At 38.4% G+C, this 140364-nt stretch overlaps 13 protein-coding genes across 23 annotated transcripts; 6 read left to right on the top strand and 7 right to left on the bottom strand.

Annotated features, from left to right (window-relative positions):
- Window positions 1-1269: 1269 nt before the first annotated feature.
- Window positions 1270-7647, bottom strand: ddias (DNA damage-induced apoptosis suppressor). The gene is made up of 5 exons (XM_082532326.1): window positions 7253-7647; window positions 6873-7034; window positions 6245-6353; window positions 5474-5787; window positions 1270-5218 (listed from the first exon to the last, which is right to left on the bottom strand). Exons 1-5 carry the CDS (start codon window positions 7372-7374, stop codon window positions 3556-3558), a joined length of 2370 nt encoding a protein of 789 aa, XP_082388452.1. The 5' UTR covers window positions 7375-7647; the 3' UTR covers window positions 1270-3555.
- Window positions 7648-8399: 752 nt separating this feature from the next.
- LOC309708701 (uncharacterized protein) lies at window positions 8400-12863 on the bottom strand. 2 transcript variants are annotated; one of them, XM_082536955.1, is made up of 9 exons: window positions 12762-12863; window positions 11295-11362; window positions 10894-10941; window positions 10693-10757; window positions 10566-10603; window positions 9929-10008; window positions 9719-9781; window positions 9375-9425; window positions 8400-8841 (listed from the first exon to the last, which is right to left on the bottom strand). In XM_082536955.1, the coding sequence occupies exons 1-9, from the start codon at window positions 12835-12837 to the stop codon at window positions 8788-8790; spliced, it is 543 nt and encodes a 180-aa protein (XP_082393081.1). In that variant the 5' UTR covers window positions 12838-12863; the 3' UTR covers window positions 8400-8787. The 2 variants fall into 2 exon arrangements, with proteins under 2 accessions (XP_082393081.1, XP_082393082.1); XM_082536956.1 differs by lacking the exon at window positions 10894-10941.
- Window positions 12864-17319: 4456 nt separating this feature from the next.
- Window positions 17320-23462, top strand: LOC309704607 (uncharacterized protein). 3 transcript variants are annotated; one of them, XM_082529877.1, is made up of 10 exons: window positions 17320-17467; window positions 17555-17622; window positions 17738-17858; window positions 18796-18944; window positions 19050-19192; window positions 19277-19439; window positions 20183-20276; window positions 20380-20467; window positions 21105-21178; window positions 21272-23462. In XM_082529877.1, the coding sequence occupies exons 1-10, from the start codon at window positions 17424-17426 to the stop codon at window positions 22083-22085; spliced, it is 1758 nt and encodes a 585-aa protein (XP_082386003.1). In that variant the 5' UTR covers window positions 17320-17423; the 3' UTR covers window positions 22086-23462. The 3 variants fall into 3 exon arrangements, with proteins under 3 accessions (XP_082386003.1, XP_082386004.1, XP_082386002.1); XM_082529878.1 differs by having other exon boundaries at window positions 17738-17867; window positions 20380-20458; XM_082529876.1 differs by having other exon boundaries at window positions 17738-17867.
- A 2258-nt stretch (window positions 23463-25720) lies between these two features.
- On the top strand, window positions 25721-32819 carry LOC309708716 (uncharacterized protein). 3 transcript variants are annotated; one of them, XR_014277320.1, is made up of 5 exons: window positions 25721-25878; window positions 26238-28429; window positions 28525-28595; window positions 28687-28807; window positions 29005-29165. XR_014277320.1 is itself a non-coding variant. In XM_082536975.1 (5 exons), the coding sequence occupies exons 1-5, from the start codon at window positions 28416-28418 to the stop codon at window positions 30090-30092; spliced, it is 489 nt and encodes a 162-aa protein (XP_082393101.1). In that variant the 5' UTR covers window positions 27107-28415; the 3' UTR covers window positions 30093-30675. The 3 variants fall into 3 exon arrangements, 2 of the variants coding, with proteins under 2 accessions (XP_082393101.1, XP_082393102.1); XM_082536975.1 differs by lacking the exon at window positions 25721-25878 and adding an exon at window positions 29959-30675 and having other exon boundaries at window positions 27107-28429; window positions 29005-29153; XM_082536976.1 differs by lacking the exon at window positions 25721-25878 and adding an exon at window positions 31581-32819 and having other exon boundaries at window positions 27112-28429; window positions 29005-29153.
- A 5509-nt stretch (window positions 32820-38328) lies between these two features.
- On the top strand, window positions 38329-47059 carry LOC309703272 (uncharacterized protein). 2 transcript variants are annotated; one of them, XM_082528022.1, is made up of 11 exons: window positions 38329-38408; window positions 38675-38789; window positions 38879-38943; window positions 39023-39143; window positions 39989-40137; window positions 40943-41085; window positions 41170-41332; window positions 43613-43706; window positions 43815-43893; window positions 44662-44735; window positions 44827-47059. In XM_082528022.1, exons 2-11 carry the CDS (start codon window positions 38776-38778, stop codon window positions 45827-45829), a joined length of 1905 nt encoding a protein of 634 aa, XP_082384148.1. In that variant the 5' UTR covers window positions 38329-38408; window positions 38675-38775; the 3' UTR covers window positions 45830-47059. The 2 variants fall into 2 exon arrangements, with proteins under 2 accessions (XP_082384148.1, XP_082384149.1); XM_082528023.1 differs by lacking the exon at window positions 39023-39143.
- Window positions 47060-47165: 106 nt separating this feature from the next.
- irf1a (interferon regulatory factor 1a) lies at window positions 47166-54757 on the top strand. 2 transcript variants are annotated; one of them, XM_082528034.1, is made up of 8 exons: window positions 47166-47749; window positions 47867-47964; window positions 48148-48247; window positions 52270-52449; window positions 52534-52707; window positions 52799-52851; window positions 53088-53178; window positions 53794-54757. In XM_082528034.1, exons 2-8 carry the CDS (start codon window positions 47875-47877, stop codon window positions 53910-53912), a joined length of 807 nt encoding a protein of 268 aa, XP_082384160.1. In that variant the 5' UTR covers window positions 47166-47749; window positions 47867-47874; the 3' UTR covers window positions 53913-54757. The 2 variants fall into 2 exon arrangements, with proteins under 2 accessions (XP_082384160.1, XP_082384159.1); XM_082528033.1 differs by having other exon boundaries at window positions 47862-47964.
- Window positions 54758-58492: 3735 nt separating this feature from the next.
- cdc42se2 (CDC42 small effector 2) lies at window positions 58493-64755 on the bottom strand. Of its 2 annotated transcripts, none has more exons than XM_082536628.1 (5): window positions 64658-64755; window positions 62294-62538; window positions 60367-60468; window positions 60202-60280; window positions 58493-59196 (listed from the first exon to the last, which is right to left on the bottom strand). In XM_082536628.1, exons 2-4 carry the CDS (start codon window positions 62345-62347, stop codon window positions 60206-60208), a joined length of 231 nt encoding a protein of 76 aa, XP_082392754.1. In that variant the 5' UTR covers window positions 62348-62538; window positions 64658-64755; the 3' UTR covers window positions 58493-59196; window positions 60202-60205. The 2 variants fall into 2 exon arrangements, with proteins under 2 accessions (XP_082392754.1, XP_082392755.1); XM_082536629.1 differs by having other exon boundaries at window positions 62294-62535; window positions 64658-64740.
- nip7 (NIP7 nucleolar pre-rRNA processing protein) lies at window positions 64751-66974 on the top strand. Its single transcript, XM_082536618.1, has 5 exons — window positions 64751-64914; window positions 65038-65124; window positions 65205-65343; window positions 66130-66270; window positions 66535-66974. Exons 1-5 carry the CDS (start codon window positions 64859-64861, stop codon window positions 66652-66654), a joined length of 543 nt encoding a protein of 180 aa, XP_082392744.1. The 5' UTR covers window positions 64751-64858; the 3' UTR covers window positions 66655-66974.
- LOC309708490 (uncharacterized protein) lies at window positions 66672-78408 on the bottom strand. 2 transcript variants are annotated; one of them, XM_082536587.1, is made up of 14 exons: window positions 77724-78408; window positions 76788-76883; window positions 76539-76666; window positions 75848-75934; window positions 75393-75533; window positions 75041-75165; window positions 73402-73938; window positions 73136-73252; window positions 72221-72394; window positions 69049-69177; window positions 68815-68961; window positions 67943-68022; window positions 67800-67843; window positions 66672-67496 (listed from the first exon to the last, which is right to left on the bottom strand). In XM_082536587.1, the coding sequence occupies exons 2-14, from the start codon at window positions 76846-76848 to the stop codon at window positions 67338-67340; spliced, it is 1929 nt and encodes a 642-aa protein (XP_082392713.1). In that variant the 5' UTR covers window positions 76849-76883; window positions 77724-78408; the 3' UTR covers window positions 66672-67337. The 2 variants fall into 2 exon arrangements, with proteins under 2 accessions (XP_082392713.1, XP_082392712.1); XM_082536586.1 differs by lacking the exon at window positions 77724-78408 and adding an exon at window positions 77198-77712.
- Window positions 78409-78866: 458 nt separating this feature from the next.
- Window positions 78867-90158, bottom strand: LOC309708499 (telomeric repeat-binding factor 2-like). Its single transcript, XM_082536608.1, has 11 exons — window positions 89894-90158; window positions 88963-89058; window positions 87076-87206; window positions 85400-85486; window positions 84511-84651; window positions 83353-83477; window positions 82472-83005; window positions 80829-80975; window positions 80591-80661; window positions 80422-80465; window positions 78867-80074 (listed from the first exon to the last, which is right to left on the bottom strand). Exons 1-11 carry the CDS (start codon window positions 90042-90044, stop codon window positions 79916-79918), a joined length of 1686 nt encoding a protein of 561 aa, XP_082392734.1. The 5' UTR covers window positions 90045-90158; the 3' UTR covers window positions 78867-79915.
- A 2405-nt stretch (window positions 90159-92563) lies between these two features.
- Window positions 92564-108790, bottom strand: zdhhc7 (zDHHC palmitoyltransferase 7). 2 transcript variants are annotated; one of them, XR_014276647.1, is made up of 9 exons: window positions 108622-108790; window positions 107507-107593; window positions 101454-101804; window positions 100136-100260; window positions 98427-98523; window positions 95834-95915; window positions 95126-95256; window positions 94398-94703; window positions 92564-94247 (listed from the first exon to the last, which is right to left on the bottom strand). XR_014276647.1 is itself a non-coding variant. In XM_082532049.1 (8 exons), exons 3-8 carry the CDS (start codon window positions 101796-101798, stop codon window positions 94521-94523), a joined length of 963 nt encoding a protein of 320 aa, XP_082388175.1. In that variant the 5' UTR covers window positions 101799-101804; window positions 107507-107593; window positions 108622-108790; the 3' UTR covers window positions 92564-94520. The 2 variants fall into 2 exon arrangements, 1 of the variants encoding a protein (XP_082388175.1); XM_082532049.1 differs by having other exon boundaries at window positions 92564-94703.
- A 13195-nt stretch (window positions 108791-121985) lies between these two features.
- Window positions 121986-125142, top strand: LOC309703627 (regulator of G-protein signaling 9-binding protein). The gene has a single exon (XM_082528553.1). The coding sequence runs from the start codon at window positions 122682-122684 to the stop codon at window positions 123420-123422; it is 741 nt and encodes a 246-aa protein (XP_082384679.1). The 5' UTR covers window positions 121986-122681; the 3' UTR covers window positions 123423-125142.
- Window positions 125143-128445: 3303 nt separating this feature from the next.
- Window positions 128446-132210, bottom strand: nudt19 (nudix (nucleoside diphosphate linked moiety X)-type motif 19). The gene is made up of 3 exons (XM_082541179.1): window positions 131334-132210; window positions 129452-129659; window positions 128446-129363 (listed from the first exon to the last, which is right to left on the bottom strand). Exons 1-3 carry the CDS (start codon window positions 132087-132089, stop codon window positions 129146-129148), a joined length of 1182 nt encoding a protein of 393 aa, XP_082397305.1. The 5' UTR covers window positions 132090-132210; the 3' UTR covers window positions 128446-129145.
- Between the last annotated feature and the right edge of the window lie 8154 nt (window positions 132211-140364).

Raw genomic sequence — 140364 nt, 5'->3', positions numbered from 1 at the left:
CACATCAGACAAAAGACAGTGCAAGCTCCTATTAAGTCCCTCATACCCATAATAAAACAGAAGCAGGAACTATTTTAAGGAGCTTTTATTTTTATTGAGAGGTCAGAGGTCATGGACAGTTATAAAATAGTCTGCAATTAATGTGAACTATAGACATTCAGAGTGCACAGCTGATTTTAATCTTATCAAAACATTAATTACTCTGTTAGCTCTGAGTCTCCACCAGTCTTCTGCTGAAATGGTAAAGTTAGAGAAAAGCATTATGATTAGCACTAAAAAAGAAAAGTGGGATGTATTTAAGTATTTCTATTTGCTTTGATTCTACAGAGGGGAGCTTCTCCAGTGTCAGGACTACGAGCCAGTCCCCCTCAGCTGACGTTTTGTTGACAACGCCATACTAAGCCATTTCTCCACCCTTCCACACCATGTGCCTGTCATGCCTTTCTAATCTCTTTAGCTCTCTAATGTCACAGCCACACCTCCGTCCACAACGCAGCAGGACATTTAACCTAAAAAGTGTGCAGTAGCACTACTACTGCATCACAAAGTAAATAATAAAAATAAGTCCAGTGGCACTAAAAAGAGGGTCACAACCCTTAATGTCGCAGGAAATGTCGAGGAAGGTCAAGGACTGAAAAATTCTTAGCTGCTATGAAATATTTAAAGTATGAAGAATTAAGTGCATAGTTATTGCATATGCTACAAACTATATTCGTTTTTCAAAGTATACCATGCATATAAACCAATATATATATATATATATATATATATATAAATATATATATATATATATATATATATATATATATATATATATACTGTATTTTTTTAGTCAGCTTCATTATAACATGTTTATAAAGGTACAAGAAAATGGAAAATGAATATTTTGCCAGGTGTTAAAAATGTCTGCTTTAACATTAGTACTTTTAGTATACGCAATGTGAAGTCATCGAGTGCCACAGTGCAATGTAGGTAAAATAAACAGGCAAAGTATCACAAAATTGTATCTCTTAGCTGGCCAATGGTTGAGGTGCATGACATCACTGTATGATTAATAGTACAACTCCAGCCAGGTGACTCTTAATGCATGACTCTGTGTCTCATGATTTCTGCCTCTCACTGCAGCCGAATTTTAAAAGAATGTCAAAGAAAGCATATACATAGTATGAACAAAAACAGAATTTTAATAGTTAATCGATCTGCCCTATATAGTAATTATTTGAATTACGTAACCGTGCCCCTCAGCCCCTCCCACCCCTTTCTCTCTCAGAGTACCACACGTACTTTAAGCTTGGCACACCGTGGCTTTGAATGTTTCCATTCACTGGGTGCTTGGTGACATAACTCACGTACTGTACTGCTGCATGCAAAGGCAGTGTCTCCCTTGCTCACAGACACAGCTGCAGGTTTTGGAACAATATGATGTTATGGGGCTTCACTCATAAAGCCTCAAAAGGCTAAGGACTAATTTACATAGAAACAAAAACAATCCCATTTATCCCATTCACCTATATTTTATGTAAACTAGTGCAGTAAGTTGCAAATTGCAATACTTGCTAGTCCTGAATCATCACATTTGCATTTCCACATTCATTCAGAATATGAAAACATTCATTTTGTGTTTCCTATTTGCATAAATCATGTAATTAAACTTACTGAAACTAAAGGATACATTTTTTTTATTATTAATGAAGCAGCTAACAACAGATAGCAGAATAACCACATTGCAGTAGTAGCTGGATGTCACTGTGACCTAATCCAAAAACAGGCACCAAAGCAAAATTTCACAAAGAAATTGTCAAGTACTCATAAAACTCTCGACACCAAATACATGGTCTGTTTTTCATCTCTCCACAAGAAGAAGCCTTGCAAAAATACACTGCACAGATCCTGGAATCCATTCGTGACTGAAAATGTCCTTTAGGGCATTATTAGTTGGCTGTTAACCATGGTTGCTGGAGGACATCAAAGCATAATGTTGAATATGTCGTTTGACAAGGTTAACAGAAGAGAAACAACAATCAAAACCAAGCTAGTATAATAGGTTCTTTTTCATTCTTATCTGATAATGGTCTTTGATGACTATCACATGCAGCATGGAAGTAAATCAAAAACGTTTGACTTATTTCCAATAATAATCTCATTTGGCCTGTGCTCCTAGTGGAAAAAAATATATAATAAAAGCAGGGGATCCTCAAAAGCAATCTTCTGCCATTGCATCAAGTAGATTAACATATAGTGGGATCATAGGTATCGTCACATGGCCATTACCAACATCATGGTACATGGGATTTAGAGATATTTCGGTCTCAACCACCTGTCTGGCAAACCAAGACTTTGTGATACACCCATGCATAATCATTTGCGAAACCAAATGAACAGCAAATTCACATGTCACATGTATTCACATGAGTTTTCCAAAATCAGTTAAACTGTGCACATAAGCATTTTTAAGATACAAGTACCAACCAAAGAGGCACGTGCATTCACACACAGACACAATAATGCCGTACCCAGCTGACTACATGCCAATCTTGTTTCTGTAACACATGCAGTACAAGGCTCCAGCTGTTCACTTGTTCCACTTCCAGTTTTACCAATGTAACATCGTCTTCATTTCTCTATTTTGATCACACCCCCAGAACATTGTAGTCATTGCTGCTATTCTTGGCTCTCTGGCATGACACCTTACACACTCATCCCAACATAAACACCCCTCGAAAGGCACAACTGCAGTGTGAACCCAGGAGAACAGTAGGTCTGCTTAGGACTCTGGTGTGATTCAAATTATACTGGAGAGCTTTCAGGATGTGACAGCGTTGTTGGCTTTTGTGGTCTAAAGCATGCCTTAAACTATCAGGGGACCTTTGTTCCATAAATAATCTTTTGTAATAGTATTTAATCTTTATTTATATTGACATGTATTAATATAAACAAATGAAAACATAAAATAAAAATGTTATTGTCCTTGAATAGATAGCAATTAAATATCCACTTAATTACATATTAACCTTACAAACATCTTAAAGTAAATAGCTATAATTTTTCATACACTTGTGAGCTCAAGCTTTTAGTCACTTGAGCCTTTAGAAAAAAGCCTTAATGTGTTCAAAGAAGACAGTAATACTTTCAAAAATATGGATCTATAAGTATGTGGACATACAAACACATTCTATACATGTTTCAAAAACCATAGTCGTTGATGAGATTTTGCCCCACCTTAACTGCTGCTAAGCTCAGGTTGTAATAAGACCAGGCAATGATTGTGGTAAATGTAACATGTTTATATATTTCATTTAATTAAAAGCGCTTTCTAAACAGTGCATAAAAATTAAAAACATTGAGTTAGACTAAGCATTTGATGAAAAAGGCGGAGGAAGAGAATTCATTACACTTTCAGTCAAAGTGCAAACTTGAAGGTCAAGACAGCATCTCTCTTCTATCTATAGTGTTTAATATATGAGCCCTCTTTTTCTGTTTCACACAGAGTAAAATAACAGCAGTATTACTCCAATGGAGCACGATTTCTTACAAGTCACTCTGCAACACAATGTCTCAGAAAGAGTCAGAGAACAGATCTCTAGAGCAGTCACATGTCTGGCTCCCATGAATCCCTTCGCTAACCTCTTCACTGTCACAATTTTCTGTCTTTCTCAGCACACACTCGATGGAACCAAAATTGTTGCGGTTGTCTGTCAGCTTTCTTTTGCGGATTGGCACACTTTGTTGGATTTTACTCGCAGGTGTAGGAGGAACAATTGCTTCATTGTCATAGCCACACTCTGACACGTCAATAAATCTTGCTTTACAGTTGATTGACATGCGGTTTAGAGCCTCTTCCTGCACCCTAAGGTGCTGCAGTGGATGTAGACTGTTTTTATGCTCGACTGGTTTCAAGAATTTTCTTTTGGGGGTAAGTTTGTGGCTGTGTCTGCTGGATGTAGTTCTCCACACAAAGTTTTCTTTGACAGATTCCATCTCACTCTGCAAAGCCTGGTCAGCATTACCACAGTTCAGTTTATGAACAGAATTGTTTTTACTCTCCATTTCATGTAAATTTGCATTAAAACTTTTTTGATTGACAGGCTGTGAACTGAATTCACCTGTCACGCTTTTGTACAAGTCAACACATGAGTATGATACGACGCCTAGTTTTACAATGGGTGTGGACTGAGAGGGAGGGACAAAGTCAAATCCTTTTGTGTCTTGTGGAATCAAACTCTCCCTGCATTTACTTTTTTTAAATTTCCCTTTATCTGGTGTTGATTGTGTCACATTCGCATTTTCATAAATCAGATGATGCTCATCTGCCTTGGAAAACTGTGAGCAAGCTTCCATGCCATCACCGACGGCTTCTGCATGCATGGTGAGCCTCTCCGTTTCAAGATTGATCGTGTCTGAGCTACCAAACAGATCTGCTGAACAGTTGTAGGCATCCCCCTCAAGCTGCTCTTCTTCCTCCTTTTGAAAAGACAGTGAACTAGCTGTGCCATCCACCTGATAACACCCATGGGAATAAATGTTTCTATCTTGACTCCTTTTGACAAACAGAAGAGGGTTCTTACATTCTTTGCTGGCTGAATCATGTGAGCCACATCCATTTGTTGCAGGGGTATTAGTGGCATCCAACAATGCTTGCAAATGCCTGTCTGTTATTTGTGCATTTCTTTGGGAAGATGTTTCACTTATTAAGCTGCTGTTTCCCAGGTTATTTCTTGCCTTTACTTCCTTCCAGTGAACATTCTGAACTTGTTTCGTATCTCTATCAGTGTCAAAATCTTTATTGGCTTCACATAAAAACTCTGTCAGACTTTCAGAGAAAGGCAAATCGTTCCAAGCCAATGAGCTTGATGAAAATGTTCTGGTGAGCTGTCCAGTAGAAAACTCCTTTTCTTTGGGGCTATTCTGACAATACTGGGACGGCCTTAACCAAGTCTTTAGGCTAAGGCTGTTTCCAGCTCCCTTCTCAGATGATGGACTCTCATAAAAACTGTGCTGCAATGAGAAAAAAGGAGCCAAGTCCTTTTCCACTTTTTGGTTTTCCTGGCAACCCCTCTGTGCAAGATATGGTGTTACACTTTTGTCAGCCTGACTTCTGTTTTCATCTCCACATTCCTGGGTACTGCAGCCTTCTTCCTGCTCTGCTGATGATGTAACCAGTCCAAGTGATTGCTGCCATGGAGCTGTGGGAGTAAGGGTGCAGTCTATGTAACGTGATCTAGGAAGGAAACAAAAGCTATTATCAATGATCATTTTTGCATGTAATGTAACAGCACCTCCACCCACATGCTTAGAAGTCAATATCAGTAGCTTATGAGAATATGTGTGGTTTTTACTTTGGCTTTCAGAGCCATTTATTGTTATTTTGTAGTCCCTACAAAGAAATAGTACATAGGAGTACATGACTCTCTAGTTAGTAGGGGTTTTTTGGACAGAAAATACAGAAGATTGTATCATTTCTTAATTTCATTACCTTTGAAGTGATCGGGGCAAAAGATGAGAGGCAGATAGTGTGGCATCACTAAAGCTGCTAGTTGGAGAATGATCATGAATGAGGAGCGGGGTTGTTGCTGGAAGACTGGAGATTCTGCTGGTATCAGCAGATACAAGTTCAGATTCAGAAGCTTTCTGAAGAAGAACCCGATAATAACTGACCACGGTGCATCCTCCCATTCCCGTTGCTTTGGGAAGAATCATCTGAGTAGCAACAAACTGTGCTGCATTTTTACTGCTGGAGCCACTTAGAACAGGTCCTCCAAACCAAAGCGCACTTTCTGCTTCCATCACCTAAACAACACAGATGATACCACAGACAGCTAAGCTCAAACAATGCAAAAATAAAGTAAGCATAATTAGAACACATTTTGGACATATATTGATCCTATTATTTTATTTTCTTTAATGGTGAACTGAGAAACTAAAATTGTGAAATGTGGAGAGACGTTTATTATTTAATTGTTGCATAGTTTGTCTTGCTTTTCATGTTTTTTTTAAATCATTTTATGTTCAAAGTAACAGCAGGAATAAAAAAATATGGACAATTGAGTTTGAGTTAATTTCTGCTGTTTTGTGTGACCAGGAAGTCACTGATTTCAAGTTATATAAAAAGAAAACAAAAAAAACCTCCAAACAGCAATAGTGACTAAAATGTTGAATGCCTATTTTTAAGTCTTCATATGTATTTGAATAACTTTTGATCTTGCATGTCACATAATACTTTTACACACGTGATTTACGAATGTACCTTTATACCAAAAATGAAATGTCTGCCAATGAAACAGTCCTCGACTGCCTTCACCAGCAATGTGAGTCTTCTAGATTGTTCCACGGGTCTGTCCAAGTTTTCCACCAATCTATAAAAGACACAAAGCCCACACAGCTCTTCACTTAACCATCAGAGAAGATGTTATGTTCTTCACACGTTGTAGTCATTTGAAACTGACAAAAAACCACTAAAATCTGCACTTTAAAAAGAAGAGGTACAATACAAATAGCATGTATCCATATTATTAGGTACACCTGTTAAATTTAATACAATAGGACTGCCATTTCTTTCCTTCTTTTTGGGGGGGTTAATAGAAACTTGCCAAAAATTTTAAATTCTGGCATTTTTGTGGATGGTGGTCCTGGTGTTGTACTGAACTGCAAAGCACTCACTGGTGTTCTAATGTTTTCTCCACCCTCTTATATTCGGAGGGAGGTGTAGTAAACCCTAAGTGACAACAACCAGTACACCAACTCCATCACATACTATGACCTCAACTTATATATATCCATGGCCTCTGCTTTATCCCAATATATACTCCTTCTAAACATTTTAACAGTTATTCAGTCTTGATAATAGGAACTTGCATTGTGTTTTCTGTACTCACCTTTGTAATTCATTTGCATGAATGCCAAAGAATGGTTTCAAGCTGTTTCCAAATACTGTTATCCCGAATATACGTCCGTCCCGGGCCACCCTCAGTGAGAGACGGTACCTGTAATCCACCTGTTCTCTCAGGCACTTGTAACCACACTTGAAGCATCTGCATCTGTGGTGGGTACACAGAGACGATTGACCAGTATCCATATACTGTCAGGTAACGGAGGTAACATACATTGTATAAAAAAATATTCTAATTTTCTAAAAGAAATCCATTCACTTTTAACTGGACTGTATCTCACTTAGATACAGTCCTCTCAGCACAGTTTCTAAAGGGATTTTCACAATGCTACCGTTTCTCGGCTACAACTGAACCTTTGTGTTTACCTCGTAGTGTCCTGCTGGTCAACATCAATCCTGGAGAAACAGCATCTGCAACACGGATAAAACACACAGGGATCTTGCAGAGACAACACCGCACAATCCACCAGTGCCCGTCTATAAGACATTTCAGTCAACTGAGACACGCAGCTGCAGATAGCAGGCTAACCGCTAGTTAATTACCCACTTAATACATGACTGTTTATTTGATCTGTTTTTGTAACCGAAGGATTTGAGCACGAAAAACTATTACAAACGTTACGAAAAACATAGCAAAGCCCGCCAATATCTAACTTTAATGCCGTCATAGCAAACATGCCCTTTTGCTAACTGTACACAAAATGCTACTTCTTCGTGTCTTCATTTCCATGTTGTACGTGAGTCAGCTGGAGGATGCACCGCCACCTACTGTATAAGACGATCACATGAAACGACATTTCTTGATGAATCTACGATAATTTTAATAAAATAATGTTTTCAACTACTGCATGATATGTATTTTATTTAATTATAGATATATTAGTAAAACAAATCAAATTAATTTCTGTTAGATACATTTTTTGTCCTTTTGCCTATCATTTTCGTCTAAAATTGGAAAATTTGTCAGAGTGAAGTGTCTGTATTCATTTTTTTCTTCAAATCCAGTCATTTAAGACTTGTTTGGATAACGTGTAAACTGAAGTTATGTCCAGTATGATGATTCAGCAGTGTCTGAAAACAAACTCTACTGCTCACTTTTAACATCAAAAAGTTCAATGCACAGTGCCTAAAGGGACCAATAAGGGAGAAATTTCTGAGCATTTGTTTTGACAAATAAATGACAGTTTTTCATAAAATCCCATGATGCCACCTAGCCTTTGCATATTATGTCGCAATTGGATATGCATAATCCCCTTCACAAGAAAAATTACTGAACACTGTGTGACAGACCTGACCGGTTTCAGTGCTTGCATCATTTGTTACAAAGGCAGGAAATTGCCCAACATTTGCAACCATTGTCTTTTTCACAACCAGTAAGAGAAAACAACAACAAAGATTCTGAGCATAAGAGTTCCAAAATGAATAAATATTAATAACAAATAATGCAGTCAGACTATTTTTTTTTCCTTCAATTATTTTATTTATTTCAAGGTACACGCAGTATACAGTCAAACTCATCGTTCACCAGTCAAAATGAGTTTGCTACTTGTTTGCTACTCAAGTAAGTGAAGGTCTTACAGATATATTGCTCTTATACTTGGGTGGGTGACAGGAATATATTCACTACATTTGAAGACAGAAAAGCAGTACACGAAAGAACTATCAGCATTAACCTGGAGAATACAAACACGAGTCTGTGATCTAAATGTTTAAGGCCTTTTTGTCCAGACTGTGACTAGATGGATGGCTACAGGTGTTTGAAATCCTAATATAAATAATATAAGTAGTTGGAAACACTATAACATAGGAAACACAAATCATGAACCAGCTGTACATAGTAACATGATGCACCATGATGGCAATTATAACCATTGCTCTGCAGTTGAAATGCGGCTCTCAGTTTACCACAGAGGGGCTCTGATCAACACCCCTTTCCATGTGTGAGAATTTGCTACCTGCAACAATTCAGAGCAGAACCAACATAAAAGAAAAACACCTAAACAATGTAAATATGTCTAACACACATTATTCATTATACTCAACTGTATTTGAAATAAAAGTAAATAAAAGTGCTGTATATCTCAATCTGTTATTTAAGGTGCAGATGAGTGATAAAGCACATCATAAATAGACAAATCCCCAATGTCATAATAGAAAAAGGAATTATATAAAAAAAGACACAGATTTTGCTTTATTTTAATTTATAATTAAAAAAAAAAAATACGCTAGGTTAATTCTCATGTCAGCTTGTGTTTGTTCAAGGCACTGGCTTCTAACTGGAGTTGGTCCACCAGATATTTTGACAGTGAATACCAACTGCTCCTTATGCTGATGAGTGAAAGGAAGGGAATGAATTGAAGGGGATCGATAAAGGATATCTTACCCTGCCTTATCCTATGTGAATGTGCCATAATAGATTTTCACTTTTTAAGTTAGTTACTAAACTACCCTGTGTGCAGAAGTTGGATGATAATTACTTTTGATTTACCTGCATTCTCTGATGAAGAAACCTCAACTTCTGGTTGAGACATTCAATTTCCTGATACAAACAAAAAGATAATGACCAGGTGTTTGATTTTTTAAAAACTCACTGTAATATTAACCCATTTAAACCCACTGGGAACAACTTTTGCTGCTCTAAGCCCCTACGACATTAAAAAATAATTAAACATATTGTGTGTAGGGGATGTCTAAGGAGTAAAATGCATGCACTTATTTTGCAGGGAAATTTTGGGGATTTAATGGGTTAAGAGATTTGATGAAGAGGCTAAAACTCTTCAATATGGTTCTGCGTTTCTCAGTGCATTCACCGCTTTAAGAAAGTTTAAATACCTGGGTTAGTTTTTCATTACGCCTGAGTTTGACTTGAGGAAGAAGGTCTTCCAGTCTCTGTATCTATAATTAAAAATACAATCTAAAATCATTTACAGACAAGTAGCATCTGTTATTAAGTCGTTAATATATTCATTCGGAGATCAGTCTGTGGACTACTGCCAAACCACTAACTGTACTGTACTCTCATTAAAGAATACTTGCACTTACCCTTCTTTCAATAGTCTGTAGTCTTGTGTTCATAGTTTTATTGATCACAGTCATGGGGATGGTTCTCGGCTTGGGACACACTGAAGTAATATGAAACCAAACAGAAATCAAAAAGGTGCCTTTTTGTTCAGGACTATACATTGTAGTGATCTTTCTTTCTGTATCTTCTTTACTATTTGTAGAATAATTTAGCCATGATAAACTGATTCATGTTTAAGTGTTTCATGTGTTTCCCATCCAAAATAAAGGAAAACGAGTCCATTCACTGCTACTATTAAAGCTGCGGTTCCATTCACAGGATGTGGATGCTGACCAAGAGTAGTCTTTAGGATATTCCATTTGTGATACCTTCTAAAATTTCTGTCTGTTGTTTAAAAAACTGTCCCATGACAAGAAAATCTAATACTTTATATTATGTTCTATTTTTCTTTTACAGCAAATGAATCATTGCAAATACTTTTTCCAGAATAGAGGTGCTGGGACCCCTCCCAGCACCACATTTGATACAAGGTTTGTTCATAATTCCATTGCCTTTGTATATCCCATAAGCTAAGCTGATTGGCTGTAGTTATTCCATTAACAGGATTATGAAATGTAGAAACATTTACAGACTGTTAAAGATAAACACACTGATTACCATGCTGAAAGATCTTTGCAACCTCAAGCACGTAAGGTCTGTGAAGAAAAATATATAACTGCTTGATTATATATTTTCAGTATGCAGTGATTAAATGTAAAGACTTTTACATCACCAGACCACATACATGTGCTTGCTGTTAGCAGGGATGGAGCTGTTCAGAGGGATAAGATGGCCATGATGGTTCCTTATCTACACACAGAGGAAACTTATCAGCTTGTTGTGTTTTCAAGAGCTCCCACCAATTTTTTTTTTCATTAATCATTTTTGACACATGGACCCACTTCCACTAAACGTTTAGAGAAATGCCTGTATTTTACACATGTACCTTGAACACAACATTGGAGCAGTTCAGCCCAAAAGCACTGCTGACAATCTGAAAAGGTGATGTAATATAATATAATATAATGGGCAATATTTTAATAAGTAAACAACAAAAGAGCACATTCATGTTTTATACTTAATAATATTAACAATCAATGATTTAAAGTCAAAGTCAAAACAACAAAAACAAAACAAATCAATCCAAAAATACACATGATAAGAAAGAACAATTACATAATTACACATAAAAGATTAATCAAATCTCAACAAATGCTGTGAGGACTGTGATCATTTTAAATCTTTAAATTTAATGTCTGCTTTAAATGCATATTTGTGAGAATTAAATGTATAACTTTGGAGATTTTAAAGTTGATTGGCTGACTCAATGGATGGATGAATGCATACCTGTACAATGATGGTAACATCAGCAGCTGGGGGAATAGACACTTCTCGAAGAGTAGCCACTTTTTCATCTGCAGCAAAGTAAATGTAAGAGTCTACTTTTTACAATGTTACCATTACATAATTGCAAACAGTGCATTTATTAATGGTTAATCAATCATTCACTTATAATTTATAAAGATATAAGCCAAAACAGCCACCAATGCTGTGGAAAACATGCCAGTAGCTGGACATTTGGTTAGTATAGTTATAGGCACTTTGAGGCAACTGTTTTTGTGATTTGACGTTACATAATGGAATACTCTCCCTCTTCATATTCGCGCGTCAGATTCCATTCAGTCTTTTAAATCACGTTTAAAAACGTATTTGTTTGATCTGGCATTTAAGGCGAATTAGGGTAATTTACATCTGGCTCTGTATTTAGATTATGTAATTATCTTATTTTATATATTTGTAATTTATATTTCATTGTGATTTTATTTGTACTGCGATTTTAATGGAAAGCACTTTGGTGTACTTCGGTCTTAAAAATGTGCTATATAAATAAATTTTGATTGATTGATTGATTGATTGATTGATTGATAAATAAAATAAAATTGAATTGGATTGAACTTAATTGAATGTTATCAGTGCATCAGATCTAAAAAGCAGTATATTTAGTATAATCTCTCTCAACACAGAAGTGCTTATTTATGTCTTATGGCCGTCATGAGAAAGCTGGATTTACATATACTGTGTTTGAATGCATGGTAGCACACTTCACATGAGTATCATGAAAACTCAAATTTACAATCCAAGTGAATGGACTTTATAGTTAACTAGAGACATTTGTTGTGTTTAGTATTTTCAGTTAACTGCAGATTGTTTAGATATACATTATGTGTAAGTGTTATGTAAATATATATATATATATATATATATATATATATATATGCTATTAGGCACAAATGTTTTGGTGTGTTGTTTGTCCATGTTTGACATGGATTTTAAACACTCACATCTGAACACTTGATTGTTACAGTATTTCATTCATCTCTTATTAAAATTAACCGTTTAATATATTTGCTAAATACCCAATTGCATGATTCTAGTAATCCTATAATCAGATTTTTGTTCCCTCTTTGGTTCTTTTGAAGAAAAAAATAAAATAAAATAATTTTAGATGTGAGCTCGCGGTCTAATATAACAGTCACCAGCGAAATGCTCCTACCCTTTTGGGGGGTTATTTATGAGTACGTTATTGCCTGATAAAGCAAAAAATAATATATAAACTTTTTTTAAATGGATTTAACTTATATTATCTGGGGGAAAAAAAGAAAAAGAAAATATGAGCACACAATCCTCATTTTGACTTTAACGGGTTAAAGGGGCTGGTTGCCATGGACACAGACGCACAGACTGACATCAGTGAGTAATTAAAAAAAAATCACGGCTGACGAGAAGACGAGAAACTCACACAAACTCACGAACCTTTTTTGTCAAGCCGCCTCAGAGCGATCCAAATCTTTGATACCTGAGGTAATTTATCAAAACTGACGATAGACATTTTAGTCAGAGAGCAGAAGCAGCCGCAGCCAGCGAGTATAAAAAATAGATTATACATCCGGCAAGAGACCTTCAAAATAAGGCTTGAACTTCAGCCTTAATAAAGTACCATTCTAAATAAATAGAATGGTACTTTATTAAGGATAGCTTTGCAAATAAAAGAAAAACTGCTGTTCTTTAAGTGGTCACCACCCTAAGTTATTCAGAGAATGTAATGTATGGGTGCGGAAAATGCACACAGCTCTTCAATAATAGTATATCCTCTTAAGGAAATATAAACATGGCATTTCATTTTACATATACAGGTGGTTTAATTTAAAATAAAAAAAACCCACAACCTCTTTTTGGTTACTTTCAAACACCATATGCTTTATAAGGTCTGAGACGATGAAAAAATATAAATGTGACGTGTCATAATATTTAAGATACCGAAGATTTCTGAAAGAACACTGCTTAAAATGTGTATATATGAGAAGTACCAGTAATAATACTAACTGACAACCTACTGATAGACATCAGGAATCATCTTTCAAGTCTGTTTTAGACACAAACAGATGGACTGAACCAGAAGAGAACTTGAAGAACTTGAAACTCAGGATTGTCTCATATTTGTCAGTGTGAAATTATTAGCTGTCTTGAAGAGCACCAGCTTGTCTAGTTTCTTCATTAAACTTTCTAAAAAAAACTGTAGTTTTGTTTGTTGTGCCAAGCCGACATGTTAGTTGTACAATCCAGAGTCTAAGACAATTTCGTGTGAAAAAGAATCAGCTTGTCCAATGTTAGGAACACAACCGAGTCTTGAGATTTTATATCCATAGCTGGTGCAGGATTGGTTAGTGTTTTGAAAAACCTAAAGGGAAAAACGAAACTGTCTTCTTTGACAATGCACTTGCAAGACCAGACAGATTCCCTGCAATGTGTTGTAAGCCTGATTGTTCCGTGTTTAACAGACCGTGTCTGCAATAGTTGATCGGTTAGTACGTCAGACTATTTTTTCTTTCTTTTGGCACCAAGCCACTTTATGTTTGAGGAGAAAATTGAAAGCTGTGAAACAAAACCTACAGGAAACCTAACAGGACAACTGAGAGAGAGAAAAAAATCAGACATTATTTAAGAAAGCCCTTTTAGGACATTCTTGTGTACATAATTCACCACAAAAAAGGCTTCAATATCATACAAAGACTTCATGTAAATTAATATATTCTAGATCTGAAAAGAAACTCAATGGTAAGAGAAAAGACTGTTTAAAGAGATGTTCTTGAGTAGGGCTGGGCGATATGGCCTAAAATCCATATCATGGTATAATTTGAAGCATGTGGGGTAACGATATATATCGTGATATATTCTTTTCTTCTGTATAACGTATTTTGCACACTTTAAGGCACACTTAAAATCCTTTAATTCTCTCAAAAATCAACAGTGTGCCTTATGTATGAATTCTGGTTGTGCTTACTGACCTCGAACCGATTTGATGTAGTACATGGCGTGCAGAAATCTGTCAAAAATGTTTTAGTACGACTTTGGTAAGCTATGAAGGCACCGCCTGATGGCTTGGCGGAGCGGTACGGCTGCCGTAGTCAGGAGCCTTGCGGAGTAATCTGGGTTCAAAACTCCGTTTGCTTCAGGTCCCAAAGTCAAAGGAACACTGCGGCATTACTGAGAGTTAAAAACTGTCTAAATTCTTTCATCTTTAATAAAATGATTAGCGTTGCTGCTTTACCAGGTGTAACAATTAAGTTTAACATTCAGGCATCCATGAAAACAGATTTAATAAATTCAACGGAGTTAGAAGTTAGCAGGAAATTAGTTCGCTAGTTTCCACCTAAACATGATATGCCATGTTCTGACTAAGAGATTTCTGAAAAAATTAAAACGTACAGCAGTGACTTTTGTAGGGGTACTGAAGTCGGACTAGCTGGTATATAATGATGTCCTACGTGATCACTAGCAAAACAGCTACGTTAGCATAACATTAGCACAGTGAAGCTGACGGATGAACGCTAACCTTTTTCCACATGATAAAAGTTAACGTGAGGGTTTCTGGTGGTTAGGGACAAATGCAATTAATAATAATAATAATAATAATAATAATAATAGATTTTATATATGAGCGCCTTTCAAGTCACCCAAGGACACTTTGCAATAGGATAAAACACTTAGTAAAACAATGGCAAAATAAGAACAATAAAACAAAAGCACAAGATAAAATTAACAAACAGTGGATTCACAGTGAATATGCAGATTTGAAAAGATGAGTTTTGAGTTGGGATTTAAACTGGGGGAGAGAACCAATGTTTCTTATTTCTGGGGGCAGAGAGTTCCACAGCCTGGGAGCAGAGCAGCTGACAGCTCTGCTTCCCATGGTGGTGAGGCGGAAGGAAGGTACAGTAAGCTGGATAGAAGAAGAAGATCGAAGTGAACAGGTAGTGGTTAACAGGTCAGAAAGGTAAGGAGGAGCGAGGTTATGAATGGCCTTGAAGGTGAGCAGAAGAAGTTTGAATATTATCCGGAATTTCACAGGGAGCCAGTGAAGTTCCTGAAGAACGGGGGTGATGTGCTGGTAGGAGGGGGTTCTGGTGATAATGAGAGCAGCAGAGTTCTGAACCAGTTGAAGCTTATGGAGGGATTTTTGGGGGAGACCATGCAAAAGAGAATTGCAGTAGTCAATACGGGAGGTAACAAGACTGTGGACAAGAATGGAGACTGGGTGGAAAGAGAAGGAAGTAATCTGTTAATGTTGCGTAGATGGAAGTAGGCAGAACAGGTGAGATTATTGATGTGAGATTTATAGGAAAGTGAACTGTCTAGGATGACACCAAGGCTCTTAACCTGAGGAGAAGGGAAAACTGTGGAATTATCGATGGTGAGTGAGAAATGGTTTGCCTTCAAAAGGTTGGATTCAGTTTACTGCACACAAAAGCAAACAGTTTACTTCTCACACAACAAGTTTTAAACATGTACATTTTATGTCTCTATGTCTCATATGAAATACTTACACTTGTATTTAAATTATGTATCTTTTTATTTATTTGATAATATCACAAATTAATTTCCATATACTTCAAATACGTGATGAAATTATCTTTGCACATACATACAAAAGCACACATGTTTTTCCCATTGTTTTCCATGCTGACTTCCTGTTTTCAGTGAACTTCAGACAGTTCAAGGAAACATCCTGGCTCATAAGGCCATGACAAAAAGTGAGGATCACTGTTTTGGCAGTTAAACAAAACACAGTATAGAAACCAGTAGGCTCAGTCTTGGGCGTGGATACATGAGTGTGGAGTGCCAGTAATATATTTGAAGTCAGGGAGCACACTGCCCAGGTGTTCTAAGTTGGCAGAGATCCGAAAATTACCCTGAAACACATACAGAGGAAAAACTTAAAGTAAAGTAAAGTGTAACCCTCAATACATTTATATAACCAAAATACATCCAACACAACTCAGGTTTGACTCCTGCACCCGAACAATGGCAGTTTGACTTCCAACAAGGAAATTCCTCTGAGAATACATTCATGTTAAACACCACAACTTGCTTTATATACATTCCACTTTGTGGAAGAAGATGAAAGGGGACATATAAACCTCCTGTCAATGTGACTAAAACATGTTCCTCCCCTTTTACATCATCAGTGAATGAAAATTAGTGCTACACTATACATGGGTATACATTCATTAAAATGTGCCTGGTATGGGTCTAAGGTTTCTTGTAATTGTGTGTTATGTTTTGAACCTAAAATAAGTCTATATATAAATTTATGTCACGTCATGGCTATTGACTGTGCAAAAAAATGCTGAAAATGTGAACTGTATTTTTTTAAATCAAACTGCAAAACTGCAGCAGTAATTTGCCAATTAGAAATATCCTTAAGAATAGAATAGAATCATTTGTGTTTGTTGTCTTGTTTATTGTCTAGCTTGTCACAAATAATCATACTGTGTTTATCATAACTTTTTTCCAAATTATTTATACATGGTTTATTTTTTCCTCTCATGTTCTCCATATAATAAAAACGACCTTTGTGCAAGAATGGCATATCGCAATTCTAGAATCAAGGCATTATTTATTATGTGCAATAGTAGGCTTAAAATGTTTCCATGAAAGCTGTATAATTTCATGTTCAGGTTCCGTTTACTATACGTAGCCTAACGCAGGTCTATGACAGTATGACACACAAGCGGTCAGAGACTTTTAGCATAAATGTAATATAAAACAGCTGAGGACAGCCAGTGAACTTTAGAGACCCAACAAAATATAATTGGTAATGTTAGTTCCTGTCGATAATGTGCACGGGAAAAAGAAAGAGGAAAATTTTGCTTAATTTAAATGATTCCATCGTTTTTATTCCATAACTTTCCATATTCCCACTCTACTGCCAAACTGGGATTTTACAGTGTTTTACAGTAAGTCTACTCCCCCCTCCCCCGTTTTTATACGCACGGTTCTGTCCTTCCAAAGAAAAGTCAGTGAGTCTGACTTCCGCTAAATGAGTGGTGCATTCTGCAACAGCTTTCACATGAGAAAGACTGTGAGACACACTGTGCGAATGGATTTAGGCTGGAGCCGAGCAGACCGCTTTCTATGAAAATACGCGAACTAAATTGTCTCGTAATGGATTCAAACAGGTAACCTGGATAACGTAAATTTGACTTTCTTCACGAATCCGTCAGGTTTGTTAAAAGAAAATATCTTATTTTCGTTTTTTCTTCCAGACAAGTTTGCAACTGGATCTCTTATACCGTGCTTCTTTTTGGATACATAACTGCGGCCGTACTTCCTGGTATGTAGCTTACAGTAAAATAATAATAATAATATTAATACTGTAATTAGATAGTCTGTGTGAGCCCTGTGTGAGCACTCATAATTTTCGTACTTGTATAATATGTTTCGTTCAGGAAAGAATCCGACAATTGGCTTCAACCTTGAATGTACGTACGACTTTGACCAGGTGATGCAGTGTGAGCTGGAGCTGCAAAACTGCACTGAGTACAGCATGACTCTCCAAGTCCAAGACAAGTATGCCCGGTGTGTTTTTAATCGATGATTTTAGTATTACACCGATCAGCCATGGCATTAAAACCAACAGGCTTACTTTGACTGGGTGCTGCTTTTGCTACTAGCTCCTACGTGTCCGGGTATAGACACGATTTATCTGAGGGTATCTGCCCTGTGTGGGGGTTCCTGGGTCGGCTGTATGTGGACCGGACTTGCATTGGCACACTGAGTGGATTCTCAGTTAGATTGGGATGTTTGGATTTTTGCTCTTCGTTGTGTTCCTCATTCACTTTCTAGACAGTTCTTGTTGTGTGGAAGTTCTCAGTGGAAATCCCAGCAAACTCGGTATTACTGGTGCTGAGAGGTAAAATGAATGTGCACAGAGTTATATCAAACTTTAAAAAAAAAAAAAAACAGCAAAAAACTAAAATAATAAGCTATGGCAGTTAAATGGTTGGTACATTCTTGTGAAGAACAAACATATTGTACTTTTACAATATGTACAGTTTTCCCAAATTTGTTTTTGTTTCTTTAGGCTGTTTTTTTAATCAATAAGTGTTAAACAGTTGACAAATTTCAGCTGCTTTTCTGTCTGTTAATCTTCTTTGGGATTCAGGGGAATATGTCAATAGATGAGCACTGTTAATTTTATTCCATAATTTTTGTGCTGTTTAAACAATGACTTTAGTAAACTAGAGTAACACTGCCTCAGTATGTGGGACATGTGTACAAAGGATAAAAATGTGGCGTTGTTGTAGCAGGAGGTTAGCATGATCCAAAGATGATTGGTTGGGTGTAACTGGAATCCAAGGTTAATCATTAACACTGCATTTAATGTGTAGTCATTACTTGTTACTTTCTTCATCTGTCTGTGGTTTCAATGCTGTGGCTGACAGTGTAAATATGCTGTGGCATATGAATGTTTAAAGTGTTTTGCATATTATCCTTTGCTCCCCAGTGAGGAGAACTGCGCTGTACAACAGTGTGGCATTGGAAAGTGTTGTTGCTCCTTCAAACTGATGCGTGTGTTAGGAGAAGCTCTCACAGCAAAAGTCTGGAAAGATGGCAACATCATGGAGTCAAAAGCTATCAATGTCATGGAGAGCAGTACGTTGGCTTCTTTCAAATTATTTCCCATAACTCTGCATCTGCCAGAAAGACTCTCTGGAGGTGAACAAATATTCACTTTAATGCTCTTTTGTTTCTGTACAGTAAAACCAAAAACTCCAACAATCAAATCAGTCAATGAACTCGAAGGGAATTTTGAAGTCAAGTGGACGTCAAACATGAAGGGATTTTTAAACAATGAAATGACTGCTGTGGTGACTTACTATAAAAAAGGAGAAACAGAAAAGGTAGGAACAATGCCACAGTAACTATTTGTTCTGGAGATGTAAACATGGACAACTGTCAAACTCATTTTTGTTCCTCCATACTAGACATCTGGACCTTTCAAACCAGCCACAGTTGATGAACTAAATTACTATGTAATAAAAGGTCAAGACCTGGCTCCCAGTTCAGCATATGTGGTCAGCGTGAAAAGCTTCTTAAGTCTGAGTGGCAAGTTCAGTGACAGTAGCAAAGAGTGGGAATTTGAAACTGGTAAGAACTGTCTTTATTCAGTTGTAAAACAGTAAATTCTGTATTTCTTAACTGTGTTAAGAGGCCCTAATTATATTTCTATTACACATTCAGCTGAAAAATAATATGAGTTTTAATATTAACTCTCAAACTAACTATCATGTAAGCTGTTGTCTCCAGAGAAAAGTGGAGATGAGCAGCTTAGATTGTAACATTAAAAGTGAATTTAGAAGTGTATTCGAATATAAAGGATCTGTGGAAATCTCAACAGCAAAGAGATAAAAAGTTTGTATGTATAATATGTACAGTTTTAATTTCTCTTTTTTAATCTCCTGAACAACAAAGCAACAATAAATCAATAAATTATGATGCTATGTCCTGTTTTAAGTAGTATCGATCTGAACATTCATACCGTGTATAAGATAGAGTATGAAGACTTTTTAAAAAATGTATATTTTATCTTTGTAACTTACATTTTGGAGGCTGCATAGAGTAAAAAAAAATGCAATGGGACACTCTCATTGGTATAAAAAAATAACTAAAAACTATCCTTTTGAGGCAATATGAAGAAACTGTTTAGGAATTATATAGCATTAAGTAGTGACACACAGTGTCATCAACACAACACATCTAACACAAAATACAAGTCTGTTAGCAGACATATAAGCATATGCTATGCACTTTATCCTACTATATCTCTCTGCTGTATAACATCTGTGCAAGATTGCAATTATTAAACTTGTTTCATACATGTTATTTCACAGGTCCTTCCCGCCACAACCTGATGTTGGTTATCATTATCACCCTCAGCATTGCTGCAGTCATCCTCAGCGTTGCTAAATATGGCTGTTATGCAAAGTGAGTCATGTAGATCAACAAGTTTTTCTTGTGCCTCGGTCAGTGCATATTTCCCCTAAATATTTGAATGGGGTCATCATTTTTTTCCTACATTTCCTTTTAGGTTGAGAAAAATCTATTACGATGCAGTTCCGAAAACTACAAATCCCTCTTTTCTTAATATTAATCCAAGTGAGCAGAAGGTGAGACAGGTGAGGTCAAAAACTTCTAACTTCAATGGTTGCATTCATTTACTTTATTATTAATAATTATTAACAATTTAAAATCTGTTGGTGATTTTCATTAAATTATTATATTGCATCACTTTTTCATCATTTGCCATAATTGGATTTACATTTGGTCTATAAATAGCAGTTTTATCAGGACTGTTATAGTCAAAAGAAAATCTAATGCATCTAGTGGACAACATTTGGCGATTAGAATAGAAATGTATCTGCTTAGCCATCAGCTGATGAAGACTGGCACTAAAAATCAGCTGATCTGCAGGGACTACAGCTGAACTTGAATTTGTGGCCTGTCTTAAGTGACACTATATTTAATTTTTCATTGTTCATGGCATAATCAGCCCTGGAGTCAAATGGCCTTCACAAACGCTATGATTTAACAGAAATTGTGCTGAAATCAGAATCCAGCTCTGCATTTTTTAACAGGTTTTTTCTACGGTAAAATCAGTCACTAAATCCTATTGTCCCAAAAACAGGGCAAACTAAGTCAACCAGAAATGATATCTTAAGGAATACAAAAGGCACTTTGAGAAACATACTAAAGTTCCAAAAGATTTTCCTCCTTCAACTGAAATGTTTAAGACTGTTCATTCATTTTGCTTAGGTCTTGAAACTTGAACCCATCATTACCATCCCCATACATGTTGAGACCCTTATTCCAGATGACAGTGAACTGGGGTTAGTATTGACTGCATTGATGCATCACCATTACAAGACATTTCCTTGAGGATTTATATCTGGCAGTTTCAGTAATTGTTTCTTTGTATTCAGGTCGAAGGTGTCATTGACAGACACAAGCTGTGGAAGCCTTCAGCAAAGCAGTGGGGTCAGCACGGGTTCCTCTGATCTAAGTTATACAAATACTGCAAGCCCCGTTGCTGTGAATGGAGAATCTTCTATTGCTAAAGCTGCTAAGAATGAGCTCTGTAAAATATTCCCAAATATTTGCCCAATATTACCAGTGAGCACCAGTCTCCCGACACAGTCAAACAATACACAAGGAAGTGAATTATTCTCTGAAACGAGTTCTGGAGTATCTGCATTTGAAAATAAAACCTATCACTTCCTTCTTCCTGGCTGTTTACATCAGACTATGACAGACAACTTAAACACCCAGGGGACGGCTGAAATGCTTTGTGACTCTATTTACCATCCCAGTAACAGTGGAATGGAGAGATGTCCGGATCACCAGATACCAGCTTGTCAAGTTCCTGCACAACTAAGTGGTATTTCACCATCAGTGGTTTCACCTCTTCTATCAACAGACATGTCCTATCAAGAGGTCCCCATATGTGTGCCCATAGGGTCACACAGTTTTCTTGCAGTGGATGACGACTATCAGGAAATTCCAAGTTTGGTGAGGCAGCCTGATGCTTCGCTTTTAGAGCACAGAAATACTGAGCATAAGGAACATTTGGACAAGTCGGAGGAGGAGTCACTTAGAAACAGCCCTGAAAGCATCTTAAGCCCAGTTGTTCCAGTTCAGGATGGGCAGCGTGTCTCTGAACTCCAAGTACCCACCTGTTTTAAATCTACTAACTGCTCTGTACCAATAATCACAGAGAGTGGCTATCAAAGTGTGTAGTGTTGTGACCATAACTTCAGTTTTAGCTCTTTCTAATACATGGATGCATGAAAATGATCTCATGATAACTGTTTCTTATAGAATATGATCCTGCTGTCATTTGGAAATTATTCTATATAGTAAGTCAAAGATTTGCACTGTGAGAACACTTAGGTTCAGCATATTTAAAATGTACTCATAACAAACATTATTTTATTTATTTAACTTTGATTTCACCAGTTTAGTCCCATTGAGACCAAAGATCTCTTTTACAAGGGAGACCCGACCCTTAAAGGTCTGACTGAATTTAACTTGACCGGTGGATTTGAGGGGTGAGCACAGGAGGTAGAGCAGGTCATCTACTAATGTAAGGTTACTTCAGTCTGCATGCCAATATATCCTTGGGCAAGTTTCTGAATGCATTCACCAGAGGGTAAATCTTAAGGTCTATTTTGACTTTTGCGATAAATCTACTTCATACATGACGCTGGAACTAGAAACTCCATTTATCCCTACACCACAGCCTTCCACACCATTCAGGTCGTTGTGGTACGTGTCGACTGAACAGTGGTTATTTTTCTCGGGAAGTGCAAGTCAGTTACGTAGAAGGTTGTTGTGTAGGTTTGAAATGGGCTTTCAGTTATGGTGTACGATCTCAAATAAAAACAAACTTAGGGTATAAGTGATGTACATGTTGCCATTAGAATGCTTTTCAATCAAAGTGAATTACCCTGGGCTCTGTTTGTTTCAAAGAAACATTGCTGAAGAATTTTCAGATATTATATGGCTATAATTATAACCGTAATTTATTAAGTGTTTGTTTTCAACAAATGTTTAGGAAAAAAGTTTTATTTGTCATGTTGTTTTTATATCCAAAATTCAAGTTATTTTCTTTTGTTTTGTTTTCACTTAATTGTAAATAACACATTTGAAATGAGGCAGCACAGTGGTTCGCATTGTTGCCGCACAGTAAAAAGGTCCTGAGTTTAATTCCACCATCAGGCCAGGGTCTTTCTGTGTGGAGTTTGCATGTTCTCCCCATGTTTGCGTGGGTTCTTCCTCCCACAGGCCAAAGACATGCAGTTAGTGGGTTACGTTAATTGGAAACTCGAAATTGCCCATAGGTGTGAATGTGAGTGCGAATGGATGTCTGTCTCTGTGTGCCAGACTGGCGACCTGTCCAGGGTGTAGCCCTATGAGAGTTGAGATAGGCTCCAGCACCCCCCGTGACCCTGAAAAGGATAAGCGGAAGCGAATGGATGGATGGACATTTGAAATGTATTACTGGAATGTATAAATACTGATAAGACCAAAATATGTTAAATTTGTCATGAATGCTAAAACAAGTGAGCTTTAATCTCTTTGCTTTTCCCGAGTTAAAAAAATGTTCAAAGTGAATTACTCTGAGATGTGTTTGCTTCAAATAGACATTACTGAAGACTTTCAATGATCTACAGTATGCTGTACTTTGTACAGTCTGCACAAACAATTTAATATTAAATTCTTCAAGCATCATTGCGTATCATTTGTAACTTGGATCCCAATGCGGTGACCCATTTTAGAGATTGGTACTTCAAATTAAAGTCGTTAATAAATGAGAGCACAAAACCGATAGCAAAAACAAAACCCACAAAGAAGAATGTAATCCTGTTAATGACAATGGAGGGGGTCACATATCTGAAAGCTTGACTAATGTGCATATAGTAATGATAAACACAATACATTTACAGCTACACTGAGTCATACAAATAGTGCTGCATTTATTATAAACTTTTCAGTAGTTAGTCAATACTCCTGATAATGTAGCTCTTTTCTGTTCACGTTGTTTAATTCAGATGTTTAATGTTGGCTTCCTTCAGTGTTGCTTGGAGGCTGGATGTCTATCAGGGTCCGCCTCCATATTGTGTTCTCAGCATGAGCAGACACTGTCGCCTCTGCACTGTGAATTTGCATGAAATCACATGACCAAAACAGACTCACCTGCAGTGGGTGAGCATGCAAACACGCATTAGATATTCATTGTTTCATTTATTTAATTGATTGTTTGTGTCTGGCCCAGAGTTTTTCCTATTGGTATGGCGTAATATGTAGAAAATGTACTAATAATAAACAATAGCATATAATAGTAGATTTAGTAGGGGTTAACTAGTCTCATAACTGACTCATAAATCACTTACAAATTGATCACAAGCCAGAATAACTTTATGTTACTGTTACATGCTGAAGGAAGACAAGGTTCATCCAGGTGCAAATTGAGGTTTATTGCTCTGAAACACAGCAAAACAGCAGTTAGGTGTTACTGAAGGCTTCCATTACCAAAACTGGCCTGCGTTACTTTTGTAAGGGATTTGCCAGTCACTCGTTTGTTTGAGTCGCTACTGCCACCTACTGGCGAAACTCAGTATCGCCTTAGAGGCACCGGCACAAGAACAAAAAATTGAGGTGGGCTGGGGGCAAGATCAGTATTACAGTATTACACTTTGAACACTGACTTCATTGTAATACGTTTATAAAAAGATATCTATTTTTTTTTTACATCATAGTGTTGAGTATATGCAGAGTTTGATGGCTGTAGAAGGCTCTTAATAAAGAATAAACAGGAGTCAATGACTTAGTGTGATGAGAAATTCAAATCAAGAGCACATAAGGACTTTGAACTAGAGTCAATTTTGATTTCATAATTAACTTTTTACAATGAAAAATATTTATATTATTCTAGATTGCCAAGTGAAATTTTGAGCATTGATGTCATAGAAAATCCAGATTACACTTTTTAGGATTTTTCAAACTTTAGGAGGGATGTTAGATATTTACAATGGAATAACTATCATTCTAAATACATTATTTATTCCATTGTCTTTTTAAATTAATCATTGTATATTTGCTGATGAGCTGATTGCCAATAGTTGTTCAGAACAGGTCAACCTCCAGCCTCACACAGCACAGAGGAAAATGCACTCACCTGCATGCTTCACAGTGGAAACCATGCATGTAGAGACCTGGCTTCACCTTTTCTGTGTCATGCGAAGGCAAGGCGGGTGGATTCATCAGACCAAAGCACAGATTTCCATTAGTCTAATATCCATTCCTTGGTTTCTTGGCTCAAACCAATCTCTTCTGCTTGTTGCTTTTTCTTAGTAGTCGCTAGTAATCTTTAGTAGTCCCTAGTAATCTGTTAATTTTGGGAATGATTTCTGAGGCTGGTGACTCTTCCTTTCCTGGGGCGGTCCTCATGTGAGCCAATATTGCCATTTGTTGGTTTTGCAACTGCACTTGGGGACACATTCAGTGTTAGCAGTTTTCTGGACTGACTGACCTCCAGTTCTTCAAATAATGATGAACTGTCATTTGTCTTACTTAGCTGGTTGGTTCTTGTCATAATATGAATCCTAACAGTTGTCAAATAGGGCTGTCAGCTGTGTTACCAACCTGACTTCTGCATAGCACAACTGATGGCCTCAACCCCATTAAAAGGCAAGAAATTCAACCAATGACAAGCCACACCTGTAGAGCGAAAATCATTTCAGGTGACTACATCATGAATCTCACTGAGAGAAGGCCAAGGGTTTGCAGCACTGCCAACAAAGTAAAAGGTTTTATGTATGTATGTATCTACAATGTAGAAAGTTAAAAAAAAAAAAAAAAAAACCATCAAATGAGAACGTGTGTCCAAACTTCTGACTGGTAGTGTATATTCTTTATATATATTACAGCACCGGATCCCCGCAAGGCTGCGTTCCCAGCCCCCTACTGTACAACCCTGTACATATATGACTGTACATCAACCCACCCAACCAACGTCATCGTCAAGTATGTAAGTAAGTATTTAACCAATGTTGGTTTTTCTTTCTGGCCGTTGGGCATAGCAGGAAAATAACATCAACCTTAATGCAGTTGAGTTACATGTCAGCCGTTTTGTGCTGCAATACAGTAACAGTTATATCAGTAAAGTTTTACTGATTGTATGTGTGTGAAAGAAAACCAACAGAACAAATCACAAACCAAAACTGAGCTCCTTTAAATTCCCCTCCTGACTTTGTGGGACCTTTTTTTTAAATATATTTTTCAGACTACACTTCAAAAACAGTAACACATTCACAGTGTAACAACAGATAATATAATATATGAAAAGGGGAGAAAATAACTGAATCTTTTTTTCATTTTTTTGTACAGCAGCAACCACAGCCTAGCATGATTATGCCACATGAACAAGATCTACAACTCTTGCAACACTTCCTTTCTCAACATTTACCAACTATCTAAATTGTGAGTGGAAGTTTACAACACGTCTTCTCGTCACTTTTTATGCTGTGTATGCTGTATATCTCTGCTGCAAGATACAACAAGATATCACGGCCTTATTATTTTATGCATAAAGTATGCCAATAAAAAAACTACTCACTGGATATAAGTGTTTTGGGGACAAAATTTGAGCAGCAAGGCTGAGATGGTTTAGGCATGTGTAGGGGAGCGATAGTGAGAGGAGGGATATATTGGACAAAGAATGTGTAATATGGAGACGAAAAGTGAGAGACAACAAAGAAAATCACAAGATGCAGTAAATAAGGACATGCAGAAGGCCAGTGTAAGCAAAGAGTATTCAAGTGACAGCAGGAGAGCCATTGTGCCCCCTTCAGGAGGCACCCAAGAGAAGAATATTAAATGTCAATGATGGGTTTCTTTCTAAACATTTACATGTCAATGTAAATGTCAATGTTGGTAATACGTTACCAACAAAGGTGATAATACCTTTGTTGAAGTATAAAATAGATTTTATTAAGAGTATTTAATACGGCTGTGTCAGATAATGCATACCCAATTTCTCACTCTACACAAACACTGGGATTTCAGTAGCTTTTTTGAGTCAACTCCCCCTCGACTACTGTTGTGGGCTTTATGCGCACGGTTCTGTCTTCCTTAAGAAATGTGAGTAGGACTGACTTCCCCTAATGTGGCGCAATATATCCTTCTATTGCTCCCATAACAGGAAGACTGTGAGACTTGGGCGTAATAGTGATGGGATTTCCGGCTCTTTTTAGAGATCCGGCTCTTTCGGTTCGGCTCACTAAAAAGAGCCGGCTCTTTCGGCTCCGAACCGGCTCTTCAGGTTGTTTTGTTGCTTTAATTAATTTATTATTAACAATAATATAAAATTATGCACAAAAGGAATTACTAACGTAAAAACAAGTGGTTTTATTTATATATGTTTATATATAAATATATGCGGTGGCCCCTAGAGACAAAACACGTACAAACTCCAAAACACATTTCTAGCATGAACTGAACTTCCAAAGCAGAGCTACTAGATCACTTAAATTACACAATTGAAAGCATGTGTGTATTGTTTGTGTATTTATACACAGGCACTCATATATATATTCAAATAATTTTAAAAAAAGTTCATTTACCTGTTATTACCACACACCAAATCCGGTCATTGGTACTTGCTGGCTTGTGTAGCCACAAGATAACAAAGGCTCAACACTGCGCCCAGCATCCTGGAGCACTTCTGTTGTTCTTTTGTACGTGTTTTGAGTTTTTATGTGCTTCTGAGTTTTTATATGCTTCTGAGTTTTTACGTGCTTCGGAGTTTGTACGTGTTTTTACGTGTTTTGGAGTTTTTACGTGTTTTGGAGTTTGTACATGCTTCAGAGTTCGTACGTGATTTGAAGTTTGTATGTGCTTTGTCTCTAGGGGCCACCGTAAATATACTTTTATTTATTCACTCCACATAAAATGTAATAAATAAATCATCTAATACAAAAATCAACTATTCACATTTCAAGTTTTAACTATTTACATTTTCAGCTTTTTCCTTTCACAAATTTAAAGTGAAAAGAACACAAAACACTGCAAACCACAACACAATTAAATATAAATTATAATATGAAAACTAAAAGAACATGCATATTCTCTGTCATATGGACCTGCATGAATAAACTTTCTCAATCCTTTATCATCTGCAACCGAAAATAGTTGTGGATGATTACTATACCTTTCTAATGTTGTTGTCCCTGCCTCTCTTTCTCTCTCTCTGGCTCTGTTCCTGTGCTACTGAGTGTAACTACCGCCCCTCCCCCCTCTGCCCAGCGTAAAGCACAAGGCTCGCGTGCAGAGTGAAGCGGAAAAAAAGTGCGAGAGAGAGGCTGAGAGAAAGGAAAAAAAAAAAACCACGTGACGGCTCGCGATAAGGAGCCGGCTCGCGTCGTTCACGTCAAAGAGTCGGCTCTAAGAGCCATTTCGTTCGCGAACGACCCATCACTAGGGCGTAAGCAGCGTTCGCATTCCCAGGATATAGACCGTAGCTGAGTGTTTTCCATAGCAGAAAAAAATGCACTCAGTTGTTTCATAATGGATTCAAATAGGTAAACTGATTAACTTGGAGTTGTCTTTCTTACTGAATCCGCCATGTTTGTTGAAAGAAAAGATCTCCTTTTGCGTTTCCCCTTTTCTTTTCCAGACGAGTCTGCACCAGGATCTCTGTTATCTTGCTTCTTTTAGCACACATCGCGACTGCAGCAGTTCTCTCTAGTATGTACATTACAGTGAACAAATGCTGTAATGGATTATTCTATGTGTGAATTCTTAATGAGCCACAATTTATAATTTATGTTTCGTGCAGGAAATATTCAGACAACTAACTCCAGTCTTGACTGTACCAACGACTTTGACGAGCTAATGTTGTGTCAGCTGGAGCTACAAAACTGCACTGAGTACAGTTTGACTCTCCAGAGTGTAGACGGGTATGACTGAGATGGTTTTTTTGGGGTTTTTTTTAGTCTTATTATAACACTGGCTTTTGTAAGCTAGAGGAAATAAAAATGTGGGATGGAGGCATTGGGTGAAAATGCTGTACATAAAAATGTAAGATTAGCTTAATCAGCATAAGATGTCATAAATATCATTTGTTTTAAACATTTTGTATTATTATTTCCCACAGTAAGAAGAATTGCTTTTTACAACAGTGTGGCACTGGACAATGTTGTTGCTCCTTTCGACTGATACTCGTGCTTGGAGAAACTCACACAGCAACTATCTGGAAAGATGGCAACGTCATGGAGTCAAAAGTTTTCAGTGTCACAGAGAGCAGTATGTTGACTTCTTTTAATTCAATTCAATTCAATTTTATTTATATAGCGCCAAATCACAACAAAAGTCGCCTCAAGGCGCTTCATAGATACAGAGAAAAACCCAACAATCATATGACCCCCTATGAGCAAGTACTTTGGCGACAGTGGGAAGGAAAAACTCCCTTTTAACAGGAAGAAACCTCCGGCAGAACCAGGCTCAGGGAGGGGCGGCCATCTGCTGCGACCGGTTGGGGTGAGAGAAGGAAGACAGGATAAAAGACATGCTGTGGAAGAGAAACGGAGGTTAATAACGGATATGATTCAATGCAGAGAGGTCTATTAACACATAGTGAGTGAGAAAGGTGACTGGAAAGGAAAAACTCAATGCATCATGGGAATCCCCCGGCAGCCTACGTCTATTGCAGCATAACTAAGGGAGGATTCAGGGTCACCTGGTCCAGCCCTAACTATATGCTTTAGCAAAAAGGAACGTTTTAAGCCTAATCTTAAAAGTAGAGATAGTGTCTGTCTCCCGAATCCAAACTGGAAGCTGGTTCCACAGAAGAGGGGCCTGAAAACTGAAGGCTCTCCCTCCCATTCTACTTTTAAATACTCTAGGAACAACAAGTAGGCCTGCAGAGCGAGAGCGAAGTGCTCTAATAGGGTGATATGGTGCTACAAGGTCATTAAGATAAGATCAGGCCTGATTATTTAAGACCTTGTATGTGAGGACCTTTTAAATTACAGCCCATAACTCTGCATCTGCCAGAAAGACCGGGCGAACAAACATTCACTTTAATGCTCTTGTTTCTGTTTCTGTACAGGGAATTCTGAAGTCATGTGGACGTCAAACATGGAGGGATTTATAAACAATGAAATGACTGCTGTGGTGACTGTAAATAGTCACTGTACTTGTTCTCCAATCTATTATAAAATTCTTGACAAATATCTGTTGTAAATTTCCTCTTCTTAATATTCTTAATATATAATGATCTATTTACCTTAATGTATTTCCATGTCCATGTAGGCCTTAAAGGCAACAATAATGTCTGACTAAATTCTTTGTCATATACTTTAAATGCTCCAGCTCTATCATCCCCAACCCACCCAAAACTATTTTTAAAATCCTTTCCCCTCTCCCAACAATTTCCTAACACTTTCTTAACAGATTGATTTTTTTATGACCTTTCAAATGTATCCAATAGTTAACCATTAACTGTTGCACAACACAACTGATGTTCCCAACCCTATTAAGAAGGCAAGAAATTCCACAAATGAACCCTAAAGCCACACCTGTAGAGTGAAAACCATTTCAGGTGACTACATCATGAAGCTCGTTGAGAGAAGGCCAAGGGTTTGCAGCACTGCCAACAGAGTAAAAGGTGGCTACATTGAGGAATCTAAAATATAAAACATATTTAAAGTTTTTTTTTCTTTGCTGCATAATTCCATATATCTTTTTTCATATCTCTGATGTCTTCAGTATGTATCTACAATGTAGAAAAAAAATAAAAATAAATACATGAAAAGGTATGTCCCAACTTCTGACTGGTAGTGTGTATTCTTTATATATATTTCAGCACCGGACAAATCACAAACCAAAACTGAACTTCTTTCAATTCCCCTCCTAAATTTGTGGGACCTTTTTTCATATTTTTCAGTCTACACTTTAAAAACATTAATGGAACACATTCACAGTGTAACAACAGATAATATAATATATGAAAAAAGGAGAAAATAACTAAAACTTTTTTTCATTTTTTTACAGGCGCAACCACAGCCTAGCATGATTATGCCACATTGCAACACTTTCTTTCTCAACATTTTCCACCTATTTAAATTTTGAGTGGAAGCTTACAACACATCTTCTGGTCACTTTTTATGCTGTATATGTTACAAGATACAGCAAGATATCACACCCTTATTATTTTATACATAAAGTATGCCAATAAAAAATACTTATTTGATATAAGGGTTTTGGAGACAACAAAATTTTAGCAGCAAGGCTGAGATGGTTTATGCATGTGTAGGGGAGCGATAGTGAAAGGAGGGATATATTGGACAAAGAATGTAATATGGAGACGAAAAGTGTGGATGATGTGAAGAAGACTCACTAGTATGAGAGGAGTATTCATGCAACAGCAGGAGATGGAGGCAGATGAGCCATTCAGGAGGCAGCCAAAAGAAGAATATTAAATGTCAACGATGGGTTTCTTGTTGATGTGAAAAATTTACATCATAGTTCACCATTATCGCTCAAAGCCTCTTAAGCCCAGTCTAGTTCTCCAGGTTGAGTTATCCACACCCATAATACAATCCAACCATCCTTTTCTCTGCAATGTCTACTGACAGGTTTGATGACCCCTGCGGGGAAAGGCTCATCAGTGCCATCTGAGAACTCCTAATACAATCCAACCATCCTTTTCTCTGCAATGTCTACTGACAGGTTTGATGACCCCTGCGGGGAAAGGCTCATCAGTGCCATCTGAGAACTCCTGGGCTCTCTGTTCCCCGATTATATAGCTGTGGTTGGCACATCATTCTGCCTCTCATGCACCTGCCTGCCTGCCACCTCGCCATGCTTCAACGTACTTTCTTTATGTTGTTTAAGCACTTGTGATATCCATACTCACCTAATACTAAAGGAATATCAACGTGTGTCACACTCACTCATTCGATGAATCACTGCTTCATGTTTAATGTGAAAGAATCACCTTAAAAAATTTTGCACAGAGGAGCAAAGCAAACACAGACTTGTAGCTTATGATTACTAAATTTCATCTTTCATCAACTGTCAAATTTACAGAATAACTGTTGTTGTTTCTTGTCTTGTCATGTTTCATGCAGAGCTGTTATGACAGAGGCATCTTTGAAAATTAAGCTGTTTGTGTAGTGTAAAATTACACAAGCTAAGCTAAAATCATAGAAAAAGCATCTGATTTTATTTGAAATAAACAAACCACTTCCTAAAATGTAAATGTTTAGGACAAATACAGTAAGATTGTGCTAATACTTTTTCATAAACATATTGCTTAATCCAGTGTACCGTGAATCATTACAGAAAATGGAAGATGCTCCTCTGTCAAAGTGGTGCCTGCTAACACTTTGTAATCTAAGATAAATGCAAAATCACAGTTTGCAGGGTTGCTGTCAGGGTCCTACCCGGTGTTTTGATTTTGTATTATTATCTTTTATTAGTCTGTGGTTTCTTCTTGATTCGTGTTTACTAGTGTTTTGGTTTCTGTTTTGTATTTCTAGTTCGTAGGTTTTGGATTCCTTTGCTCCTCATGCCACTCTGGTCCCTGTACTCTGGCTCTCTCTGTTTCGTGTCTCTGAGTCTGTCTGTAAGTTCAGTCTGTCTATTTCCTGTTTTATTTTGAAGGTCCATGTCTGGTGTCACTGTATTCAGTTTTCCGCCATCCCTGTTTCGTCATGTTAATTAGGTTCAGCCGTGTCTCCCTCCTGTTTGCTATTCCTTGTTTCCCTCCGTGTATTTAAAAGTGTGTGTTTGCCTTTGCTCGTTGTCGGTCCATCTGCGTTTCTCTGCTCATCATCCCGTGTTCCTCCCTGCATGTTATGATTTCAGGTTTGTTCACTAGTTTTCCCAGTTCAGCTTAGTTCTGTCCTCGCCATCCTAGCTTTTGCTTGTTTTCACCTCCTGATAATAAAGCTCACTCGCATCAAAGACAGTGCCTGCATCTTGGATCCTTCTCTTAACCCCATAGCTGCTTAATGAACAGTTCAAAGACATACAGTTTTAAATTTAAAATAATTGATTGTTTTATATATATATATATATATATATATATATATATATATATATATATAAGGGGCAGTACCCTCCATGGAGAAGGAGGCTAGAGGGCAAGATCAAAGTAGCACGGAGGGAGGTTAGCCAACTAACGGAGTTGCAGCAAGGTGCGACAAATAAGGTGCCTAAGAAATACAGCAAGCTGTCCATACCTGAGGCCTTGGAAACTGCCAAGCAAAGACTCACAGCCTTGGCCAGCCGCTTGAGGAGGTACACCAGAGAGATAGAAGGCAGGAGAATAAACCAGCTGTTCTCCACAGAACCAGCAAAGGTGTACTCTCAGTGGCAAGGGAACAATAAGAGAACAGCACCACCAAGGCTGGAGACGGAGCAATACTGGAAGAGCATATGGGAGACGGACACAACCCATAACGGCAATGCTCAGTGGCTAGAGGATCTGAGGGCAGACCACAGCGACCTCCCTGAACAGGGTCCAGTAACCATCACAGTGGCAGATATCCAAGAAAGGGTCTCCAGTATGAAGAGTTGGACAGCACCAGGGCCCGACATGGTTCACGCCTACTGGCTGAAGAAGCTGACTGCACTCCACGAGCGTCTGGCAGCACAAATGAACCAGCTGCTAGTTAACGAGAGACACCCGGAATGGCTAACTGAAGGCCGGACGGTCCTGATCCCCAAGGACCCCAAGAAGGGACCGGTCCCCTCCAACTACCGACCAATAACCTGCCTCAGTACTACATGGAAGCTCCTGTCAGGCATCATATCGGCTAAGATGAACAGGCACATGGGTCAATACATGAGCGGGACACAGAAAGGAATTGGCAAGAATACCAGAGGCGCAAAACACCAGCTACTGGTAGACAGAACAATCAGCCGAGACTGCAAGACCAGACTGACCAACCTGTGCACTGCCTGGATTGATTACAAGAAGGCCTATGACTCAATGCCCCACAGCTGGATACTGGAATGCCTAGAATTGTACAAGATCAACAGGACCCTAAGAGCCTTCATCAGGAACTCAATGGGGATGTGGCGTACAACACTAGAGGCCAACTCCAAGCCCATAGCACAAGTCACCATCAAGTGCGGGATCTACCAAGGAGATGCTCTGTCCCCACTGCTGTTCTGCATAGGCCTGAACCCCCTCAGTGAGATCATTAACAAGACTGGCTATGGATACCGACTACGGAACGGAGCAGTTGTCAGCCACCTCCTGTACATGGATGACATCAAGCTGTATGCCAAGAGTGAACGAGACATCGATTCACTGATCCACACTACCAGGCTATACAGCAATGACATTGGAATGTCGTTCGGACTGGAGAAGTGTAGTCGGATGGTAACAAAGAGAGGGAAGGTAGTCAGAACTGAGGGGATTGAACTACCAGAAGGCAACATTGCAGACATAGAGGACAGTTACAAGTACCTGGGGATCCCGCAGGCAAATGGGAACCATGAAGAGGCCGCTAGAAAGGCTGCAACCACCAAGTACCTGCAGAGGGTCAGGCAAGTCCGGAGGAGTCAGCTGAATGGTAAGAACAAGATCCGGGCCATCAACACGTACGCCCTGCCCGTGATCAGGTACCCTGCTGCGGTAATAGGCTGGCCAAAGGAGGAGATAGAAGCCACTGACATAAAGACAAGAAAGCTCCTTACCATGCATGGAGGGTTTCACCCCAAATCCAGCACCCTGAGGCTGTACGCTAAGCGGAAGGAAGGGGGCCGGGGACTGGTGAGTGTCAGCACCACAGTCCAGGATGAGACAACGAACATCCAAGAATACATTGGGAAGATGGCCCCAACTGACCGAGTGCTCAGTGAATACCTCAGGCAGCAGAAACCCAAGAAAGAGGAGGGAGACGAGGAACCATCATGGAAGGACAGGCCCCTGCACGGTATGTACCACCGGCAGATAGAGGAGGTGGCTGATATCCAGAAATCCTACCAGTGGCTGGACAAAGCTGGACTGAAAGACAGCACAGAGGCACTAATCATGGCAGCACAAGAACAAGCTCTGAGCACAAGATCCATAGAGGCTGGGGTCTATCACACCAGGCAAGACCCCAGGTGCAGGCTGTGTAAAGATGCCCCTGAGACAATCCAGCACATAACAGCAGGGTGCAAGATGCTAGCAGGCAAGGCATACATGGAACGCCATAACCAAGTGGCCGGCATAGTGTACAGGAACATCTGTGCCGAGTATAACCTGGAAGTCCCGAGGTCAAAATGGGAGATGCCCCCAAGGGTGGTGGAGAATGACCGAGCTAAGATCCTGTGGGACTTCCAGATACAGACGGACAAAATGGTGGTGGCTAACCAACCGGACATAGTGGTGGTAGACAAACAGAAGAAGACGGCCGTAGTGATCGATGTAGCGGTTCCGAATGACAGCAATATCAGGAAGAAGGAACATGAGAAGCTGGAGAAATACCAAGGGCTCAGAGAAGAGCTCGAGAGGATGTGGAGGGTGAAGGTAACGGTGGTCTCCCCGTGGTAATCGGAGCACTAGGTGCGGTGACTCCCAAGCTAGGCGAGTGGCTCCAGCAGATCCCGGGAACAACATCGGAGATCTCTGTCTAGAAGAGCGCAGTCCTGGGAACAGCTAAGATACTGCGCAGGGCCCTCAAGCTCCCAGGCCTCTGGTAGAGGACCCGAGCTTGAAGGATAAACCGCCCGCAGGGGCGTGCTGGGTGTTTTTTTATATATATATATTTGCAATCACGCACAGTATACTTTTAGACTAGATCTTTACGGTCCTTTTTACTGACAGTTCAACACAACAGTTAATGTGTTATCCAAATTGCACCACACTACCAAAACACTTCTAGTTTAACTCAGGATCAACTCTTGGACAAGAACAGTACAAGACATATTTTTGGTCTTCAAACAAGGAAACGTCACTGAGAATACATTTAGTTAAAAAAAAGAAAGAAAGAAAGGTAGCACAGGTAGCATCATAACATGTCTATTAATATGTTTTTTGGTTGTTGTTTTCTTTTTTCAAATAAAGATCCCATCAAAGCAAAATGTCACATTTTATTTTATGACAGTTGTGAATATATTGATTAAAAGTGTGCAAAATGATGCAGTAGAGCAATACAACTGTAGAACTGCAGATATCTTTTGTATATACTGTACATCTGAAGTTGAAAAGTGTTCCCTTTTAAATGTGATCACAAATTCTTCTCAACATTGCATCTGGTCTAATATATGAATCAGAAAAATAAAACTAAAACTTTTTTCTGTCTGATCCATCTTGGCAAAGTTTAGCACCTACCATTACATCATCAAGTATTTTGTACTCTCGTCCACCAGTGTCTAAACTCCAGGTGGTCCTGATCTAATCCCTATCAACACTGGGATACCGTTCCGCCAAGTGGTGCCATCAGAGTCTAACCACTAAATACCTTTATTTAAATTCTGTACATCATGTTCATTTCATTTTAATGATTTCTCCTTATATGTGTGTGTGTGTGTGTGTGTGTGTGTGTGTGTGTGTGTGTGTGTGTGTGTGTGTGTGTGTGTGTGTGTGTGTAGAGAGAGAGAGAGGCAGCCCATCCAATCCAACACACACATAATGTTATGTGTAATTGTCAATGGAAAATTGTATTTAGTAGTCAGTATAATCTTTTAGTGATATAAGTTTGCTTATGGTAGGATGCTGTTTGTAGTTATTTGTATTAGGAAATGTTTAACCATGTATACTTAGAGGCATATAATCAATTGTGTAGTGACAAGATGTGTGATCTCTAGCAGGCTGCAGGCTTGGTTCACCCCCCACATCCTGGGAGCGTGGGAGAGGTCGCACCTTGTTTTATTGTTTTAACGTAGCTATGTCTGTTTTAGTCTAAGTGCTTTAACTGCTGGACTTCCTCACCGTGCCATCTAGGGTGGGGGAGACTACCCTCTTTATGACCAAGGATGTACCTTTTGTGTTTGTATGTTATATGACCCTTTTGATCAGCAGTGACACACACACACACACACACACCACACACACACCATACACACACACATACGCTCAAGAGTATAAATAAAGACCAGGGCAGTTCTCTCACTGGAGTCTCTTAGTGTGGAGACTGCCCTTGCTAGCAAGAACTTCTGTGTGTTTCTCTTCTCTGAGTCTTTACTGAAGAAGTGTTTTAGAACATTTTCCCTAACAGTAATGATGACAAATAACTAAGGCAAAAAATATTCAACACAGGAAGAATGAGAGGTGCAAGCAAAAAAAGCATGGGATTTCATGACACCAGCTGAAATCTATCAGTAATTAGAAAGCAATGCTCCCACTTAATACAAATTAAGTTTAGCTGGTTCAGTCCAAACATATAGTCTGTGAAAAGCTTTCTCATTAAACATGGTGAGCGCTCTCACAACCTTCGCAACCCTATTATTGCAAAACAAATGTACATAGCATACAAACAATGGTTACAGAAGAATTTCTAAACTACTGAAGGTTCCAGTAAACATTGTTGGGGCCATAATTCGGAAGTGGCGAGGACATCATTTCACCATAAACCAGCCATGGCCAAGTGGTCCCTGCAAGATTTCAGAGATCGAGTGAAATAAATTATCAAAAGATTTGTCAAAAAGCCAAAAGTCACTGGTGGAGAGCTACAGAAAGACCTGGAAGCAGGAAGTACAATGGTTTCAAAGAAAACTATAAGTAATGCACTCAACTGCCATGGCCTGTGTGCACATTCACCACACAAGACTATTGCTAAAGAAAAAGCATGTTGAAGCTTTTTCAAATTTTAAGGAACAAGATTTAGAGAAAAAAAACGGCTGTGAAATACACTCGTGTATAATCTGGCCAGATGAGACGAAAATTTTACTTTTTGGATCCCCTACTACAAACATTGTTTGGAGGTCAAAAGGTACTGCATATCATGGTGTGAGGCTCTTTTTCAGAGCGTCACTGGCATTCTTCATATGACTGAAAGAAGGCTAAATAGAAAAATGTATGGAGACATTCTAGATAAAAATCTGCTGCCATGGACCAGGATGATGAAGATGAAATAAGGGGGGTCCTTTCAGCAAATACATTGATCCCAAATACACAGCCGAGGAAACTCTCAATGGGTTTCTGAAAAAGAAAATAAATCTGCTAGAATAGCCCAGCCAATCACCTGACCTGAATCCATCTTAAAATCAGTGGAAAGAAGCGAAGCTCAAAGTTCATCAAAGAGGCCCACAGAACTTCAGAATTTGAAGAGTGTTTGTGTGGAACAACGGGCCACACAAGACACCTCAAAGCTGTCATTACCAACAAAGTTGGTAATATTTTTGTTGAAGTATTAAATAGATTTCATTAAGCGTATTCAATACGGCTGTGTCAGATAATTCATTCCTCTGTGGGGCATAGGCCAACATGCTATTAGTCACTTTCACCTTTCACAATAAATGCTCTCAATGTGCTAACAGCTGAGAAAAGACACGAGACATGAGTAGAAACCACACAACACAGTACAGAGGGACATGTTAACGGGTGCCTGTGATGTGGTAGGAAAAATATCGATGCTTGCTTTAAATCTTCATATGTACATGTTTTATTTGTTATTTTTTGTCGGGGGTGTTTGTTTTAATTTCAACCCAATTTCTCACTCTACACAAACACTGGGATTTCAGTAGCTGTTTTAAGTCGACTCGCCGCACCCCGGCTACTGTTGTGGGCTTTATGCGCACGGTTCTGTCTTTCTAAAGAAATGTGAGTAGGACTGACTTCCCCTAATGTGGCGCAATATATCCTTCTATCGCTCCCATAACAGGAAGACTGTGAGACTTGGGCGTAAGCAGCGTTCGCGTACCCAGGATATAGACCGTAGCTGTGTATTTTCCATAGCAGAAAAATGCACTAACTCATCTTACAATGGATTCAAATAGGTAAACTGAATAACTTGGAGTTGTCTTTCTTACTGAATCCGTCATGTTTGTTGAAAGAAAATATCTCTCTTTCCCTTTTTCTTTTCCAGACGAGTCTGCAACAGGATCTCTGTTATCTTCCTTCTTTTAGGGCACATCGTGACTGTTCCCTTTGGTATGTAGCTCACAGTAAACGAATTAATTGTTGTGTGAAATCCTAAGGAGCCACAATTTATAATTTATGTTTCGTGCAGGAAATAATCAGACAACTAACTCCAGTCTTGACTGTACCAACGACTTTGACGAGCTGATGTTGTGTCAGCTGGAGCTACAAAACTGCACTGAGTACAGTTTGACTCTCCAGAGTGTAGACGGGTATGACTGAGATGGTTTTGTTTGGTTTTAGTCTAATTTTAATATTAACCTGATGACATTTAAACCAGCTGCGTCACTTTGAGTGGATCCTGCTTTTGTTAATAGCTCTGAACTGTCGACTTAGTGTGCGGAGCAGGGACTGTAACAGCGGGTTCTTTCGGCGGGTTTGTACTTGCTTTGACTTGACTCATTAAGTGGATGCATATTTGGACTGATATGCGGGAGTATTGTTGCTGGTTGTTTGTTGTGTCCCTGCTTGTTTTAGGGGTGCGACTGATCCTCACAGAAATGATCCTAACAAACTGAAAGTGAAGCATGTTATAATGCTGAACTAAAGTAAATAAAAGTAAATAAAATGATAAATATTAACATTCACGTGAAGAACATATATATTGTACTTCTTGTTAGTGGATTTTTGTATTTGTACACTTCCTTTGGCCGCTCCCTTATTGACATGGGGTCTCCGCAGCAATGTTATTGGAGCTTTGGTTTTGTTTTGTTTTTCTCGAGATTCGTAAGGGGTTGTCTCCTCCCAGAATAAAACACCACAATTTTTTTGTTTATTAGGCGAAGGTGTAAACCACCACACTATGGAGCCTAACTCTTCCATTTCAACTCCTCTTTTATCTAGTGATCATCTTGGGATTTCAGGGGGAATGCTTTCATTTTCCAGCCGTGATTTTGTGAGACTCAAACACTGGCTTTTGTAAGCTAGAGGAAATAAAAATGTGGGATGGAGGCATTGGGTGAAAATGCTGTACATAAAAATGTAATATTAGCTTAATCAGCATAAGATGTCATAAATATAATTTGTTTTAAACATTTTGTATTATTATTTCCCACAGTAAGAAGAATTGCTTTTTACAACAGTGTGGCACTGGACAATGTTGTTGCTCCTTTCGACTGATACTCGTGCTTGGAGAAACTCACACAGCAACTATCTGGAAAGATGGCAACGTCATGGAGTCAAAAGTTTTCAGTGTCACAGAGAGCAGTATGTTGACTTCTTTTAATTCAATTCAATTCAATTTTATTTATATAGCGCCAAATCACAACAAAAGTCGCCTCAAGGCGCTTCATAGATACAGAGAAAAACCCAACAATCATATGACCCCCTATGAGCAAGCACTTTGGCGACAGTGGGAAGGAAAAACTCCCTTTTAACAGGAAGAAACCTCCGGCAGAACCAGGCTCAGGGAGGGTCGGCCATCTGCTGCGACCGGTTGGGGTGAGAGAAGGAAGACAGGATAAAAGACATGCTGTGGAAGAGAAACAGAGGTTAATAACAGATATGATTCAATGCAGAGAGGTCTATTAACACATAGTGAGTGAGAAAGGTGACTGGAAAGGAAAAACTCAATGCATCATGGGAATCCCCCGGCAGCCTACGTCTATTGCAGCATAACTAAGGGAGGATTCAGGGTCACCTGGTCCAGCCCTAACTATATGCTTTAGCAAAAAGGAAAGTTTTAAGCCTAATCTTAAAAGTAGAGATAGTGTCTGTCTCCCGAATCCAAACTGGAAGCTGGTTCCACAGAAGAGGGGCCTGAAAACTGAAGGCTCTCCCTCCCATTCTACTTTTAAATACTCTAGGAACAACAAGTAGGCCTGCAGAGCAAGAGCGAAGTGCTCTAATAGGGTGATATGGTGCTACAAGGTCATTAAGATAAGATGGGGCCTGATTATTTAAGACCTTGTATGTGAGGACCTTTTAAATTACAGCCCATAACTCTGCATCTGCCAGAAAGACCGGGCGAACAAACATTCACTTTAATGCTCTTGTTTCTGTTTCTGTACAGTAAAACCAAAAACTCCAACAATCAAATCAGTCAATAAATCTGAAGGGAATTTTGAAGTCATGTGGACGTCAAACATGGAGGGATTTATAAACAATGAAATGACTGCTGTGGTGACTTACTATAAAAAAGGAGAAACAGAAAAGGTAGGAACAATGCCACAGTAACTATTTGTTCTGGAGATGTAAACATGGACAACTGTCAAACTCATTTTTGTTCCTCCATACTAGACATCTGGACCTTTCAAACCAGCCACAGTTGATGAACTAAATTACTATGTAATAAAAGGTCAAGACCTGGCTCCCAGTTCAGCATATGTGGTCAGCGTGAAAAGCTTCATAAGTCTGAGTGGCAAGTTCAGTGACAGTAGCGAAGAGTGGGAATTTCAAACTGGTAAGTATTGTCTTTTTTCAGTTTTAAATTCTGTATTTCTTAACTGTGTTAAGAGGCCCAAATTATATTTCTATTACACATTCAGCTGAAAAATGAGTTTTAATATTAACTCTCAAACTAACTTTCATGGAAGCCGCTGTCTCCAGAGAAAAGTGGAGATGAGCTCCTCAGATTGTAACATTAAAGCTGAACTACAATGTCCTGTATTCAAACATAAAAGATCCTTGAATATCTCAAAAGCAAAGCGATGCATACTTTGCTGTGAAGGTTCAGTTTGTTCATTTGAATTTTTCTCCAAAACAACCGAATTACTATGATGTCATGTCCTTCTATTTACGTTCCAGAGAGTGCACTCACATTTGTTATTTGCATTAGTGTTAATATGTACTTTCTCCAAACACTTTGAATAATGTGGTTATTGCGTTAAACTTCCTGACTTACAGTGGGGCAAAAAAGTATTTAGTCAGCCACCGATTGTGCAAGTTCCCCCACCTAAAATGATGACAGAGGGCAGTAATTTGCACCAGAGGTACACTTCAACTGTGAGAGACAGAATGTGGAAAAAAAAATCCATGAATCCACATGGTAGGATTTGTAACGAATTTATTCGTAAATCAGGGTGGAAAATAAGTATTTGGTCAATAACAAAAATACAACTCAATACTTTGTAACATAGCCTTTGTTGGCAATAACAGAGGTCAAACGTTTACTATAGGTCTTTACCAGGTTTGCACACACAGTAGCTGGTATTTTGGCCCATTCCTCCATGCAGATCTTCTCGAGAGCAGTGATGTTTTGGGGCTGTCGCCGAGCAACACGGACTTCCAACTCCCGCCACAGATTTTCTATGGGGTTGAGGTCTGGAGACTGGCTAGGCCACTCCAGGACTTTCAAATGCTTCTTACGGAGCCACTCCTTTGTTGCCCGGGCGGTGTGTTTTGGATCATTGTCATGTTGGAAGACCCAGCCTCGTTTCATCTTCAAAGTTCTCACTGATGGAAGGAGGTTTTGGCTCAAAATCTCACGATACATGGCCCCATTCATTCTGTCCTTAACACGGATCAGTCGTCCTGTCCCCTTGGCAGAAAAACAGCCCCATAGCATGATGTTTCCACCCCCATGCTTCACAGTAGGTATGGTGTTCTTGGGATGCAACTCAGTATTCTTCTTCCTCCAAACACGACGAGTTGAGTTTATACCAAAAAGTTCTACTTTGGTTTCATCTGACCACATGACATTCTCCCAATCCTCTGCTGTATCATCCATGTGCTCTCTGGCAAACTTCAGACGGGCCTGGACATGCACTGGCTTCAGCAGCGGAACACGTCTGGCACTGCGGGATTTGATTCCCTGCCGTTGTAGTGTGTTACTGATGGTGACCTTTGTTACTTTGGTCCCAGCTCTCTGCAGGTCATTCACCAGGTCTCCCCGTGTGGTTCTGGGATCTTTGCTCACCGTTCTCATGATCATTTTGACCCCACGGGATGAGATCTTGCGTGGAGCCCCAGATCGAGGGAGATTATCAGTGGTCTTGTATGTCTTCCATTTTCTGATGATTGCTCCCACAGTTGATTTTTTCACACCAAGCTGCTTGCCTATTGTAGATTCACTCTTCCCAGTCTGGTGCAGGTCTACAATACTTTTCCTGGTGTCCTTCGAAAGCTCTTTGGTCTTGGCCATGGCGGAGTTTGGAGTCTGACTGTTTGAGGTTGTGGACAGGTGTCTTTCATACAGATGATGAGTTCAAACAGGTGCCATTCATACAGGTAACGAGTGGGGGACAGAAAAGCTTCTTACAGAAGACGTTACAGGTCTGTGAGAGCCAGAGATTTTCCTTGTTTGAGGTGACCAAATACTTATTTTCCACCCTGATTTACGAATAAATTCTTTACAAATCCTACCATGTGAATTCATGGATTTTTTTTTTCACATTCTGTCTCTCACAGTTGAAGTGTACCTCTGGTGCAAATTACTGACCTCTGTCATCATTTTAAGTGGGGAAACTTGCACAATCGGTGGCTGACTAAATACTTTTTTGCCCCACTGTATGTCACAATACAAATTGAACCTGTTCTTCATTATCATTTTCATCCTCTCCCCTGTTTTCATTTTTGCTTGAATTGTTGGTCACAAAGGTTTTGTTTATGCTTTTGGAAATGACAAAGAATACAAAAGCTGATTCATACTTTTGTCTGTATACAGTAGTGTTTGCTCATAGTTGTGTATTTTCTGTACAAATAGAAAAAGCATTCAACTTTTTTCAAACGCCTACCTTCACAGCTCGCTCCCCACACTACCTGCTCGTGGTTATCATCATCTGCCTCAGTATTGCTGCCGTCATCTTAAGCGCTGTTATGTGTGGCTGTTATTTCAAGTAGGTTGTGCATATAAAAAGTTAGTTTTTTCTGCCAGTGCACATTTCTCCTAAATACTAGAGCTTTTTTATTTTTTGTTGATTTATTTTTTTAACATTTCCTTTTAGGTTTAAAATAAACTGGTGGGATGTAGTTACCAAACCTCCAAATCCAAGCTTTCTTAATATCTATCCAAACAAGGAACAGGTGAGACATATTTCACACTAGTTAAAAGCTTCTGACTTGATAGTAATAATTGTGGGAAATTTTTATTAATTTTTTTTCATTACTTCTTCATTAGTAGCAATTCATTGGATTTATGTTCTGTCCTTAACCTCCTAAGACCTGAAGTCTTCCACGGCATGCATTTTTAATTTCTCTTTGATATTTGGGCATATTGGGACTCAATGAATGTAAAAACAAAGAATTACCAGATTTTGTTTTTTTTTTTACCTTAAATCTGTTTTTAGGAAAAATAAGAGCCACATATGAAGATATTCATTTAAAATTTTGATAGAACAGTAGCAGCATAATGTCCTTGTAAGTGGATATCAGGCCCTTGTAGAGCAAAATTGAGTATTTTGGTCTAAATAACCCAAAATGTGATGTCCACATATGTGGACGCCAGGTCCTAGGAGGTTAAATAGCAGTTTGGTTGGGACTGTTATACTCAGAAGAACAGTGTTATTTCCATCTGCAGTCATTTATATTCTTAGTATGGCTCTCTTCGCTGACTTCCTCACCCTTCCGTGTGTTTCATGAGCACAGATCAAACATGAATACATGGGCTGGAGGAGGTTTGCACCAATGGTAGGCAGGCTAAAACAACTTAATTAGTTCACTGAGTATAACATTTACTGACGGCGCCCTGCACCTTATATCGGATAGTACTTCTCACACAATCTGACAGGATTACAGCTGAGCTTGAATTTATGACCTGCGTCATGTTTAAGACTGCTAATCCCTTTTGTTTAGGTCTTAAAACCTGAGCCATCCATTACCTCCACTATCTGCATTGAGCCCCTTATACCAGATGACAGTAAACTGGGGTCAGTATTGGCTCTATTGATGCATCAGCATTACAAGATATTTTCTTGAGGATTTTTATCTGGCAGTTTCAGTAATTGTTTCTCTACTCAGGTCGAAGATGTCACTGACAGACACAAGCAGTGGAAGCCTTCAGCAAACCAGTGGGATCAGCACGGGCTCCTCCGATCTCAGTTATGCGAATGCCGAACCCCCTGAGACTATGAACGAAGAACCTCCTATCACTAAAGCTGTTCATGATGTGCTTTCTAAACTTTTCCTGAATATTAGCCCCATATCACCAGTGACCACCAGTCCCCTTACACAATTAATGAATATGCAAAAAAGCGATTTATGCTCAGCTCCCTACAGTCCGTGTAGTGTCCAAGCTAATGACACCAGTTCAGGATCATCTGTATTTGAAAATAAAACCTATTCCCTCCTAATCCCCGTCTCTGAACATCAGGCCATGACGGGCGACTTGGAGGCACAGGAGAAGGCTGAAATGCTTTGTGTCCCTGATTACCATCCCAGTAAGAGCGACATGGGAATTTGTCCTCATCAGCTGCTACCATCTTGTCAAGTTCCTGCTCAGCAGGATTCTGGTTCATTTCTAAGGCAACCAAACATGCCATATCAATCCTACAAAGCAGATTCTGGGACATTTTCATATGAAGAAGACACCAGCTTGTCCTCTGTCTCTAGTGGGACTAATGCATCTGATCCTTGTGAATTTTCATCCAGAGCTGAGGCAGAGTTTGAGAGCTCTGATGAGGTCATCAGTGGTAAACCAAAGCTAGGTGAAGAGGTCACAATTTGTGATGAAAATCCCTGTTATGGTTGTGTGCCTAAAGGGTCAAACAGCTTTCTTGCAATGGATGATGACTACCAGGCACTTCCAAGTCTGGAGAAACAACCTGATATTTTGCTTTTAGAGCAAGGAAATGGTGAGTACGAAAAATTATTCAAAAAGACTCCTCAAAGCATCTTAAGTGAAGTCTTTCCAGGTTTTATCCACAATGTCCAGGGCGGGCAGCTCCAAATACCTTTTCCCCCCTTAATGTCTGTTGACCACTCTGTGCCAATAATTACAGATGCTGGCTATCAAGCTGTGTAGCACTGTGACTGTGACCTATGGTTCATTCTTGAACTTGGATACGGTTTTAAAATTGTAACTCAAGAGCCAATTAGTGTCTGTTTTTTGCACTGCATGGGATCTTTACACTGTAAGTCCTGCTTTTACATATAAATGTATACATTTTCAATATAGAGCATCCACAGGTATTCATTCTGAAAACATTTCAACTGTAAATACTTTCTTTCTGAAGTTTTTGATTGAAAATTGTGAAGTGTCCATGAAACTTCCACATAAAATGACAGATATCAGATATCAACCAGTATGCGCCTGTAGCCTTAATATTTTCAGTATTTGTTTTCTACAAAGGGATAGGCAAAACAGCTCCTATCACATCATTTATCTACATTCCACATCTGATACTGAACAAAGTGAATTTTCTTTCTTCTTTTTGTTCAGTTTGGTTTGTGTTGCCGTTTGTTTTTAAATGTCATTCTGCATTTCTTTTTGAAGACAGATTCCTTAAATGCATAAAGGCTGAGATGACTAAGCTGTATCAAATCTGTCTAAAATGTCAACTCAGTAATCCCCTTGAGCCATTTTAGAGTTTTCATTTAAATCTCAGTTTAAAAGAATAGAAAAGATAGACAATTTGCCCATTAAGTCTAAACCTTTTAAGTAGGAATTACATTGGAAATGGCTGCACTCTCTGACTAAAACAAGCCGCAACACTTATCTGCCCTTCAGGGCTGCTGTTCAGAGTTATGAAATTACTTCCTCATTGCTCTTCTTTGGAACTGTTGATCTGTTTCCACAGAAGCACACGTCATCGCCTTCAGCATGTTGTAGTTGTCAAAATAAAAACATAGTTACTTTTTAATATATGCAACTGAAAGAAACAACTTTATTCTGTATTTGGGTGATGTGAATCTTAATAATTTTCTGTTGTATAAAAAAGTTCAAATAAATGTGAATACTTCTGAGTTGTGTTTCCTTCAACGAGACAAACAGGTTTGAATGATCTACAACAAGCTTTGTCCGCTGTGTGCTTTGGTACACCAATGAAATTTGGTAATGCATTTTTGAGATTATATCTTATACATAATTGAATTGACCATAATGCAAAATACAATTCAAAAGTATATACCTTAAGTAGGATACATGTTATTTGCTTTTTGGATCCCCATGTAGTAAATATGTGTACTTAAACATGACAGTGGACTAATGTAAACTAGTGTTTATGTGCTACTTAAAATAAAGACATCAAGCATTTATGGTGAGTGAAAGTCACTATATTCTATACTACATAGTGCATATATGTGTGTGTGTGTGTGTTCTGTATCCTGTTGCTTCTGTGTGTATGTATATGTGTGTGGCTATGCTCAGTATTAGTGGTGGGCGCATAGGTTTAAAAGAAATGTTCACGCTTAACTGAACTGTACTGAACATGTACACTAAAAAGTCGAGGCCCTGTTGCAACATGTAAGGGAACGTCACCATTACTACACCATTGCTTGTGCTTCCACCTTGTGGTCTTAACATGAATAGATGCTATCTAGTAACTGTGCTGTGACTTAATAAAGCCAAAATAAAAAATATACTGACACTGACTTTCTGCAGCAGCTGACATATACAAAAATTCACATATCATGCAAACATAATATATATTTACCTTTTCCCCCATGTTTATACAAGTTATTTTAAATTAACTGTAAACAACTGGTTAATAAACCAGCTTTTCTGTCTATATTCAACTATTGGAAAAGGATTAAAACACCTGTACAAGCAGCTTTACAACTCTCCTCCCACCTATAACCGCACTATTCCAATTCAACTCCACTCGAAGCAAATAACATGCAGTATACAATATTTTCTGTAACAGGAAGAGCCTGTGTGGTAGACTATTGGAGGAGGAGCAGGATCGTGTTAACTGTGAGTCTTCTGATTGGAAGAACCAGCCGGGTAGGAAGGGTGTCCCAGCATAACCTCTGATTTAATCTGAGCTCCTAAGAAATTTTCTGTTATTGCTGAAACTCCTGCTTTTGTACTGACCACCTTTTCCACTCACCTGAAGCACAGACTGGAGCATGCAACAACAAGGCCGGCTCAGGCTGAGGCCGTGGCTGGAGGAACAGATTCAGTCTGGGAGGTATCCAGGAGTCAGCTGGCTGGACCAGGTAGATCACCTTCTTCTTACCACCATATCTACATACACCTACACACATATACAAATACAACTGGGGTTTGGAAAGTTTCCTATAGTTAAAATCATAGTAGGTAAACATAATAAGGCATTTATTCTTAAATAATCCTGGGAATAATACAACAAATCACAGTTTGTTTTCTTTTTCATTCAACAGTCAGCACGAATCTTCCAGATCCCATGGAAACATGCCGCTCGCCATGGTTGGAGTATTGAGCGAGATGCTACCCTTTTCCGGAGCTGGGCCATGCATACAGGTAAGAGCAAAACACTGACACTATGTGATTTGTTTCATCTGATTGTTTCTCGGCTCAATTCAGTCTGTTTTATCATCCATCTGTTGTACTGATCGCTCTTACTGATCAGAACAAAGTTCTTATGCTACATTTTTTTCACTGCACGCTCGTGTTTCAATACAGAGCAACAAGAACTACAAACAGAAACCACAGGAACATCCCACAAATAACTACCAAAATCAATCCCTGGGACAGAATCTCAGCGCTTTATTGATATTAGCGTTGAACTATAAAGATATTTATTTGTTTTTACAGTAAATAGTAATAAAAATTATTACAAGTCTGATCAGGGATCTGTTAGGGAGCTGATATGCTCCCCTAAAAATATACATCTAACAAAAAGATCAGGATAATTACTTTATTCGCAAAAACAAAAACAACAAAGTCATGGGAATGTTCAACACGGAATGTATTTTTTTAGGGTTACATACTTTAGAGAACAGATACAAAGTTTCTAAATGCTATTTAAATTGCATTGCAATCATTGTTTTAACGACCCTGATGAGATTTGCCTATAGACCGGTTTCTTCTGTTCTAGAAGTGTTTCCAGTGAAGAGCTCCACGGTTGTGTTGCTCAGTCTTTCTAGATCTACCACATTCCTGTTTACTTTCCAGCTAAGTGATGAGAGCTTGACGGCAACTTCAAATAAAACAAGCCTTATTCAATCAAACATAGACATGGTCTCTTTAAGGGTAAATAGTTGGCACTACAAGCTGTTGCAACGACGTTAGGGATGTCAGTTCAGTTCATGTAAGTCCCTTCTGACGCTCTCCAGTTCCAAACTGAAGCATTCTAATACATGTTATCTTCCCATATCATTTAACTGATATCTTCTCATGAGTAGTCTGATAACCTTCTTCTAGTAATTTAATACATAACACTGAGTAATTTTCCTCACTCCTTTTAGTGGATCACACAGTTTTCACAATTCACAGAATATAAAACATATATTTTTCATAGTCTTCTATCCCCACATTATTGTTTTGGTCAATGCACAGAGAAGCATAAGTGCATGTGCGCATGTGTTAAACATGTTTCCGTCTTGGGAAAGTTGCGATTTATGACTGCATCTGCATCATGGGAAAGCTCCAGTTCACTTGCTGTGAATGCTCAAAGCGATCGAATTGCTGTCAAAGTACAACATTAAGGCTTAAAAAAAACAAGCTCTAAAAAAGAGACAAAACATATTCATGAACTGTCTGTGTAAAAACACGGTGTGAAATAAATACTAAATTGATTTGAACACAAACCATAAAAAGCTACATGGAGTTAATGTCTTAAATAAAAAAAGGTCTTTGACATGAGACTTGTGGAAACCTTGATGAATGGGAGGTTTCAGTGGCCGCTGCATGTGCCCCTTTAATTCCTGTTAGCCCTTGTCTGCTGTAAGTGATCCATAGTGGATCTTAAAGCTCCGGTGATTTTATTACTTTAACAGTTCTTTTCAGAAGGCTGGCTGAGAGCCAAGTTAAACTGTTGTGCTAAATTTGAGAAAGGCGACCATAGACTGGATGAAGTCACCTGACAGCAGGGTTAATGATGAATGATGTTAACGATTCACCATTAAGCCTGGTCTGGCACCAGGTGATGGAGAATCTTGGTAACACTTCATGATAGGGCCCGCGATTAAGGGTTTAGTTCTTTTGTAATTAAATGGAATTTCGAATGCTTAAACATGGGTACACTAGAATAAAGAGGTAAGAGATCAAGGTTTTACAAACAAAGAAACAATTTTACTGTGAGTACATTTAAGTACTGCATAAGTATCTTAATTATTTTGTAACTTGTTAATGATTTAGAGAGGAAAAAATGTATTTCCCCCCATCTTACACTTTTTGGGAGTGTCTTGCCTATCTTGCCTAACTTAAAGTTATTTTACAAAAAAGGAGATTTAAATGCTTGTAAGGGATAACAGTCCTTTTCGCATTTCTATTGGTAAAATAAAGAAGCATTTGAAAAACAGACCATCCATGCACATCAACACAATGAATATTAAATAAAGATGTAGCAAAAATAAGGATGTAAAAATCTTCTTTTTCTATGACTATCTTTAAGTATTTGTAGGTAAATATAATTAAAATGTAATCTTAAATAAAATACATTGAAATTCCAATCCAAACAGGGGACCTACACCCTTAGTGGCATGTTGTGGTACAAACATGTGTTAAATGTGTGTAATAACACAATTTCGGAAAGCAGAACTAGGGAACAAGTCAAACATTATGCATACACTGGTTCTGATTTGATTACTTGTTGTTTTTATTGACAGTTGGGCTAGTGTCATTACAAAGAGTTGAAACCAAAGGCTGTGATTTTCAAACTAATCAGTCAACCACTAACTAGTCTCTGAAGATTACCGTGTGGTCCTTTCCTTGGTACTACTTTAAGGCTTCAGGAATTTTGCAGTGCTTACGTTGATATGTGCTTTGTATTACTTCTTGTTCCCTTTATTCACTTTAATGAGAGGAAACCAAAAAGGGCATAGTGACATAGGTACACTGGTCAAACTACATCAGAATTTCCCTTTAAAAACCTTGTTTTGCTGGCCACAGCTGTGTTTTTCTTCCCCATTTTTACTATACAAAAAGTACTTTATTCAGCAATCACATAAATAGAGATTGTTACAGTACACATAAAGTCTATCTATGTACTGACAAGTGACTGAACAGGTTCAGGCAGAAGCAATGCTTATATATGCCTGGCTTACATTTGTTTCACTATAGCTAACCTACCCTAGAAAAGGAAAAGAAAACAACAAATACAAAATAATTCACTCATAACACTAAAAAATATCTTCGTAAATCATTCTTTTGAAACCCAAAAATTAATTGCAGGATTAGTTCACATTTTTACCCCAACAAGATAAATATAATTTTTTTATTATTTCTAGCTTTTTGTACAGTGAAAATATAAATACCTCTCAAATCTTAGACTAAAAAATAATTGTACACAGTCTGAGATGGACTTTGATTTTACGCAACTTTTTAAAGAACCAAATCGTGAAAGCCCATGCTGTGAGATTTTAGAAACAGTGGATTGGTGGGACCACAGTAACTTGGCTTGTTAATAATTAGTATCTAAAGGTACATTTAAAGGTTGATCCCCACAGTTCCACACAATAAAAAAAATGTTTGAGCATAATGGAGCAATTGCCTATATCGGTTATTGCAGGGCCTTATAGTTTACATCCACTGTTTTATACAAAATTGGTAGCATTTTTTTTCTTTATTGCAGTCAGTGTGTTTCCACGTTCTTTTGTCTTCAATCAGAAACCAAGAAACTGCTACATGTACTACAATTTCTGTATCAGACTTGTAGTTCATTTTCCTTGTACTTGTTGATTTACAAAATTTAATAAATTGAGTTTCCTTAATTATAAGACACATCTGACTATATTTTAAGGACTTCACACATTCCAAATTGTGATATTACTGTTAAGTATGTTAATAGGTGCAGCCACACCTTTAACTCTATTTAACAGTATAAAGAGTTTGGCTGTAGCTGCCTTCCATTGTTTTCTGGACTATTTTTCAGCCTCTATAATTACGCACACCCGTGAGTATGATTATCTCTAGTAAATCACAAGGAAGGTGTGCCCTAAAGCGTATTCTGTTTTGTTGTCACTCTAACTGGGACCATGATTTTTAAAACAAATATTATGCTGTAACAAAGAAGCTGTGACACTTATAACTGAGGCCATCCATAGCCTAGTAAGGAGGATGTTTACTGAAGTCACTTGTGAAATGAGTAGGATCAGTTTCTCATTGACTTCTTTTCGATTTGGCTACTTGCAACCGGATGAGTTGCCCCCTGTTGGCCATTAGAAATATTGCAGGTTTAGAAGACGTGCTTTTGCTGTGTGCAGCTTTTAAATAAAGTCTGTATTTAAAACTATACACACCGCAGACTTCCCTAGCTACACACACCTGACCACAGTCTTTTTCTGACTTTATCATTAACCTTTCTGTATATGCTTCTTTAGGACGGTACCATCCAGGCAAAGATAAGCCAGATCCAAAGACATGGAAAGCAAATTTCCGCTGTGCCTTGAATTCTCTGCCTGACATCTGTGAGCTGCGAGAGCACAGCAAAAAGAGAGGCAGTAATGCCTACAGAGTCTACAGGATGCTGCCCAGCTCACAAACACAGAAACGCAGAAGAGGTAAGATACAGACTTAAAGTGTATTTCCCAACTTTACCTGCAAACACTGGCCTCATGTTTCAGTCCTACTCTCTCTCCTCTCAGGGCTGCGGTTATTCGACCGATCCAGAGAAAGACAGACCAGTTTAGGTGAATGCACATCTAATGACATGCACAACACACAGATTTGGCAACCCACAACAACAAGGCCCATTACAGACATACCACAGAAGGTGGAAGCTGTTGCAGAGAACACATTTACCAGCATTCAAAGACAGGGTGAGATGCTTTGTCTTTAAAGTGCTCTGTTGGTGTTTTGGATGTAAGAGACACTTTGAAAAGATTGATGATGGTTCTTGTTGGTATGCAGGGATGTGGGACGCCAAACCAGTGGACCAGGAACAGAGTGAGGCCGTCTTTAAGGTACTATATCTTAAATATGCTAACTAATCAAATGCAAACCAACAGTCTTGGTATTCTTGCAAAAACATGTGGGTTTTCCTCAGGAAACGAAAAATAATTGCTATGTAATTGAACTACATCATATTTGACTTAACCGAGATCAGTTTCCTGGGAATTTCTTTTTGCTGCAGTTTTGATTCTGTATGTGCTGCTCTGTATATCTGTTTGACTAACTTTCAGTGTTTTGTTTCCTGCAGCTGATGGATCACTTAAACAACACTGAGCTCTGGAACCAGACCGGGGAGCAGAGAGGATGGAGAACACACAATCTCTGGAACCACTGGCACTGTATGACGCTTATTTTATTTCTGCAAAGTATTATTAGTCAATAGTTAAATGAAATGGTTATGAAAAAACATAACCCTTCTACTTCACGGTACTAAACTGCAGTACAGCATTTTACTGTATGTGGATTTAATGTAAACATTTCCAATTATATTCAGTTTTATTCATATAGCGCCAAATCACAGCAACAGTTAAGGCGCTTTGTATTGTAAGGTAAACCCCCTAGAATAATACAGAGAAGACAGAGAAATGCACTGTGGAAGAGAGTCAGAGATTGATAATAACTAATGATTAAATTAAATTACATCCTGAAATGTTTTAATTTTACTCGGATAGAGTAAATGTAAACATGAACAGGAAGTGTGTTGTACTATATATTTTTGTATAAATATGGATTTTGGGGTGAGTAACACTGAGGGAAAGACTATGAGAATAACAAACAAACAAACACAGCTCTATTAGGTAGATGAACGTTAAGCCCGACAGATCAAATTCAATATATTATGTGTACATGTAACAATCTGTAAAAGTAGGATAAAATTAAATGTATTAAAGGTGTGACAACAGCCATGATTGTTGCCATGACTGTGTGTTTATGTGCTGTTTTATGCTTCTCAGGTCCTGGAGATGATAACTCATATCCTCTGCACTCAGAGAACTGCAGCGATCTATTTGGTCCAAACTACATCAAGGAACTTTCCGACTGGTCCACACATCAGCAACCACTGATGCCATAGCTGTGCACCCAAGAACTCCATCTACCTTCTCTTTGTGTTTACTTTGTGTGTTTTTTCTTTTAAGCTTTCTTGCTAACCTTCATCCGTTTCCCTCTTATTGTTTTTCTGATAAGCTAATTGCAGGAAATAGGAGAAATGCGAGAGGGCAGGGAACATTGCTCTGTCATCCTCTCTGCTGAGCATGCTGGGATGAAGATCCAGTTCCAAGCCAAGCTTTACCTCTGTCAACATTACTTATGTTTAGATTTAGTGCCTAACACTCACAGAAATGACCCCAAGCTCGCAGATCTCATTTCATCGCAGTGCAGGATCAGTTTCTGTTCGCCCGTTTCAGTGAGCTTGACTGGATGTTTAGCCAGTAAATGAAGAGCAAAGAATAAACAAAGAACAAAGAATAACAATTTGTAGGTTTGTGTTTGTGAGTGGAGTTCAAATCTCACTTTACCTGCATTCACAGAAAGCTGACCCAATCTACAATACGGTGTATTCTATATCCTTGTCCATTTGTAATATGTGTGCGACTTCTACATTTGTAAATTAATTTTACTACCTTTTGAAAAAAAACTTTCCAACATGAAATACAAGTTTGTTTGTTTTTTGTATCTTTTTTAAGGCTATAGATTGTTCAGTGTGTTTTGTGTGTTTTAGTGAATAATACCCATGTTGTTTTTTGTGTATATTATTTGTTTATATATTACATTATATATATAAATAAACCTGCTTTTACAAAATACACAAATTACACAAGGGCATGAACTTGTCAGGATTCTTGACATCCTGTGTGTATATAAAAATGAATGCAAAAAATACTGAATTTTAGTGTGATTAAAAAGCTGCCAAGTTTCTACTTTTTGATTTAGTTTTTTTTTTCCACATTTATTGCACGTTGTTTACATCCTGAAATATGTGAGGAGTATGATAACTCATTGTGATTGACAAGCATCCAAAACCCAATCCTGTGATGAATAACAAGGAGCAGATGTTACATTTCTATTTTTTAAAACATCTGCTTCACCTCATTCCTTGTTGTGTTAGGAGATATGAAACCATGTAACCAATGAATACAGCTTGAATCTTCTGATCTTATCTCGAAGTTGTATTCTTGAGCACAGCTTTTAAAGTTGTAGCTTTAAATCTTGATTAAAGCTTTAAATCTTTAATCTTGAACACAGCTTCACATGTTGGAATTACTAAGCCAATATGCCATTTGTAAGAAAACGGGAGCTACTGTGCATTAATTCAACATAAAAACTAAAATTTCTGAAAACAGAGTTATCTAATTGCTATAACTGGCTAAAACCTAAAAACTTCAAACATGTGCTTTTAACAAATACATTAGTGTTTTTAATTTACACGTCTTTTTAACAGAAGACATTCGGGTCTATCACAGCAGAACAAGCAGAGTGCAAATAACACTTCACAAGAGTGCAATAAAAATACCAGATGTTGATAAAGTGAATCTGCTATCAAGGATTACTATTAGAGACATTGTATAGTTATTTATGGGTTGCCACAGCAGATCATCTACCTTCTTCACAGTCTATCCCTTACATCCTCTTCTGCCACATCAAACCTCTGCATGTTGACCTGTGCTGTTTCTGTGGATCTTCTCTTTGATTCTTTTTTGTACATACTTGTTAGATCCTTTGCCTGTTGTATCTAATATAAACCTTGACTTTCTAACTTTAGCTCCAAACCAAGGTCTCCCTCTGATGTGCTTATTTCTAATCTTGCCAATTCCCTTTTTCCAGTTCGGGATCACAGAGGGATGGAGTCTATCCTAGTTATCGTGGGACCAAATGTGTCATACACTTTGGACAGATTACACATGGAGACAGAATCATCACCTCTCACATTCAATTAACCCAACAAGAATGCCTTGGGACTGCTGGTGTAAGGTGCATGCAGGTGGAGAGAGAACATGCAAAGTCGGTACAGGAAGGCCTCAGCCAGCCAGCAGTTTTAGACTGAGAATCTTTAGCTGTGAGTGCTAACCACTGCATCACATATAAAAGTTGATAATTGTTTTAAATATTTATGTATAAATATTTTAAAAATTGGGTAGTTTAACAGTTAGAACATTTAATAGAGCATTCTCTGGCTCATTTTGTCTAAACGGTGAAATACCTTTGGGCAACATATTGAACCCTGAGATGCCCTTGATGTATTCATCACAGTGCAAGTCTGCCTGTCAGTGTTAAACAAAGCGATAAGAAATAGATAAAAGTGCTACATAAATGTGTGCGTAATTGCGTGAATGAGACTTTGAGCGCTCAAAATTAGTTGCTATCAGTATCATGCAAGCATCGGGAAATGTCAGCCACTAATTGCCCAACTTTTGTTAATAAGGTTCCTCTTTGCAGCATTCAACACTCAAATGTATTAACAATCTAAAAGTATATCCAAGTATGCTCCACGGGCAGTATTTCATTCTGGGGTGAGAACTCTTACTGTAAAATTCTACTAGATTTATATAAAGTAAAATTTTGTATTGTATTAAAAATGTATCGTCTTTGTTACACTGATGCTTTCACTGCTTTCCTCTTAAAAATGAAAAGATGGAATACACATTTGGTGAAACATCAACGTATAACATTTATTGGCTTATTCTGAAAATGCAATAAAGGAAAGATGATTTTCCCTTTAAAGTGAGAACTACACATTAGGCAGATTCTGAGGGTGGGCGGGGTGGGGGATTTTGCCAACTACACCTTTCTTGTAATATTATACAGAAATATATGAATCTGAGAAAGCGTGGAGCCATCACTTTTATACATCATGTAATAACAGTGTCATCATAAAATAAGCCCTGTGACAGGAATCCAAACACAAAACTGTTAAGTCACATTCAAACAGTCCACTGGCACAGCCTGCTGGTCACATAATGTACTGCAATCCAAGTATGACTGCACATTCTACAGCATTTATCCCAGAGCTGGAAAACAAACAAACAAAAAACACAAAACAAAAACGTGTACATGTATGTGGATCCATCTGCACATAGGAATAACTACAGAAACACAGATGTTTGTTACAATGTTTCAACCTGATGAATCTTAAATCTGTCCGGGGTTATGGGCAAAGTACTTGCAAGAAGTCTTAAGGCTGATATAAGAAATTTGACAACATCAATTAAATGTATTCTATGATTTGAAGTACCAACATCAAATGAGACGTTTTCTTTGTACCATAGAAATTTTGACAATAGCACTCATTTAACACCAATCTACATGCTCGACTTAATACATTCAACACATTTTGTCGCTGAAATAGTCAATCAATATGATGTACAAAGAGGACAAACAATGACATTTATTAGGTCCAGGCCTGCTGGTTTGCTCAGCACTTTTGATCTTTCTGCTTAGATTTTTTTTCTTAAGATGGACCCTAATTCAGAAATTTGGACAACAACAATAATTCCAAGGGAAAAAACAAAATCAAAAAGACATTCTAGTCTGATCACTGACATGACTGACAACTAGAATAACCAGGCAATAAGATCTGTTTTTATTTTTTATTTTTCCCCAAATAGGAAAATTATGTGCTTGAAGGTTAAAAACACTGGCAAACTGTGAATAAAGTAATGTCCAAGACGGTCAGGTGGTGTGTTAATACTTTTAGTAAAAAATTATTATTATTATTTTTAAAACAAAATAAGGTTATATGTAGCAATAATTCAAAACAGAAGCAACATAAGCTCAAACACTGCGACAAAGGTGGGTCACATGTGGCTGGAAGTCATCAAGCTGCATTTATCAGCTGTAACAGTCATGGCAGGTTAGTTTAAGAAAAAGGACAGCATTATCTGTGGCAAATTCTCTTCATCTTAAAAAAACAAAACAAACAACCCCCCCCCACGATGATAGGTAGGTGAACTAGATATGAGAATACTGCCGACTGTAACAAAACCCACTTTTGCTGCAGTGTTTGCGACATTCTGATTACTTCCAAGTTAAGGTCTAAAGTCTACTGTTGGTACACAAACCTTGGAAAGACAAAAAAAAAAAAAAAAACAAAAAAAAAAAACATAAAGGCAAATGAACAAAAAAACAAAACAAAACACATAGCATTCAAAAACATGCAATTGCAAAAATAAATAAAAGCTCAAACAAAGCATTAAAGCTGGGGGAGACACCATTTTTGGCATACGTAGGCAAAGGCTCCACAGTAACAATTCAGCATATTGTACTTTAATGTGCTCTGCAAGAAACTAGCCTTCTGCACCGCCTCTAAGCTCTTCTATCAATCGAAAAATTTTGCCCACTGTGACAGACAATCAAGTCTTCTCAATTGGCTGACCTACAAATGTGCCTTCAGATGGTGGATTGATGACAGAAAAAGCCACCAACAAGCAAAGGTATCGTTAAGTGAAGCTACATAAGAAGCAGTCACGTGGCAACCTTTGGTCAAGCCTATTTGTTCAAGAATCTAGCATAAAGAGGTTATTGACAAAACAGCAAAGAGCAAAGGGGAGAAAGGTGATCATTTAAAACATTGCCTTTTCCAGATTTGTGCCTACTTCAGCTTTAAGCTTCCAAATCGCACTAGCAAAACAAATAACATGACTTCAGGAAGGCAGATTAGGAAGTTAATAGTTTATTAAAATCCTATATGGTTCAATCTAAATGAGTATAAAAAACAAACAAACAAAAAACAGTTGAAATCAATGCTGAACTCCTAAGCAAGTGTGAGTGTACAATGTATGGTCCAGTGTACTCTACTCATTTCAAGTTTATTACAAAAACAGCAATCTTCAACCCTGAAAGCAACTCAGTATAATGAGTATTTCTCAGAATAAAACTATGAACGTGTTGCTTTTTTTTTTTTGCCTTGCTACCTGTCCTTTGATAAACCTCTGAGGATAAAGAAGGAAACTCAATGTTCCAATTTTCCAGCGTGGCCCAGCCACCATGAGGTCCGTTGTCAAATCAAGATAATAAATACAGGCATCCAAATTGGCTTCAACAGCAAGAATCTTTGAAGTAAATTTTCCTCATGCATACACACAAACATACGTCTGTCTGAGATTATGAGCTTTCTAAACCCTCTTCCCTACTCTTAAACAGTTTCTCTTTACAGTGCAACAGTATGGCAGCAAATGGATAGCAGTGCTTTCATTAAAAACAAAAAACAAAACAAAAAAGGGAATGGAAAAATAAAAATATATACAACATCAAGGTAAAGCAGTAGTTTCATCTTTTGGTCCTGTGTCCTTTATGGACAGAACTGCTTTTTGAAAATTCTTCCTTATATGAACAACAGTAGTTTCCACAAGACTGAAGAGCTGTTGGAGGAAAAGGTGGAACAAATGTTAGGATTCGAGTTGCTTCTGATTGGAGGTGTACTTTTGTGTCTGTGTGCATTTGTCAGTCCCAATTTTAAAATCTTAGTTGGTTTGGTCAAATTTACAGTCATCTGTGTTTTTCCCAGAAAGTATTTAATATCTTTGGGTTCGATCTGTCTTAGCACCTATGGCAACACTGTGTGGGAGTGGTTACACCCCCCCCCCCACCTTAAAAAACAAAACCCCAAAAAGCAACCCTGCAGATGTAGCTTTCTTGATGTCTTAGGACAGTAGAGAGCTATAATTTTGCTAAAGTAAGGCTAATTTTATATAAAAAAAAAAAAAAGTATAATTCAGTAAAGTCAAGAGAAAAAAAAAAAGTATGTCATTTTTATATAATAAAGATTTTATTTTATTTTTTTTAAATTGACTTTGGCACGATTACACTGTCATTACTCTGACAGCTGAGTCACGCTCACAAAGACAGTTTGAGAGGTAATCAGCAAAACAATACCATGCACAGTACAGTGTAAATATGTGCTTCATTGCATTTCTCCCATTTCCTCTCAAAGCCACATAAGGCAAGCCTGCTGTTGTGTGCAGGCTTGATTTGCCATCACTTGTTTTTGACAGTGCATGGGTGGAGCAAACTTTTGAGGTTTACAAGATGGAAACAGTCACGAGAACTTTGACACTATCACTGACTTATGGCTAGAGCCCCAAGTCTAGAATTTCACACATCCTATATGATATTGATATTTCTAATCTATTATTTAAAAGAACTGGAAGACAGAGGAACAAGACAAATACTGCTTTTGCTAGGGAAGGGAAAAAACAAAAAAAAAAAACAAAAAACGAAAATTCACTCAAAAAACAAACTTGACCTTTTATAAGTTGGCTCTGGCTGCATGAAAACAAGATGAAACTGTGCTTGTGTGGCTTTGGGGTAGTGAAAAATCTGTGGTTAATGTCAGTTTCACTAAGGGATATCAGGACATCTCTCACCTCGTTACAACTGCGAACCTTCAGAACTTGTGTGCGCGTATCCTCCTTTAGATTTCATCTGGGCCTGAACTAGGTCGACCTATAGAAATATATAAATGTTAGCTGGCTGAAAACACATGTTTGAAAATTCAGTGAAAACAAAAAAAAAACAAAACCAAAACTTACTGATGCCAAACCCAGGCCCATGTCCCCTGAGCCTACATGTGTGGTATGAACAAAGTTTGTCGGCTCCCCAATCATGGAGCGATCGATCCTTCGCCGCCGTTTCTGAAAAGTAGCAAAAATCTAAATTTAAATATTAATATCACAAGTAGACTTACCATACTACACACAAAGCAAATATTACTATCACTGGGAACTGAGAAGAGCATGTGTGAATCAGAAACTAAACACTTATCAGTTTACTTTTTAAATCTTTGTTTGAAGTATAGTGGATCTGCACTGAGACAAAGGTAAAAACTAATCATTTGTGTTATCTTATCTGTTAACAGATAGTTCACTACCAAAGTGATGAAGTTTTACTGAATCTGTTTTGTCAATCCAGGGTTACTAAACCTACAACGGGGAAAAGTTTAGAATTTCTATGATGGACACTGATTAATCACACTCAGGCTGGAAAAACTAAACCTATGTGAATGCCTCACTGTAAAGATTCTCAAACTATTCTGTGGGCAAATAAGACAAATGTGGGCAAACAGAAAAGAAAACAAACCTGCCAAAATGTGGAGTGCTATGTTTAGAGGGAAACAAAAGAGTACTGGCAAGCCGACACAAAACACCATCCATAAAAACATGGTGCAGAAAGTACAGTGGGATTTATGGTGGAGCAGAGTGAGCGTGTTAGCTGTCCACTCCGCTCCAGGGCCTGACTGTCTGTGCTACAAACAATCTGTGGACAACTGTGGCTCATGTTGTTTTTGGTCTATGAGCCAAACACGAAGAAGAACGAAGTTATAAAACACAAAAGCTGAAGTGAAACCGAATATTAAAAACAATGAAAACTGTCACTGCAGTCACTGTCTGTGCTTTTCATACATTATTTTTTGATCTTTGAAGTTTTTAAACAGGATCTCCTATTCCCGTGGAACTCTGCTACTGCTCCCTGCTCTTTTCTGGCCCACTTATCAACCAGTTAACATTTGGCAGTCGCATACGTCATCCGATTCCAGCGAGACGCAGTCAGGATCTAGGAGGACTTCACGGCAGTGTTTCTCGCGTGGGTGAAAACCCGTCTCCCCTCTCTGACTGAAAACTGTATGCAGACGGACACATTTGCGAGGCTATAAATCCCGCTTATCTTGAGCTGCTTTTATAGCTCAGGTCCGCGACACCTCACATTCACAAAGGCAGCAATAAATTCATAACCGCATTACAGAACGATATCTGGGCAGCAGTCATGGCAGATCATGTGACAGCACACAAGTAAATAAACAAGAAGGGTTTTTCTTGGTTTACTTTTTTAAATGAAGAAAACTAGGTTTTGTAGTCTGGGTCTAAAACCAATTTAGATACTGTGGCATGACCTAGATAGCTTCAATGTTAAGTCAAGATATCCCAGATATAATAACAAATAGTTTTTCAGTGAGGAATGATCCAAATTCCCTCCCAATCACTGTGCCCGTCTTATGAGCAGCTACAAGAAACTTCTGATTGAAGTTTTTGTTTTCTAAACTCAGAAGTTAATTTAAATTTGAAAGCCTTCCATGAGAACAATTACTTGGGGAGTTTAATACAAACAGGAAATGTACAAAGGTCTGCATGTTTTTGTCATTAACTCTGAATTAGTTGAGCAGTAAACCACATATGATGAGTAATCGATACATTACTCACGATCATTCCAAAGGACTCAACAACTTAGACTTGCTGCGGCAGGACAGGGGTTATTATTGTGACATCAAACAGTTCCCTATTATAACCAGACTGTCTGTCTGCCAACAGATAACCTTTAGCAAATATATTTAAAGTGTTTTTTGCCAGGATGTGTTTAACTGGATGAATGCTACTTTGTTAATCTATATTCAAATTAAAAACTTTTAAAAACAAGGCAGCTTAAATTAAATAAATCAGTTCTTCTTGCAAATTTCATACTCACAGGCTGTGGCTGCTCTGCAATGCAGCAACTGAAACAAACCCAGAACTCAGTCATTCTGAGGCCAACGAAGAAGCCGCAGCAGTTTCCTCTCTCTGCTCAGACGTCTCTACGCCCGTCTTCCTGTTCCGTGTTACCAGAACCACAAACACACGCCGGAAACTGATGACAGACACAGGCCAGTGGCTTCTTGGGGGTAAACCGTTGGCACGAAAAGTCTTGTCCCACTTCAGAGCACCACACACCTGCTGACACGTTAACAAAAGAAAATTAAAAAAAAAAAAAAAACACATTTCAATCAATTGCTGATATATTTTGATGTGTATCAGCAGCTTTCGGCTGCTCATGTTCCCCATAGCTAATAGTTCCCTGGACTTACTTTTACAGGAAGCAACTTTTGATTGAAAACAATATTTAAAAATTCCTTTCTTGGAAGCTTGCCACTTTTTGTATGATACCATCTCGCGTCTGATGAGGTAATCTATGGTTATTTTTAATCATACGTTTAAACTACTGTCAGACACATACTACATATGAGGCATGGTGAAACATTTACGTCAGAAGGTTAAAAACAGAAACTTCACCATATTCAAATTTAACTTCTCTTGTAACAAGTCTTAAGAAAAAGAAATGGGGCCAGAGTGTGGCCTATATTTCAACAAGCTGTCCAGGGGATCACTGTTACTTTCCCTTTTGTGGTTAATCTCCGGTGGTAAATAACTTACTACCTGAATCCAACCTTGGGCTGTGAGGTTAAACGAACAGCCAGTGTTTCAATTTTCAGAAAGCTGTTATTAGCTCCGACACCTTGATAAGCTTTCCATTTTAATTAACATCTCTGTGGACTTGAAATCGTCTAGAGGCTTATTTCACTAATAGGGCAGCAGCAATGTGGAGCACCATTTGGGAAAATAAATAAAAAATAAAACTGTCTTCACTGTACTGTACTTGTTCAAAATATACTTAATTCTATAATGAAGGAAAGAAATTTGATTTTGGAAGCACACTGTGGCCATCAATTTGGTGTTGGATGACAATTTTTATTTTAAGATATCAGTATGGTAAATGTTGCTATACTGACAAATATCTTAGGAAAAAAAAAATGTAGTTAAAAGGGATAAATGTTGTTTAAAAAAAACAAAAAAAAACAACAACTTGTGGGATTATCACTAATCTACTAATTTGTTTACAAGGATCAAAGAAAATGCAGTTAAACATATGATCAACAAAGCTATTATAGTTAATTAAAATTGGGTGCATATTTAAGTTTAAATTACATAAAATAATCTTAAAATCATCATCAGTCTTTGTCAAATTTAGTCAAGTGTGTCAACACAACTAGGGTGGGGAGGCTTTGTGTTTTGGATGACTCTCTCTCAATGTGAGCCAACTCCCTTTACAGAGTGTTGTGTTTGTATTGCAACTCCTGTCCAAATATCAGCCACAAAAGACTAAACTAATACTCAAAATAATTAATACCAAACATAAAAACATTATAAACAATGAAATTTCACACTGAAACGAGTAAACAAGTCGAACAAAACGATTAAAAAACAAAAAACAAACAAACAAAAAACAAAAAACCACACACACAAAACAGGGTGATATAATCAAACAGTGTTACCACATATTTCGAAATGTCAATCGTTTTTTTTGGTCGATGCCTCAGAAAGACACAGTAGAAGGCCTTCTGGCTGTCAAACAATTGGTGACAGGAGGATCAAATGATCTGCCAAAAGCGAAGTGCTCGCTGACGGAGTGTATTTCCCAGTCTGTAACACTGACTCTGCAGCTGACGCTATGCACCGCTGACACTCAGTGCAACTGAATCATATTATCAAGAGTCGTAAAATGAGCGCAGACGTGTTTAATGATGATTTTAACCACATCTGACATCCTTTAAGGATTACCAACTCTGCCGGTGATCTTGGATTACTGGAACTTAATCGGTATTTACAAACAAATGAGCGTTATGTAACTTCGCCCCGCTGCGGCAAAGACGCTTTACATGACCAGTCTGAACACAGCTCGCAGCTGGGTGCAGTTCAACACATGTACTGCTGCTGTGCCGGGGCGTCGGCGTTGATTAGAACTGAACTGCTTTAGTAAATTGGAGTGTTAGCTCTACCACATGCTAATACAGCTAGCTTTCCAGCTAACGTTCACGGGCTCGATGATAGCCGCGGGTCTGTGTTTTTTTCCACTGACAGCTAGCTGTCGGAGCTAACGCAGCCCATTTTCGGAAGCTGTGACTTCAGTTATTAAATTAAAACAAAAACTGAAACAATTGCTGGTTTTCGCAATTAGAGCCAACTACTCCTCAAGATTTCTTTGTGAATTGTAATTATTTAGTATGAGAAAACTTACCAGATGGCGACCGGTTTACCGGAGAAAAAACACGTCCGTCCAAACTGATCGCTAAAGGAGGCAAAAAACCAGGAACTGTGATCACTGTTACGTCACACAACTTCCGTTTTAAAGCATTACTGCTTCCGCGTTAACCCACGTTTTTTTCTCACAGGAGACACGTTTATCCGTTGCTAACGTTAAGGATTTATAGTAGTAAATATGAGGCCGCTAACAGAAGAAGAGACCAAAACGATGTTCGAGAAGTTATCTAAATAGTGAGTGAACGGTTCCTGCGCCGTGTTAGCCTGTAAAGGTTCAAATTATACCAACACGTTCAGCAAGCCCGGTAGCTCACGCTGTGAATGTGTGTGTGATCCATGTGTTTTCTCTTGTAACAGCATTGGTGAAAACATAAAACTTCTAGTGGACCGACCAGACGGCGTTTACTGTTTCAGGCTGCACCATGACAGAGTCTACTACATGAGGTAATTTTGGTTAATTAACACGCATGTTGGGTACCTGTCCGTACATGTAAGGATTAAGGCGTTTGGTTTTCTGTCCACAGTGAGAAAATTTTAAAGCTGGCCACCAACTTTTCCCGGGACAAACTCATGTCAGTGGGTACGTGTTTTGGGAAGTTTACAAAGACCAAGAAGTTCCGCCTGCACATCACAGCCCTGGATTTCCTTGCTCCATATGCAAAGGTGACTATAAACAACACACAGCCAAGTCATTCCCTCCCATCAATATACCAAGCGGAGCTTAAATAAGATGTAGGAAACGAAACAATACGGGTATTACTAAAGTCCTCTATAGTAGAGGCTCATTCTGAATTATGCCACCAGATCATCTTCCAGAAGGGTTTTTGAAAGAGTTAGAGCAAAAATGTAAAGTAGTGGAGTGTGTATAACCAGTTTTTAGGATCAGTGACACACAACGGGTAGAAATTGTTTTTCACATGCATAAACAGCTGTTTACTATACAGATGGAAAATCAAAATATTCAATCAGAAATAAAATCATTGTTCATTGCTGGGAAACACTGGACATGATTTGCAGGCTCATGTGCAATTCTGTGTGCTATTACAGATTTATTGCATGAAAAATTGTGCTGTACAAAAGTTTGTTTATACTTATAAACAGGCTGTTATTTTTTTCCATCTCATTGCATAAGGCTTAACATGCTCTATAAAAATAGATCTTTTTTCAACAAATTGAAGTTCATAGGTGAGAAGATTCATATCTGTGCATACAGATTCACATCTTAGCTACATGGATACTTTAACTGAATGTATTTTTTTGCTTTTTGAAGACCCTAAATGGCGAGAACCTGTATTAAGTAGTTTATAAATATTATGAGAACAAGAGAGAAGTAGCTCTTTGTGCTTAGAAATTCTAGGCTTTCTCTTAATTGTTCAAGCTTTTCATCTGTGCTGTCATATTGGACTCATTCATTCATGTATGAATAACTTGAAACTATCATGTATTCAGTTTAAGGTGTGGGTGAAACCTGGAACAGAGCAGTCTTTCCTGTATGGGAACCACGTGCTAAAATCTGGTCTTGGCAGAATTACTGAGAACACGATGCAGTATCAGGGAGTTGTGGTTTACTCCATGGCAGATGTGCCTCTGGTAAGTCCTTTAAAGGTTGCTCTTCTTGTCACACTGTTATGGGCAGTATTCACAGTACAACAAAGATACATATTCCTGTTGGTAACACTCATGCTGGAAATCAAAGCACATATTATGCAGATGTTTTGTTTTCCTCAGTGCCGTGTATTCACAATAGGGTATTGGATAGATCCACTCATGTACTAAAAAGAGGTTAATACCTGATTAACTCAAGGTTATATGACAAAAGGCACTTATAGGCTGGCTGTTTGTCTTAATCTTCAGGGTTTTGGTGTGGCGGCCAAGTCTACGCAGGAGTGTCGGCGAGTGGACCCCATGTCTATCGTTGTGTTCCACCAGGCTGATGTCGGCGAGTTCATAAGAAATGAGGAAACATTAACATAAAGATGCAGAAACAAGTGGACTGTCAAACTGTTTATTTTTAACAGTAACACTCACTCAAAGTCAAAGGTTCAACTTTTAGCTGCTAAACATTTTATAGTGACATGATCTGATCAAAGTTCCTACTTCACGAGCAGCTGTTATACCTGGAACACTTCCCTACAGTCCAGAGGCTAAAACAAACAATCTGTCTATTGACTCACTTCTGCCATTTGCAGAATTTCCTGGTTTGTCCCCTCCCTGTTGTATTAAATGAGAAGGGTTTTGTTTTTGTGTGTATGTTTTTTGTAACTTGAATCTTGAAATAAATCCACATCTCTGTATTATTTAAATTAAAATCTTTTTTTTTTTTTACAAATAGTTTGTGTGGGAGGAAAAAATTACCTGTAGATCTTAGCTATATGGATATTTTGCAGCTTTCATATCTTTAATTAAAGGTCTGTTCTGCTTTTCCGAGATCATAAGACTGAGTAACATACTGACTTTTAAAGCTATTCCCATCTCTGTATCAATTCAACAAGTGGGTTTGTTATTTAGGGCTGCAGAGATGCTACAATAGTCACTATTACTGCAATTTCTGTTATCCCTTCCTCAAAAAGAAACAATCTTTGACCCACAAACATTCAACATTTACAAACCAAAACAAATAAATGGAGATGGGATAAAATGAAATGGGCTTTGGTGAGTCAGACGATATTTGATTTTTTCATTGTTCTCCACCTGTCCTTCAGGTTGACATTTGTTCGATCTTTGAATTTGTAATATGCCTTTATCTTGCTCCAGTTGCCCTCTCCAAATTTTTTGACCCCGTCTTTTAACTTCTGCGTCTCACTCTCTGTCCATTTCTGCAACACAGTAAAAACATGTCGGTTAGCCATTTGCCACTGTGGGAAGTCTAAAAATGACAGCATTTTAGATCAAGTTGTAATACCAGTGCAAGTGACTGAACATGCAATGGTTTTGATACAGGAACTTCAATTTGTATGATAGCAACAAAAGGCAAAGCAGCAAATTACTGTGTGATATTGAACAAGAAGTCCTCCCTATGGACTATTCCACACATTTATGTGACAAAGGCATTTAAGTACAAATATCAACAGTAAAGTAATGTGACCAGTTCGCTTTGCAGCATGTTTTGCTATACTTACTCTTTTCCTTTGGCCTGAATTTGAAATGGTGCTCATGTCTAAGCCTTTGTGAGAAGAAAAAAAAAAAAATACACAAAATTATTTGAACCCCATCATCTAAACTCCATGAATTCGAGTTGAATATTCAATGAACTATTACTTACTTCTCTTTTTGGAGGTAAAATACAATTCTTCGTCGCTCCATATCTCCTTGGTCTCCTTTGCATTATGGTACCGTTGCTTCCTGTGAATAAGAGCCAGAATGTGTTTTTGTTCGGCAAAATGATTAAGCACAACTACAAAAGATAAAAATAATTAGGGCTATTAATCAGATATGCTGGGAGGAATACTCGTGTGTGTTTGCATGTAATCACATATTAAATATTCTCAGCTAATGACTAGTGCATATAAAAAACAATATGAGACATTTACAATTCAAAAATAGTCAACTTTATTCTATATTTATAGAGTAATGTTAAATATTTCTAACCATAAAAAAGTGAATATGACCCGTAGCTCAAAAATCAGAAATCCATGATTTCAGATTGTTAAAAACAGAAATATCCAGTATACTAATTTCATACTGGGTTTTTATTTAGAAATCAAACACTTGGTTAGGATTCCTTTGCTATGAGTTGCTGCATCAGTGTGGTGTGGCATGGAGGCAATTAGCTTGAGTAACTGCTGAAATGTTATCAAAGCTCAGGTTGCTTTGACAACAGTTTTCAGCTTGTGGGTAGACAGGTGCTAAGTCTTGCTGGAAAAGGAAACCAGCATCTCCAGATGGAAGCACAGACTGGTCTAAAATGTCCTGGTAAGAGCCTGCTTTGTGTACTTTGTGCTTAATAGAACACAGCAGACCAATTGCCACCTGCGCTAGCAGATGACATGGCACCCTAAATCATTGACTGGAACTTCACACCTTCAAACCAAATCAAAATGTGAACCAATCAAAAGGATAAAGCATTCAAAATGTTACATTTTAACATATTACAGCCCTCTTGTTACTTTCTCAGACTTATTGGTGTTTACTAACCATTCTAAATGGGAATGGACGTTCTTTTGAGCAGAGTCCTTGTGAGGAGTAGAGATCGTTTGTGGGATGGGGTGAGAAGGGGACTGACTTGGCGAGCTCTCCACTGAAGAGTCTGTAATATGGATGTCATCCGTATCATCTTGATTCCTGTCAAAGTAAATAAAACTGGTCAAATATCATATGATTAATTAGTCGTCTAGAGCACCGGTATAAAATACAAGATTCTGTAGTTACACTTGATTGTCCACAGGATCACTGGACAGCTGCTTATGAGGCTTTTGTACTGGAGTTTTCTTGCAGGTCACAGGCTCCTTCGGGTCTTCCTCGCTGTCTGACGATAACCGTATTGACTTTTTAGACTTTCTGCAAGATGAGAAAAAAAGTCAATGATATTCTGTAAAAGGAACGACCTGTTTTGAGTGATTGGTGATTAAAATGATGTTTTACTCTTTATTTCTGAAGTTAAACAGCCAGGTTTTATAAAAAGGAACAGCACAATGTGTACAAGTAGAGAGAAACTTTTAACTGCAAAATGCTAAATCACTACTAATGCCTTAAGCTGTTATCTGGTTTAAACTTGTACACTGTGGTTTTAAGTGAGCAGTGTCTGTGTTTCTTCATTGGCTACCAATAATGTCATGAGCTTAAAAGCACTGTATAGGGAGTGCAGAATTATTAGGCAAGTTGTATTTTTGAGGAATAATGTTATTATTGAACAACAACCATGTTCTCAATGAACCCAAAAAACTCATTAATATCAAAGCTGAATGTTTGTGGAAGTAGTTTTTAGTTTGTTTTTAGTTTTAGCTATTTTAGGGGGATATCTGTGTGTGCAGGTGACTATTACTGTGCATAATTATTAGGCAACTTAACAAAAAACAAATATATACCCATTTCAATTATTTATTTTTACCAGTGACACCAATATAACATCTCCACATTCACAAATATACATTTCTGACATTCAAAAACAAAACAAAAACAAATCAGCGACCAATATAGCCACCTTTCTTTGCAAGGACACTCAAAAGCCTGCCATCCATGGATTCTGTCAGTGTTTTGATCTGTTCACCATCAACATTGCGTGCAGCAGCAACCACAGCCTCCCAGACACTGTTCAGAGAGGTGTACTGTTTTCCCTCCTTGTAAATCTCACATTTGATGATGGACCACAGGTTCTCAATGGGGTTCAGATCAGGTGAACAAGGAGGCCATGTCATTAGTTTTTCTTCTTTTATACCCTTTCTTGCCAGCCACGCTGTGGAGTACTTGGACGCGTGTGATGGAGCATTGTCCTGCATGAAAATCATGTTTTTCTTGAAGGATGCAGACTTCTTCCTGTACCACTGCTTGAAGAAGGTGTCTTCCAGAAACTGGCAGTAGGACTGGGAGTTGAGCTTGACTCCATCCTCAACCCGAAAAGGCCCCACAAGCTCATCTTTGATGATACCAGCCCAAACCAGTACTCCACCTCCACCTTGCTGGCGTCTGAGTCGGACTGGATCTCTCTGCCCTTTACCAATCCAGCCACGGGCCCATCCATCTGGCCCATCAAGACTCACTCTCATTTCATCAGTCCATAAAACCTTAGAAAAACCAGTCTTGAGATATTTCTTGGCCCAGTCTTGACGTTTCAGCTTGTGTGTCTTGTTCAGTGGTGCTCGTCTTTCAGCCTTTCTTACCTTGGCCATGTCTCTGAGTATTGCACACCTTGTGCTTTTGGGCACTCCAGTGATGTTGCAGCTCTGAAATATGGCCAAACTGGTGGCAAGTGGCATCTTGGCAGCTGCACGCTTGACTTTTCTCAGTTCATGGGCAGTTATTTTGCGCCTTGGTTTTTCCACACGCTTCTTGCAACCCTGTTGACTATTTTGAATGAAACGCTTGATTGTTCAATGATCACGCTTCAGAAGCTTTGCAATTTTGAGACTGCTGCATCCCTCTGCAAGATATCTCACTATTTTTGACTTTTCTGAGCCTGTCAAGTCCTTCTTTTGACCCATTTTGCCAAAGGAAAGGACGTTGCCTAATAATTATGCACACCTGATATAGGGTGTTGATGTCATTAGACCACACCCCTTCTCATTACAGCGATGCACATCACCTAATATGCTTAATTGGTAGTAGGCTTTCGAGCCTATACAGCTTGGAGTAAGACAACATGCATGAAGAGGATGATGTGGACAAAATACTCATTTGCCTAATAATTCTGCACTCCCTGTATATAAATGTTTCAATAAATAACTTCTTCATAAAAAAACAAAATATGTGGGGGATACACTATCATTGCAAAAAGGATCAGGTCTTAAACCATGATGTAGATACAGAGATTTAAGAATACGAAGCAATACAATAGAAGAAAGATGAGGAATCAAAGACAAAATTATTTTTGATGCAATAGTTTTTTGTAGAGGCTGGCTAGACTTTCAACGAGTATGATTAGATCTGGGAAAAGTACAAATGAGAGTCAATGATGCCACAAAGCTGTTAACCAACTTTAAGTTTATAAATAAATTTATAAGTCACTTTTGAGAAAATGTACATGAGGCAGCAAGCCAAACTGGAAGGCCCAAAGCTTTGAGCATAGAGTGATCAAATTTCTCGAGGTCCCTACAAGCATCCTGCTTGAGTTGCTTGATCTGTTCATGGTCTGAGATTTGCATCATAGCATCTTCTGATGGATTTCTCAGATATCATTGCTTTTTGTTTGTTGTCAATTGAGAACCTTTGGTTGGAGAGCTTTCCTTTGATGATGGACTCTGACCCTTGACTTTGCAGGGTCAGAGTGCATTTTCCAAGGTGTTCTTCCAGGGATTTCTTTGTTGTCTTCAGTAATCTTAAATGGGTCTCTGATGAAGCTAGTTCTTTCATGCATTTTTCTTTTTCTGAGCTAATCTTAGTCTTTTGCACGTCTCTTCTGTTGGAATTTTTTTTTCTTTCTCTCCATTAATTCACACTTTTCTGCTCCATAGTTTGAAATGATTCCATCCAGCCTCTTAAGCTACAATGTATATTAAGACGATTGCTTTGGTGTCATATACATCGTAGGTAAGAGTAATTCATTTTGAAATCTAAAAATCTATAACCGTTTTTCAATGTTTTCAGTTAATGTGCAGCACAGCAAACATCAGAAAAATAAGTTATTGTTAATGTTCTCCAAAGTAGATCTTTAGCTATAAGACATGTCAAGCCTGTATAAAGTGAAGCTGTACATATGGACTTGCCATGCTTGATAAAGTATTTAACAAGTTACAGTGTTCCCCATCTGTAATTTCACTGCTGTTATCTTTGTGGCCAATAAAAAAAAAAATCAAAGTAAATCACTTATCTTACACTCAAGATGAACACTTGAACATATGACGTCTATCTATTCATAGCCAAAACTACTGGTGTTATCTCTACTCACTTCTTTGAATAGGAGTTGTTGCTGAGTTGAGCAGAATCCTTGTGAGGAGTGGAGCTTGTCTGAGGAACAGAGTGCAGAGGGAGCAGACTGGGAGAGACCTTCACTGAAGGCTCTGAGAGCTTCTGTGGTTCTCCTTCACTGTCTGATGACGACTGTTTTGACTTGTTGATGTTTCTGTTAGACAAGAGTTAGACTGTTAGACTATTATCTTCAAAATGTAACATTTGCTTTGACTGGAGATCTGAAAGATACTATACTGTTTATCTGTAGTGTTTAATATATGTGTTTTTAAGCACCAAAGTAATAAAACAAAGAGTAATTCTAATTAAAAAAACAATTACTATTAACTAAATGACATCATCAAATACACAAAAGTGTAATTTGAATTCTCTTTGAAAGTGAGTCCTGTTCACTTGCACTGAACCCTCACATTAGAGAGGAGGGGGAAACATAAGAGAGTGAGGATAGTTTAGAGTTCTGAGCTTCATGTCTCATGTGTTTTACTACACGCTGTCGGTTCTGAGTTACATAAATTTCATGAGGCTCTGTGCTGACATCCATATGCCTGCCAATGATTTGTGACTGTCTGGACATGTCTGTGAAAACATTATAGAACATCAACTACGCACACACCCTTCAGTCAGACTTCAAAGAACTAAAACAGGAATAACTATTCATTCATTGTGTGGACAGTTGTCTGAGTCACCGTGGGCAACCGAGTATAATAGCTGCTTTAACTAGTTTATTGTTAAGTGTAAGTTGACCTGAGTAACTTTTATTAGCATTAATATTGAGCTAGCTTAAAACAAGGAGATACAGTCAATAATTACAAACAAACTGACAATACATGAATGCATATTTGCTCTAACGACGGTGAAGTCTTTCTGGTTATTGTTAAGAGTTCTAATATTTTACCTGGTGGGTGAACTACTGGACTGGTTATGACGTTTCACACTAACTGCTGTGCTGGCCACAGAATGAGGAGAGTCCTCCTCACTCTCTGCTGACAACTCAGCAAAACTAGTTGAAACTCTGTAAACAAAAGCAAAAAAAAAGGTTTAATGCCATACACTGATTAAACAAATACTAAAAGTAAGCTGAAATGCAAAACCTTACAACCTTGTAAGAAAATAGTGCCTACTAATCATTTTCCTGGAAAAGAAAAAAACAAATATAAGTACCTCCTGTTAATTCTGTTGGTCCTTCTGTGGCGTTTTGGTGCTGGTATGGAAACTTCTTGGTCAGTAACTGGACACTGTGAGTCTCTTTTATTTGACAGAGCCAGTGTCTGTGGTGCTTCTTCTACTCTGGCCTCGGTCTCTAGTTCCTCTGAAACCTTTGAGCACTGTGAACTTGCCTGACTATCTGGTTCCATCACCAGCCGAGACAGAGTGTAAAGCTGTCCGTTCCATGGCACAGAAGTTGTCTTTGAGAGCGAACTTTCCTGAGTTTGTGGAACAGCATCTGCTTGTGGTGGTTGGTCTGCCGGTGAAGCTTCCATGGGGCTGCCTGAGTCTCTCTGAAATAACACTTCCTGCTCCAAGTCCAAATTGGTGTCCATTTTAGGATCAGGTGAGAGTTGCAGACACATATGCTCGCTTTCCTGGTCCTCTGTCTCCACTTCTTCCTCCAGCTGAGAAAACATTCTCTCATTTAATCCTGTAGCCAAGGCTTTGTAGGCTGCTTCTAGCCTGGTCCTCTGGATAGTTGAATGCTTGCTGGAAATTAAGATGCAGACAAGGAAAAGGGGCTGAAAAGGGATGTCTCGCCACATATTTAACTTTTCACACTCACTTGCTAATTTAATCGGTACACCTGTTCACCAGCTTGTTAACGATAACACCTAGTCAGCCAGTCACATGATAGCACAGAAACTTTAGGCATGTAGACATGGTCAAGACAACCTGATAAAGTTCAGAGGAAAATGGGCGGATTGCTTTGAGCCAACAGGGGGTAAACAGTAACCACTCAGTACAACCAATGTATGGAGAAGAGCATGTCTGAATGCATAACACATGCGATGCTAGTGTAATGGTGTGGGGGAATATTTTTTGCTGGCACACTTTGTGCCCCGTAGTACCAGCTGAACACTGTTTAAATGACACAGGCTTCCTGAGTACTGCTGCTGGTCCTGTCCATCTCTTTATGGCCCAAATGTACACTGACAGCCGCCTCCAGCAGTATAACATGCTCTGTTACAAGGCTCACATCATTTCAAACTGGTTCTTTGTTGCATTCACTGTACTCAAGTGGCCACCAGAGAGCAAATTATTATTGAAAAAAATTTGGGATTATATTGATTTATTTTGTGTATTTTTAAAGTTAAGGGGACCTAATTAAACCTTTTATGGTTTGCTGAATCGAGTACTCCTGAAAATATCATAAAAAACAACAATGAATAAAAAAAAAATGGAAATCTAAATTGGATTTTCAAGCTGCAACCGTTCTCAACTGATATTATGCTGCCCAGCATTGACAAGGGGTAGATACAGAGTGTGCAATATATTAACGGAAGTAGTACTCAATTTCAGAATTGAAATAGCTTTCACTATTACTGAATAATGAAGAAACTACGACCACATTTCTCATTTGTAATAAATTTAAAACAGTCATCTGTGATGGATGTTTGCAATTCCCAGTCCAGATGGGGAGTGATTTTTCTCTGGGCATTTGTGTGAGGGCTCCGGGCAGCTTAAGACTATAAGAGAGCACAATGTGCAAATACTCAGCACAGATAAGCATAACTGTACTTATTAGGATCTAATAAAACCTAATCTGATCAGATTAGATCAGATCACCTGAGAGGGACAGATATCTTACCACGGTACAGACTGGACCATGTTTACTTGTGGACTTGAAGAGGGGACCGGTTGGACTTGCTCATCAGCTCTAGCTGCACTGCTGTCTTGTTCCTTATTCTTTTCCTGAATAAGCCGATTTGCAGCCTGGTAGAATTACACAAAAATATACACTTTTATATAGTGTAAGTGTAAAGACTTTTATGTTACAGACAAATCCACAATGTTTTGTTAATTGTTTTTCAACAGAATAAACAGAAGTCACAGGCAAACATTTCCTACTGATCACAAAGTAGAAACAAACAACCAAAAAAGAAACCAAAAAAACCCCCAAACAAACTACAAAGCCTTTATCTTAAGTATAGCATTCATACCTTTTGGAGAAAGGGAACGCTTGATGGGCAGAGCCTTTCACAAAAAGCCAGCATCTCCATCTTGAACCGTGCAAAGTTGATTTGCTCAATTACTTCATGCTTTTTAATTTTCTTGCTGATAAGACCCATGAACAGCATTCTCTACACAGAACACAAATATTTCATTAATATAAGACACTACATGAACACCTAAAAAACTTCATGAATCACCATCAATAATTTAGTATAATAATATTTTGGTGTTTACAGTTAAAGCTAAAAAGCCCCCCCATCTTCCGCAAGCATGATTTAACCAAGTACCCCTACTCTTATTGCTTTTACACAGCATTTTTATAACTACTAATTTTAACACTGTAAATAATGTCAAAATGGCAATCAATGTGAATAGAGTTACCAAGATAAAACAATCAAAGAATATTGCTTAAGGAAAAATATGTTTTAATTAGTGAACTCACCCTGCCATCCATCTTCTTGGTAAAGTGCTTGTTCAGCACCTTTCCTGCTTTCTCAAATTTTCCATTCTTAATAGAAAGCATTATAATCTAAAGACAGAAACAAATAACTTGTTGAAAAAACCTGATTAATGTCTTGATGCATGCTCAATGATCCAGGTAAGTAAATTCCAAAAGGTTGATTCTGTTCTGTGTAGTGTTAGTGGGAGAAACGTTTCGTCACTCATCCACGTGACTTCGACAGTCTCAACTACTGCAGGTTTCCCCAACCTTATAAACAGTACATTTGCACAATAGCTGATAGCATTCAGTGGGCTGCACTGAATGAACAATGGGCTGTGAGGTACTTGGATGAGTGATGAAATGTTTCTCCCACTGAAAATGCTACATCCAGATGAACAGAATCAACATTTTGGGAAACCTGATTAATAATGTAAAAAAAATGAATTTAGCTCAGGCTTAGTAAGTTCATGTATTCATCCTTTGGCACAAAAAAAAAAAAAAAAAAAAAAAAATGTGTACACACGTTCGCCCATGCATTTACACCATCAAGTTAGCAGCACAATAATTTCATTTATAGTCTCTGATTAAACAAAATAGTATGTCTGTATGTTTTTGTGAAAGGGAATGTAAAAACGAATCATGTGCATAAATTGAATAGGTGATTTAAAAAAACAATAAGGAACATGCTTACCATTTCTTTAATTGAAGTGCATACGTTCTTGTAATCCTGTTGTGGGATACTGAACTCCTGGCTCATACTTTCCAGCAACATTAGGGCTGATTCCAGAGGACATACCGACTGAGAAGACGTGTCTGCAGCTGGGAGAAAAAAAAACAAAACAAACAGGTTCATTTTAGTGTTTATTCACAATGCAAAAGAAGCACTACCATGAATCAGACTGACAGATGTGTGATAATAAATGGTCAATGTTGATCTCACCAGGTTTGTCACCTTCATTTATCCGGCAAAGAAACCGCCACACTTGAATCTTTTGTGGCATGAAATCAATGGGCCCATAAGGACGAACCAAGACACCTGTAAGAAAACAATCAAAAGGCTAAAAAATGCATATTTATTTTTTTGATGAAACAAGTAGTAGGCAGTAGCAAAATAATATAAGTATCTACAATAAAAACAAGATTGATAAAAATGTCACATAAATGACATAAACCAGTGGGACATGCAACCACGAACCTACATCACAATTAGTCCAGCACACGAACCGTGACACGTTGACATATATAGAGCACTTCTTCACTTTTCAAGGATAACAAGCTTGCAAAACATAGTTCTGGTAATCCCAGAGATACGTAGGCTAGTCAAAACACGCTAAACTGATTGTTACTTACTGTCGAGTACATCTGTGATGGCACAGAAATCCTCATATTGTTCCTTTTTAAACAACTCTAGCGCCAAAAACAAATAATAATCCACTACCCAGCGGTTCACCACGGATTCAGTATCAAATTGGCGACTGTTTACGTTTTCTTTTGCCGCCATATTCATAGGGAGTGATGGGTTATTAATCTCCGGGTTTAGCTTGTCAGGTGGCGCTTCATTCCAATTCTTTAGAGGCAGAATTCAGCAAAAGCGTAAAAAAAGACAAAACAAAACACACACCACATACAAAAGCAGACAAAACGTTCGTATCCAACGGAAGACTTCTTCTTTTAGTTCTAAATTTTATGGGCGGTTGGCAAACAGCTGAATTGTGCATTACCACCACCAACTGGTATGGAGTGTGGACGGAACGTCACTCACACCGCCCCCCTCAAATCCTCCCAAACCCTCTTTTAAAAACCGGAATAAGGCCTGATAACTTTCACGAGACCTTTTCAAGTAAATCAATAAGATCTAGTTTCATTTTCATATTACTGAGGTTTGGGGTCAGCTGACTTCTCTCCACCTGATACTTCTATAGTTTCCTCTTCTCCACAGTAGTCACATTTCCCTGTATTATGTTTCCCCATTATGAATAGTGTAGTGTTTAAACCAATATGTTCAAATCTTATTCTGGATATGACCACCTCCTCTCTCCTACTCCTTCCTGTCCTGTGCTTCTCATTCCCCCTCCCCGCCCTCTTTCCTCTTGCCACTGTTTTTGCCATCTTTTCTTCATTTTTTCCTTACAATACTCTTTATCTCTGTCGGACAGAAGTTAATAACCAGGTCAACTACCCCAGAAGACACCCTTTGAGACAACTCTCAATTAATACTACGTATAACAATACATTGGTCTCAATTTAGAGTAAAAAAAAAAAAAAGAAGAAAAGAACTAAATCTTACACTTACTCTTTGAACTCATTGGCAAATCGTATACTCGCAAAACCTCGTGCTGCCACACACTGGACTGGAAGGCGCATTACGCTTTAGACATTCAATTTTAACAGTGATTTTGTTTTTGCATTTTCTTTCCTTTTTTTTTTTTTGCCTTAAACAATTTGTTTTTACACATACCTGATCTAGATTTAACTAACTCTGATTTATCAAGCCCTGATAATCCAGGTTTCAATCCCAGATGAGAAAGCAGAGCTTTCCTACCGCACAAACACCAAGCTGCTACAGAAACCTCGACTAGGCAAACTATCTTGTTGCTGTAGCACTGTACAGTTTTGAGCCATTAAAACCGTTGTGACATTTTAATAACGCCTCATTTATTTTCCTGGGGAGCTTGAATGATAATAATGCAATTTATGGGCCAAAAAATAAAAATTAAAGCCTAAAAATAATTGGTATTGTTTAGAAAGAAATGTATTTGGATAAAAAAAAAAAAAAAAGTACAGTAGCAGAAAGTAACATGTTTACATTGTAAAGGCATTATTAACGCAGTTCTTTTGGTATATATAATTTTTTCCATCTGCTACATTTCACTACTCTCCTACTTAAATCTTCATTTTAAGGTAGCTCACTGATATTTCAGTCTACACGGGTTTAATTGGACTACACGCATAAATGAAAATGACAGCAAAGAACGGTTTCACAGAATATGAAAGTGAGACAGTTATCGGAGAAGTGGAGAAAAGGAAACGTGTTTTATTTTGCAGTGTCACTTCTGGAATCTCACTATATTTACTGAAGAGAAAAAACAATGGAAGCTATTAATACTGTAAGTGAAGAATAAAGAACATTAAGGGGCACCTATATTTACCCAGAATTACCAACAGTAATGTCATAGCAGAACTTTGTTCATGTTCATCATTATTTTTAATAGGGACTGAATGATAAAATGTATGTCTCAATATGGGTTTGTGCTTGTAAACAGGAAAGGATTTTTAAATTCTCTGGGCTTATTTTTTATATCTATTTCACTGCATCAGACCTGACACACACACACACACACACACACACACACACACACACACACACACACACACACGCACACACACACACACACACACACAAAAGGTTGCTCCATTCATTCTTTTTATCGATAGTTTGTTTGGGGGAAAATATACCTGTAGATCTCAGCTAAATGGATATTTTGCTGCTGTCATATCTTTAATTAAAAGGTCTGTTCTGCTTTTCTGAGATCACAAGACTGAGAGAAATTTTTGACTTTTAAAGCTACTCTGTATATACTAAATTGTATCCGCACTGATCACAATGTGGAATTAATCAACATTTGCGTAGCATCCTGATGGGGAGACTCGTTTTCTTCAGTGCCATGTAGTCACAATAGCATACAGAATGGATCCAATTTAAAAAGCTAATTAATGTCACTTAAATTTAGGATTATATGGGGGGGGGGGGGGGGGGGAAGAAGAGAGACCTTGAATTTTGTCCTTGTTCACTAAAGGGACGTATGAGTCATGTCTTGTAATCCTCTAGGACCCCGTGAAACACAAATGAGAACACATTAACATAAAGATGCAGACAAAAAGAGACTATCAAAGTAACATTACAGTAACATTACAGTAACCTTTTATCCCTTCCTCAAAACAAAACAATCTTTGAGCCGTGGACACTGAACATTTACCAAATCTATAAACAAATTTTTAAAATTATCAATAACTTGCTTAAGAAACAAAAATAAATAAATGGAGATGGGATAAAATGACATTGGTGAGTCAGATGATATTTGACTTCTTCATTGTTCTCCACCTGTCCTTCAGGTTGACATTTGTTCGATCTTTGAAGCCGTAGTGTTCCTTTATCTTACACCAGTTGCCCTCTCCAAATTTTTTGACCCCGTCTTTTAACTTCTGCGTCTCACTCTCTGTCCATTTCTGCAACACAATTGAAAGATTTGTTAGCTTTTTCCTACTGTGGAGAGTCCAAACATTGTTTCAATTGTTTTTAATGTAACTGACTAAAGTGAAATGTCCTCATGTGTACTGCATTATTCATACAGGAACTTACATTTGTATGATGGTTGCAAATGAGTACTTTTTGTGCAAAAGAGGAACAAAATATATATGCTAAACTGTAAATGGAGATGCCTGTATTGAACAAAGAGTTTGACTTAGTGTAATTTATGTAAATAAATTATAAATTAATTATTTATATTTATAAATAACATCCACAGGAAAGTACAGTGACAAGTTAGCTTTGTAGCATGTTTTGCTATACTTACCCTTTTCCTTTGGCCTGAATTTGAATTGGTGCTCATGTCTGAGCCTTTGTAGGAAGGCAAAAAAACAAACAAACAGAAAAACATTAAAACCAGATGTTTCAGATGGCAAACTTGCTTTAGTCTTATTGAATATTTATAAACATTTTATATTTAATGAAGTGTTACATACCGCTCTTGTTAGGGGTAACATACGACTCTTCGCCGCCCTTGCTCTCCTGTGCATCATGGTACAGTCGCTTCCTGTGAATAAGATCCAGAGTGTGTTTTTGTTTGGCAAAATGATTAAGCACAACTACAAAAGATAAAAATTAAAAATGATTAGAACTATTACTCAATCACGCTGGGTGAAATATTCACCCAGGTGTATTCTACCACTTTTAGTTTCTCAGTTACTGGCGTTTACTAACCATTTTAAAAGACGAGGACTTTTCTTTTGACCAGAGTCCTTGTGAGGAGTGGAGGTTGTTTGTCGGACAGGATGAGAAGGTGACTCACTTGGTGAGCTCTCCACTGAAGAGGATGTGGTACGGCTGACGTCCATATTATCCTGATTCCTGAATAAATAAATAAAACTGGTCAAATATCAATCATGTTGTGGACCTAAAGAAGACAATTGGGTGAGTTGTTTTTTTTTTTTTAGCATCCTACTAGGATTTAGGACTTAATTGGGTGTTTTCTGCTATGTCTAATTGGAAGGAGACCAGGACATGCTGGAGTGATTTGGCTGACATGGTGAAAACAAAATATACCCTCAGAAGACCTAAAACAGGTGGCTGGGGATAGGGAAATCCGGACATCTTTGCTCAGGCTACTGCCCTCATAACCCAGAGCCAGATAAGTAGCAGAAAAATGGATTGATGGTTGTTATTAGTTTTCACATCAAAGTTATTATAAAATAAGTTCAAACATTGAAAATTGACAATCTAGTAACCAGTAACAGGTGAGAAATGCACATTTGGACTTATTGCTTAGTAAACCATCAAACTGCTGTGCTGCAGCATAACTTTCCCTGCTGGATGCAGAGTCAGAGGAGTCAACTCAAACAGCTGAAACAAACGGTTTTTAATGTTGTATATCTACTAAACAGTAACTTTCTCATAACACAGTGGTTCTCAAACTGAGGGGCAGACGTAAGTTGTGGGGCATGGACGAGGCGAAACAATCCGGTCTTTAAGTGAGGACGTGATGAATCCTGCTTCCCGGCCCAAACTACTCTGTGTTTAATAAGGCTGTTGTGTATTTAACACGTTTTAATGCTTTGTATCTTGTCCTATTTAATCTCAAGTCCCTAAAAACAGTCAGTGATCACTGTCGGCCTCTCTCAGTTTTTATTACAGCTAATCATTTTAAATCTGTTTTTAAAACCTTACGATGTAACTGCAGCCCAGCCCATGCAGCAGTATATTAATGACTAACCTCATATTGTGGATGGATTATCTCAGTTGTTCTCCTGACTGACGTTTGGTCTGTTTACAGCATCCTGCCATGCGATTGCATTTGTCCCTAACCTTCGGGAACCCTCACATTAACTTTTTATCGAGTGGAAAAAGGTTAGCGTTCATCCTCCAGCTTCACTGTTTATATGATCGCTAGCGATCACGTAGCACATCATTATATACCAGCTAGTCCAACTTCAGTAACCCTACAAAAGTCACTGCTGTTTACTTTTCTGTCTTCATTTATGTCGGAAGTGATAGCTGAGCTGTACGTCTTAATTTTTTCAGAAATCCCTCGGTCAGAACATGGTATATTATATTTAGATGGAAATTAGCGAGCTAACTCCCTGCTAACTTCTAACTCCGTTAAACTTCATAGATTCAGTTTTCATGGATGCCTGGATGTTAAACGTAATTGTTACACCTGGTAGAGCAGCCACACTGATCATTTTATTACAGATGAAAGAATTTAGACAGTTTTTAACTCTCAGTGATGCTGCAGTGATCGTGTGACTTAAGGACCTGCAGCGGAGTTTGGGCCCAGGCACGGCTAATGACGTCAGACTTAACGACCGGATAGCAAAAACATCTTGCTATTTGCTACTTTAACTTACCTGGTGCGAGTTCTGTTGGCTTGAATGCAGCTCTTTTGGGTGGGCGTGGCACCTTTTTTGTCTGTTCCCCGACACTGACGGTCTTTTTCATTAGATGCAGACAGTGTCTGTGGTGTTTTTTTCCTTCTGACCTCAGGTTCCAGTTCCTCTAAAGCGGTTGTGCAGCGTGAACTTGCCTGACTGTCTGGTTCCACCACCAGCCGAGACACAGTGTAGTTCTCTCTTTTACACAGCACAATCGGATTCTTAAAGTGTAAATCTGCCCAAATTGGAGGAATGGCATTTGCTTGTGTTGGTTGGTCTGCTGGGGAAGCTTCCATAGGGCCTCCTGAGTCTCTCTGAAATAACAGTTCCTCCAAGTCCACACTTGTGCACCTCTCTGATGTCATGGAAAGCTGTTCGCAAAAATTTTCTTTTTCCAGCTCCTCTCTGTCTACTTCTTCCTCCAACTGAGCAAATGTTTTTTTACTTAAACCTGTGGCCAGGGATTTGTAGGCCGCTTCTAGCCTGGTCTTCGGGATAAGTGAATGTGTACTGGAAGACAATAAAATACTATTAACACTAGAAAACTGAAAAACAGACAAACAAACATCCTGACAACAAAAAGGTATGTACAGTTAATCTAATACATAAATGTTTTTACATGCATGGACAGTGTGATCACATGAGTGCAACATACAATTAATGCAGCTGCTAATGGTGAGTATTAATATAGTTAATAATCACTTCCAATTCAAAGAAAAGGGAGAATTATTTTTCTTCACACATTTTCAAACTGACTGTTGTTTTGCCACTGATCTTAATAGGCATTACTATGGACATTACATTAACATTAGACATTACTAACATTACTAATCAACTAAGAGAAGGGAAGCGATTACCATGGTACAAACTGGACAGTGGCTATTTGTGAACTAGAGCATGGCTGAGGTTCAGCTTGTTCATCACTTTCAGTTGTTGTGCTGTCTTGATCCACAGGGGTTCTTTCAATGATACGTTTTGCAGCCTGGGATGCATAAACCAAACACACACACACACACACACACACACACACACACACACACACAAATTCACAACAAAGAAACTTCCATGAACAGGATTTCTGAATTGATTACATATGAAACATGGTTTGTTCTTCATTTGAATCTCAATTCTAGTCAAAAGACAATGCACTTAAATTCATAATATACAGCAAGTTGAACCTTTCATGCATTTACTAAACACACTGAGCTATTAGGACTGCTCAAGAAAGCAATCTGATATTTGCAGCCTTAAACATCCTGGTCTCTTCCTCACAAAGAAGAACTTATTATTGATTAATACTAGTATTGGAAGATACTACAAATCAAGGTGTCAGCATATATTATATCTGAGCTGAAAGAGCTGGATCTATGAAATCCTTAATCCTTAAGCAGGAAATTACAGCAGGGATGTACATGAAGAATAGACATACCGGTAATAAAGAAACATATAGAAATCCTGATAATTTTACAAGATGCGCAGGCTTTAAAAAACACCAACAAAAAAAATATCTCCAAAACCCTGGAGACTTGGTTTAGAGCAGGGGTGGGCAATTCCAGGCCCCGGTGTCCTGCAGGTTTTAGATCTTTAGATCTCTGGGTCAACACACCTGAATCACATGATTAGTTCGTTACCAGGCCTCTGGAGAACTTCAGGACATGTTGAGGAGGTAATTTAGCCATTTAAATCAGCTGTGTTGGTTCAAGGACACATATAAAACCTGCAGGGACACCAGCCCTCGAGGCCTGGAGTTGCCCACCCCTGGTTTAGAGGGTACAGTTTAATGCTGGACTGCAGTTTAATGCTGTCAACCTCATGTAACAGCAATTTCTTTGCAGATGCACCGGGCAGTGTACATTCCATTTTCCCAACAAGTGCTGAAATGTCTAAATGCAAAGATGGGCCAATCTTGACCCCAAATGTTTAAAAGGACTTCACATTGCTTAAAGTTATTCTATTGATTAGTTTCTATAATTAACTAAAAAAAACAAAACATATTTAATACAGAGCATGTATACCTTATGAAGAAGAGGAAGGCTGAAGTGGCAGATCCTCAGGCAAAACGCAAGCATCTCCTCCTTGAAGTGCTGAAAGTTGATTTGCTCAATGACTTCATGAATCTTATTCTTTTTCCTGATGAGACCCATGAATGTTGCTCTCTACAGAAAATGTGAGAAACGTGACATTAAAAATATAATGTGTTTGAATATCTTAGCATGCACCATTTTAATTTTTAAATTGTTTTAGGGATGTAATAAAATCAGACCCAACATTGTTTAACATTCATGTGACAGAAAATGAAAACTAGCCAATGCAGTTATTTGATGGTTTTGTTGTAAAGGGGGAGGTTGGCCACTGGAGGGAGCTGGAGCTAAAAAACAAATGCAGAAAAAGTTGGGGAGGATTCTACAGTGAAATGAGGCTCCACCATCCAAAGATCATTCAGTGATCAGTCAACCCCATCCAGATAATAAAAGGGACACTTATAAGGCATGCAAGCTAAACCAATTGTTTTAATTTGTCTTTTCCACATAATGTCTTCCTGCACCAGTGCTATCATCATATCAGCACACTGATGACTGTGGCTGATGAGGAGATGCAAGATGGGAAAGCAGACTGTCCATTATCCAGTATTTTTATGGCCTAAGCTTGCAAAGCCTAGTAGATCTGAAATGAAATTAACCGTTGTGTCTTTGTCTACACTTAAAAGCTATAAAACGATTAGCAAAAGCTTCCCATCCTGGTTATTTTGTATTACACAGCATATCAACATCGATATGACAATGCTTATCAATTTTTAAACAAGACTTTACAAAATAACTTATCAGTAGGGATAAAGTTACACACTGACTTTAATGTAAATGTTATTATCGTGTAGTGAAAAAAAGGTTTAGCGAGTAACCTCACCTTTCCAATATTTTTGGGAGGAAAGTGTTTCGTCAGCACCTCTTCTGCTTTCTCAAACTTACTGTTTTTGATGAAAATCCCCATAATCTAAAGACAGAAATATATTATTTGCTAAACAGAATATAATTAGAAACCACTGTTTTGATTGCCTTTGTAGACGTATGTAAGAATGTAAAAGCTGAACAAGTGCAGATATTTAAAATTTAAAAACAAAAACAACCCACTTAATTTAGGGAGAAGTTGTCTTTGAATTAGAGCTGGGCGATAGAACGATAACGATATGTATCGCGATATAACTTTTACTCGATAGAGAAATTAAGCTATCGCGATAGACTTCGCCGCTCTTGTCCTCAAAAAAAAAAAAAAAAAAAAAGGTCAGCCAATCCAAATTAAGTAGCGCAGAGCCGAACCAATCACAGCCGCAGCGTCACGTCCGCGTGACTTGTTACGTACAGCACAAGTGCCAAGCCGCACGTGTGTTTGTTTGGGAAGCAGCCAGCGGGTAATGGAGGAAATGAGTGTGCCGACTAGAAAAATCAACCGAGCGTGACCGAAGAGAAAACAGATGATGGTTCCAATGCCGGAGAGATTGTCGAACGGAAGAGCCATAGAAGTTCCGTAGTGTGAAGGTATTTCGGCTATTTCAAGTCTGACAAAAAACAGAGTAGCGTGCACTGTAAATTGTGCCGAAAGCAAGTCTGGAAATACAATAAACTGGTGCATGCGTCACACTGTGCGCCACGTTATTGTTTCGGTGAAATGAATTTCTACAATACTGTTAATTCTACTCTCTGCAGTGTTTAAATGCTTACATATACACACAGTTACTGTCCCTCCACACATACGACTCGGTTCTGCTTCTATGCCCCAGCTTTGTTTACTTTTTCCCACCGAGGCTTCTAGACTTCTGATTGGCCAACATTTCTGCACGGTTAGGAATCTAGCGCCACCTGCTGCTTTGGCATGTTCATAGCAGCGTTTTCCTTCATTTCTGCCTTTATGTGTGGACGGGATTATTTTTTAAAACGAAAACGGAAAATCTCAGTTTTCAAAAATACCCGTGTACCCGTGGACGTAGCCTCAGTCTCTGACTGGAAGCGCTAATTCGTCATTCGGCTTTTGTCAGACTAAAGTAACTGTTAAAACTGTTTGAAAAGCTCAGCTATACAACAAGGAGAGATTGAGAATTTCCTTTTAGTTCTCAGTTTATTTGATATTGACAAAAGTTAGTCAGTTTTGTCTGATCTTCTGTAAAACAAACTAAGATTTATTTTTAGAATTAATATTTTGTTTCTAAGTGGAATTGACAATTTAGTCTGTTTTGTTTGTTCTATTTTGAAACTTAAACGCTTTAGCGGCTGCCTTTTGTGTAGTTTGCAATATTTGCCTTTATTTATCTGAAAAAGTCTCATGTTCCTTAAGTACATCTACCCTGTTGAACTTATTATGGGAAATAAATATTTAAATAAAAACAAGCTGCTGATTATTTCACATTTTACTTGTGAGCAACGGCACATTTAAATCTTACAAATATAGTTATTTGGCTTATATCGTGATAGATATCGTTATCGCCTGAAATGAAAAAAACATATCGTGATATGAAAAAATCTCATATCGCCCAGCTCTACTTTGAATGGAAGTACAATAAAGGAATTCAGCTCAAGAGAAATGCTTACCATATCTTTAAGAGAAGAGGACACCTTTTCATACTCCTGCTGTGGGATACTGAATTCCTGGCTTATTTTTTCCAGTAACATTAAGGCTGATTCCAGAGGAGTTGATGGCACATCCATTTCAAATGAAACACCTGTAGGCAAAGACAAACCAATATTCACTGTTGTGTTTATTCACAATATTCGCAGTATGACGAGATGTCAACCTCAAATATGAATTTAGAGAAAGCTGTGAATCAGGCTATTGATTATGACAGAAATCAAACTTAGTTTTGTTATCAAGTATTCTTGATAATCAAGTATTCTATCAATTGAGTAATAATGGAAAATTACATTTGTCTCTTTAATAAGCAATTTTTAAAATATTAAATATTAAAATGAGAAAAAAAACAGGTCTTTTAAAATAAACTGCTCATTGAATTCTCTTTTAGAAACGATTTTTTTTGTTTAATAACCGGAGCAGCTTGAGCGTAATGTTTTTAACACACCCCTGCTCTTAGATATGTTTCTGCTACGTTGTCTGTTTTTAGTTGCAAATGTGAGTGACGCCGTGACAACTGAGCGCTACAGAAGCAGTCCTAGTATTGATATGTCACCAGATGTCCTTTATATACCATGTATACACTCACTGGACATCACTGGACTATTAGGTACAATAATACCAATAAGTTTCAAAAGCTTCTTAATAGAAATTTCTAAAATCCCACCGCAGCAGCTGTAGCGCATTTAGGGATTTGGATATGGTAAAGACTACTTGTGGAATTCAAACCGAGCATCAGAATAAGAATTTCAGCGACTTTAAACATGGCATGTTTGTGGTGCCAGACAGGCTGGTCTGTGCATTTAAGATGTACTGGGATTTTCTCTAACAATCATCTCTAGGGTTTACAGAGAATGGTCAGATAAAGAGAAAACATCCAGTGAGCAGCAGTTCGCTGAATAAAAATTGTCATATTGATGGGAGAAGTCAGAGGAGAATAGTGAGACTATTTTGAGTTGACTCATTCACTCAAAATGGAAAATTCTGCCTGGTCTGGTAAGTCTTGATCTCCGCTGTGACTTTAGCATGTTAGTCCCCAATTCTGTTGTTAGTTGATTCTGTTCATCTGGACGCAGTGTTTTCAGTGGGAGAAACATTTTGTCAGTCATCCAAGTGACTCCTTCAGTCTCAGCTGACTGCAGGTTTCCCCAATCTTATAAACAGTACATTTGCATAATGACGACTGAAACTAGCACCACCTCAAGTAGTGAAATAAGTTTGACATTTCCACCTTGGTGTTTTACAAACTACTTTTCCTTTGTTGGAAGTTGGGATCTAAAAAGGGAGCTGCTTCACTAAATCATTGGAAGCTGACAGGTGGTTCCTGCTCTGAGACATGCCTCGGCTTTTCTCGTTGTTGTCCACACTAGGGAACATCAAGGCATGGCGTTGCTACAACAGTGACATTGTGATATGATACTTTTGTGATATCAGAATATTACATAAAAATGTGTACTGGTATTTAAATAGACATCAATGGATATCATGTCAATATGGACCAAGGAAGGAAAATTATGTGACACAAATAACTGAGGCAGCTCTGAAAGCAAAAGGTGATCAATCCCAGTATAGGCAAGGTGTAACTAATTAAGTAGCCAGTGAGTGTGTAGTCAGACTCTAATCACAAGCTTTTATTATTTATATTGGCCTCTAAATGTGTCTAACTGTGGCATAACTGTGGTACAATGTATTGCAGATTAGTTACATACCCTTTTTTAATCATTTGACAGGTAAGTTATTACATTTTTGCAAATGATTTATTTTGATGCACAGAGCTGTACACTGATGTCGCTTAAAGAACCACAGTAATACTCAGATGTGCCGATCTTGTCGATTAATGTTGAACTCACCAAGGTTTTCACCCTCATTTATCCGGGAGATAAACTGCAACACTCGAAATTTCATTGCGATGTCATCCGTGGACTCCAAAGGGCGCGCCATAATACCTGCAATAAAACAATAAAGAAGCTTCTTATTTCCCCCAAACACACAGAAATTAATAACACAAAATAGCCTAAGTAACTGGCAATAATAGCTGGCTATATGCCCACTTTTTTAACGTCTACTGAGGTGTCTCAAATTGAAGGAATACATAACAGATTTTACTGACTGGCTACAAATAACATTTTCAGGTAATGTCAGTATCATGTTTGTCAGCATTAGAAGTACAGCTACATAAACACTTGGCATTATGACAGTCCTGTTGATACTCCATTATCATGTCACCTGGAGAGAAGTCTATGCCCTAGAAACAAGTTCAATAAATAAATGAATAATTAAAAAAAAACAAACCAAAAATAAGGCGTATGGAGGTTGTATTTAAGAAAAAGATGTCTTTTGTATGGTAATAAAACTATAAATATGTCATTAAAATCACCTTGATTTTTTTCTTAAAAGACACATTTTAGTATGTTGAAAAACCACTACGTGAACGTACATACATGTAAACAGAACTGAAATTGTTCCTTGTGTATATAAAAGATCAAAACAAATAAATAAGAGCAGCCTCGCTCGACATAACAAGACGATGAGTCCGCTTAGTCTCACAACAACACGATTCATGAAATTTCCCCCGTTTATTCATTTATTTTCTGTCAGCTGACGCCTGGAAAGTTTAAGAGCATGTATTATCGTAACCAAGATAGAAGACAACTTATAAAGGAGCACTAATATTTAAGTCCGCTAACTTGTATTAAGTTTGGTACGAAGTTAGGCAGTTCTGGTAGTACTATAGCTGGTTACGAGTTAGCCAAACTAGTCAAAAACACTGTTTATACTTACAGTCGAGTATATCTATAATGGCACAGAAATCCTCGTATTGTTCATTTTTAAAGAACTCTACCGCCAAAAAGAAGTAATAATCCACTAGCCAGCCGTTCACGACAGATTCAACGCTCACTTGATAACTGTTTACAGTCTCCTTTGCCGCCATATTCACGTCAAGTTAGACGGTAAAGCAGGAAAGCATTTAGGATGAAGGCGGGGAAAATTTGAAGGCTGGCCGAAAGGCAAACCGGGGCATTTTATTCTCCGAATTTAGTTTTTCAGGCAGCACTTAAGTCATTCCAGTTGTATAAAACCACAAGAGAAACTCATCCAAGACAATAAATATCCCCAAATAACGTTTAAAAATCGGTGAAACTACAACCATGACTGCCAGTCCAATATCAAAAATACAAAATTTAATTAAGACTTTAAAAAGAGTTCTGCCTGAAAGTCAAAATTCAGCTTACAAAACACAAGCGCTTCTTCTCTGAGCCGACGTTGCACTAGCAGGATAGCACTATGCTGCCACCCAGCGGACTGGAAGAAGCAGCGCTGTTCTTTTCAAATGTTTTTTACTGCATTACTTGTACCTTGCAAACATTTTGCTCCATCGCTGCCAACTCGGCACACCTGTACGTTGCTGTAATACTTGCATTACAACAATACTAAAAGTTTGGTGTTCCCCTATTGAAATAATTGCTCTCATTTACATTTTTGTGCATGTCTGTTTCTGGGGAGGGATTCTGAATGAAGCTCAACTGAACTTTGAAGACTTTAAATGCTTAATTATGTAATTACAGTGTGTATTTTTTTGCTGCTGATTTGCTTAGTAGATCTAGAGTTAGTGATGGTGCGTGGGGTCAACCTTTTTGTACAGTGTAGGCAGTACCAGATGGATGGAAATAAGTGGCAGTATTTATTTCTGACAGAAGGAAAGGAGGAAGAGCGAAAGGGAAGGTTTTAGAAGCTATGGTGTATGGTTTGGAGATGGTGGCACTAACAACAAGACAGGAGGTGGCAGAGTTAGAGATTTTAAGGTTTTTGTTGATCGTAACTGGCATGCACAGGAAAAGAAATTAATATATCAGAGGGATGGCTCAGGCTGAGCATGAAGGAGACAAAGTTAGAGAAGCACGTCTGAGATGTTCTGGACATGCACAGTGGAGGGATTGTGGAATATATTGGACAAAGGATGCTGAATCCAGAGCTGCCAGACAGGAAGAAACGAGGAAGACCACATAGAAGGTTCAAGGAGGTAATAATGAAGGCCATGCAGAGGGTTCGTGTGACAGAGGAGGAAACGAGGGGTAGGGTGAGACGGAGCAACCCCTAAAGGAAGCAACTGAAAGATGATTTGCACACTGCATCTGCATCACAAATGACTTAATATACATATACTCCATAATGTATGATGAAAATCAAAATCCACTCCAAATTCTGCCCAACCTCACACTTGCTGAACTGCTTTAAGCAAATCAGGAGCACGTGAGCATGAGTATGACAGGCAATTAATCCGAGTGTATAGCTTTAAATTAATCAAGTTTATTATGTAAAAGTATGACATTAACAATATAAGACATCATAAGATTATGACACCATTAAAAAAACTTGAATAAAACATTCCATTTATATATTGTTAATAGTAACCTTTATACTTTGCTTGTAAAGCTGAAGGACTTTTGTTCTTGAAGAAACATTCTCTCAGGAGTGTAGGACACAAAACTTTCACAACTGTTCATGGTGATATTAACGGTAAATCTGTGATCAAACACCCATCCTGTTAAGAACCATTACGACACAACACAAAATTCTCTCTATCCTTTATATTCTGCAGGACTCTGCTTCAACTGCCAACTACTGTGAGGAGAAAAAAAAAAAGCATTGACAGAATAGTGTTGTATTGGTTTAAGCATCTTTGCATGTTGTTCAACATTCATCTTCCTGTGGTGATTGTAGCTTTTTAAAGTCATACAGCAGAAAGCAGAGATTATCAGTGTAGTCCTTCAGCATTCATCGAGTCTGTTACCAAATATGAAAAAGACATGAGACAGTTTAAGAGTTCGGTCATGGAGCAGGACATCCTATTGTCAAATACTTGACCATATCAATCTTGCCCAAATGATACCAATCAAATTCAAATGCTTTGACACAGCAATATCTGCAATTACTTTTGTTTTTGTACCCACAACAACTACAACTTACAGTTCAGCACTGCATTAGAACTGTTATTTCTTTTGATATTTGCCTTTTATCTAATGACATAATAGTTTATTGGACTCGTTAACATTTCCTGCAACACATTTATTCAGCTGCTGCATGATTAGCAACATATATGCGTGCAAGACTAAACTATGGGAATTTTAGTATTATTTTCTGGCAAATTTTAAACTTCTTTCAGTTATAAAAATTTTCATTTTCTACTTTCTATGAAGCTTAACTTTTAACAGTTTTCAGTTTTTAGCATGTTAAGGACTTGTTGAATGTTCTATGATCTATATATAGTGAAAGTAAAGCAATGTTTAAATAGGAAATATATGAAATCCAGCAGAATACAAATAAGAAATGAGGCCAGCATTAAAATAATCCCCTGATATTAATTAGCTTTCAGTGCTGTGACCCTTCTGATGACAGTGCTGTCAAATACCATTCTAATGACAGCATGTTTTTCAAAACATTACAGCCATAGAGCATCAGATATTATTTATTGTAAACAGTGGGCACAGTTCCTTTTCTTAACGACCACAGATGAAAACAAACAGCAGTAATATTGTTCAGCAAGCAAATAAATTAGACTTTAAGAGTCTAGACTTGACAATACTTTGATAATACCAGCCTGTGCATCTGGACTTGACTGTAAACTGCAGATTCGAAAAGCCACATTCATCCGGTGCCAACAAACTCGTTAGTTAGGCAGAGTGAAGTTAGGAGAGTGGCAGCCACAAAATTGACATTTTCAAAAATCACAATATCTTTCAATCTCAAAAATTCAATTGATTTGATGTTTCAAAGGCATGGCAAAGTGTTCTAATAACACTGGGAAAGTGTCTGCTGCTGTCCTGCCACTAGATGGTACATGCCTGAAACTTTTGCAGTAATAGGAAAAAAGGCCTCACAAGCCTCTGCTGAGCTCCCCGAGACCGTATTAAAGCTCGTATAGTGAGCCTGGTACCTCAGTCTTTTTCAGCAAAGCACTCTTTTTAAATCTACAAGCTGACTTCACAATGGAGCTTTGCACAGTCGATCAGAATGTGAAAACAATGACCCAAAGGAGGTTGTGCTAACGTTTCAAACCTTCCTTTTCAACTCATTGTTACACACGGTGGCCAAGGAGCATGTAAAGTGACCATGTCTGAGACTCGGCTCTGTCTTGAGGGCTTATAACGTTGTTTTTTTAGGGTTTAAAATGCTGTGAAGACTTTTCCGATAACTTTTGTATATAGTAAAATTCCTACTACACAGAAGTTCCCTCTGATTTCCCACACAGAGGTTAAAAACAAAACAAAACATGAAAGTATTAAACAACGCAAACTTAGTAACATTTAGTCTTCGGCCTAATTCACTTCATCATGAAAGCACAGCCATCAGTTGTCCTGTTGTTTAACTGATTGCAGAGATAAGGAGATGTTGATCAGCATGTAGGAGTGATGGAAATGGATACACATACACAATTATTACAAAATGTTTTGTCCAAATGAAGACTAGCAGTAGTCGTCTCCTGTGAGTCATGGTCATCTGCTGAGGTGTGCACATGGTGATAAAGCTTCACCAATAAATTTCTTTTAGCTCGAGTAACCTAAACAACTTTATCCCGAGGACCCAAAACAAAAAAAATCCCAAAAAACAACAGAGATGAAGAGATAGAAAAAGCCATCTCCTAGATAAGAATGAGCATTGTGTTCATGGTAGCTTGTTAAGATGATTAAAGCCTCATTTCCAGACTAAGATGCTGAATGAAGCCTTATACATGCAGCACAGTTCAAACTCTAATGACCACTGTGCTCCATAACCAAGCTTTTTCCTCAAGTGTCATGTAAGTAGTGCATGTCCTTGACTGTGAATCCCCTGTCAGTGGTTCTCTTGTCTGGGCCAAAAGAAAAATAATTCAAGCACTTTCCATTTCGACCCACTTGTGTGGCTCCAGTGATGATGAAAGACGTTGTTGATCCATCCCTCAAAAAAAAAAACATTCAAAGACTTTTCTCCAATCTCATGTGCACAGCAAACAAAACATACTCAAGTTGTGTCCCAAGGTGCATTAGTTGAGTTCAAACAGCATCTTGGATGGTGGGGAATAAAAAGACTCACTTGAGTTACGTACTGCATGCGTTACCAAACAACACAAACCACATAGCTCCTCATTTTGCCCACCCTGCAAAAAAAAATCCAGTTGTTCATCTGATTTGTGCAAAGCAATATCACATGTGTTGGATCCACATCAGCATGTGATAGACAACACAGACTCTCAGTAGTGATTGTGATACACTTGGGTCCCATTACTGCAGAATGTTTTGTCACCTACTCAGGAAAGACGCCGCCGGAGGTTCATGGTAGCTCCAGTCGAAGAGGGCATAGAAGAAATCCTTTTTTTCCACCACACCAGACACGGTGAGGTGTCGGTGAGTTGCATCAGTCTGCAGTCTTCTCAGACAGAAAACTCAGACCCACCACGGCGACCGTGGGTCAACAGCATTAGGCGCCGCAGACGCAGGCCTGTGAACGGATTGCACCACAGCAAAGATGGCGAACCCCCAAATACAGCTTTCATGCCATCCCATCTCATGCGACGCTCCCAAGTGGGTTTCTCGTTTTTAAGACGTTCAATTTCCTGCAACACATTTGAACCCACCAGAAAGGAAAGATCCTCAATAAGTTGTCCATTTCCTTTCTCATTAGCATGCTAACACAAACATTTATGCAGAGAACTAGAACAAAAGTCATTGCATATTAATTCTACTACTATAGCTAAAGAAATTTAATGTACGCCTGAACAATGTCTCAGTTGATTATTTTATAAATAATATATCACTGCTATCTCGGTACACAACTTTTAGGTGAATTTCCTGTGACTTTTACAGATTAAAATTAACGAATGATCATGATTACCAATGAGATGACATTGCTGAGGCAGGAATATGACACCGTAACAACTTGATAAAATTAGTCTATGACTTCTTTCTTCGATTCATGAACATTTAATCCCTCCACTGCTGAAAGGAACAAAGCTTGCATGGCGCAGTAGATACTGACCGTCTCGTCATTGCAGATGGAGTGGATCTGCGTACCAAACATTACAGCTGTGAAAGTGAGGAAGAGGATGGCTTCGAGACACAGGAAGATAAGCAGCAGCACAGACACCCCCGGAGAGAACTCACTGCACTCTGGTTAGAGGAACAAAGTTAGAGGTTTCAGAGTGCGCTGAACAACTGAGTAAAACAGAATATAAAATGCCAATCAAATAACAATACATTTAAAATAGGACAGATTCTAAAAGGGTAAATGTCTTCCCTTTGGGTGTTTAAAAGTCACATAGGTGACTGGATAAAATCTAGTGCAGACCATTAAAATAGTCCCTTTGCTACAATACAATTGCTACGGCAGACTGTATTTTTTTGGGAGGTCAGAGTATTATCCTGTAGAGACGACGAGAAGCTAGAATTTGAAGAATGAAATATTATCTTCATTTTCTGGTTCACTCTTACAGACAGACCCACAAGGGAGCGGGAAGTGATGGATGACAGCTCAATGATGGCTTTGCCGCACAACTTCAATGACTTGTGCAGAGCAGCTGTTCTGACAACAGGATAAAAATCTCTTTCATTTCCATACTCTGCTTCTTTTCTTCATGTCTCTAAGGAGTTTCAACCACTTGTACTAATAGTTGTATTTCTGCCTTAAACTGCATGTCTTTGACATCATGTGTTCATGTTTTTGAAAGTTACGTTAGAGAAGCCTTACCGTTCCACTGAAGTTTAATACATGTGAAGAAGTGCATGCCACTGAGGCCGAGGGCATAGGCAGAAATCAAGGCTATGTACATCTATGGAGAGATGAAGAGAACAAAAAAAGTCACATATACAAAACAAAGAAGGTAAGCAAAACCACTCACAACCCAAAAGTTTACTGACATTCACTGGAGTAATGTAGCCTTAAACTATAAATTTCACATTCACAAGTAGAGCTGGGCCAGATCATACCGTTCAAGGTGATACCGGTATAATGTTGGGCAACGATAAGAAAATGAAATATCGCGATAGAATATGGGTAAAACGCGCATGCGCAGTGTCTTTGTTTTCATACGCACATGGCGGAAAAAGCATGGCGGCGACGGAGAATGAGAAGAGCGAAAACGGATCGATGAATGAAACGGATGAACCAGAACTGGTTTGTAAAAATGCTGCGACTTCAGTGGTGTGGAACTGGTTTGGCTTTCGTCCGTCAGATACACAACAAAGCACTATTTTTGGTAGCGCATGCTAGTGGGCCGTCGTTATTACCGTGTTTTTTGGCACATACGGCACACTTAAAATCAATCCTTTGATTTTTCTGAAAATCGACTGTGCCCCTTATAATCCTGTGTGCCTTATGTATGAATTCTGGTTGTGTTTACTGACCTTGAAACAATTTTATGTGCTACACAGCACTCGAAAATCTTTCAAACGTTTTAATACGACTTTGCTAAGCTACCGCTTGATGGATTGTCGGAGCATTACGGCTATCGTAGGCAGGAGCCTCGCAGAGTGATACGTACTGTGCTTCAACATAATATTACCGTATTGTGTGTGTATAACCTCTTTTTAAGTTTTGTGGATATTATACATGGTTATGCTGAGGATATGTCGGCCAATTTCCACTGGAAATGCCTTTTGGTTAAACTGTCAGCAAGGAATTTGCATTTGCGCTGTTAAATTTTTATATAACTTTAATGCACATAAAAAACAGCTGCTTGTTTAAGTGAAAACACATTGATGTTTTTTTTTTTTACATTAATAAAGTTGTGCAGTTGTAAAGTATTTTGTCTAGTGTCAATTATATCGTCAGTTATATCATTATCGCAAATTTTCAAATGTATATCGTGATAAATATTTTTGGTCATATCGCCCTGCTCTATTCACAAGTTTAAGTATTTAGACTTAAAAACAAAAACAACTTTCTATTTTAACCCTTTAAAACCTGAACCATGAAAGAACTGCCAGAAATCTTTAACTTTTTGATAATGGAGTGTTTGTGGAACCTTGCCACTAATCAGAAGGTCGGTGGTTCGATCCCAGGCTACCTCCTAGCTGCATGCCAAATATCCTTGGGCAAGATACTAACCCCATGTTTGCCTACTGGTGGTGGTCAGAGGGCCCAGTGGCGCCAGTGTCCGACAGCCTCGCCTCTGTCAGTGCGCCCCAGGGCAGCTGTGGCTACAATGTAGCTTGCCATCACCAGTGTGTGTGAATGGGTGAATGACTGAATGTAGTGTAAAGCGCTTTGGGGTCCTTAGGGACTAAGTAAAGCGCTATACAAATGCAGGCCATTAACAATTTAGACAAAATATATACAAATTAGTGGTGTTAATAGATTAAAAAAATAACTAATCTCAAAATTGTCTGTAATTATACTTGATCCTGATTACTTGATTTTTTCAACTTTATATTTAAGCTTGTAACAGACATTTATCCAATATAATGAAGTAAATGCAGAAGAAACAAATAATTTATACTTAAATTCAAAGAGAATTTGAATAGTTTTCTTCAATCTTTTAACACAGGTTCTACCACATTTGTTAATTGCATTAAAAATTTTAACCGCGTTGACCGTGATGGCGGATTAATGTGTGTTAACGCGTTAATTTTGACAGCACTAATACAAATATTTGAAATTTTAATCTGCATATATATATTTATGAGTTTTCATTTATATCACATTTACTACATAAACCATATTTTTTGCAATTTAGTCATTAAAAATGTGTCATGCAATTTATATTCTTTTTTGAGGGTTAAAAAAAAAAAGTCACGCTGATGATGTAGAGGTCTCAAAAACTCACAAAAACACATGTATCAAATACGATATGCTGTTCTTTAAAGGGTTAAATGATGAACCTGTGTTTCCACAGATAACTTCTCCTTTATGGCAATCTGAAAGGAAAGTTAACTATGACCTTGTACCACTCAACCATATATGACAGCTTTATGTTTCTGCCCTCAAAAAAGTTCCAGTCAGCACACGAAACCAGAAAGAAGTGCTGATGCTGTCAAGAGAGTCACAGATGGCCATGAAAGCACATTTAATGTCGGCATGTTCCTGCTGTGCGGTGCATCTCTACTGAGCTGAGCTGCTTATTTGATCATGGAAATGAAGCAAGTGGGAAGACTTTTGCAATATCTCCCATGTAGTACCAAATAAAATATAATTTATGTATTTATTTAAATTTAAAATGAGTGGAAAACAAGCAATTTTCTAAGAGGATTAAAAACAGTATTCTCATATGTAAAACGAGCATTTCTACTTGCTTTGTAACTTTAACAAACAGATTAACTCACGACTGCAACTGTGTACTTACAGTGAAAAGAACAAAGAATCTCTGGTTCTTTTCTCCCACACAGTTATTGACCCAGGGACAGTGATGATCCATCTTCCTGATGCATCGTTTACAAATACTGCAGGCAGGAGAAAGGAGAGTTTAATTCATGACAAACTGACTGCTAATGCAAATGTAATCAGCTACTCTGTTTTAGAGATGGACCGATCCGATATTACGTATCGGTATCGGTCCGATACTGACCTAAATTACTGGATCGGATATCGGAGAAAAATAAAAAATGTAATCCGATCCATTAAATATCACGAAAGCACCTCACAAAACTTGCAACACGCCGTAACTCACCTCAGAACGTTAGCATGTCAGAGCAGTATGCATCACGTGATAGAGCAGCTGTGGCATGCCGGACCTGTCGGTGGTCTGGATAGCATTTGGAGCTTCGCTAGCAACCTGGCATTTCATCTCCGACAAAGTTATCCCCGAGAGAAGTAAAGCAAGTGTGTAAGTCCATCTCTGAATGTTTGTAAAGCATTCCTGCGTTAAGCTTAACAAGCGACTGCCTCTTCTTGCTGCTACTTCAATCATGAAACTGCTTAAATGATCAGCTGATCGGCTTTTCTGTCGGGAGTCCGTCTCTCTTGTTTGTTTTTGGCCCACTTTGCACCAGAAAGAGGAAACCAGCGGCTGAACAACAGCAGAACGTTTAAGCTTGATAAGCTGTTGTTAGAATTTATTTAATATTTCTTTCTACACCAGGATCTTTTTCTATGTAGCTGACGCTGGTAACTGTGCAGGGGCGGATCTAGCAAAGTTTAGCCAGGGGGGCCGATAGGGCATGAACAGGGAAAAGGGGGCACAAAGACATACTTTTCTTTCTTATTCTCATTTAAAATGTCGAGCTTTTAATAAATAATTATCTGACACCCAAAGTTTTAATTTGATGTAAAATGAATAGAAGTCAATTACTGTATATAGTGACTATTAAGTCTAATATATACCCTAGTAAGCTATAGTACTTTTTACTTTGGGAAGGTACCATCTGTGCAGTCTGCAATTTTGTTGAAGAAAGATGTTGAATCTATTTAATATTTCTTGAAAAATAATTGATTTCTGTGCATTTTTTTTTTCACACTGCATCAAATTAAGGTTGATTACGTCGATTAAGCATCATGAGGTGGCGCGTGAGGGGTGGTTCCTTATTTTTTATTTATTTATTTTTGTTGTTGCTGGGAGTTGGAACCCTATTAGTTAGGTTGCTTAATATTTACGCCAAGTACTCTTTAAAATACCAGAATAGGGAGGATGGTGTAGGTCTAAGTTTATTAGATTGATCAGTATTGCTGAACTATGAAATATTTTTTTTGTATACAGGTATAACAGAATAGCTTTAGTGTAGTTGTTGTTTTAAACTTGAGTATGAACTTGCAGACTTGCAAAATGCAGCAAGATATTTTAAAAAACAGTTTTGTTGATTAAAAAACACTATATCGGATTCATATCGGTATCGGCAGATATCCAAATTTATGATATCGGTATCGGTATCGGACATAAAAAAGTGGTATCGTGCCATCTCTACTCTGTTTGTCCTTTCATAAAATATGTTTTTAAGGAACATTTTTCCTGCTACAACAAGCCTGTGTATTACTAAGTCACAGAGTCTGAATGTGCTTCTGTTCTCATTACATGCTACTCATGCTCTGCCTGCTGCGTATGCATGGTGTTAGACTGACCTGCAGTGGTGTGCCCTCTCAGGCTTGATGCTACAGCACTTTGGGCACTTGTAGATGACCTCGCCAGGCTTCAACTGCAAGCTCTCCATATATTCCTTTGTTGCGTTACCCTTGGGAACTGCGCCCTAAGGAAAAGGGCAGACAGAAAAAGAAACATGCTATTTATTAAAAAGATCCACATAAATGCATTATGCTGGGGTCATGTCTCTAGGCTATGAGAGGGGAAAAAATACTTTAATTTAAAAAATAAATAAATAAAAGGAACAAAATGTCTACTTGTACAAAGTAATACAAGTAATTAATCTTAATAACCCAAAATGGCAATAGTCCAACTGAGACACAAACAGATGCATTGGTTCTTATTCACAACTTTTCTATTCTACTTGAGGACTCACAGCTTTTTCTATACACTATGTCTGACTCACCCTCTCACGCAAACATTCACACACATATTCACACTCTGATGAATGCACTGGGTCCAACTCGGGGTTCAGTATCTTGCCCAAAACCATTTTGGCATGTCGACTGAAACACCCAGTGTGTAACGCACACTTAAACTCAAATACACAGATGACCTTAAGACCTTGAAAGTACAGCTGAAACTCCAGTTTCTCCACTACAGCGTACACTTCTGTGTTTTACTTGGTGGATTTCAATTAAGCATTTGTTCAGGAAGGGCCACTGGGCTGGAGGCACCAGTGGGGCTGTCACCAGACATTTTAGTTTCTTTGAGTTAGAATCAGTTGACATTTCAACAGCAGCACTAACAGTATTAGACGTGCAATCCCCCCGACACATGACTTCACTGTATTTAAACTATTCGCCAAGTATTAGAAGCAAAGTCAGTAGCAAACCAAATTAAAAGTTGAACATTTTTTTTGAAAACCTCAAATGCTCTTAACAGATTAGAGTAACAAGCTGACAGAAATTCAGTTCAGAAGGCTGCACTGTGCTGCTTTCGTGCACAGCATCCACTCACACACTACCCCTAAGCTTAGTGTCCCAGATTACATCAGTGAGTGACTCCAAGTATCACTGTCAGTGATTTTTGGTGTAAGCTTCACTGTCAAAACATCTACTGCAGTAAGACTACTATACAAAGTCTGAGCATCATGCCACACATCTTTATTTCATTAAGATGATTTGATAGCTAAAGCACCAAAAATTTAGCTTGCAAAATTACAACAATAAGCCAGGTTCTATTTAATATTTGTAAATGTTGTTTGTTTGCAAAAACAAATAACTGCCATCAGACTGAAACTCTCACACTTTCAGTGACCTTTGCCTTCTCCACCCTTACTGTAATAAACATACTTACCGGGTCAGTCAGCATGGTGCGCAGGTGCGAGGCCAACGCAAGCACAGCCAGTGAGTTGAAGGTAGCACCATTCAACAGCGAGTACCAGAAGTTCTTGGCAGGCAAAAGCATGACGAAGTTCACAACAAATTCAGCGTACAGAACCAGGAACCAGGTCATGGTTGCACACACCATACCACAGCTGTCCTGAATAAACCACAGAGTGCGGTTTCCTGCTGTGTGACCCACATGTGGACCTCCAACCATCACTCCGGCTGCAAGGCTACCTGTCTCGACATCTCCACCTGCTGACAGCAGCGGATGGTGCTGCTCCATATCTCGTAATCTGTGGTTTGAAGACTGCATTCTGCCCTAGAGAGAGGAAAGACATTCAAACTTAGTAGCAGTAAAAGTAATAGCAGTCAATCAATAAATACGGTTTAAACTAGAATCAGTACATCAAAGAGACAAATAGTAAAATGTTTGGGGAAAAGAATGAGGAATGTGTGTTAATTAAGAGTTCTACAAATAGCATCAAACAAGAATGTAAGGTACTTATTCTTAGGTCATGATTATCTGTAAAATGACAACTAAACCTTAGGACAGCAGTGATTATAACTAGTGATCAGAGTGCTTTCCAAAATAATTTGAAATCACATAATCAAATCATTTCTTAATAGTTTATGGCAACTTTATACATTCAAAGTTTTGGACAAACGTCTGATGCCAGCTGACACAAATGGGGCAAAGTATGTATATGATCAATGTTGCTCAACCCTGGACTCAACCCCCTCAAAGCTCAGGGCCTGTTGAGCCTTTCAGCATGATTCATTGGCGTACTCCTCAAGGTCGCAAGCGAACATTCAGGACCAGCTGGGGAAACGATCTCCACAGCTTCAGGATAAATCAATGGCTATTCTGGTACCTTTAGGAAACTGATCCCGCAGCTGAGCTACATGTTCAGGAGAAATAAAGGCTAATAATAATTTGTGGGCCTATTTTCCCTTTGGCTTGTAGGCTTTGTGTTAAAAAAAAAAAAGACAAAACAAAATAATATAACAAAGCTTTTTAGATTCTGTAGTATTTAAAAAAAGAGAGAAAACAAATATCACACAGCCTTACTTTAAGGTCAAATCTAGTGTTTCTACCATTGCTGGAACACTTGAACCACCAAACACTCAAACGGGAAGAAGGAGAAGAAGAAGAAGAAAAACAATTCCATCCATCCAGGGTCTAGCACCCTATGACAGCAAATCTGGGGGGAACTGGGGCAAACTTTGTCTCACTTGTGGCAAGGTTATATGATGTCGTCAACTATTTGTACCTTTCACTCATCACCTCAACTCCACACATAACACACGAGTGAGGAGGTGCGCTTGCATTGAGACAGAAGAACAACAGGGAAAGGAGAAACTTGCACATCTGGAAAATTATACCAATATGCAGTAGCCTAATGACTCTTACACCGAGCTGTTATGAGACTAGTGCAAATAAATTGCTGAAAGAATGACTCCAAGGAATACAATTATTAATTTAACATTATTATCTGATCAGTATACTCAGTATTGGCATACGCCCAAAGCCAAATGGAGACGGGAAACTGTGGGATTGATGCATCCTTAGTGCACATGAGTGTCTGCTTCACGTGCCTATATACAGAGGAGCAGAGAAATACAAATGAAAAGAGTTAACTCTTAAAATAAAAGAACGGATCCCATTTTAAAGGAACAAGAGGAATAAAAAAATTTAAACAATGTCCAGTTTTCACAACAGAATACATGCGCCCCTGCTAACCAAACACAAATATTCAAGGCCCTTAAAGTGATAAGACTCAGCCAGAAGAACAACCTTGCACAAGGTCTTGCCACCCTCACCAATCTTACACTATTTCCTCATTACCACGCTACAGAATTGACTTAAGGTGAATAGTAGAGGTGCTTTAGCTGCTTCCTTTAGGTAAGCATTTAAATAAAATGAGACAGGAGATAGGGTGGTGCAAAGCTAAGCAGTCAGTCTTGTGCAGAATTTCTAATCAGACTGTCTTTGGAATACCCTGGTGATATTTGCTTGTGCTTGCACCTTCAACACCTTTCCATGACAGTGACTTTCACTGAAGTTGCAGTATGAGGTTTTTACCCTGCAGTGTTGAAAACTGCCTTTCTGGCTGCCAGAAAACAGACATCCTCTTTCTCTTTGGGAGTTCAGTTCAAGCCCCAAAGTGATTTCACGGTAACTGGTTCAAAATAATAGAGGTGTTCTGTAAAATCTGTGTTGCAAGGTGACACTTTAGTAGTGCATGTTTCACAGTCTGTGTGGATTGTCCCTTTTGATAATATGGGAAGTTATCTATATTGTTACACAAGAGTAAGTGCTAGAACACACAAATTCTTCCAAACACATCCTACATGGATAAAATATTACGTCACGCAAGCTAGCAATATGTAACTTGTGCAAACAACTGGTTCAGATAGTAAGAGTGGTCAAACTGTCTCTGCTTTAACATATCTTAGCTACAGATATAGTGCACAAAACAAATGTTTACCATAAGTTTGTATTTTTTTAAAGGTTACCTTTAACGACATACCTGTCTGATTATCATGCCCTGTCAGAGACACACTGTTTGTGATGGAGTGATGTTTTTGAAGTTCAAATTGTGAAAAGAAATCCTAATTTTCAGTGTGCAAGCACAGAAGTGGTAAAATTGCCACTTTTAACCACTCTTGTTAATTGATGTTCCTTTCATTCAAGAACAATAGCTTTTTCCTTTTTTTAATCAGAAGTGTCAGGCACAACAGAAGAACATATACACCTTTGAACACGAACTCAGAAAGGTAAATGTGCTGTGCTGTTTTATATATTATTTCAAAACACACTCATGTCCCTATACAGACATTGTGTCGTAACTTGTGTGTCTAATCCACGGGTGTCAAATATAAAGCCCAGGGCCAGAATCAGCCTGCCAAAGGCTCCAATCTGGCCAGCTTGGCAGCTTTGGAAAATATTAAGGAGGACATAAATATGGGGCATTTAACTGTAATTTTATAAGTTTTTGTAGCTCTTCTCCTGAATACCTCATTAATAACCATTAATACTACATCAAAGTAAATAAATAAATTAAATTACAGAAAGTTTGTTTTTTGCCATCTACTATAGAAAAGTATGTTTCTTTTTCCAGTAGCTCCAGAATTTAAAAAAAAAATTCATTAACTGATTATATAAAAAAGGACATTCTGTCAAATAACAAAATCCTCTCGTGTTATAATTAAAATGTAGGTTGGGCAATATGATACCAGAACTTTTTTGGCATTTTACACACTTATTTCTTACAATTTAATCATCCCAAATAGATTTATTTAATTTACTACAGCAGCATTTTTTCATTGTGAGGAAAAACTGGTATGTATGGTTTATATTGAGATCTTCTTTTTCACATTAAAATATATCAGGGACTAAATGTGTAGTTAAAGTTCTTTACTAGGGCTGCCACAAACGATTATTTTGCTAGTCGACTAGTCACTGATTATTTTTGCGATTAGTCGACTAATCAGATCATGCATCCATTGGACATGTGACTTATATATCGTGTTTAACCTGAGTAGCGAAAGACCGCGGGGGGTTTGAAAACGATTTGCCGGGAGTCCGGTGTTCTCACGGGCTCCAGTGAGCCTTGCCCCCGGCTAGCTATCCAGCTGGTGGGTGACAGATGTCTCCTATAATGTCGGAGCGCTTTTACAAATATGTGGTGTCTTGATAAGCCGAACAGATGATTGAAGTTCACATAGCTCCATTCTCGCCTGAAAATATGTTCAAAGTTTATTTTGTGACCCAGAAAGAATAATAAGAGTAATATTAAAACTAAGTAGCTGCCGCCATTGTTGGAAACAGGAATATGCTGAGCCGTGCTATGAATTATGGGATAGGTTGGGCCATATGCCCGACCCATCCTTCAAATCTGGGGAAAAGTAGAACACATTTGTCGGCTGCATTTGCAGAAGTCTTCGAATTTGAAAAGCCTTTGTCGTGTCGCTGTAACGTAATCAGCCTTAAAATGCAGGCACAAGAGGATGCGGTTCCTGAATTTGGACACGGCTACGATATCGGAAACTGCTTCTTCTTCTTGGAGGTTTAACGGCAGCTGGCATTCTCGTACATGCAGTGCTGTCATTTTCTGTTTCAGTCCGTTATTACACTCTTAAATCCTACTACTTATTCCTGCGTCTTTCAGGATCTTACAAGGCTTTAAACGACGCGTCGACTATTAAATTTGTTGTCGACGATTTTGATAATCGACGTAATCGTGACTAGTCGACTAATCGTGGCAGCCCTATTCTTTACACTGACAAAAAGGAGTTTCACTGGTGCGGCCCACTATAAGATCAAAGAGAGCTGTACGTGGCCCGTGATGTAACATGAGTTTAGCATCTCTGGTCTAATCTAATGAAACTACTTTGTGCATATTGTAACCCTCCAAATAAACTACAGCAGTGCATTTTTTTCTATATTGTGCAAAATAACAAAATACAGGATGTCTTACGTTAATAAAATTCTCCACGTTGTTAAACCTTGTTTATATATAAAAACTATCTTAAAACAAAGGAAGTTTGTTATCAAGCGACCCGAGTGTGATGCACGGAACAAAAACAATAAACCACAAATAAAGCTTCAGTTATGAGATGACTGTGTGTGTCGCTGAATTTTGCACTTCCTTCGTATAGATAGACTGCAATATTTCATATAGCAAAGCTGAGCTAATGTTTCCCACCCAGTTATAATGGGTATAACAGGAACTGAAAAAGTCAGCCCAGAAACTGATAGTGACCGACTGTCTAGCTCATATACATGCTTCACTTCAATTAATTACAATGACAGGAGAAACAGTTTGTGCCAGTTGATGAATATACTGAGGAAAAGCTGCTCAATCACCAGCAGTCAGCTACACTTGCTAAAAGAATAACTCACTCACTCATTGCATATTCCCAATACCACTGGCAACATTGCATTTGTATGTTAAGAAGTCATGCTGAAGTTTAATATCCACAAAGCTGATGCCATTAGGACCACAGGCCAGGTGAAGACAGACAGCATTGCCAGTAGACTGTTAAACTAAATAAAAACAAACAAAAAGGAAAATCACCATCCTAAAGAGGACAAAAAATGCTCTTGCTAGTTTAAGGAGTATTGATTTTTCCATTGTCAATAAAGAGGAGGTCCATTTAAGCCGCAGCAGCTGCTGCTTGTCCAGCTGTCTGCCCTTCCCAGTCAGAGGGCACAACACAACAGCCACCAACTGTCCTCTCTCCTCCTTTTCCTATCTTTGTAACCAGAAACAGCACCCAAACGCTATTCTGCTCAGATCACTTTATGGGACTCACACTAGTCTTGAGTCATCGCATGCCAACAGGGATGTAGCAGTTCCACCAAAACAGAAACCAAGATCACGATGCAAACGTCGACAATATCATCTCGTGGTTCCATCTTCCTCTACCATGATATCCACGTGCAGCAGTTAAGGCCCATTTAAAAAAGTTAATCCTGTTAAAATCAGACATTATCTGATTGAATTATTGAGTTTAATTTTTGTTCATGATCCAAAGATTTCCCCCTGCTCTTTCCATTTCTTTTTTGTTACTCATCCCCTCTAATAAAATCTGAGGTTTGTTATATCCCCAACACGCTAAGCAAGAAAGGAAATTACATATACATACACACATATATATATATACACACATATATATATATATATATATATATATATATATATACATATATATATATATATATATATATATATATATATATATATATATATATAAAAGAAGATTTACTTAGTTATATTACAACTCACTGTCACATTTTACATACACCATCAATATTGCAGGTCAGATTCGCTATTAACGATTGAAAATACCATAAATTAAACCAGTTTGCAAGTGAATCAAGCAAATATTCTCTGCTGATCTGAATGTCGCTTTTCATCAGCCAAAACCAAGAAGTGGAATGCAACTTCTCCAGGTTTTGCATAAGCGACAAACTGGTGGCACAAGGTCCTTCCTCTGTTTGCTCTTGTTACATACCTAATATGTTCCAGCTTCACAACAGCATGCTGTGGTGTGCACCTCCTGGGCCAGCATTCAGGATGAAATACACATGTGGACTGCTGGCTGAAAAAGACAAAAGGCACACAAATATTTGTTCAGTTTCCACAGAGTGTAATGAACTGAAGTTATTATTTTTATTTATTTATTTATTTATTTATTGTGACCGGCCATAATTACAGATTGAAGAAACCATTTCTGTCGATCAGTTTATACATCGCTTAATTTCCTTATAGCAGAATGAGAGTATGTGCCATATATATTTACAACTGTTTTTTTACTTCCAGGTGGCACACCCATAATTAAGGCAAGTCATGGTGATGAGGTGACACTGCAAATATAAACAGTAACATTTTTTTTCCCCGAGTTGGTCAATCAGTCCTTCTCTATTTGGATCAGCTCAATGTGGTCAAACTATAGTAACACTAATCAAATACACAAATTAATAGACACGGGGGAAAAACACGACCAGTTCCTCAACGTTGATACAAAAAACTAACCATGTAAACCTTTACAAACCACTTTGAACTACTCTTTAAGAAACTAAACTGAAATGTAAATGACTTTTTACTGGTTTTAAACTAGTTTGACCAGATACATATTATTATTATTATTATTATCATTATTATCATCATCATCATCAGGGGTCTTTAGGCGTCTCGTCACTCAAAAAGATTGTTTAGAGGTATGACTAATCAGACCACAAACCACTTTCTCATTGATCTTCCGCCATCAGTGGAACTCGTCGTACTAGTATAGGTATCACGGACTATCTGTCTGCCAGCTAAAAGCATCAACTGGGGTCGATCTTCAGATCTACAATACCTGCAGAGGTCGTGATAGAAACTCAACACTTCGACACACGCACACAGACCGACACACGCACACAGACCGACACACGCACACAGACAGACACACGCGCACGTACGCCAGCACGCACCGCTAGCCTGACAGTTCACATGCAACCGGGATGGCTGGTAAATCTCGCTTGCTAACAAGCCACTAAAATAAGCTAACGCCGCTAGCATGCTAACACTCTATACGAATGACGAGTGAGAAAACAAAACCTTTGGAGTGACAGCTAAATTACAAACCTTAATATTCGTCATGTATTTTCCTGGGAACTCTGTCTCAATACATTCTGGCGTAGCGTTTCAGCTGAACTCTTAACCCTCAAAGCAGCTGGATCTGCAGCAAGCGACACATCGTTTGAACAACGGGCTGAAAGCCACCAGTAACAACAGAGCTTCCGGGGTTCGCTTCGGGTTTGTCCGGTACCTTTCGTAATTTTTCGTCGAATCATATTTGGTTAAACATTGCCACCGTGTGGTTAATGATAGAATTGCGCTTAAAAACTGCGATACCATGATTTCTCCACTAGTGGGTGATATTGGCCAATTACAGTGAATAACCTTAGGTAAAGTTCAAGTGAAAAAGCTAAACTATAGTTAAAGAGCAGGTGATGTGTGTGTGTGTGTGTGTGTGTGTGTGTGTGTGTGTGTGTGTGTGTGTGTGTGTGTTTTAGATAGTGTGTGTGTGTATTGGGGCAATCTCCACTCAATAAAAAAAGAAACAAAAATAAATTAATAAAAACAGGGACCCTGTTACTTCAGGTTATTGCCCTTGAATTACTGAATAGCTATTTTTTTTTCATTATTCATCTCAGCTGAATTGCATTCAGGGACCATACTGGTGCTTTAGAAATTTACTTTATATTTCTGCAGATCTTTATCAAATGCTTGCCCACAAAAACCTTATAACAGCATGAGGCTTTAAGGTGTATCTTTCCTACTTTTTGAAGTACCCAATTTTTATGCCACTTACTCCAGTGAGTAAGGTCAACACTGTTTAAAACTCTGCACAATTAAACAACTATGCATACACTTTTGTTGCATGGATACCTTTAAAATCAGTCTGAAGTTGAGGATGCTCTTGTAACTCAACCTTGATCAACATGCACATATGTATTTAGAAAAAAGAGGATGAATACTGTAATAAAACTCTGACTTGTCTGGGAAATCTCTCTCAAAACAAACTCACTAAATCATGTGGCTGCTACATAACCTTGAACGTCAATTAAATCCATGAATTGGACCTATTGAGGGAAAGGTCACTGCAAACCAATAAAAAACTGTTCTGAGTGACAACCTTTTCACTGTGATGAAGCTAAGTGCTTTGCAGCTTTAAAATCCCATCCAAGTCAAAGACTTATGGAAGATTTCTGTCCTCTGCATTTCCCTCATAGCAGCCCAACATCTTATTCAGTACATACAGATGAAGGCCCACTCATCTAATTCAGTGAAATACTGAGTGAAATCCTTTCTGGTCAGCTGAGGTCAGGTGCACCCTTCTTACAGCAGGGTGTACAGCAGGGAGAGGCAACACCTTACTGGCAGAAGTCTCTGCCGTCACGTGTCACCCAAGAGTGGATTACAAAGCCAAGACAAAGCAGCTTGGCCCTTCTCTGCCCTGTGCAACTGCACAGTGAAAGCTCAGGGAGTCTGCCCTCTCCCATTCTGGTTTAGAGCCAATATTGGCAGTCTGTTTTAGAGCGAGGGAGAGAAAAAAATACCCAGCAATCCTCTAAAGCAGCTTAAAGGCTGAATTTGGGGACTGAAGCTCTTTCCATTTCCAGAACTGCTTCTCTCTCCATTACGGCTAGATGAGCTTCCAAAGGAGCAACTACTGTGGATATATTTAAATTGTGTGCTGCATTCTCCAAACGGCTCTTCATGCCTCATGTGCATCTCACAAAACATTGATGTCCTATAAAGGCATTAGAGACTGTGAATAGAAACTGTGGGAAGAGGGGGTTGTTTGATTTGAACTCTTGATGTATTCAGGAGTCTTGCATCCAATTAAATAATGAATGTCAAGTGATCATGTAACAAATAAACTCTCCCAATGGGAGCCTATGGGTTGCAGTACCCATTATTATTTTGGTGCAGTCGCCTCCGCTGTCCTTTGTTAACATGCTGACTTTTGAGTGAAATGAAGTGAAGCAAAGACGAGTGGAGCCCTGAGTGGTTTGAAGTGAGTGCGTGATGTGACTCTAGGTGGTCCTCTTGTCAGTGTGTGTGTGTGTGTATATTGCTGCAGGAATAAACAGAGGAAAACAGAATTGAAGGCTTGAGTTACTTCTCAAGGGGTGAGAGGAGAAAAAAAGGCAAATGAGAGAGAGAAAGAAGGAACAAGCAAAACAGAGAATAGAAACAAGAGTCTATAGAACAGCTCCAGACTGATGCATTTACGCAGACATTGAAAAAACCTTATTTAGATTTGTCCTGGAGAAGAAGCCCCATCTGGGTAATCTCACTTGTTGGGTTTCTACCAGATGCATCCAAATTATATATTAATTTTTGTGGTTGGTTAAGGATTAAGTTAGCATAATTGTGCATATAAATACTTCAGCACGGCATGACACAAGGAAGGAAATTCCTTTGAAAACCAGAGGGAAATCACTTTAATCACATTTCTCAAGGGAATAATTCAACAGCTTGCAACTATATTTATTCTGTTTCTTGCTGCAGTAAGAGGAAGTTTAAGACTGCTCTCATTCCTACAGAAAGTTACCAGCAGCAGCCAGCTGTCTTAGATGAACATATACACACACAACTACAAGACCTGCTTTGTTTCATTGTTTCAAGGGGAAATCTGTCAGTTTTATGCCCCAAACTCAGTACTTAACACAGTATATTTTTTGTGTGTTTAAGAAAAAAAAAAATACAGATTCAGAAAGAGGGTTAGTTTTATATTGGACCACCCCCCCCCCCCCCCCCCCCCTTTCTTTTTCTTTTTTTTTTTTTGCTTGGCTGCCGGTCAGTATTTTCAGAAATAAATCTAACACTTTAATAAACTTGTAACGGAGCTGAATGGTGCAAATTTTGTAACCTAAGATGTTTGTAGAAAATACGCACACAGAGGACCATTTATAATAACATCTATGTCCAAAAAGTGAAGCCTGAAAATTGCATTCTTTCTTATGGCCAAGAGGCAAATCCTTTGGCTGCAAGTTGACTTCCTTGACCTATGAGCTCAATAAATTGTTTCCAACTTTAACATCTTACTAAGAACAGCACAATTTTTTCCAATTTTTAGTCCTCATTAGAGTGAAAAGGGGCAATAAAGCATCCTCATGTTGGACCTACTTTGTGCTTATTGCTACTTTATGAGTGTTTCAGTTTCTCTGTCACATTTCATATCACATTTAGTGATGTCACATGGCTATACATTCACCTCTTGTATAAGATATAAACTCCATATTTCTAGTCATTGTTTAGACATTTTCTCATTGCAAAGCTTATTCTGTGCCAAGGCAACTGACCCTGAGTTACCGTAAGAGAAGAGACTCATAACTGAAGATTAATGTCTTATTAAGAAAAAAGAGTTAAAGAGAGAACCCTCAGAGGAAAATCCTTTGGTGTTGATGGTAGATGGTCAGCAATCTACTTGTGGTAGAAAAGGAGGAGGAAAATACAGTGGAGAGTAGATGCACGGTGTAATAAAATGCTAGATCATAGTATTTAGAGTACTAGATGAAGTAAGACTTGATTTAGCTAATCTCAAGAACACTAATATTGCCACCTTGGTTATATTCAGTCTCCTGCAGGAGACCAGCTTAGCCCTCCATTAAAGGGGTAGATTGGCCTGCTTAATGAAATTAAAAGAACAAGATTTGTTCAACAAACTGAGGTAAAGGAGATAAATACAATTCAATGCATTTCCCATGACCTGGTCATTCTCATGACCTCTGTGAAGCATGGCTGAATGAAGCAAAGTAATCTTTTTAGCACCATAAAACTGCTGGAAACATTTCTGAAATGGGTTTGGCCTTTTTTTTCCTCTTTTTTTTTGAATGTTTGGTCACTTTTATTATATTAGCGACCACATAAAATAAATTAAGATACCTTTATCTTTCTTTTTCCTGTTTCAGTAAATACATGAGAGTACACTGGATGTTTATTATTGCCAGTAGGTAATCTGGTTGTGAGTGTACACAAGTATCACGCTAAATAAATCTACAACAGAAAAATGTATGAGGTCTTCTTCTAAATATGATTGAAACAGACATAGTAATGGACATTAAATGCTCCACGATATCATATAAAGTGACCCAGGTCAAGGTGAAACGCAGACTTTATACACAGTCTTTAGATGGAATGGCCTCTGACTTTTCCAAAGGCTTATCTCTGCTGCACCCACCTTCACCACACAAATCCTAGAAGCCTTTTAGAAGGGATTTTCTGACTCTGGAAATCTGTTTGCTTTTCTAAAACTGCAAGAGCACAAACAGGTCATGACCCTTCCCCCCTGCAGGCCATCAGCTCTGCTCGTATGGTTTATTTGGAATATGCACATTCAGTAAATGACGCCAAGAGGAGTGTTATGAATAAGCAACACTTCAGCGTTTTTAAAGGTCACTAATGTATTTCTCTCATTAACTATGTAAACCTTCTATAGTATGTTTTTGCAGAGCTGAATATCTTTTAAGAGCCCAGTGGAGGACATCTCCTTAATGCACCTGTTGTTTCCTCCATTCATCGTACTGTTCTATTTTCTGCAAAAAGACACATGTACAATGGATGACATTAATGCTCCAGAGAGGGGAGCTAAGGATAAACAAGTACCTCCTTCACATGCAAGCCACAGGATGACAGGCTGGATGGACCACTTGTTTTAATATGTTTTTATCAGATACTATGAAGTGGAGAATGACAAGAAGCAATACGAATGAAAAAAGGGCTGATGCAAAATTAATTTCAGAAAACTGATTCAAATGTTTAGCATGCAAAGCAAATGACCTGCATCTTCATTCTCCAAATATATCACTTTTAAAGCTTGCCATACCTCAGAGTTTTCTGAAGTTTGCCTTGATGTGACGCAGCAAATGCTATTGGATCTTCTGGCTCATCTCAGTTGTCCAGGTAAACATGTTATCTTGTGTTACAAACTAGTGAGGCTTACTGACTGCCCTCAACTTAAAAAATATACTTGTCCTTTAAAGGCTGCCATTGTATAATATTTTCTAGCTAAGGGAATGTAGGCCTTTTTTTCTCAGAGTCTATGCGGTAAACACTTCAAGGAAACACGCTTACTTCTTCTGTAATGGAAAGTTAAATGAGAAGATCAGCAGCTCCCCAGCATGTGACTGCAACTAGTTTGAATGATGACTGCATCTTTAGGAAAGAAAAGGCATTTTTTTCTTTTAAAGTTTAGCCAGTTTCAGCCACAGCCTCACATAGTCACATATATCCCTTCTTTAATAAATGTTGCTTTACACTGGCAGCGATCAATGCAAACTTTGTATGAGGGCTTTTAAGGTAAGCTTGGCTATCATTTTCATAGGGAGCGAGTAAGATGTGCTTCTAGGGATGAGACCCTAGAAGCACATGGCTTCTAGGGTCTCATCTTTCTTTTTGGTATGAAAATCTAATCAAATTTACTATGCAGCACATTTTAAAACAGCAGTACAGCAGTACTGGATTACTGTATTTGGCAACATCATAAATAAATGCAACAAAGAAAATCATTAAAATAAACTTGATATACTGAAGAAATGCACCTATAAACAGCAGTGAGACAGAACCAGGTACAAACACATGTAACATGATTACTGAAATAAAACAGTTTAAATAAAAATCTTTGCAAGGGCATGGCTTGGTTTGAGTTTGTAACATCCATCAGGGTGTTATGAAAAAGGGTCTGGGTTAAGTTAACATCCACCTTGTCTCTTTGGAACATTGATTTAGAAGAACTTCAATTATTCCAAATCATCCATCCATCATCCAACTATACTTTTATACATGCAGTTCACCAATCTATCACAGGAAAGCTCTTTCAGTTTCTCAAAATGTGTCTATTTACCATATGGTCTAAACAAAACCCACACTAAAGCCTACGCGGGTTAATTAGGTTACATTTAGGTTAGAGCTAGGGGCTGGGATAAGTCTGTCTTACATCACTGCAAATCAATATAGTGTCCTCAGACACTCAGTCTTTGTGTGTGTATATATTTGAAAGTCAAGGTTGAGTGGAGATCTTTGTGGAGTTGAGGCATGACTCACAGTTCACTCCACTGCTGCATGCTATGTGTGTAAGAGGCCACATAGTGGATAAGGTCCATCTATAATTCAACAAAGACAGACTTCCTCTTTCTCTGCTTTTTATTCCCCTCTGTGCTCTGCCTCTTTTTCTAAGTGACTGAATCTTCCTAATTCTGCATACAGCTTTTATTTTCCACCTTCTTCTATGCCAAATGTTGGAAGCTATTAAAAGACAAAGCTGCAAAGTTTAAAAAAAAAAGAAGAAGCTCAAATGAGTATAGGGCTACATGGGTGTGTAAGACCCTTGTCATTCTATAAAGCAATGAAATGAGTGGTCGTTAAGTGGATTTTAGAGATGATATCGTGACGACATACAAGCTCACCTGGATAATACAGTCTAGAAGGACTTTTCCTGAGATTTTCTGTAAGGATGTTATCAGAAAAGGATTATAAATATCTTCTTAAATATATATATAGTTCAATTTTATTTGTATAGTGCCAATTCAATTGGCAATAACAATTGTCCCAATGCAAAGTTTAGGATAGAGTAGTATAAAGTTTGGTGCCACTGGACTGTAGAGTGGTTGAGATGTGCTCTCTGAAGTGACATATCACATTTCTCCATCTGGCAATCCAATGGATGAGTCTGGGTTTGGTGGTTGCCAGAGGAACAGTACTTGTGTGCTAAAAGTAAGGTTTGGTTTAGAGGGGATCATGGTGTAGGTGTTAAGTCCGTGGGTATCCTGGTATAAAGTGGAGAGCACAGAGGTAAGTTGAACAAAAAAAGTTTATTATGATACAGTGTTCAAGACAGGTTCTTAGGTGGTGACTGCAAAGTTATCCCCCATAAGCGTTCTTGTCTTCATTGAGCTACTCTCCCATGCTGGTCTAATATCCCCTTTTCCACTCTGCATTGAAAGAGCTCTGGACAGAGAGGGAAAGAGGGAAAGAAACGCACAAACACTGATTCTTGCAATACTGATTGGAAGGTGAGCTGAGCTTGTTTAACAGTGCAATGATCTGGTGTCAGTTGAAGAGAATCTCCAGCTTCCAGTAGCCAGAGTATAATTGGTCTGGCAACCTGCAGGTGTGTGATTGGTTGCTGAATTCAGGTATGTGATCACCGCAGCAAAGAGTAGTAAAACAATCTACCTCTGGAAGACAACGCAGAACTGAGAGAAACAAAGAGTGTGAGAGAGAGAAAGACGGAAGGACATCTCAAGCCATGATTAGAAGGGAACCTGACAATGGAGTTTTTTTTCTCAGGTATTGGGCTTTGCTCCTTAGTTCCATTGTAAAGGACTCTTAATGCTTCAGCATACCAAGACATTTTGGACAAATTCACACTTACATCTTTCTGGGAACAGTTTTGGAACTGGGAACTGTACATCAGCGCACAAGAAGGCCCATAAAGATATGGATGCGTGAGTTTAGTGTGGAAAAACTTGACTGTCTTGCACAGAGTACCTCAATCTGAGAGAACACCTTTGTTATGAATTAGATAGGAGACTGAGAGCCAGTCCAAAAATGCAAATTCTCGTAAACACACTCCTAAACCTCGTGGAAAGACTTCTCAGAAGAGCTGAAACTGTTATATCTGCAAAGGGTGGGCCAACATCATGTTAAACCCCACAGACTAAGAATAGGATGTCACTTAAGTGTTAACAAAAGCAGTCACATTGATGACTGCACTAGTGTAAACTTAAAGCTGGCTGTAACTAGAAAGCATATTTGGTCATTTGGGAAATATCAGGTAGTGCTGGAGCTTTTTACTGGGATTATCAAAGGGCTTACAGACGTTAGAGTCTTCTAATGTGTTTGGTCAGAGTATCAGAGATCAGGGGGAAACCGTGTTTATGTCTGTCCTCTTTTAACCATCATCTCACACAAAGTGTAGTAAGCATCAGAGGCCTCCATTTCCTCCCTAAAACCATTGATTCCATATGACGAAAATGCAAGAGAGACAGATCAGTGTTCTTCAAAAGATACATTAGTGAGCATTATACTGCTAATCCCAGGACCTGTAGGAAACTGCTAATCTGGATTATAGAATTTGTATCATGTTATAGCATCATTTGTGTCTCCTTTACACACTAAGATGTTTTCCTCCCTTTTAAAGTCCTCCTCTTTTTAACCTCTTGAGCCTCTTATTTTAATGCTTAGCTCTTGGTGCATGAAATTTCTCAGTTAAACATTCCATATATACTATATTTTATTTTATATAAAATTACTCCATTGAAAAATGGAGTAATTTAGCATCTGAATGCTATCATATACTAAAAACTAATAATCTCCATGGAAAACAAGTTTGACATTGTTTAGACATTTTTTTTTTTTGGTGAATTCTGCTAATGGGATAATTTTGCCTTATGGAAGTTTGTTTTATGTTGTGTATGTGTGCGTGTTTTTTCCTTTCACAGTTTGTATAGGCTACTTGGTTTAGTTTAAGAAAAGGTAAATGACACTTCTTATAGAGCCTGTCAGAGATAAAGCATAAGAGGCAAATTTCCCAGACAGAGGGACTCATTAAAGGCTCAGTGCAGCACAGAGAGAACCTGGACCTAAGACTGGGGCAATGGTTCAGCTTTTAGTACCACAATGAGCTGAGGCATGTAGCCAAGACAATACTGGAGTGACTTCAGGACGACTGTCTTACTGTCCCTGAGCAACCTAGCCAAGGCCCACAATTACAGCCTGTAGAACAACTCTGCAGAACTCTGAAGAGAGAAACTAAGAGGCACTTCCTGTCTAAACCCAGTTGTCAAAACCACACTCAAAGCTGCCAGTACTGAATCAAGTGACTAAATACTTTTGTAATATGACATTTTGATGTATTTACTTTTTAGTGATAAAAATCATGTCAAATATGCCAGTTTTACCTATTTCATTTAGGTATATAACATAAGCATATAATATGAAGATAGTTGCAAGGTTGAGACTTTCTTTAAAGCCAATGCAAATATCATTTTTGCTTTCAGCTGTTTATGTTCTTATTCAGTGCAGTAATACCTTTGGGGTTTTTCTTTTAAATTCATTGTGCAGCAACACAAGAATCACAAGAAGAACAAGACTCCACAATACCCTGAACTCAACATCAAAGATTGATATTTGGACTACATAAAGAGACAGAAGCACCGGAGGACACATGGATCCAAAAAGGAAAGATGGCAATTTTTTTAAAAAGCCTGGAACAACCTTCCTGCCAAGTACCCTGGCAAATACACACTCATACATCTATTCAAACATCATTTGAAAGAATGAGATCAAAATGGAGATTTGTGGCCATGAAGCACAGTGCCACATTTGGCAAAAACCAAATACAGCATGTCAGCACAAACACCTCATACCAACTGTCAGCACAGTGGTGCAGGGGTGTAGAGTTGGGCTTATTTTGCAGCCACAAGACGGTCAGTGAGTCAACCATGAAGTCCCTTGTGTACCAAGTATTAAAGAGTCAAATGTGTGGTCATCTCTCTGACAGCTAAAGCATTTTCAAAATTAGGTCATCTAACACGACAATTATCCCAAACAAAACATCAACTCTACAACAGAGGGACTGAAAAAGAAAACAATCAAGATGTTGTAATGGCCCAGTCAAAGTCTAGATTTCAACCTGAATGAAATGTTGTGGCAGGACCTTGAGAGGAAGAAGCAACACTGTAAAGAAGAGTGTGTCAAAATTCATCCACAATGATCTGAGAGATAAAGTTACACAGAAAGCAACTCAGTGTACTGGAGCTAAAGGTAGTTCTAAAAGCTACTGAATCATGGTGTGTACTTAGTGCATCACTGTAGCTCTTCCAGGCTAAACAAACTTGCTATATGTGTCATATTCTTTGGGATCTATATCAGTGTAAATGATCTAATGATGTACTCATAATGCATTGTTACACAAACAGAGATTTGGGGGTATTTCTTTATTTCTTCGATAATCTGTGTAAAAACAACAGTAATATCTGGAGAGTTCTATATCATTTTACTGTCCTGTGCAAACAAAAATCCTGTGGAAATCAAAAATGGAGTTTTCCATCATGTGTTGGCACTGAGAGCAATCAGACCACTGCATGTCTGACTCATCACTTGAATCTAACACAACAGCTTATCAGCAACCTTTTTACAGGAGAGGAGAAAGACAGAGAGGTAGACAGACAGAGACTATGGCCAATTTTCTAATCCTGCAAGTCCGACTTACTTTAGCGTTTCATCAGTTATTTATAAAGGTAATAAAGTCTACATTAGCCCAGTTATACGTTTATTGGGAATTCATATGGTCTTTAATCTTTGAATGAATTCCTATATTTTTAATTATTTTTTTACACTTTAAATTCAAGCTCAAAATAAATTAATGAAAGCGCATGAAATGAAAATTGAAACTGAGTTATTTGTTTAGTCTGTGTAAAAGTTAGCTCCTTAAGGAATTTCATGAGAACATGAAATAAACAACAGAAAACAACTGATTTGTAACTTTAAATGCACAAAGTGAAAGATGACATCTCAGAGCAATGAAATACCTTGGAGAAAAATAACTGAAGAGTAGTAAGAGGTGAGAGGTAGCCATGGAAACATATTCATGAAAGGAAAGACGATCCATTTGCCAAGATCATCTGACTCAACCAAGATATTTGTTATTAGTCAGAAAGTGCTGAAATGGCTACCAGCACTTTAAATATATTAAACAGTGCAGTTTACAGCAGAGCCACATATTGTAATCTTGGGATGGTGATCTGCAGGTTTTAGTACACAGTTACCTTATAAAGCATCAAATATGAGGGGCGGGCATGCATAATGTTTTTAATGAGTGATATGAGCAAAAATGGATTCAAACTAGGAATAAATTGAACAGAAGAAATCAATTCCCATGCCACAGCAGATGTCATTTTATGTGAAACGAACAATAAGCCTCTCACTCAGTTCCTCAGGCATTCACTGCACTCCAGTCCATTAGCTTTGCACTGTAGTCACTGGATCATTAGGCCCCATCCGCTTGAATAATGCAAAAAGAGCAAAGCAGGCAAATACCACTCAGCCTTATGTGCCTCTCATCTCTCAACACAGCAGGAGCCAACTAAACAACACATTATCCATCCAGTACTGTGTGCAACAACTGGCCTCCTCCCAGTGTGCAGGCAGCTGTGGTGACAACCCACAAATTATCCACTTTTACCACACTTATAAAACTGAAAAAAAAAAATGGCAAGAGAAAAACTGAATACTATTTCCGCAAACCTGTGTCTCATAATCACATCAGCGTAGCTTTAAAATCACATGGAACAACACACAAGGAGAAACAAAGTGTTTTATCTTTTTATAGGAACATATGACTGAAGGTTTAGTCAGTGTATGAAAGATCTTTTGGTATCAGGGTATCATCAGTTTGTTTTGGGTTTGCTTTCAGTGTTCATTGAACCTGATTACACATCAGGTTCAATGAACACACTCAGCTGTGACAGTCAATGGTGCAATACATGTCAACCAGATGGTAATTTTTTATTCTGTTATTTTTAGTATTGCAAAATTATGCATTTTTGATATGCTGATGAAAAGGTGGTGCAGCATCGTCAATAGTGTTTGTTTGTTTTTTAGCAGCTTTTCAAATGTATCACCCTCCACTACAATCTACACTCACCGATGTCTTTATCAGAAAAAATGTTGCTAATCTTGGGTTGGAAGCCAGTTTTACCTTCAGAACTTTCTGATTCTTTGTTCCACTGATTATGGTGTGAGAGATTTTGGTTCATATTGATATGATAGCATCACACAGTTGTTGCAGATGTCAGCTGCACATCCATGATGCATCCCAAAGGTGATTTAATGGACTGAGGTCCACTGACTGTGAGCACATTGTCATGTAAAATATATGTAAATGAAATAAAATAAAACAACTTTGATTTGATCTTTTTTTTTTTACATGTTTTTTTATCTTGCTGAAAGCAACCATTAGATGATTGGTACACTGTGATCACTAAGGGATGGACATGGTCAGCAGAAATACTCGGGTAAGTTGTTGGCATTGAAACAATGCTCAACTTGTACGAAACAGCCCAAAGTGTGCCAAAAATATCTCACACACCATTACACCACCATCAAGAGCCTGAATCACTGACACAAGGCAGGATGGATTCATGCTTTCGTGTTATTTATTCCTAAGTTCTGACTCTATCTCTGAGTGTTGCAGCAGAAATCAAATCGTCAGACCAGCCAATGTTTTTCCAGTTTTCTGTTTTCCTGCTTTGATGAGCCCACACAAATGAACCTAAATTAACCTAACCTTGCTTCCTTGTCCTTAGCTAACATGAATAGCTCCCAGTGTGCTCTGTCTGCTGCTGTAGCCTATCTGTTTCAAGGTTCAATATGTTGTGCAATCAAAGATGCTCTTCTGCAAACCTTGGTGGTAACAAGTGGTTATTTAAGTTATTGTTGTCTTCCCATCAGCCTGTAGTAGTCTGGTCATTCACCTCTGACCTCTGGTAACAAGAATGCATTTTCACCCACAGAACTGTCACTGGTTGGATAATTTCCCTTTTTTGGGTCATTCTCTGTAAACCCTAGTGATGATTATGTGGGGAAAATCTCAGTAGATCAGCAGTTTCTGAAATACTCAGTGGAACCTGTCTGACACTACAAATCATGCCACATTTAAAACCACTTAAATACCCTTTATTCTCCATTCTGGTGCTTAGTTTGAACTACAGCAATTCATCCTTACCATGTCTACACATCTAAGTGCAGTGAGTTGTTGCCATGGGATTAGTTATTATTATTAGTTATTGGCTTTACCAAGAAGTTGGAGAGTTCCTAACATAGTGATGGCAGGCATACATTACAGATTAGGGTAGATTTATCAGTGTGCTGCTAACTATTGCAGCTTAGTTGAAAGTACAGTGCATTTTTATGTTGATGGCAATATAGCCTCTGTTACACAGAGAACACAGGAAGTCTACAAGCCACATATATATACTGCAGGGCATCAGAGTTTGATTATTTTATGGCCATTGAAAGGGAACTGTGGGAACGAGAGAGAGTACCAGTGAAAGCTCTTTAGCCTAACCTCCAGCAGTGAAGATGAAGTAATAGGCAACACTGAAACAGACTGAGGATAGTTCCAAGAGGAAGAAAAGAACCATTCATTTAAACAATTCATACTAAAAGTATAGATTGTTTAACTTAAGTAAAAAATTATATAAATAACAATCTAATTTTTTTATTTATTTACTTTACATTCCTCTCTGGGTTCACCGGTCTTTATTTTTCCTCGTGCAGCCGACTGTAAGCAGGAACCCTGATGACCATGGTATTGTCAGAGAGTTAGGGTGTTTGTGATTTGACTTCCCTGCTGATAGACATCGCAGTTCTGCCCACATCATGGACAGAGCAGCCAATAGCATGAAGAATGTAAACCAAACGCCTGTGTGGAAAAAAAACCAATGGGAGTGAAGCTGTTTTGCTGCCCTGCCTCTGCCTGTCGCTGAATAGCACTGTTGTGCGTGCACATGTGACTACAGAAGGCGCTTACTGGTATTTAAAAATCATCGATCGGGTGCTGAAGTGGACAGCTCCTCATGCAGATAAAACAAACCAAAACAACAATGGCTCGCGTTGCTCCTCGCGGACGCTGAATGGCGAACCTAACTTGTCCGGCAGCGCATTTTCTTTGAACATTTATTTTAAGCTGCTGAAGAGAAAAGGCGCCGAGCTCTCTACGCAAACGGTTAGGCGGATGTTGTGACACCTGTGGCTGAATCGGGATCGCAATTTCATAAAAGGGTGGTTGGATTGTTTCACGTTCGCATCCGTCCTGCAGGAGACGGGCTGCGGAGCCGTATGATCTCGTGTTGGAAAACACAAAGGTAATCTAAAGCCTTTTAGGCTACGGAGCATTACTTTCTAAGCCACTCTCTATATCTGCTTGCACAGGAAGGAGCATGGATAGAGAGGAATTTTCTCTCACCAGCGCGTTGAGTGGATTTAGAGAGCGGCTGGTGAGCTCCCGTGGAAACTAAACCGAGGTCAGTGGCTAAAGCATTGTTCGAATAAGCGCGCTGTTTAGAGCTCCCCCTTTTTAATCATTTCATATTTTCTAAGAAGGATATAGATTTTTTTTTATATCAGTCATGGGGAAAGAGGAATGCAAAACAATGCTGGACGCTTTGAACAAAGTGACCGCCTGCTACAGGCATTTGGTCATCGCTCTTGGGAGCACTTCGGACTCGCAAAACCTGCGAGAGGAGCTGAAGAAGACCCGCAAAAAGGCCCAGGAGCTGGCGGTGGCCAACAGGACTAAACTGACTTCTTTGCTCAAAGATAAGACCATCAGCAAAGAGGATCGGGCCGAGTACGAGCGCCTGTGGGTGCTGTTCTCTAGTTGCATGGAGCTTCTTGAGGTGGACATGAAAAGGTCCTTAGAGATAGCACAGGATTTCCCCCTCAAGGTGCCCACAAGACACCTCATCCAGACAGGGATGACCGGCAGCACCACCACGGTGGCGGCCCGGGCCATGAGCGTGCAGAATATGAAGTACGAGGCGGACAGCAATATCGACACGGCAGACCTCAGAGACCTACAGGCCGAGATCACCCAGGTGAGCCAGATGATGGAAGAAATGGAGATGAAGGTGCAGGTGGCGCCGTGGGCCGTGGAGGCGAAGCAGGAGGCAGGCGCTGAGCTCAAGTCCAACATGAGTGTAGGGAATTCCTCAGTGGGTGTCATCTCGATCTGCGAAGAAGAGCCCAAAGAAGAAGAAGGTGGCGGAGGGAGCAGGGAGACTGGTTTTGCGTCAATCTGCGCGGTGATTGGATTCTTTGTCATCGTTATAGTCGCCTTGGTTCTAGGCTATTTGGTCGTCAATATGTGAACTGTCTAACCAAAAGCCCACCCTGATGGACATCCTGTGAAGCTGCCCAGGGAGCGGTAAGACTCTGCAGGCCCATAAGAAAGAGAAAGAGCGTCTTTTTGGGCTTGAAAAATAATGTGGACACAGAAAAGTTATTAAGCTTTCCTTGATTTGTGAATGTATTTGGCAGAGACGAGAAATTGCACTAGATAAGCTAAAATGTACTAGAACAATATAGCCAAAGTGTGAAAATAATGGGAGTGAGGTAGAAAAAGTATGTTTGGGGGGAGGGCCAGTGGACCATTTATTTTTGGAAGAGGGTGGGAAAAAAGGTCATAAAATTACGTGACAGAGTCTAGCCATCAGGATGATATAAACAACACGTAATCCAAGTGGATTAGTGGAAAAGCTCAAGCAGAAATGTAGCCTACGGTTAACTATTCTCATGATGTTCTGTGGATTGATGCTTTGCATCCAGAAAAGTTAAATCTGCTCAAACAAACAGGGGGGCATCTAAAAAATGGTTGTCTTATTGAAACTATAGTGGAAGCCAGCACAGTTAATCTCTGCTCGTCAAACCACACTGGTCGGATGTTATCAAATCTGCACTCTTCTACACTCCTTTCAGCACCGTTTTAATGCGTCATAATAATCTGTATAGCCAGATTGCAATAGGCCTGCATCTTACTTTACCGCATCAAATCACAATGTGCTTGATGAGAGCCTTGGGACCGAAGAGATGTTCACAGTCTTTTAATAACGCACCCATTCACTGTAAGCCTGCTCATGTTCCTTTTCAGGGTTTTCTTGCACAGTGTTGAATGTACATTGCAACATGAATAGAAGGTTTGTATATACTGCTGTTTCAGAAAATGTACATACGATCAAGTATATTTATTATAATAAAACTTCGAAACACACTTGAAAATGTGCTTGCAGTTTGATAGGTGCTTTACAAACATGACCAGGCATGCTTGTAAGGTCACTTTGTCTGAAGGTGTGGTAAGTTGTGTACCAGTCCGGGCCTAGTTTGTAATCACTGCAAACCTAAGCTAGAGATCTATACATCTAACACACATAGAGATGTTTTAAGAAGGGAATTAACCACTTAACCACCTTAGGTTTAAAATAGTACTTAATTTAAATGGAAAGTAGACTATGCTTAAATCCCTAATAGTTTTACATCTAAGAGCCTTTAAGGGTATTCCTGGACTGGCATCCAGTTGAACTGGAAGCAGTCAGAGTCAAAGTTTCCACCCATGTGGTTGTTAGTTAAGGGTAGATGCACACTAAGACAGTTTTCTTTAGCCCAACATGAATATAAATGCAAGTTAGTTATTAATTTGCAGAACAGAAACGAGTGCTGCTCCAGAAATATTTTCAAGTCACATGCTTTAGTACATTGGGCTAAAAACAAAAACCTTAACATATAGAGAGATAATGCATCTAATGCTTGTCAAACCACCCTAAAATTCATAAAATAGAATTATGCAAAGGATTGAAAACATCTTCCACTTTTTTTAACTCCACAAAAGTTTGACAAAAAATGTAAAAAGTCAAAAAGACAAAAGTGCACTTAAAAAATAAAGATAGCAAAATTGTTGGTATAAGCATGCATGTAGATATTTTCAGAAATGTATATGTGGGTGAAAAATAATAATGGTCATTGAAACTTTGTCATAATCTGGGTTTGAAATCACAGTAACTTGTACTTTGATACCTCCAGGCTAAAATATCCAGGTATCACAAAACTTCATTTCTTACATAGCCATAATGTCTATGTAAGTGAAATAGAAAACCAGATTTATGCACAAACTCATTGCATTTTTGTGTCAGAGTGTTTGTGTGTTATCATTATTATTCATTTAAAAAAACATGCCACTTCATGTAAGTAGGTGTCTGAGTTTCTTTCCCCAACAGGCCACCGTGTTCATCCTGTGAGTTTCCTCATCTTCATTGCAAGTTGGTTAACTTATGTTCACTAAACGCTCATTGATTTCATAAGTGAAACAACAAACAGTCATGGAAGTAATGACTCTGGTCATCAGTCAAATCAGAAGGAGGTCCATTTAGATTGACAAAAGAGCCAATTTAACTAAAAACAATAATTCAAGATAAATATTTACACTTGTATCATTAAAATAACAGTTTGATGCAAATTCTAATGAAAAGACTGTTTAAATGCTGGCACCTGAAAAGCTGCACATCACATGAGCCCTGAAAGGACCCTAATGATCAGCTTCTTCACTATTAAGGAGGTCCTCTTGTACTAATTGTATATGGTAAGTGGACCCATGGCATTTGAAGTCAATTGAGTCTTAGGCTGAATGTAGTTATCTCACATGTTTAAATGCAATTACAGTACATCCACATTCCTGTTCGAAGCAGAGGCTCCTTCCTTTACATATATATATATGTGTGTGTATATATATATATGAACTATATGTAAAACATTGTAAAGGTATTCAAGTTTCAGATTCATTTCCTGTTTCCAGGAAATGAATCTCTCTCTCTTCTCCACCTCTCAATACAGAAATTCTGTGGAGAAACATTTAAAAAAGAAACTAGTATAATAGAGTAAACAAAGTAGATAAAATGCAAGATATTTAATCTTCTAACAAAAAAGCTGAAAGCATTCTTTGGCAAGACTTCGATGTGTGAAAATCAGTGGCATGCTCTACTCACATCTGATTCACAGTAGGCTTTCTGACATCTTGTTTATCGTTGCTGTCATTTCACAGAGGCACTATGCTCTTCTAACAGTGAGTCACGGACCTTGAATCTCTCGAAACTTATGACAGATTTACATTGTCATCCGGAAATCTAAAAATATAAAAGCGATTAATTAAACATGAGGATGAGAGGGAGGAGATTTAAGTAGAGAATGAGATGAAGCATCCTCAAATGCTGCCCTTTAAAATTTGTTCCACTCACTTCCAGAGGAAGAGGAGCATTTATGCAACATGCAACTCAGAGACTGTTTCATGTGTCTTTTAAATTGCTTTTTAAAAAATTTCAGTTATGCAAGATGTTCCTGAAAATAGCCACAGCATCAAATATTTAGAGTGCTCCATCACTCACCTTTACAGGTGAGTAAATCAGGTTTCTCAACAGCTGTTTGGAGGTATTTTATTTTAACATATGCACAACAAAACCATGTATTTGCTTAATTCGCTCGCTTGGAAACAAGCACACTAAGCAGACTGGTTCACAAAGAGGTGAGCTACACACTTGGCAGACACAGACCACTGCATCATCACTTCATCTGGACTTAGATGGTGGGTTTTCAAGGCTGTGAGTTGCCATAGAAACCCTTAACATACTCCGCAAACAGCACAGAAGGTTCAGCAGCGTTATTTCAACTCACCCGCTTTCTGCCACCACCATCCTACACACACGGCACTCTGAAGCAGTAAGAGATGAGGTGTGAGGACAGGGGAGGGCAAAAGGGGACAGAAGCTCTGCATCTTTTATCAAGCTGACAGGTAAAATATGTCAGAAAGATGAAAACCAGACTGAGGGCTGCTGACTCGCTTCAGTGTGTGTCTTCATTTTTTTTTTCTGGGAGAAATGTTTTCGTCAGATCAGAGTGACATTAAAGTACTTTTTCTGATGAACACAGGTGACATTATGACAGCATATTTGGATCTATCTCTTGTGCTGGTTCAGCCTCTTCCCACTTGTTCTAGTCGTCTCAGCAGTCCAGCAGACGGTGGTCTGTCACATTTAAAGTGCACTTTGTGTTTTTGAGAGCCGATACCAAAAACAGTTATGAAAAAAAAATCCTGTCTTAAAATACTGTACTGGAGAAATGTGTGAGACAAGGCTATGGGTACGTTGAGCCACCACCAGTTTTCCGGCCCGAAAAACAGGTGGTTTTTCCGTTCTTTGTTACTACAGAAGAAAGAACATTATAAATAAAGTTGTAATATACTTTATTTACATTTTGAGTGTGAATTAGTGAAAGTGTACCTCTGAATTGCACCTTTTCTAAAAAGGTGACTGGTGCATAATGTACTGGAACTCTCGGGGTGAATTCAACCATTGGCCTCTTTTATCTGAAATTAATTTTGTATCTGTACAAAGCTTGTTGTTATGTCAAATATACAGTTAAGTGAACACTGAAAGCTAAAAGAAAAAAATCTTTGGATGCTCATGTTCCACAAGAAACAAAATTTGTCATGTCTTGGATTTCATGACAAATCATATCCAGACTTTTACTTTAAAACCTGGTTAATATGAACTGTTTTCTCAGATAGTTTAACAAACTACCTCACACCACCCTCATGGAGCCTGTGTCTGGCTGTTTGATAAGAAAAACATGCATGAGTAGCCCTTTTGAAGTCTATTTGAAAGAGCAGAACAAACACTTCCAGAGCTCTGGTAGTGTTTCTTTCTCATACAAACAAGCAGATACTAATCCTGCTGCTGGATTGATGCTCTTCCACACTTTTGATGGTGATAGTTGGGAGATACAGGAAACATTTTTTAGACAGTATAAACAGGTATGCCATCCTGGAGGAGCTGGGCTACCTGTGCAAAAGGAATGTGCTTCAGGTACTGTTTCATGCTGCCAGTATTGACAAGAATGGTACTGAAAAATTACAGCAAAGGAGAGGAAGCACTGCATGTGTTATCACGTTGATTTGCACCAAAATGGATGAAACTGATTTACAGCAGTCTATGTTCCCTACAATATGCCTGAAACTTACCTGACTTTGTGTTATACTGTGATGATTGAACTGAATTGAGAGCCTTAATTTTAATAGGACAAACCATTTGGCTCATTACTTATGTCCATCACAAATAATCATAAGATATAGCACAAAAAGGCAGGTTAAAGCAGCGTTATTGAAAGGTTAATATGAATAATGATCAAATATGCTCAATAATAAATTCATTTATACTGGCAAAAATCCTGCGTGGCCCATTTTGCACAAAGTATTTCTCACAGGGCTTCAATTTGTCCTGAAGGACACTGTTCTGGAAAACTTCTACTTATGCATCCTCCACACAAGGACAACCATGAACACACACAAGACACTTGTGTTTTTCAGCAGCCTTTATGTTTAAATTAATCAGATTTAACAAATTTCATTAACAGCATTGCTGTAATCAACCTATATTTCCAGTAATAAGCACAACTGATCAAACACAGCCTTCAGCTTTCACTACAACTGCGACAAAGTTTGAGGATACTCTGGTCCTCTGTATAGTCATGAAGAACATGTCTTTGGATTGCAATAACTATATATACATTTTTATTGGAACAAAAATCTGACCTCTTAATGCATCTGTGTCTGTGCAGGCAGGTCCGTGCAAATAAAAAGTTGTCTAATCTTTAAACTGCATATACAATTTTTGAAGTTGCTTTTTGTCCTGACGTAAAAACTAACTACACACTGTAAAAACAGACACGATTACTGCCATTATTTAAATGAGCTGTCTGGCAGGTCCTGCAAAGTTTGGCCTGAGCTGAAGACTGAATGTTCTTTCTCTTCTGTCCATGTTTGTCTTCTTCTTCTCTTCCAGCTTCATGTACTAGGAATTTCTACCCAAAACAAGCCAATCTGAAACACATTAACTCTCAAAGTGCTGCAAAATTTCTCATTTAAATTAACATAATAAAATATACAGTGATGAGAGCAACATGACTGAGACCGATATAAAAATATGACTGTAAATTTGCCTGGTTTTGTGACTTTTTATTTCATAGGCACAGGAGGACAAGGATCACAGGGTTGTCAAAGCTGACTTTTTGAGTCATGTGACACTGCTGAATGTGCAACAGGGAGGACGTGCTTGTATTTTGGAGTGATGGTGATCTGTACCCTTAAAGTGTATGGATCTGATATGACAACACGGTGGAGCGGGGAAGCATCCTGATGATCCTTTGATTGAGGGGCTGTGTTTTTTGCAGCTTCAGAGTCTCTTGGGCTGTCCACTGGATAAAGTTTATCACCTGGATGAGTAAGTAGTCCAAGAGAGAGAGAGGAAAGATTAAACATAGATAGGTGTAAATCATTAAATGATAATGATAAAATCTGCACCTGGCAGCAGCGATATATGATGTTCATCATTTGATACAACAACGGGCATCCACTGCTCGCAGCCCGCTGTGGCACGCTGGCTGGCGAAGTTGTGGAGATCATTTAGTAGAGGGAAGTGGCACAGGCGGCTGAGTTCATAGAACTGTGGAGGCGCAATCCACAACTCCTGTGCCTGGTAGCTCTGCAAGATCTCTGAGGGTGTGGACCACTGAAACACACAGATGGGGTTAGTGTTTTAGAACTGCAACACTGTGATCTTACCTTTGATTTGGTACACAATATCAATCAGCTGGTACAAAGACACCCGAAAGAGCTAGTGTTATTTACCCACTGAAACTAATTTTACCACATTTTCTGTGTAATTTCAGCTGCAAAACCCCATTTTTGAATTACTCACGCTGACTTATCCTTGTGTAACCAGTGGCCCCTGGAAGATTTTAATGATTGGTAGAGGAATTGTATAAAGAAGTTCAGTGTCAGGTGATATCAGTTCTTATCGTGGGAGGTCAGAGAAGATGCTAGCTTCACAGTGTGATTTTCTGAGATCACACTTTTTTTTTATGAGGAACATTATTTAAGAGGCAAGTTGACTGCACTGGGAAAATTTAAAAAGGAGCAAGTATCAAACCACTTCTTAGGTCTATGACATTTTCCAACTGTGCTTCTTTAAAAAAAACAAAAACGAACTCTGTGTCGTAAAACAGAAATCATGATTGTCAAGAAACTGATTCACAAGGCGGTAAGCATCACTATCAAGAATTTGGAGGTGTTTCCGTTAGTGAGGGACAGGAGGTCACTGAACAAACTGCTCTCCACCACAGACAATCTCACCCACTCCACTCCGCACTACTGAGGCAGCAGAGCTCCTTCAGACTGATTCAAACACACTGCCATAAAGAATGATTGTGGAAATCAATCCTATATTTCTCTATAAAACTGTACAATAAGGTTTTGTTCTGTCACAGGTGAACATACCTGTCAGGAATAAGATCTAAAACACACATTTTTGTATTATACCCTTTCATGTTTACTTTTATTAATTTTTTTGTAAATGCAATTTACACTATTCTCTTGCATTCGCTTCAGTTTTACTCTTTGTTTGTTATCATTGTAGTCTATGTAAATTTTTGCACTATTTAACAGTATAATTCCCTTACTGTGCACCTGTGGCACTTATACATTCATTTGGTTGTTTATTTACTGCAGACTGTGCTGTTTTTATTCCTTATCCCACTGCTGTAACACAATCATTTCCTTTCTGGGATCAATAAAGTATTTAGCAGTGATTACTGAAAGGTCTTAATTTTGTTCTCCGAATTCATTTCCTGTTACATTTGGAGCATTTCTTTGCTTTACTTTGTCCCCTGGCATTGCATGGGCTGTGGACAAAAAGATCTGCAGGTCTGTCTAATAAGAATAAATTGACATCTCTTGTTTTCTGTAAGCTATAAGCAAAAGGTTGATAGAGGCTGTGTCCTACCACACCAGGCAAGACCCTCGGTGCAAGTTGTGCAAAGATGCTCCTGAGATGACCACATAACAGCAGCGTGCAAGATGCTAGCAGGCAGGGGATACATGGAACCCTATAACCAAGTGCCTGGCATAGTATACAGGGACATCTGTGCTGAGTATGGCTATACTATATCTTTGCTAAATAATATGGCCATACCAAGAGATAGAAAAATCAGAAAGGAGCCACCCCTCAGTGGCTGTAGCTCAGGAGTCAGTTGCTCTACCAGATCCCAGATTTTAGTTGGGATACTGTTGGATTATATGACTGACCCCCTTTTTAATGAATTGGTAAGCAGGTTTTGATGGTCACGTGTGCGTTTCATGCGTCTATAAAGAATATAAATTAATCTGGCTGGATATATGTAATCACCTGAAAACGCTCAATTTCCTTATCATCTTGTAGCGTATGCGGAATCTCCTGCAAGCAGCAGATGAAGAAAGCTGTGTCAAATCTCGTCGTCCCATATCGGCCTGCTGGAGTCAGCCAGTTGCTCCACTCATGTAAAGCCCAGATGTTAGGCAACACTTGCAGCTCTCTACACATCCTGATAAAGTTGGAGGGGTTCTGGTTAACCAGAGCCCTCCACTTGGTGAGCTCACTGCTGCACAGATCATTCACCCCGTAGCGCTCAATGTAACCAAAGTCCTTTATGCTTTTTAACATTTTTTTCTCCTCTGTTTTGGGAGCAACCAGAAGTACGCCAGATTCCTCAAATGTTTCCCTCAACGCGCAGATCCGGAGGGCGACTTCTCCCGGGATGGGAGAGCCTAGTTTCAGTCGGTCTGTAGCAAAGATTGGAGGTCTGGTCTCCAGAGGCTGTTTGACACTTCTTAACCCGAAAGTCAGGGAGTTAGTGAAAGATCTGAAAATGTCCAGCCACTCACTGGAAAAATCCGATGCGTCCACCACTCCCCCAGGAAACACATAAGCATTGGGCATGAATCCGCTTTTACCGCTTCTTTTAAGCAGCAAAACGTCGTAATCAAAGAGGGACCTGTGGGGCAGATGTGACTGTCCAGAGTCGCTTTCCCCTGTCAGCGGTGCTCTCGGGGTGAAACCACGCCCGCGTCCTGCGGCTAAAATCAGAGTGGCCGCCTCTTTCCAGTGCTTCAGTGTCGTGTTCATCCTAAACCAGCAGCGGTTTCATTCAGTCTAAAAAGTTTCAGCCTCTGACCTCTGTACTTTCACCGTCAGCTGGCTGGTAGCTTTGTTTTGGTGGAAGTCACATGATTCGGGGAACTGGGGACAGAAGCCGTTATCGCCATCTACAGGCTGGAAGATCAACAATAACACGATCCTTAAATACAATTTATAACAGTTTTTCAGCATCTATCTATCTATCTATCTATCTATCTATCTATCTATCTATCTATCTATCTATCTATCTATCTATCTATCTATCTATCTATCTATCTATCTATCTATCTATCTATCTATCTATCTATCTATCTATCTATCTATCTATCTCAGTTATAATGATGTGTCGTGGTTACTTTGCTGTAAAACGAAAAAAAAGTCTTTTAATTAAAGGCAGCTAAATTGCAAAATGTAACATGATTTTAAATAGAAGTAAATATGTAATTACAATATGTAATGTTACATGTAATGCCCTAAATCTGATTTTTTTAGGCTTTAATACAGCAGTTTTATTCCATTTTACTTATTTAGTAATTATTAAGCTTTTATTGAATTGTGTAGCTTCAATGTTTTTTAAACTATATATATCTGTAAATATTTGTTTTCAACATAGCTCTACCCATGAATCATATATTGGTAACTTTCCTGTCCTGGGTTTGCAACATAAAAATGAAAAAGCCAATAACACTCTAGAGTTGAAACTTTGATTTTCCAAGTATTTCAGTAAAGGCTTATGGGAGTAAGGGACTGTTTCTGGAGTTTCAGTGAATGAAAGTGTCTGCCAATCTGTCAAACTGAAAGTTCTCACTGCAGTAAATACTCTTACTTTCTCACAAACTGTTCTAAATTTTGTTGGTGAAAACTCACTCAGTCAGATCCTAAACCCCCTCCCCCTTGTATTTGTCTGAAACGTGGTCATAAGTTCTGGGTCTCAGGGTTACTGAGTTCATATGCCAGTGTGTTTTTGTGTTAGCAGATTATAACTGTGTCTGCGGCAAAGGTTCAAATTCTCCTTAAAGCGTTTTAAACATTTCCTTTGTATTCGGTAGGTACTCCAAAAGCTGCAAGAACTAGAGGAAGCCAGTGTTTGAAGTTAAAATAAAATCCTGGTTACATTCCCTCTTGGTGCCCACTCTTTTATGTGGTCTTTTTTTTTTTTTTTTTTTTTGCAGATGCAAACATAGTTGTCTCTCTAGTTTTTCCCTCTTGATTAATTCCCTCACTTCCATTCTGATAGTTTCAGCAATCTTCCTCAAGGAATTTATTCAGTCCTTTTATTGAAGATATTATTGCTTAGATATTAAACATGATTGAGACGAGGATTTTTATTCTCTCACTGATAAATTCAAAATTTTTCACAAAAAGTAGCCCACAATGCAAATCTCAGTTGTTCTTGGGTTTCTTTAGATCATGGCACACTGTAAAATGTAATATTGTGTTTAATTAAAAATATTAAATGGGCTGAACTCAATTTTTATCAATTTGTTATTAGAACTCGATTTAAATAAGTTACCAGTACTTTTTATGCAAAAATGCTGATAAACTCAATTTATTTGAGTTGTCTAAACTTAGAAAAACTAAGTAAGCTGGAAGTTTTGCTTCTCAGGGCGGAAGGATGAAAAATGTGTTTTGAAAATGCCACATGACTACCTCCTCCTCCCTCTCGGATCAGTCCACATGTTCATGGTGCCAGCATTTGTTATGGGATATGTTGAGCAAACCTGGAGAAGCGTCAGCTCAAGAGATTATTGTCATTGCTGTGAATCTTTACCTGATACACTGACTTGGTGAGTAAATGTTTACTGTTGAGCTAGTTAATAGGTATGCCCTCGTTGTCATCTGTTGTGATTTTATTTTGAAAGGATGCTTCCTGTTATTCTGCAGAGTGCACGCGAGAGTTCAATAATAAAAACTAAGTGTTGTTCCGGTGAAAAGCCGATGCCCCACGTGTGATTATTCCTCCGTCTAGACAATATAAGTATCTTCAATATTCATGCAGATTCCGCCGGAAGACCCGTCTCTGCTAACATTTACTCTTATTCAAACTGATTTTGCGGCTTCTCTTAGTTTAGCACCAGGTTTATAATCTTGCTAGCTAGTTAGTGTTAGCCTAGCGTTGCTGCTGCCGCTGGGGTCATGTTACTTAAAAATTAACACAACAGCCTTAAAAACCTTACATAAAACTGTGTCGGTGAAATTTTCTGTTGATTGTTTGAAATAAAAAAAAGTGAGATAAGAGCCCAGACAAAATTCTTTGGGAGGTGCAGCTGTTAGGGGTGGGGGTATTTTCAATCCATAGCCATAACCAACTAACTAACTAACTAACTAACTAACTAACTATATATCATGTTTAACCTGAGTAGCAAAAGAGTGCAGGGGGGTTGAAAAGAATAGCCAGAAGTTAGCTGTGCTCCCGGACTCTATCGAGCCTTGACCTCCCGGTCAGCTGCTGGTGGATAACAGAGCTCTCCGAAAACGTGGAAGCACTTTTGCAAATATGTGATATTTTGATAAATGAAGTAGATATTTCAGCATTACACATAAAAAATGTTTTAAGAAAGCAATTAAGTTCATGTTCCAAAAAATATGATTGTTTGCTTGCAGGACACCAGGAGAGATGAGTCCTCCGTCACAGATAGTGTGGTCAGTGAAGATGGTCGCCTGCAGGTTCAAGCTCATTGCATCTCCAACCCACATCCACTGCCACTGTACTTAAGGGAAGTTAAAGACTTTCTTCTAACGGCGCTTGAGGGTTCCTCACGGCGCCAGAATATTAGAATATCGGGTATTAGAGAAGGATCCGAAGGCAGTAATATTGAGGATTACGTGAAGAATCTGTTGTCTGAAGCTCTGGACATTGAGATGGGAGATTACTACGAAATAGATAGAATCCATCGAGTGGGGCCAGCTTTTCCGAAGCCCACTGCGGACTCCAGACCGAGACACATTATTGTTCGCTTCCTACGGGATAAAGCCAAGATGTCCGTGCTGGCGGCTGCCAGAAAAAAGGGGCAGATCGTTTGGAAAGGCATGAGAGTTCTTTTTTTCCAGGATTATGCTCAGGAGGTACAAGAAAAACGCAGGAAGTTTGATGAGGTGCGCCGCTTGTTGCAACAGTACAAGATTGGCTATTCTCTTCGTTTTCCGGCTGTTATGACTTTTTCAGTGGATAACCAGTATCATCAGTTTTCCAACCCAGCTGAGGCTAAGCAATTTCTAAGCGGCCTGGATTTGGTTAACATTCCGGGTGATGTAGATTAAGAGGATTTGATAAGCTATGGGTTGGTTTACTTCTGAGGGGGGGGGAGATGTAAGGAGGGACACCATCTGGGAATTTTTTTTGAGTGCCACGGACCTGCGATTTTTTTATGTTTTCATGTTCTTTTGTTTTTTTTGTTTGTTTTTTTTTTTTTTTTTTTTTTTTCTCTTTTCTCGTGTTTGGTTTTGTTGTTGGTTTTGATGGTATGGTACCAACTGTCCTGTATAGACCTAATTTTTGGATCATTGGGTTGTCTCATGTTACTGGCTCTAAGAGTTGTTATATGGGTAAATGGGATATTCCTCTGGATAAATTTGTATAATAATTCGGCTCACATGGTGTTATGGAGTTATGTAAAATTGTGTCGTGGAATATAGCGGGTTGTCATAATGTTATTAAAAGGAAGAAAATCCTCACATATCTGAAACAGAAAAAGACTGATATAGCCCTGATTCAGGAGACCCATCTTGATGAGGCCGAATCATTAAAGCTTAAAAGAGACTGGGTGGCGCAAGTTTATTTTAGTGCATTTTCGGCTAGAAAAAGAGGGGTGGTCATATTGATTAGAAGAAACTTGGATTTTCAGGTCTTTAAGCATTATACAGATCAGGAGGGTAGATGGGTGGTTTTGGATGCATGTTTACAGGGGCGGAAAATGACATTGGTCAATATATATGCTCCTAATTCTCCTCAGCCACAATTTTTTCATGAAGTCTGTAACATGGTGCGGACTATAGGTAACACACACATTGTAATTGGGGGAGATTTTAACCGGGTCAGGGATGTCTTATTGGATAAATCTTCTTGTACTGGACTAAGCAAGGACCCAACAAACGCTGCGGTGGACGTGATGTCAGAGGAACTGAGTCTAGTAGATATATGGAGACTTCTTCATCCTCAAGAAAGAGATTATACCTTTTTTTCGCATCCTCACTCAACCTACTCCAGGATAGATTACTTTTTGGTGTCCCGTTCTTTGGCAAGTCAAACTATTGGGTCCTCTATTGGTAACATTGCTATATCGGATCATGCTCCCATTGACCTTGTTCTTACTGACACTGATAATATTAAACCGTCACCTAGGTGGCGCTTGAATAACTCAATACTGAAGAATAAGGGTCATTGTGAATGTATAAGGGAAATGATAAAGGAGTTTTGGTTGTACAATGAGGGCTCTATTGACGACGTTGGAATGACCTGGGATGCTTTTAAGGCCTATTTGAGGGGGCGCCTTATTCAATATTGCTCCTTGATTAAAAAAGCTGAGAGGGATAAGCTGATGAAGTTGGAACAGGATATCAAGGAGCTTGAAAAACAACATATGTTGCTCCCAGAGAGGGACTTATGGAACAAATTAATTAAATTTAAATTTGAGATGAATAGCATATTGGAGAAAAAAGTGGAATATGCAATGTTTTGTCTAAATCAGAAGTACTTTGAACAAGGGGAGAGAACAGGTAAAATGTTGGCACACAGGGTTAAGCAGATAAAATCTAGTAACCTTATACCATCTATTTTTGATCCTAGTAATAATAATAAGTTGACTACTAGTAAAAAAGAAATAAATGATATTTTTACTAAATATTATCAGGAGCTGTACACTTCTAATGGACTGGTGGAGGAACAGAGGCTGTCAGATTTCTTCTCTTCTATTAAAATTCCCAGCCTGTCGGAAGATCAAAGAAGTATATTAGAAGGTAAGATTACATTAATTGAAGTTAAGCAGGCAATCGGCAGCCTTAGAGTGGGTAAATCTCCAGGTAATGATGGATTTCCATCAGATTTTTATAAGGTGTTTGTGGACGAACTAGCTCCAAGACTACTGTCGGTATATCAAGATGCGTTTCAAAGAGGGAGACTACCGTTTAGTATGCGATCGGCAGTGATCACGTTATTACATAAAAAAGGGAAAGACCCACAGCATTGTGGGAATTATCGCCCAATTTCATTAATTAATGTGGATGAAAAAATTATTTCTAAGATATTAGCTTTTAGGCTTGAAAAAGTTCTTCCGTATTTGGTGCATAGGGATCAGGTCGGTTTTGTGAAAAATAGAAGCTCTGCGGATAATCTACGTAGGATATTGCATATACTCTGGAAGAGCAGGACTAAGCTAGACCCTGTCGTTGCCTTCTCTTTGGACGCAGAGAAAGCTTTTGATAAAGTTGAGTATCCTTTTCTGTTTCATACCTTGAAGAGATTTGGTTTCGGTCCCTTTTTTAGGCAGTGGATTCAGGTGGTATACACAGATCCAATGGCTACAGTTATTACCAATGGGATAATGTCACCCTCATTTTCGTTAAGTCGGGGTACTAGACAAGGTTCACCCTTATCACCTCTCATTTTTGCTCTGTTTTTGGAGCCTTTAGTCATTGCTTTACGTGAATGTAAGAAAATTAGAGGGGTGGATTTGGGTCAAGAAGAACATAAAACTTTTTTGTATGCAGATGATATTTTACTGATTTCAACTAACCCAGAACAGGCCGTTCCTGCAATTTCCTCAATTATTGATTCTTTCTCTGTAATCTCTGGATACACTATAAATTGGTCTAAGTCTGAAGCTATGCCTATTTCTAAATTGTGTCCGCCTGTTATGAGGAGTTCATGGCATTTCAAGTGGATGCCCGAGGGTCTGACTTATTTGGGGATTAAATTGACCCCTGGTTTAGACAACATAATGAAAGTAAATATTTCCCCAGTGATTCAAAACATCCGTTCGCTGTTGCAGAATTGGGTTAAAATAAATCTGTCCCTTTTGGGCAGAATTAATTTGGTGAAGATGATTATTGCCCCTAAACTTCAGTACTTTCTTCACATGTTACCGATAGCAGTCCCACATAATTTGCTAAAGCTTTATAATACATGTGTAGAGGGTTTTGTGTGGGCAGGTAAAAAGCCATTGTTCAATCGGTCTAAATTATATGCTGCTAAAGAGAGTGGTGGGTTGGCATTGTCTAAGATGGTCTGGTATCATTATGCTTTCTCCCTCTCTCAGTTAGTTAAGATACATAATTCCTCTACTGATAAGCCATCATGGGTTGGGATTGAGGAAAGTCTTGTGGCCCCTTCGTCTTTAGAGGCCTTCCTTACTCAGAAGGGAAGGCCAGTACCGTTTAAAGATCCAGTACTGTCTTTCATGCAAGAGACCTGGCTTAGAGCTCACCAATATACCAACAGCAGCCCTTATCTCACCGCTAGAGCCTCTATTTGGTATAATAAGAAAGTATTAATAGGTAAGAAACCGGTCTGGTGGGAGGCCTGGGCTAGGACAGGTATTAATCAGATGGGGGACCTATTTGGGCAGACTGGCATGAAATCGTTTGCAGAAATCAGACGAGAATTCAATTTGGATCCAAGGGAAATTTGGAGGTTTTTTCAAATAAGACATTGTATTAAAGCCATTTTGAAAAATAATCTAGACCCTCCATCTAGTGTTCAGAAGATGTTTGCAACCCCTGACAATAACAGAATCAGGGCATCTAAATTTTATGGGAGCTTCAGAGAGGCACACGCTCCCAGTTTGGGGGGACTGAGGCGGTGTTGGGAGAAAGATCTGGGTATCCAGATCTCAGAGGACAGTTGGAAGATGCTGATCTCATCATGGTATGTCTGCTCACCTGAAACACAGTCTCAACTTATCCAGTACAAGTTGCTTCACAGAAACTATTGGACACCCAGTAAATTAGTCAGGTTGAAGCTCGCAGATAAGGACATTTGTTGGAAATGTCAGCAGGAAGTCGGGACTCTAGTTCATATGTTGTATACATGTCGGAAAAATGATTATTTGTGGGATGGGATCATCAACTTGGTGAATGATATTTTTAAACTTAATCTTTCTAAATCTCCAGCTATATGCGTCCTGGGCCTACTACCTGACGATAACACTCTCTCAAAAAAACAGAGATTGTGGATGCGTCTGGCTTTTATAACTGGTTGCAGGGTAATTCTTAGGCATTGGAAGTCATCCAGCCCCTGTTCTTTCAAGGAATGGACCGAACAAATGTCTAGGATGGCATCATATGAACGGGTTATGTATAGAATGAAGGGAAGAGAAGATATTTTTGAGCAGGTCTGGGGTCCCTTTTTGCGGTACATTGACAATGTCTCTTAGACATTATGATAAATGGTCTCTTAGAGGGATATTTCATGTGTCATTGGTATTTTGGTTGTTGTCTTTTTTTTTTTTTTTTTTTTCTTTTTTTTTTTTTTTGCACCAGGGGGTTTTACCCTTATTCGTTTTTGTTTTTGCTGATGTTCTCCAGGAGGCGGTGTATTATTTTGTTTCTCCTGGGTTTTATTTATTTTATTTATTTATTTATTTATGTAATTTTTTTTTTTTTTTTTTTTTTTTTGGTGTGTTGTTTGTTTGCTTGTCTTAGTTTGTTTGTTTGTTTAGAAATGGACAGAGAACTGACAGTATGATTATTGCAGTTGTATATTTATTTATTAATGTTTCTGTCCATCCAAAAATATTAATAAAAAAAAAAAAAAAAAAAAAAAGACTTTCTTCTGCACCTACATTTGGATCACATCGATCCATGATAGTCATTCAGGCAGTAATGCCTGGACTGGAAACAAGCATCCTTAAAACATTACAACATTCCAGCTCATGTGTTGGAATGAAAAACAAATGTGTTGTTTAAATCAGAGACTGCACTTGTGACAGAACAATAAATATTTTATTTTGATTATATAAGTAATGTAAGTACAAAACAGACTTGTGGTAGGCCTAAACTTATTTTCAGAATAATTACATCTGAGACTTTGTTTCATTGGGAGATTATAACAGTGATATAACAGTGTTGTTCAGCAGAACAGTGTCCAGTATGTTGGCTGTTATACTTGGTTGTGTTTGAAAATAAAAGTTGGGCTGATTTTAACATCATTACAAAAAGTTTTGTTAATTATTTTTAATCATATTCAGGTTACCACAAATTGTTTTTTCATTTAGTTGAACTTGAAATGTTTGTCAGTAGGTAAACAATTAGTCAAAGGAGCTTGCAA

The sequence above is a fragment of the Aulonocara stuartgranti genome (genome assembly GCF_965226115.1).
Source record: "Aulonocara stuartgranti genome assembly, chromosome: 1".
NCBI classification, from domain to species: domain Eukaryota; kingdom Metazoa; phylum Chordata; class Actinopteri; order Cichliformes; family Cichlidae; genus Aulonocara; species Aulonocara stuartgranti.
Note: the sequence above shows the minus strand (reverse complement) of the source record. Positions and strands in the feature narration are given on the sequence as shown.

Bases quoted from the DNA above. Each gene is read 5' to 3' on its own strand.
- ddias (XM_082532326.1), bottom strand. From the start codon at position 7,374: ATGTCTTATAGACGGGCACTGGTGGATTGTGCGGTGTTGTCTCTGCAA. The intron at 5,788-6,244 runs GTACATTCGTAA...TGTGTTGTTTAG, and splicing joins ATTTCATTTTTGGTATAAAG to GTGATGGAAGCAGAAAGTGC. The intron at 5,219-5,473 runs GTAATGAAATTA...TTTCCTTCCTAG, and splicing joins TTGCCCCGATCACTTCAAAG to ATCACGTTACATAGACTGCA.
- LOC309708701 (XM_082536955.1), bottom strand. From the start codon at position 12,837: ATGTCTATCGTCAGTTTTGATAAATTACCTCAGGTATCAAAGATTTGG. The intron at 10,604-10,692 runs GTATGTGGTCTG...TTTTCTTCACAG, and splicing joins CCTGCTAACAGCAAGCACAT to ACCTTACGTGCTTGAGGTTG. The intron at 9,426-9,718 runs GTATTTAAACTT...TGTTTGTATCAG, and splicing joins GTAATGAAAAACTAACCCAG to GAAATTGAATGTCTCAACCA.
- LOC309704607 (XM_082529876.1), top strand. From the start codon at position 17,424: ATGAAAATACGCGAACTAAATTGTCTCGTAATGGATTCAAACAG. The intron at 17,623-17,737 runs GTATGTAGCTTA...TGTTTCGTTCAG, and splicing joins AACTGCGGCCGTACTTCCTG to GAAAGAATCCGACAATTGGC. The intron at 17,868-18,795 runs GTGTGTTTTTAA...TTTGCTCCCCAG, and splicing joins GTCCAAGACAAGTATGCCCG to TGAGGAGAACTGCGCTGTAC.
- LOC309708716 (XM_082536975.1), top strand. The intron at 28,596-28,686 runs GTATGTACATTA...TGTTTCGTGCAG, and splicing joins GACTGCAGCAGTTCTCTCTA to GAAATATTCAGACAACTAAC. The intron at 28,808-29,004 runs GTATGACTGAGA...TATTTCCCACAG, and splicing joins ACTCTCCAGAGTGTAGACGG to TAAGAAGAATTGCTTTTTAC.
- LOC309703272 (XM_082528022.1), top strand. The intron at 41,086-41,169 runs GTAGGAACAATG...CCTCCATACTAG, and splicing joins AAAAAGGAGAAACAGAAAAG to ACATCTGGACCTTTCAAACC. The intron at 44,736-44,826 runs GTCAGTATTGGC...TTCTCTACTCAG, and splicing joins CCAGATGACAGTAAACTGGG to GTCGAAGATGTCACTGACAG.
- irf1a (XM_082528034.1), top strand. From the start codon at position 47,875: ATGCAACAACAAGGCCGGCTCAGGCTGAGGCCGTGGCTGGAGGAACAG. The intron at 52,708-52,798 runs GTGAGATGCTTT...GTTGGTATGCAG, and splicing joins TACCAGCATTCAAAGACAGG to GGATGTGGGACGCCAAACCA. The intron at 53,179-53,793 runs GTATGACGCTTA...TATGCTTCTCAG, and splicing joins TCTCTGGAACCACTGGCACT to GTCCTGGAGATGATAACTCA.
- cdc42se2 (XM_082536628.1), bottom strand. From the start codon at position 62,347: ATGACTGAGTTCTGGGTTTGTTTCAGTTGCTGCATTGCAGAGCAGCCA. The intron at 60,469-62,293 runs GTGAGTATGAAA...GCTACTTTTCAG, and splicing joins TTGCAGAGCAGCCACAGCCT to AAACGGCGGCGAAGGATCGA. The intron at 60,281-60,366 runs GTAAGTTTTGGT...ATATTTCTATAG, and splicing joins TGGGCCTGGGTTTGGCATCA to GTCGACCTAGTTCAGGCCCA.
- nip7 (XM_082536618.1), top strand. From the start codon at position 64,859: ATGAGGCCGCTAACAGAAGAAGAGACCAAAACGATGTTCGAGAAGTTA. The intron at 64,915-65,037 runs GTGAGTGAACGG...CTCTTGTAACAG, and splicing joins TTCGAGAAGTTATCTAAATA to CATTGGTGAAAACATAAAAC. The intron at 66,271-66,534 runs GTAAGTCCTTTA...CTTAATCTTCAG, and splicing joins CCATGGCAGATGTGCCTCTG to GGTTTTGGTGTGGCGGCCAA.
- LOC309708490 (XM_082536586.1), bottom strand. From the start codon at position 77,354: ATGAATATGGCGGCAAAAGAAAACGTAAACAGTCGCCAATTTGATACT. The intron at 73,939-75,040 runs GTAAGATATCTG...CTTAATTTCCAG, and splicing joins ATGGTCCAGTCTGTACCGTG to CAAGCATTCAACTATCCAGA. The intron at 68,962-69,048 runs GTAACTACAGAA...TTACTTTGACAG, and splicing joins GATCCTGTGGACAATCAAGT to GAATCAAGATGATACGGATG.
- LOC309708499 (XM_082536608.1), bottom strand. From the start codon at position 90,044: ATGGCGGCAAAGGAGACTGTAAACAGTTATCAAGTGAGCGTTGAATCT. The intron at 80,662-80,828 runs GTTAGTAAACGC...TCTTATTCACAG, and splicing joins AGTCCTCGTCTTTTAAAATG to GAAGCGACTGTACCATGATG. The intron at 80,466-80,590 runs GTATGTAACACT...CTTCCTACAAAG, and splicing joins TGTTACCCCTAACAAGAGCG to GCTCAGACATGAGCACCAAT.
- zdhhc7 (XM_082532049.1), bottom strand. From the start codon at position 101,798: ATGCAGTCTTCAAACCACAGATTACGAGATATGGAGCAGCACCATCCG. The intron at 100,261-101,453 runs GTAAGTATGTTT...CCTTTTCCTTAG, and splicing joins GCACCATGCTGACTGACCCG to GGCGCAGTTCCCAAGGGTAA. The intron at 94,704-95,125 runs GTCAGTATCTAC...AATGTGTTGCAG, and splicing joins CCATCTGCAATGACGAGACG to GAAATTGAACGTCTTAAAAA.
- LOC309703627 (XM_082528553.1), top strand. From the start codon at position 122,682: ATGGGGAAAGAGGAATGCAAAACAATGCTGGACGCTTTGAACAAAGTG.
- nudt19 (XM_082541179.1), bottom strand. From the start codon at position 132,089: ATGAACACGACACTGAAGCACTGGAAAGAGGCGGCCACTCTGATTTTA. The intron at 129,660-131,333 runs GTGATTACATAT...TGTGTGTTTCAG, and splicing joins AGGAAATTGAGCGTTTTCAG to TGGTCCACACCCTCAGAGAT. The intron at 129,364-129,451 runs GTGCAGATTTTA...TTACTCATCCAG, and splicing joins TCATATATCGCTGCTGCCAG to GTGATAAACTTTATCCAGTG.